Source organism: Biomphalaria glabrata, chromosome 8, assembly GCF_947242115.1.
Source record: "Biomphalaria glabrata chromosome 8, xgBioGlab47.1, whole genome shotgun sequence".
Lineage (NCBI taxonomy): Eukaryota > Metazoa > Mollusca > Gastropoda > Planorbidae > Biomphalaria > Biomphalaria glabrata.
Window position 1 is genome coordinate 8,724,586 of NC_074718.1, and position 142,574 is coordinate 8,867,159.

A 142,574-nucleotide genomic window follows, 5' to 3' on the forward strand; every position below is an offset into this window, starting at 1 on the left:
GTTTGGCAACACCATCGTGGTTAAGAAATGCCCATTTAAAGCGTGCTTGTGATCTATAAATTGCCCTTCGGATTTCTGGCAGTACGTCAACCCAGGGCATTACACTCCACAAACTCAAAAATATACAATAATACATTTGTGTAACTAATTTGTAACTTATTTCATTTTTAACAGAAGGAAACGAGAATACATTTACAAGTACTATTTATCTTTTTCCTCAACTAAGACATGCTTTTAGATATGAGTATCATTATTAATAAGTGGATTTAAAGCTTTAGAAAAAAAAAAAAAACAAGTATAGGTACCTACACTAAAATCCTGCCCCAGAGTTTACTTAAATCCAGCCACTAAGCAGTACGGGTATAAGAAGTCTATCGCAATTCAATGACTTGGTCATCTGTTTCTGTGGGATGCAGTTAAAGAGGGTGTCATGTGGCCAGCACAACGACCAACCGCCTTTACTTTTCCCCAACTAACGTCAGGTACCCATTAGAGCTGGGTGGACTCAGAGGCGCCCGAAGATCACGAAATTAAAAATCCCAGTCTTCACCAGGATTCGAACACGGGACCCCGGGTTCGGAAGATAACGCTTTACCGCTCAGCCACCGCGCCTCCAGAATAGGACTCACGTCTATATTTAATTACCGATAATTCCCTACTGTTATAAGGTGTTTTATAATTTACAAACCAGTTCAGAGTAGCAAGTGAGATTGAATGTAAGGTAATGAGGAAACGAACTGATATATAATGTAACCATAGCAACAGCAGAAAACGAAAAAAAAAACGTGAAAGATCACGTGATTTACAACGCCTTGCCAACTTGACTCACCCCTTTGTCCCTGGGGGACGTTTCCAGTCGATCTTGTTCTGGCTCTTAGTTCATGTCTTGCTATTTTATTCTGCACATAAACCAAATCAAATGTATTTGAACAAGAACCTTTTTTGTTTTAATGTGGTTTATTCAGTATATACTTTCACCTACAATAACGCACAAGACAAACAGGTTAACGCATCCACGTCCAGACTATGGACTTAATGTTGAGCATTCGAGGTTATTGAGAAGTTGTATAAAGTTCATGATCATTTACACCAGGGGCTCTCAACCTGTGGATCGCGACCCCCTTGGGGGTCGATTGACGATTTGCCAGGGGTCGCCAAAGATTATTGAAAAAATTGATTGTTTTTGTCTACTCTTCTATTGCTGTGTGTGTATGCGGGGGGGGGGGGGGGGGGGGTCGCGGCAGACTCAACAAAAGGTTGAGAACCGCTGATTTAAACTGTTCATTATAATATACACGCTGGAGTTCATCAATTATAAAGTCATAGTTTCAGATATAGGAGCGTTAGCGAGTGGTCAAAACAAGATCAGTTTTTCTTGTTCATTACAAAGAGCGAAGATCCGAAATTGCTCATAGTTAACGATTGACCAGTTTATTAAAATTCAAAATAGAAAAGAAAAGGATGTTTTGACCATGATAAAGTGGGGAAAAATCAACGGGCATAGCCGGTGTGTACCCCTAGTTATACATAAGACGCTGAACCATAATTTACAAAAGACTTGTTTGATATATGGTTACGCATAGGTTACCGAGGGTGTCGTGTGGCCAGCACAACGAACAACCGCCTTTACTTATCCCAAACTAATGTCAGGTACCCACTAGAGCTGGCTGGACTGAGAGTCTTCACCAGGATTCGAACCCGGGACCTACGGTTCTTAAGCCAAGCCCTTTACCACTCAGAGTATATAAATAGGTGCAGTTCACATAAACATTTTGTGCACCGTCTTGTTTGACTGCTAGAATTAATTTGCGACAATATTCATATACATTTTAAACTATTTAAAAACAATTATTTTTGTATACATATATACGTGTTGATCAACACAGTATAGTTCGCAGCAAACATGAAATAGAAATTTTCAATAAAAATTAATTCAACAATTTTAACTTGAATTGTTGTGTAAACTGTAAATTTATGTCAGTGTCTTATGTATACAAAAATATAAATTAAAAAAAAAAAAACTAATTAGTTAATGAACTAATGGTAGTTGGTTATTTTGTTTGATATCTTTGTACTGGACTGAAGTGGTGGTATAAGCTGAATTAGTCCCCTTTATAGGTCCCCTCTAAGTTGAAACAATCATAAACTATACACTCTTATCTAGTTATAAATACCTCACTAGCAGAGCGGCTAGCACGTCGGCCTGAGGATGCGTGTACCACGAGCTTTTAAAAACCAATTAGGCCTACGATAAAATCCTCCCAGATAGCCCTTTCTTTCCCCCCCCCCCCTCCATTTTCCCAACTGGTCCAGATAAGTGATAGGATCATAGCGTAATTAGAAAGCCAAAAGCATGAAATAGCGCTAAACAAAAACAATTGGTAAAAATATTTATCGCACAGATTTATTGTTGTTGGTCTAGATCTATTACATATTTAACTACATGACTGATCCAAACTAATTGATATAATTACACTTCGTAGCCTATAAGGGTTTTTTTTAAGTATCTGTATATATAATTCTCTACGTCGCACAACCATGCGGGACAACACGCACGCACGCCGACTCTCTAACCCTCGATGAAAAAGTCCTGGAAAAATAACTCTTTTATTTCTGCAAGTCAGACTAGAGTTACCCCACGTAACTTTCGTGGCGACAGACAGCTCGGCTCAGGAAAAAAAAAATAGGAGGTGGGGAGAACAAGTAATCTTCTCTGTATGTATAATTCTCTACGTCGCCCAACCACCCACCCCATTTGCACAACTGTGTCTTTTAGGAAGTGCTCACCCGTCACTAAAAAGCGACGTATGCTACACCGTGGGTCGGCTCGTTTTTAATGTTTTTCTTGTTACAGTGACAACGTTTAACTTTTTAAAGCATCCTCCGATTTATAGACTTTTCAGCACGTTTCTGTCCTAGAGGATAAAAACAAATATTTCCGAAGGCCTCAATTGAATGCTACATTCCCGCTCCCAAATCTATATATACATTTTGGTATTGTGTTCTCTAAATAAAAAGAAATATCTATAACATTTTAAATGTAGCGAAATAACAATATATCTAGATTTATCCTTTGACTGCTATTAGGGCTACATTTTAGTATTTAGTTAGGTCTAAAGGGATCTTCTGATTGATTCTACACACTTTTTAGATTTTGAATCTGTAAGTAGCATCTTCCACCTCCGATGCCTAAGACGGATCTTTAAAATAAGGTGGCACGATAAAATTACCAATGAGGAAGTTCTACGAAGAGCAAGGTGCCAGGACATCCGCTCTGCTATCAGCAGCAGACGCATTGGTTGGCTTGGCCACGTTCGTAGAATGCCAGTAGGTCGACTTCCACAAGGCATTCTGTATGGCAATCTAATAGAAGGCAGAAGAGCCGCTGGTCCCCCCACTGTTTCGGTATGCTAACGCGACATGAAACTCTTCAAAATCGGCACTAACATCTGGGAAAACGTGGAAGATACCATACACAACAGCAAAAGAAAGAAGGGTGAAAATGCAACAGCGCCTGATGATTACATATGCCCCAACCTGCGACCGCAGCTGTGTATCAAGGATTGGCCTTTTTAGTCACACAAGAAGTTGAAAAGGGAAAAAATGGTCTATGCCACACAAATAGAATCTATTGTAAGTTTTAAACTTCTCATATACATCCTTTAATCATAAGAAAATTAATCTAGACATATCTTTTAATGCATTTAGGATTTGCTTTTTTCTCTTTAGACCATGTCTAAAAGGAAAGGGAAAGGACTTATGGCATTTTAAAAATAAGTAAAATTAGGGGAAAAGAAAAAATGCTTAAAAATACTGAATTTTCTTTTTTTTTTTAAATGCTTTATATGTAGACGGGGGGGGGGGGGGGGGCGTTTTGTGGAAATACCGAAACTAGATGTAAATTTTTTTATAGAAATCTTACGGTTTTTCGCGAATAACGGTCTCCAGGTTGCTAATATGTCAATACTGGTTCTTATAGCGAGCATCTAGGCTGTAAAAGGGACCTGTGTACGAAATTTCATGCGGATTTGTACGACAGTTCAAGAGTTCTCTTGATCAATGTGTAAGTTAGTGGTATTTGGTAAATATACTATAGATTGACACTTTATTTTTTAGTCTTCTACCAGGAAGCGTCTCTAAATTTGGTGATTTTACTAATGTTGTTACACCAGTGGCGTAGCTAGGGTATATGATGCCCGGTGCGGTAATTCCACATGATGCCCTCAATAAAAAAATCGAAATAAAACTGCGAAGAACTTGCTTTTTTTCCCAAAATAACAAGTATTCATTGTTAGAGTATTGCTAGCACGCAAAAAAAAAGCAACTAGACAAAAAAGATATTACAAATAAATCTTACGTGCTTTCTTGCTAACAAAAATATCAGTATTCGAACATCATCTGAAAAGTCTTCAAGTCAATCTCCAATGTCGTAAGTTCTACAGTATATTATCTATGAAACCGAAAAGCCAAAGGGAATCGGAACTTAATAAATACTGTAAAGTTTGATGTCCCTCACAGCCTGATGCCCCGTGCGGCCCGCACCACCCGCACGTGGCTAGCTACGCCTCTGTGTCAAACTTATCAAATGTGAGTTTTCGTTTGATATAAATCTCACGGCTCTTTTTTTGCGCCTGTTCAAATTACTGTATGTTTTCTGGAGTTACCGGCGTCCCCAACAAAGGCTGCATATTCTAATATTGGCCTAACCTAAGTGGGTAGCATATAAGAAACCTTAAGACCCCCCAAACCCCCCAACTCCATAATATATGAGACAGGGCGATGAGGGCGTAAAGGTTGCCTGTGGACGATTCAATATTTAGAGCATTACATTCGGTTCAATGAACGGACCCATTTCTAGTGTGATCTGGGTCGTGAAAATTGTGGATTCTAGGGCCGAGTCCGAAATCCAGAAAGCAGAAATGAAAAAAGAGTGGAAATCAACCTGTGACCAATGCGACATTGACATGCATGAGAAATCCAGATTCCCCTTCCTTTTTTTTTTTTCTTTTTACATCAATTTTTTTTTTCTTATTTGTGGAACGGTACATCATTTTTTTTTTTTACAAAGCTATATCAACTCACTCTGTCTGTCTGTCTGGTAAAAAGTTCGTACACGTTATTTCTCCCACAACCAATCTGAGATCAAGATGAAATTGTGCACAGTTATTTCTCTTATCTGACAAAACAAGAATCAATAAAAAAAATGTAACCGATTAATTAATTGGTAATTAATTATTTTGTTTGGTAATGAACAAGAATAAGATATTGTACTCGAATGATCTGGTGGTATAAGTTACCAGGGCACTACGGGAGACCTAGGTCTCCCTGCCTTGTCACCAATTGGAGTTCATCTCAGGTGGTATAAGTTGAATTATCCTCTTTACACTTTGTAGGTCGCCGCTTTAAAGTTTGAAGCTAACATTAGTTAACTATACAACCTTCTATTTTCATAAGAGATTCACTGGCACAGTGTTTAGTGTGTTGGTTTGAGGAGACTTGAACCCCTGATCTCAAATTCAGGTCTTTAAAATGTAACTTATATTTTTAATATTTATAAATGCAGTTTAAAAAAGCGATCACGATAACATTGCCACAGAGATACCCCTTCTCCCCCCGTTTCCCAAATTGTTCAGACAAGTGATAGGATCATAGCACATTGAGAAAGCTAAAAGCATAAAATAGCGCTAAACAAAAAAAAAAAAAAAAAAAAATGGTACAAATATTTCTAATCGCACAGATTAGTTGGTCTAGATCTATTTAATTACACGACTGATCCAAACTAACTGATACAATGACACTTAATACAAACTTTTTTTTTTAATTAAAAAAAAAATAATTTGTGTTTGTTTTAAATGTCGGGACAGTATTTGCAAATGATACTCCATTTTGTGTTTGATGGGTAGTGGGTCAAGTTTAAGTGTCCTTGTGTTTGATGGGTAGTGGGTCAAGTTTAAGTGTCCTTGTGTTTGATGGGTAGTGGGTCAAGTTTAAGTGTCCTTGTGTTTGATGGGTAGTGGGTCAAGTTTAAGTGTCCTTGTGCTGAGGCAAAGAAGTCACTAGATATAAAAAAAAAACAGTAATGTGTAATTTATGTCTAGATCATGGACGCGTTAGAAAACAAAAAGAAACAGAAGCTCACTAGGACTCCAGCTACAACAGCGTGTCCAGTTTGAAGCCTAACATTACGGCCTCTATTATAGCAGGCCTCTGCAGTCACATATGCAGTGGTACAGAGTAAGAACGTCAAGCACTCTAAATAGAAGAGGGGGTAGTCATCAACTACTATATATATATATATATATATATATAATATGGACGAGCTGGAGCTGGAATGCGAGGGTATACATTTGTTATACATCTTATAGAGAGATTATTTTGCTCTTAATAACAAATGAATGTTAGATTTTGTTTAAACAAGGAACATTTTTACCCCTCCCCATTTACCCAAAGATATACAGAAACTTTTAAATTTCAAGAAAAATCTTTAGAGCCTTTTTTTAGAATCACGTCACCCATACAGAAGTTTCCTCCCGGGTTTTTTTTTCTTTCCGCGAAGTTACAAGTTAAATAGAGGTATTTTACATATTTTATTTCAGATGACACAAAGTAACCGATGTAGCTACATTTGACAAGTTACAAAATATCATAAAACCTTTTTATACATTTTCTTTTTAGATCTAAACGCGATAATCGAAAGGATAGCCGGATGTATTGAGAGATTAAACATAACTTATGGCTGTCTGGTTGTGGTATGGTATGCGCTCTGGACTGCTGTCTTGGTGGTCCCGGGCTGAAACCTTGTCCGCTGCTTTCATCCACCGTCCTGTTGGTGGTTAGGGCTCAGCTAGGGTGTAATAGTCTTCAATTTTGAAGGAATAATCAAAACATAAACATAACAAATTACACCCGAAACATAAAGTAAAAAAATTACACCCGAAACATAAAACAAAACAAATAACATCCAAAACATAAAACAAGACAAACTACACACGAAACAAAAATCAAAACAAATTACACCAGTAACATAAAACAAAACAAATTACATCCGAAACATAAAACTAAACAAATTACATCCGAAACATAAAACAAAGCAAATTACACCCAAAACAAATTATAAATTTATTTGAACAAGGAATTAAAAGATTTGCTTGAATCAGCTGGAAACACCAATAGCGTCGAAAAGTTTATATTTCTAATTAAAATGCACGACTAGATTAACATATGAATACTCGTATGATGTATTTTTTATTATTTTTCTTTTAAAAGAAACGTCTGTAAATTATAAGATAGGAAGATATTTAAAATCTTAATCTGAATGAAATATAGTTCAGTGCTAAATAAAGGACTTTATTATTTTTCAAACAGAAGAGATCAATGTTTACATTCACGCACCGGCGTCTACTCCAAATTTACCTGAATTTTTTAGTATAGATTTTAGAATCTAATCTATTATCTAGATCTAGTCTAGATCTATAGGTCTAGATTATATTCTTGTATTGTAGATCTAGACTTATCATTGAATCCGTTTAGATTTAGAGTCCACTGTTCAATCGTGAGTCGATTGCTCACCGATTCGCAGGCCGAGTTACCAACCAGAGTTGACTAGTGTCTTAGAGTGTCTAGAGTCTAGTGACTCTAGTGACACTCTAGTCTGAACCAGCAGGCATTGCCAGCAACTCAACTGACAACACTTACACTGTGCAGTGTTGCAGCTCAACACAGTGAAGATTGAACCTGAATAAAATCCTTTTTGATTATTTAAATGTGCTGCTTATATCAACTTATTTGACCGAAGGACGTTACAACCCAATAATTGCAATTTAAAAAAATGCTTGCTGAGGTAGTCAGTAGTGATTAGTCAGTAGTCTATTCCTAGATCTAGATCTAGTTCAGTAGTTGTCTAGTGTGGTCAATACATAGCTTAGGGCCTATTTAATAATTACTTATATTATAGATCTATAATCATTATAATTATAATAATAATCTAGATCTAATTATTTAATTAAATAGACTGACTTCTTAAGACGAGTTAAGGGTAGGCTCTTACTTATTCCTGTGGAGCAGCGGGCTGCAACTATATACCTCTCCACCAAACTTGGTTCTGAGCAGCTTTCTTCATCTGCTTCCACGTCATTCCAATATTTAATATGAATATCCTCAGCTGCCTTTGCCGATAACCTACTTCTTCCAGGTTTGGTTGGGCCTGCCCACTTCCCTCTTTCCTTCCTTGTGGATTCCTAGCAACATTGGTACTTGGTTTTCACAGGCTGTGTCCTATCCAGCTCCACTTTTGTTTTTTTAATATCCACTGGATGGGATTTTGCTTGGTTCTTTCTCAAAATTTGACACTGTCCCTAGATATATACTTTTCAGGCCACCTAATTTCCAATATCCAGCATAGACAAACAATTCTGAAGGTCTGGAGTTTTTCCATATATTTGTTTTCATGACTCTTTATGCCTCCTTATTTAAAGAACTGACTTATCGTTATAATATACTAATTTATAGACTTAGCTCTAGATTTTTATATTTAATAATATAATGAATAAAACTAGATTCTAGTTTATATATCTATATATGATTTTTTTATATTTATTTATTTATTAATTAAAATATATAAAATGATTAGATCTATTTATAGATTAAATGTACCAGTACTGAATGACAATATCTTTGATAGCCATTCAAATGTACTAGAGATCTACTTAGTTAGTTACTAAGTAATAGACCTAGAATCTAGATAATCTTTCCCAACTAATGTCAGGTTCCCATTTGATTGGGGTGAACTTAGTGGTGTCCAAAATTCCTGCCTTCACTGAGGTATAAGTTATTAAAATCTTTGTTTATTTTAGGATATCAAGGCAAAAAGCTTTCAGGCAACAATTGCAGCTGGTGAATTCTCTAAACTTTACTTTGAAACTTTTGACAAGAGAAGACAGGTCAGTGTACATATTTGATTTAATATTATAAATGCTTTAGGCCAGGGGTGGGCAACCTTTTTGTATAGAGGGCCGCATTTACAAAAAATTTGGGAATGACGGGCCGCATATATGTATATATCTTAAAAAGATACGCTCGCTAACTGTGTAGAATGTCTTTTATTTACACTGTATTATAGTCACGTTTCTTTCTTTTTTTCACACTCCGCGTTGAAAAATTACAAGAGTTAGCAGTTTTTGAAACCAATTTTACGATTTTTTAAAATTACTGTTGTCTTTATATATATTACAATATCCCCACAAATATATATTTTTACTTAATGTGCAGTATTTTACTTTTTACACTCATGCATAATGTTCTGGAACTGTGAAACTATCTTACTAGTTGTTACCCCTGTGACTGCTGTCAAATTAGCCAGTCAACATTGACCAGTGATTATACTTGTTTAGTTTCCACAAAAAAATGTTTGCTCATTGAATGAGACAATAATATATGTTCCGGAAGTTAAATGTCGGGATGAGGGAAACCTGCCCTTATGTAGCATCACCAGAGAATGCTGGCCATGTCCTTTAATGGTGCATACTAAATCAAGAGACCCGAACAAGACTCTCCAAAGACTATTCGGAGAACTGCCTGATCTGGAAACCACTGCGCGGTTCATCTCAGATATAGAATTACTGATCTGAAACCTCCAACATGTAAAATGAGAACGAAGAAGAAGAACTGATGTATGTGTACCCAAATAGTGTGAACAGCAGCAGATGTTTTTTTAATTTTGAAAATACAGCTTCTGGCACCCATAAGACTTTCGTGGTAGTACTGACTGGAACTTCTCTTTGCTTGGAGTTATGTCCTCTGGAGCTGAATCAGCTTCTGCGATAAATGGTGAGCTGGTTCTTGATGTCTTAAAATTTGCTTTTATAAATTGCACAATTAAGGAATCTTAATAAGTGTTGTACTTTTAATTATTTCACTAAAAATAGTTTCACCTTTCAGCAAAGGAAAATGACAAAAACTATTTTCTTTTGCTTGCCTGTAGAAATGGGAAAGCCTTGTTTGAAAAGAGTAAACATGCATTTATATTTCATATATAAACAACCAATTGCAATAGCAGTTATAAAAGTTATATGTCTTTCACTCTTCAATAGAAATATTGGTATCAAAGTCACAGTCAATGTCTTTCAAGTAATATAACAATTTCTTCCTTGAGATTTTATATTCTTCTCATTTGCCTTGCCCGTGCTAATGCTAAGCTAGCTTTACATTGGATTATTTTGTTCATATATCGGAATTACCCGTGGTGAACATTACTAGCTCTAATAAATTTGATTACTATGTATGTTTAATTAATATAATTATGAAATTTTATGCAGCTTTGTGTAAACTTTCCTGTTTAGAGTTTATGGTTTGGATATTTTAAAAAAAATATTTTTCTCAGTCGAAGATCGAGTTCTATCAGTTGTTACTCTTGCCATCTTGTTCCAAGCCTACCCAACACTCAGAGATTGTGTCTTGAATTGAGTGTATTGATGTATAGCCAATAAGCATAATCTTCTTTTACTTAAAACTTTATAATGAGACAGTTTCAATAATTTATATAGATATTATTTTTAATATTTGCATTTTTATATGTATATACCGTGGGCACACCTGATTTCTATATGTGTCGGCGGGCCGCATAAAACACTCGGCGGGCCGCATGTGGCCAGCGGGCCGTAATTTGCCCACCCCTGCTTTAGGCTATTAGCCAATCACATCTTTTTTTTTTTGAGTTTGGTTGTGGTTAAAATAAATGCTTTTTGAGAATCTTTTTTCATTGAGGCAATAAATATTTACCTGCAAAATCTTGTCAAAAAATCTGTTTGAACTTGGGCCATTAGTACATCCTAGTTGAAACCTCCTGCAGGAAGGCAACGGGTTAGGGTGGGCAGGATTCAAACTCAGACCTTCATTAGGACTTTCACAAAGCACATTCCATATGACCATGCAACCAAAATTAAATAATTTATGATCCAGCTCAGCAATCAATAGAGGTGGGGTGGCTGAACGGCAAAGCGCACTTGGCTTCTGTACCAGAAGGTCCTGGGTTGGAATCTGTCACCGTGTTATTTTATATGTTATGAATGTGGCTGTGGTTATCAATGTAGGCGTGGTGGTGACATTGGGTTCTTGTTACAAATCACTGAATAATGAAATGACGCTGGGTGTAGCAGACACAATAAGTTTAATATAACACCACATAGTGAATACACCATACAATTCGACCCAGGAATGGTCAGTATTAATCCAACAGTAATATACGAATATCACAACTTAGTACTTATTCTATAACCAACTACTTTAAACATCTAACTCTACTGCTTATATCTTAAATGACTCAATACAAGTGCTTGCTACAAGATCTCTATGTGGACTGACTGCCTTTAACTCCCTGGTTCACCTAAGGTCAAAAGTGTTCACCTTAGTGCAACATAGGTTGTGAATAAGATTCACAATATGGAATTAACATACACAATACAGAATTAGGGTTTCTACTCTATGGCACCAACTTTGAGGTGGTGACATTACCTATCACCCCCCTTTTGAAAAAAATTTTGAAGAAATTTTTTTCAGCTTGACAACATAATTATCATAAGTAGGATCAATTGGAATTCTTGGGGTCTATGAAATGTACAATTGCAGAGTTCAAATAGAACTACAAACTTGCAATAAAATATATAATATGACAGTGTTACACAAAATATTTGCTGAATCAAAAAAAAAAATTCATACAAGGGCAAAATTCTCTAATTCATCATATTCTTGTAAGGCAATTCAAATAATTCTCTGAGTCAAATACTTAACATCCCAAATAATTCTTTACATGTAGTTGTAATATATACATCAATATTCAAATGTGTTCAATATTTACAAGTCTTTTTCATAATAATATGTGCAAAGTGTGACGAAAATTTCAATGACAATCTCCTATGTCACAATGTGAAAAATTAATACAAGTTTTTATTCACAATATCTATTTATAAAAAAATCTTTGACACTATAGAAATGTTAGAAGTCTGGTTTTTTTTTTTTTTTAACACCAATAGTACAATATGTACAAATCATGTAGAAAATGTTACAAGTAAGTCTCAATAAATGTAGATCTAGGTCATCTCTATAATGTTGAATGTGTCGCTGAACGACCAAATGAGAAAAATAGTAGAGTTTATAATAATCAGGTTTTAGCTTTCTTGCTCGTTGAGTGGCGTCATGTGTAAACAAATATTTTTTAGAGTTACTTTTCATGTGTTAACTAAATAGTTCCCTTGCCAACTTCAAAAATATCCGTATAAATGTTACTGTAAGTAACTGTAGTATTAAAATACTTCTGACAGCAATAGGAAAAAATTCTTGACTTGTTCCTCTGGTGCTCATAAATCCCTTAAGTTAGCAGTTCTGACTTCTGACATCATAAAATATCGTTTGCTGACACTTCTGACACTATAAATGCTGTTTGCTGACACTTCTGACACTATAAATGTTTGCTGGCACTTCTGACACCATTAAATGTCACTTTCTGACAATAAATGACTTGCACTTTGGACACTTCTGACACCATTAAATGTCACTGTGTTATTTTATATAGTATTGAATGTGGCTGTGGTTATCAATGTAGGCGTGGTGGTGACATTGGGTTCTTGCTACAAATCACTGAATAATGAAATGACGCTGGGTGTAGCAGACACAATAAGTTTAATATAACACCACATAGTGAATACACCATACAATTCGACCCAGGAATGGTCAGTATTAATCCAACAGTAATATACGAATATCACAACTTAGTACTTATTCTATAACCAACTACTTTAAACATCTAACTCTACTGCTTATATCTTAAATGACTCAATACAAGTGCTTGCTACAAGATCTCTATGTGGACTGACTGCCTTTAACTCCCTGGTTCACCTAAGGTCAAAAGTGTTCACCTTAGTGCAACATAGGTTGTGAATAAGATTCACAATATGGAATTAACATACACAATACAGAATTAGGGTTTCTACTCTATGGCACCAACTTTGAGGTGGTGACAGAATCCTGGTGAAATTTGGAATTTTTAAAAATAGTTCAGCACCTCTGAGTTAACCCAGCTCTAATGGATATCTGGCCAGAAATGGGGAAAAGTAAAGGCGGTTGGTGGTTGTACTAGCCACATGACACACTGCTAGTTATCTGTTGGTTATGGAAACAAATGACCATAGAAACAAATGACCTTGACATTATCTGCCCCATAGATTGCAATGTCTGAAAAGGAAACTTTACTTTTTTTACTTTATAGACTGCATGGTCTGAAAGGGGAAAGGGGAACAATCAAGTAGCTATATTCTTCTCAACAGATGTTATGTACACAGTAGACCCAAGGTAGACCCACAGAGACATTTTAAAATCATCGCCTCTACAGCTGATCTCTTCAACACAACTAACCAGAGAGTTAAAGCTTTATATTATATAAAAACTAACTCTTGCTTTGGCATATCTTAAAGATGCTTTATGTCTCCTATCTGCCTATTGATAAGCTCTAAGATTATCTACCAAAGATCACAGATATATTAACTAATATGTGCTTTCTCATATCCACCAGGCTATCATTAAAATGTATCAGGAGAAGGCAACTTTAGTGTGGAATGGCCATTACGTTTCTGGTGCTGATGAAATAATGAAATTTTTTGACAAACTTCCACAGTCAGAATACACTGTCGAAGGCATGGACACCCAGCCGATTTTAGCAGGTACCATGTGACATTTTAAATTTATTGTGTTGTTGTTATATCACTTTTTGTTCCATAGAATTGAAACCTTTGTTTTGTTATTTTTTTTAGGATTGTACTATTGCCTTTATGGAATGACTGTGTCTCCTCTAGCAGGATAAGATGAGAGCCACTGTATTATCTATGGTCATATTGTTTATAAATAAATGTGTTAGCCAAATTCTACGGTATAGCCTTTATCACAATATCTTGAGACACAATGACTTTTTATGAATAAGTATGCCTTTGTGTGAAAGTTTTTATATATACATATATGCAGTGCTTTTTTTTGTAAAAAAAAATAGGTGCCAGTACTCAGTGATTAGGTGCCTTGATTGCTTAACTTTTAACTACTAAAAATTAATAATATACATAAAATACATGAAAAGTAATAATTTTTTCAAAAAGGTGCCGGTATGCTGTACTGGTGCGCACCATCACAAAAAAGCCCTGCATGTATGTAATATTAATAATAATTAATATTAATAATTTAAGCATTTTCCATTTTTGGTCGCCAATGAGATTGGACCTCCTATCAAGAGCTATTCCTCTGTTAGTAACAAACCCATGCTATAAGATATTATGTAGTCATTTCTCATCAAAGAAGTAATTACTATAATTATTAAATTAATTAATTCTATAAAGTTTAAGATTTCATACTTCATTCCTTTTAATTTGTCTTGTAAGATTCAGGACAATTGGAAAACCAATAAACAAGAGCAGGACTATTTTGATGTCTTGAAGGGAGTCATTTGTGGTGACCTTAGAATGACCCTTAGAATATGGCTTCCAGGCCATCAAACAAATGATAGTTTATAGTAATTGTATCAATAAGTTGTTTAACATGAAATACATAAACAACCGCTCATCTAAACATATTTGGATAGATTATTAAAGTTCATGGATAAAAGTAATAATAATAATTATAGGTTTTATATAGCGCTACTTTCTCGCTTTATAGTATGCATAGAATGCAATGGTCCAATTTCATTTGTGGACCTGTGGAGGGAGGGGGTATCTGGGAGAAGGTTTTCCATGCTGCCTTTAGGCGCTCAGTAAACACAACTCTGCTCGAGTCAGGTGTCGAAACTCGAGCATCCATCATTAAGTAGCCAAGCCAAGTTCAAGCATACTTAGCCTCTCGACCACGCCTCCCACGATAATAAAAGGGTATGAAAGTCAGTCTAATCATCTTAATAATTTCTCTCTTTAATTCAAATTTGTTACTTTCAGACACAGTAAGTAAAGGGATCAACTCAATCATTGTAACAGTCTTTGGAAAAGTCAAGTTCAAAGAATCGGAAAAGAAAGTACCAGAGAGCAAAGTCTTTGCGCAAACATTTATATTATCAGCTCATGACAACAAATGGAAAATTGACAGTGATAACATGAGGTTTATGGATTAATAAAACACATGTACATAGTCCACGACAGCTTTAGTGTTAGTACTGTTGAAACATTTGTCTTGTTCTGTGTTTGAGAAAAAGAAAGTTCACTCCCTTCACAAAAATTTGTCAAAGTTTTTTCTATATTGTTTATGTTTGTTCTTTGTTTATAAATGTTTAAATGTTGTGGATGTGCCTTCAGAGTTGAAGAGGATCACATCCTGTTATTAACCAGCTAGTAAAAAGCATTTCATTTACTTGTGGACTATAATTGCAATAATTAGCAGGCTAATGAGCAGCAACTCAATGCTGTGAACTTATGGAATGGTTGGAACAAACTGTGATAAATATGCTAATCATTTTAATAGACAAAACTGTCTTCATACTGTATATGAGTAGAACATTTTGGACAAGACTGTCCTCAATAACACAGTACATGGTGCTACTTTATCCCCAGGGAAGCAAAGGGCTGCAGTCACATGTCTCCACTGAACTTGGTTCTGAGTAGCTTACTTCATCTGTTCCCTGTCATTCCAGTACCCTTAGCTTCACTGATGACTAACCTCTTCCAGGTTTACTTGGGTCTGTCCACTTTCTCATTTCTTATCTTATCTTATATAATACAGACGTTACTTCAAAAAAGAAGATGATTACGTCCTACGCGTCATGCATTTAGTCATGCATATTAACCAATGACTTAAATTCTGCCAAGTCACTGGTTTTCCTGGCTAGCTCAGGCAACCCATTCCATGCTCTAATAGCACTAGGGAAGAAGGAGTATTTGTACAAATTTTTTGTCCTAGCATATGGGACGAGGAATGTGCCTTTATCTTTGTGTCTTTCAGAGTATTTTATTAAATTTTGTTTTTGTATTTGAAGATTATGGTTCAGTGTTTTATGTATGATTGCTACTTTACTTTTGAGCCTTCTGTCCTGAAGGCTTTCTAAATTTAGTGATTTTACTAAAGGTGTTACTCTAGTCAAATGTGATTATTCGTTTGTTATGAATCTCACTGCTCTATTTTGTGTCTGTTCCAGTTTCTTAATGTTTTCTTGAGTTGAGGGGTCCCAAACGGAGGATGCATATTCTATTATTGGCCTAACCAAGGTTAAGTAACATTTTAGTTTTATGTTCTTATTTGATTTATAGAAATTTCTTTTAATAAATCCTAATGCTTTGTTTGATTTTTTTGTAGTTTCATCAATATGTGGATTCCATGATAGTTTTTCATTTATTATAACACCTAGGTATTTTGCGTTTTTAGTCTGTGATACTGGTTTGCCATGAATAAGATAAGTGGAATTAATTTGTTTTAGTTTTTTTGTTACTCTTAACAACTGACATTTTTCTGGGTGGAAAGACATGCTCCAATTTGATTCCCATTTCTGTAATTCATCTAATTCTCTTTGTAAAATATCTGTGTCTTGTGTTGTTTTTATTGTTCTATATATTATGCAATCGTCTGCAAATAATCTGTTTTTTGTTCCTGAACTAATGCAATTTGGTAAATCATTTATGTAAATTAAAAATAGTAGTGGACCCAAGACTGTACCTTGAGGTACACCTGAGTTTACTGTTATCGGTGTTGATTTAGAGCCATTTATTATTACAGTTTGTTCTCTCCCTATCAGAAAGTCTTTAATCCACTGATGCAGTGGACCATTAATGCCGAAATATTTTAATTTTTTAAGCAAACTATGGTGGTGAACTTTGTCAAAAGCCTTAGAAAAATCTAGTAAGATAGCATCTATTTGTTCACTATTATCTAAACCTTTTGAAAAATCATCAATTAGTCCTATTAGTTGTGTTTCACATGATCTATATTTCCTAAAGCCATGTTGGTATGGTGTGAGGACATTATGTTTGTCTAAGTGGTTTATGATGTTGCTACATATTATGTGTTCTAGGATTTTACATGTGATGCTGGTAAGTGATACTGGTCTGTAGTTTCCTGGGTCAGATTTTTCTCCTTTTTTAAATAGGGGGGTGACATTAGCTTCTTTCCAGTCCTTTGGTACTCTGCCCTGGTTAAGTGAAGCCTGAAAGAGTATTTTGAACACTGGGGCTAGCTCATTACTTAGTTCTTTGAGTAATCTAGCTGGAATACCATCAGGTCCAGAAGCTTTATTTGGTTTGGTGTTGGCTAATAGTTTTTGAATTCCATTTTCTTGTACTACTATATCTTCTATGTTGTCTACTTGGTTCAAATTCAGTAATATGTCTTTGTCTCCTGGGGCTGAGAATGCTGATGCAAAGTATTTGTTTAGAATGTTTGCTTTAGTTTCATTATCATTATGTATTATGTTATGTTCATCTTTTAATGGCGCTACGCCTGTTGTTTCCATTTTCTTAGACTTAATGTAAGACCATAGGTTTTTGTTGTTATCTTTAGATATTACATTGTTTATGTATTCACTCTGCAGCTGTCTGCTTACTTTTTGGGTTAAGTGTTTAATTTTTATATACTTTTTGTAAACTCTTTCTGCATTTCTTGTGAATTCCAATCAAGTGACTGCCTTTGCAACATTGATGGTTGGTTTTCTCAGGGCATGCTCTATCCAGCTCTACTTTCAAGTTTTAATATATTGGGCTATGGGCTTTTGCTTGGCTCTCCCACAAGTTGAGAGTAGATTTTTTTTTTGGTCTTCTAATTCCCAATATCCAGCTTAGGCAACAGTTAGTGAAGGTCTGGAGTTTTTGTTTTTAACTATTTGTTTTTGTGATTCTCCATGTCTTGGAACCGTATAGAACATACTTAATGTTTGTGTTAAACATTGTGTTACGCAAACTCTCTTTGTTCTAAGGCATTCTAGGTCTCCGGAGGCTATCTTTTCCCTTTGTAGCTTCTTGTGTGACTAAAGAGGCCAATCCTTGATACACTGCCAAGGTCACAGGTTGGGCATCTGTAATCACCAGGGGCTGTTGCACTTTAACCCTTCTTTCTAATACTGTTGTGTATGGCATCTGCAAACCAGTACCCTTCCTTTATTCTAGCTCTTCATGTGGATCTATACTGTCCCAGCTGTTGGTGTCGATTTTGAAGAGCTTCATGTCACGTTTGCATATATCAGTATACAGTAAAAGTTCTCCTGCATTCTGTAAGATCAGCATACAAAATGACTTGTGGAATTCGACCTTGTGGCATTTTATAAACAAACTCTCTTTGTAATCTTATTCAAAGATTCATTCATACATTGGCCTCCTTCAGAAGTGAAACGACTATGGTTCATCTTGAACACTTTTTTCATATGGCTGTGGAGCCCTATTTTGAAGAGACACTCCCGTCCACATATATTGCATGTCAAGGTGGCTTTCGCTTTGGTGTTAGAGGAGCTGGCCATTTTCCGTGTGGCACGCTTTTCTTCAAGAGCTGAGGCCCATGTTTTCTCGCTGTCTATAGTTTTCTTGGTCACCGTCTCTCTCCAACTAGTGCGGTCTAAGGCTATGTCTTCCCAATGGTCAGTATCAATGTTTACTGATTTAAAATCCCTTTTGATCACATCAACGTAACGGAGGTGTGGGCGAACAGTTTTTCTTGAGCCAGACGCAAGTTTACCGTACAGAATGATTTTCGGGATGCGATTGTCCTCCATCCGTCGAACATGTCCGAGCCAGCGCAGGCGTCGTCGCCTGAGGACCGTTAAGAGAAGGCCTGTTCTCGCGAGGATCTCAGTATTACACACTCTTTCTTTCCATGTTATTTTTAAAATCCTTCGAAGGCAGCGCAAGTGGAATGAGTTTAGTTTTCTTGTTTTGTGTAGGTAGTCCACGTCTCGCTGCCGTACAGTAGCGTGCTAAGAACGCATGCCTTGTAGACCTTCATTTAGGTCAGAGCTTCTTGTTTTCCCAAACTCGCGATCGGAGTCTAGCGAAGGTTGATGCGGCCTTCCCTATGCGTTTTTTTTTATCTCCTCTTCTAATGACAGGTCGCCTTGGATTGTAGATCCAAGGTAGCAGAATTCGTTTACGGCATTTAGCTTGTCATCGTCGATGAGGATGGATGGTGGTGCTGTAGCAGGTGGTCCTATAACATTAGTTTTCTTTGAGCTAATGGTTAGGCCATACTCTTTGCAAGCCTTAGAGAAGCAGGACATTAGTGACTGGAGCTCCTCTTGTGAGTGTGCCACTACCGCTGCGTCGTCCGTGAAGAGCATATCTCTTATGAGGGTTGTTTTGGTTTTAGTTTTGGCCCTCAGTCTAGCAACTCGAATCTGGAATGAAGATATATGCCTTCGGTGGATTTGTCAAACGCGTGGTGGATTAGTATTGAAACGAGTATTCCAAAGAGGGTTGGGGCCAGGACACAACCTTGTTTGACTCCGCTGTTTATACTGAAACTTTCGGAGCAGGTGCCGTTGAACTGTACTGTATCCATCATATTTTGGTGGAAAGAGACAAAAAATGGTAAGATTTTAAAGAGGCCTTCTCTGCTGACTAGATCAAAGACCTTCTCTGCTGACTAGATCAAAGGCCTTTGTCAGGCCGATGAATGCGATGTACAAAAGCATTCTTTGCTCTCTGCACTTTTCCTGAAGTTGACGGATGGAGAAAATTATGTCAATTGTGGATCTCCCTGAGTGAAAGCCGCACTGTGATTCTGGATAGACTCGATCAGCAAGTTATTGTAGCCTGGGAAATATCACTCGAGCAAGGACTTTGCCTACAATGCTTAGGAGAGAGATTCCCCTGTAGTTGTTGCAGTCTACAGGGGAATCTCTCCCCTAAGCATTGTAGGCAAAGTCTTTGCTCGAGTGTTCAAAGATATTCTCACACATTTCAAAACAAACAACCATGATAATCATTTTAACTCTTTTTCTCCGTAATTATTTTCCTCGTTTCGACAGTATTATTCGTTTATCTCATCTGTATTTCACTACCCTGTTATGATTAAACTTTAATAACTTTTTTGTTTGTTATCAGAAAATGTTGTAGTCGGTATTGAATTGTAGGAGAAAGCAAGCTCTTTTTACACCAACACAAATTCAAGTTTAGAAATGGAAATATCAATTTAGTTTCACGGGGGTCAAAGCAACGTTGGCATCGTCAATTAGAAGAGAAATAGTTACTTTTAAATTTTAGGTCTCTGCCACTAGGAAGAAACTAACTGAAGAATAGTGATGTTGTACTATAAAGACCAATGGAAGTGAAACATATAAATTGTATTATGTCAGACTTAAAATAGGTGTAATTATTATTAAATTTTTAATTAGTGCTTGGTTAAACCAACACTGCCATGAAAATTAAAGCATTTATTATATTTAAGACACAATTTTAATGTTTACCATTTAAAGAAACAAAAAATCAAAATTTATTTGACCATAAGCAAAATAATCTATATACATATTTCAATAAAGGAAAAATGACAATAAATGATTAGGTTTGTTCCAATTTTTTGATATTGTTTGGTTATAAACACACCAGAAAAATCATCTACATTATGTCCCTTTATTAGTTTATTTTCTAAAGCTCCCACAGTTTTGGGTGTATGGCAATCTAGTGATTATACAAACAAAATAAACAAAACAACATAAAGATACACAAAACCAACTTTACTTTTTTACGTCTTAGTCAATTATTTTGACCTTGGTTTGTTATAGAATTAGTAGATGGATCATTCTGATCTTTTTTAACAAATGACTGATGACATATTATGAAACATAATGAAACAGGTCATGAGACAGACAGTCTTAGATAATATAAGTGGCATACTATGGACACTAACACAACATTTAGAGGACCTGGATTTCGCCAATGACATCTGCCTCCTCTCCCATACACAACAAAATGCTCAGACCAAACTGAGCAGACTCTCAGAAATAGCGAAAAAGACTGGACTTCTAATCAACAAAAAGAAAACAGAAGTTATGAGGATCAACAACAGACAAGAGAACCCAATCATGCTACAGGGAGAGAATATCCGTGATACGGACCACTTCACATATCTGGGAAGTAGAGTTGGTAAAGACGGTGGAGCTGATGAGGATATACTAATTCGGATCAATAAAGCTAGGTCTGCCTTTTCAACTCTTCAAACTATCTTGCGTTCTAAGGCATTATCTCAACATAACAAAATACGAATCTATAATACAAACGTTAAGTCTGTCCTTCTATACGGTTCAGAAACTTGGAGAGTCACTAAAACAAATATGGAAAACCTCCAGACCTTTGTTAACAGATGCCTACGCCGGACATTAGGAATTAGGTGACCAGAAAAGATAACTACTATCGATTTGTGGGAGAGAACTAGACAAAAGCCCATAGCCCAAGACATCACAAAACGAAAATGGAGCTGGATAGGACACACCCTGCGAAAACCAGCTACCAATGTTGCAAGGCAGGCACTTGATTGGAACCCACACGGAAAGAGGAAAGTGGACAGACCCAAGCAAACCTGGAAGAGGTCAGTCATCAGTGAAGCTGAGGGTACTGGAATGACATGGGAGCAGATGAAGAAAGCTGCTCAGAACCGAGTTCAATGGAGAGGTGTGGTTGCGGCCCTATGATCCCCTGGGAGTGCACAGGATTAAGTCAAGTCAAGTTTACTAATGTGACTTACAATCTGATGACATAGTGTAAAACACCTTTTACTAATGTCTCAAACAAGTGAGGCTGTGACAGAGCGTCGCATGAGGTTTGCGGGACATGTTCTCGGACAAAATGAACTACGCATGGGAGGATTGGGAGGAGACTTCAGACATTGCCAGATCTTTGTGGAGACAACTTGAGCCGCCCAAATGCGCCGAACAGCGCGAGAGGACCTAAGTCTAAGTAAGTCTTACTAATGTGTCTTACAATTCTCATGTGTGTAAGTATTGAAGGCTATTTGCTTGAAACATTTCTTCAATACACTATTAGAAAACTTCACTCACCGTGAGACTTGGACAGGTGAAAAAATGAGCTCTGTCTGAGTAATAAAACAAAGAAACATCGAATCAAGTTTTAAGGAATCTTTTTTTTATTTAATTTACTTTTAATAGTTCAACGGTTAGTTCAACCCATGGGCGTAGCCAGGGGGGGTTCTTGGGGTTCAACCCCCCCCCCCCCGAAATGAAATCCCCCCCTTGGGGGGGGGGGAGTCGGAATTTAGTGACTGATTTTTTGCTTTGATTTTGTTTATATTAGGTGAGATTTTAATACTAAACCATCACTTGCCCTAGCACAACCAAAGGGCTTTTGAGTTTAAAACCCCCTACCAGGGGGGTTCGAGTTTAAAACCCCCTACCAGGGGGTTCGAGTTTAAAACCCCTACCAGAGCGGTTCGAGTTTAAAAACCCCTACTAGGGGTTTTGAGTTTAAAAACGCCTACTAGGGGTTTTGAGTTTAAAATGTTATGAGCGTAGCTAAATGGGTTATGACTCAGTTTTGAGGTAAGAAATACCTCTTTAATAATAAAAACAAAAGCAAATTATACACTAAAAATGTTATGAGTGTAGTCTATGGGGTTTTGAGTTTAAACTCCCCTCCAGTGGAGTTTGAAGCTAAAAAGTACCTCTTCAATATAAATAAAAGAAAATTACTCACTCTAAAATCTATGAGCGTAGTCAAGGGGTTTTGAGTTTAAACCCCCCGCCATCTTCAGTGTAAGAAAAAAAGCAAATTACGCACTCAAAATGCTATGAGCGTTGCCGAAAGGGGTTTTGAGTTTAAACCCCCATTCAGAGGGGTTTGGTGCTAAAAAATACATCTTCACTATAAAAAAAAAGCAAATTACACACTAAAATTATTTGAGCGTAGCCAAGCCAATCGGGGGTTTTGAGTTTCTTCTACAGATGGCTTTTTTTTTTAAAGTTTAAAACCCCTCCAGATGGTTTTAAGTCTAAGATTCCCCATCAGAGCATTTTGAGGTGGAAAACCCCCAACAGAAGATTTTGACGATAAAACTTCTCTTTTCGATATAAAATCTAAAGCAAACTACAGTCACTTAATTCCAAGAGCGTATTCAAGAGAGGTTACACATTTTTACCATTGGCAGGGCTCCATTAATAAACTGCAGTGAATAGTCATCTGCCGAAATTGAAAAACACTAAATGTGGCTCAACAAAGATGGCTAAGACAGATTTTAGGAGTCAGTTATAGAGATCGGATCTAAATCAAGGAAATCCTATGCCGAACTGAGAGTCGACCCTTTAGTAAGATTGTGAGAGAACGACGCATGAGGTTTGCGGGACATGTTCTCCGACAAAATGAATTACGAATAAGAAAAGTTGCAATGATATCCTAGTACAACTTGACGCCACTCATTCATGGAGGTCCTCATGGTAGGTGGGAAGAGGCTTCAGACATTACCAGTGACAGATTTTTACGGAAACTGCTTGACGTCAAATGCTCCGAACGGCGTGGAGGGTCTAAGTCAGTAAGAATAGCACATTAGGTTTTTGAAATAAAACTTTTTAATAGCATTAAAATGGACTGTAGATACCTCAGAATATGCATTTTGTTGGCTTTCAATACCAGACATAGTGCTTGGCGGCGGGGCTTCTCCCCGCGATGGGGAGCTCCTGGCGCTCCCCCAGACCCCCTTGCTAGTAATGGCGGGGAGTCCACAATTTTATGGAAACAGCTTGATGGCAAATGCGCCGAACGACGAGGGAGGGTCTAAGTCAGTAAGAATAGAACATTAGGTTTTTGAAATAGAACTTTTTAATAGCAGGAAAATGCACCGTAGATACCTCAGAATATGCATTTTGTTGGTTTTCAATATCAGAAATAGTGATTGGCGGCGGGGCTTCGTCCCGCGCTGGGGGAGCGCTAGACCCCTTTGCTAGTAATGTCTGGGAATCTACAAAAAATTCACCCCCCCCCCAAACCCCCCCCCCCCTCCCCGAAAAAAAATTCCTGGCTACGCCCATTGTTCAACCTAACTCTGAACAACAGAGCTCAACAAACTATCAATATGCTTTGAAAACTTACTCAAATCAGGCAAAAAATAAATACTTAAAAAAAACAAAGAAAGACTACGTTGAGTGAAGGGAGAGCACTGTTCAATCACATCACTACCATTTATCTTAATATTGCTAGGTTTATCTCCACTTTTAATATATAAAGCAAAAGTTAATTACCAATATTTAATTGTGAGGTGCGTTGGCAGAGTTGTAAAGTGCTTGGCTTCTCTACCGAGAGATAATAGGTTCGAATCTCTGTGACGCCGGAAAATTTGAACTTTGGGATTTTTAGGATGTCCCTGAGTCCACCCAACTCTAATATAACTCTATAAGATTTGTGGAAAAAAACAAAATACAAGTAATTTGAGATACTATTTGAGTAATTGATTCTTGTACTCTCAAGGAAAAAACAATTTTTAAAGCATGTAACTAGTGAGAATATATTTTGATAACTTATGATAAAGGATGTTTGAAAAGTTGAGTTACACTACATTAAAAGTCAATATTTTGATTACTCTATAACAGAAACATTGACAGGATAGAACTATGAAAAGATCAGACCTCTGTTTCAATAATTTCATTCTTTTTTTACAAGATGAGAACATTAAATGTTGTTTTTTTTATTTCAAATAGATCTATAATTATTGATACTGAAATTATATGTTAAAAAAATAAAATTAAAACAAACAAACAAACAAAAGAAATGAAAACTTTAATTGTATTTGAAATGAGTTTATAATGTTTAGAGTTGTGTAGCAAGTTTTCAATTTGTTACTTTGTAAATTTTGTTTTTTAAGAAAATTTAACTTAACAGTTATAATTTGTTAGTAAATGTTTTTTAGAGGATCTCTCATTTTGAAGCTCAATTTTGGGGATTTTACTTTTTTTTTATACTTTTGCCTTTTTATACTGAGTTTGAAATGGATTGAAGTCAGATCAAAAATACAAAATCGATGTTATAATTTATAATGGGTTATTGAATCTTCTTTATTTCATAAATCAAAAGAACAACATAACAAAACTTAACATCTTTCTTTGCTTTTTGTTTTCCATGATGTACATACTAAAAAATGTTATTACACCAAAAGATTTTAAACAACAGTGGATCATGTAATGTCCACAAAAACAATATTTCCATTTGAATGTACATTTATTTAAAAAAAAAAATTTTTGTTTAAGACAAAAAAATAATAACACAGAAAAAAAATAAAAATATCAATGATAATGTTAAACTATATATATTTATAAAAAAAGAACTTTTATATTAAATTTAAAATAATTGCTTTGAACTTTGCTAACCTTGGAAAATTACAATAAAAAATGTTTAATAAACTGCATGATTTAAAAAAAATAAACATACAGATTATTGTAAGTTTAAAGATCTTCTGAAAATTGAACTTAAGTTTTAAATTAATTATTTTATTTTAATGCATTGAAGAAAAAGGCTAGAGTTAAAAAAAAAAGGTGCAATTAAATCATTTCTGACATTTCCTTTCTTAAAAAAAAATTAAAAATTATATAAATTAAAAGAACCCTTTTTAATAACTTTTTGTAAAAAATTAATTTGTTTCTGATATTGTGAAATACCTCTTAGATGCGCTGCTAAAAAAAATTAAATTAGATTAAAACAGTTTCAGTGATACACTGAAGGTAGAAATTTCCTGAGACTTAAAGTTCAATACTGAAAAACATTGAATGAAAAAATTGAAATTATCTAATACAAATTACATAGCAAAAAATGATCTATCAGCATTATGTAATAGTTTTTTATGAGTTGAAAAATATTTGTAATATTAAGGTGTCATAATTATTTTCAATAAGGCTAAAAGTCATTTATTTGCAAAGCATCTGACTGAGAGTTTTGAAACATTAAGTTTTTAAATGCTGAATTGCTGAGGTTTGATAAGTAAGAAAAAAAAATTGAATAAATAACTTTTTAATCCATTTTTAGACATTTTTTTCTAATGAGAGATAATATCATTTATTTTATACTACCTAAAATTGTTCATAAACAATGACACTATAAAATAAAAATACAAGGAATATGAAAAGTGATAGGAGATTGTTTAAAAGTGGTTGTTGATAAATGCACAATTTAAAAAAAGTTAAAATCAATGAATAATAGTCAAATTTCTGAAATCTAGTTTTAAATTAAATTTAAAGCAGACGTCAACATAGTATCAACTCTCCAATCTACTCTGGCATATCATCACTAAACTTGTCTTCATTGTACAAAACTGGATTAAAAATTAACTAGAAGATTTAAAAAAATATAAGCCAAATACACTGTCTAGAATTTAAACTTAAACCTCAACATAAAAAAAAAAAACAAAAAAACTCTAGAAACTTCTAAAAATCTTGCAGTAATTAAACTATAATTATTTTATTAAGTGAAAAAGAAAATTTGTTAGTATGTATTTTCCCGCGCAAGGGAGGTAATTCTTGGAAATACAATATTTGACTGCTTCTCCTTAAGGAGGATAATTCACAATCCTGTGCAGTGGGAGGAAGGTAACTCCTGTAAAAATACAGTCCTGGACTGCTTTGCGTATCGTTAAAAAGAAGTTCTTTTCCATTGAAAAATAAAGAGCATAGTCGCTAGGGCGAATATCCAGAAACTGGTTTGGTTCTTAGTACTTCCGTTAAAGAGCTGGGTATATCTGGAGAACGCTCCAGTCTGAGCTCTGCAGTCACTGGTCACTCCGGCAAAGAAAAAGTCTTGCATAATCTGACCAACGCGGGAGTTGCAGAAGGCGTACACAGCAGTTTCACATCTGTAGCGGTTAACGGAGACGCTGAAAAGATAAGATAACTTAGGTGATACTTCCGAGAACCGAGTAGGCCTACTGGTCAAAAGTGATCTATACATTGCAGACGTTACTTCAAAAAGAGGAGGTACAAAATAGTCAAAAGCATTTCATGTGTCTGTCTGGTTATTTATGTTAATCAGTGACTTAAACTCTGCAAAGTCTTTGGTTTTTCACTTAGTTAAATAAGCAAAGTACAGTTCCCCCCTTCAGACCTTTCGATCTATAGGGCAGAAGATATAAAAGTCATCAGGTTCTTTGGTCCACGGTTAGCCTAACGAGGGTGTCATGCGGTCTTGCAGATTACATCTAGTAGAAATAAACTTAGATTCTAGGTATATCTACATACATGAATATTAAGATTAATATATTTTTTTTTACCAAGTACGAATTTAAAAGTTCACATTTTTTTAATACAATATTGAGCACACCATAATAAAGACGTTACTTCAAAAAAGATGATTACGTCCTACGTGTCATGCATTTAGTCATGCATATTGACCAATGACCTAAATTCTGCCCAGTCATTGGTTTTCCTGGCTAGCTCAGGAAACCCATTCCATGCTCTAATAGTACTAGGGAAGAAGGAGTATTTGTACAAATTTGTCCTAGCATATGGAACGAGGAATGTGCCTTTATCTTTGTGTATTTCTGAGTATTTACTAAAATTTGGTTTTGTATTTGAAGATTATGGACTAATCGGGATGCCTGCCTAGTCGCGAGGTATAGGTTAAACACTGTCATTACGATGGTTCCTTTTCGACCCCAGCCCGCTGCCGTACTAATATTCATTTTGAAGAAATATCAGAAACTTATAAAACTTGACACCCTCTCTAAAACATTTCTGGTAAAAGCATTGAAAATTTTAGAATTATGTAAGTAAACTTGTAGGTTTGTATCCTTTCATACAGATCTAGATCTGCACATCAAAAGAGTTTATGTTTAATATTTTGGACTGGTTAATTTATGAAAAAAAAATTAAGGCATTGTCCAAAGGCAAAGGAAGAGTACGGTATATTCATTATTACATAGCTGTATAGACCCCGCTAGGACCTATATATTTTGTCTCATTGGAGAGACTGGCATTATATTCAATTAATTAAAAAATCACGCTGTTTTGAGAATTTAGTTAAAAAAATAGAACTTACTTGTAATCTAATGGCTCTTCTCTTCTTCAGATAATATAGGCCTGGGACACACTAAGATAAGACCCCCCCCCCCCAGCCCCCTTTCCTTCCCATGGGCTTATAAATATAGGCCTACAGACTGAATGAATGTTGAGACTCACTTGCAGGCCAGTTCCTCCAGCCTCAGTCTGGGCACCGTGTTTCTGTTCTCGAGATTCACAACTTCGTTGACACCCTGGTTGAATACGTTGTAGCACCTTCTGACTTCCGGTGTGCTCAGAAGGCATCGAATATTGTCTCTTAACGCTGTAGAAGAAAATATATAGACTCTAGTATAAACATGTTGAATGTTCTTACAGTTGAATTATAAATAAGGTAAGGTTTCTGTTGCCTTGAATGTTGAATGTTCTTAGAGTTGAATTATAAATAAGGTAAGGTTTCTGTTGCCTTGAATGTTGAATGTTCTTAGAGTTGAATTATAAATATTTGTTTTGAGATCTATTATCGGGAATTAAAAAGTCAATTTTAAAAATATTTTCACTGGGGGGGGGGGGGGGGGCGCTAGTTCCTCTCATATGGAGGGGGGAGTGCGTAACGTCCTGACAAAAAGGGTTGTTAAGGAGTGTATGTGTTTCCTCAGCGGTGGTGAGAAGAGATTAAACGATTGATTTGTTGGTTATGCAGTGACAATGATGAAATTAACGTACCTAGTACTAATGTGAGACGATCTTAAGACATGAAAGAGTAAAGATTTTATTTTTGTTGAGAGCTAGATTTTGTTTAAATATCATTTTTTTTTTCATTACTATTAGATCTATATCTCATCTCAAGTTAAATCGTAAATATTAATCGTTATATTGAGTCTTTGTTCACAATAGAAGTTTGTTCAAGTTATTCAAAGTTTATTTATTAAAAACTATAAAACACCTTCATCGGTTCAGTTGTACTAGCTGTCTGGAGCTATAAGCCAACAATCAACCAACAACAGGAGGGTGGGGGGGAAGGCTCAGACCCCTAGCCGACTTGAGCGGAAACCTGCCGCATCTTCAATTTTATCTCCAGGAAGAACTTTTGACAACGTTTTAGTGGACTTTCATGACGTCACTTTGGATTCTATACTCACTGTTCAATTTATGTAAATGTAAAATAAAACTTTAAAAAAAACTCACGGACCTCACTGTGGAAGCCTTCCTCGCTCCTCTGTTGTTATCTAGGAAGTCGCCATCCGGTAATGTGAGAAACACTGCCTTACTGTGTTTTATTTCAAGTCATTGTATAAGTGACTTGTACTTTGGATTATTTACTTTGTATTAAACTCAAGAAAAATATTTAGCGCTGAGTTGCTTCATTTGTTGGATAAATTTGTAGTCAGCTCTGAATCCGTGTAAGTCAGATGATTGTGGATACAATGCACATCTCTCCAAAATACAATCATGATGATTATTTTGAAAGTGTACGGAACGTTGAAAAAGTTCCACTGTCAATGGCTTTTGTATTTCGAGCTTTTTTTTTTTTTCGGATTGTAGTTTAACTTACAATAACAAACAAGTTGACATTCCACGTCAAGACCATGTAACACTGTTGAGCAGTTAAAGTTATGGATAAATTTGATATAGATCATGATCAATTACACTATTCACTGTTATATACCTGCCGCAGCTAATCCATTATAATCGTCGCGAATACAGGAGAATGAGCGAGTTGTCACAACGAGATCAGTTTTTAAAGTTTATCACAAAGAACCAAAATGTCTTATTTCTAAATGCAAGTAAATCCGATATTCTTCTTAGTGCATGATTCATAGTTGTATTTTTACCTTTACATATCCCTTAGTCTGTTGGACCGTTGGGGCATCAAGCAAGACTCGTCAACCGTCTTTCTCCATTCCTCCCTGTCTTTTGCCTTAGTTAGAAACTCTTTCACTGGCATGTCCGTCCATTCTTTAATGTTGTCCTCCCATCGTTTTGTCTGTGTGCCTCTTCTTCTTTTTCCTGCTCCTGTTCCCTGAAGGAAGGTCTTTGCGAGCCCCGAAGATCTTGTAATATGGCCATAGATTTCGAGCTTGCGTTTTTTTTTACTATAGTTAGCAGGCCATCATGGGGTCCGATCGCTGCTGTAACCCTGTCTCTAATCTCTTGGTTTGTGATGCGGTCTTTGAATGTGATACCTAGGATAATTCTGTAGCATCTCAATTCCATTGCTAGGATCCTCCTCTCTAGCTCTGCAGTCAGCGTCCAAGATTCACAAGCATATAAAACTGTGGCCATGACCAGGGAGCGCATCCATCTGATTTTGGTGCCGAGGGCTAAGCCTTTGTCTTTCCATATTATTTTAAGTTTTGAAAGGGCTGCTGTGGAATGTGCAATTCGGGCCAATAGTTTGGGTTTCGTTCCCTCATCTGAGACAATAGCTCCGAGGTATTAGAAGCTGTTAACACTAGTCAGCTTTTCACCTCCGATACTGATGCCCCTTTTAAAGCCGTGTTGGCTATTGGTCATAATTTGTTTTGTTTTTTTCGGCATTTATTTGCATACCATATGCTGCGGAAGTCTTGTCAATGCGCATCACCAGGTCAGCTAGTTTTTCTTCTGTCCCTGCTAGGCCGTCAATGTCATCTGCGAAGCGCAAGTTAGTAATTCTTCTTCCTCCAATGCTTACATTACCTTCTAGCCCTCGAGAGCATCTTCCATTATTCTTTCAAGGAAGATATTGAAGAGTGTTGGTGAAAGTAGTTGAAGGGTACAACAAATGTGCGAATATAAAAGGGGAGAATGGAAAGGTCTACAAAAGATGGATTTAAATCATAGGGCACTTTTGGAACAGTGTCAAGCTCAGTCTTAATGGAATGTATTTTCTAGAAAAAAAAAAGATGGGGGGGGGGCATTATTAAATTTCGCACGCAGGCGGCCACAACTCTCGCGGCGGCACTGATTAGAGGTCTTATCTTAAGCTCTACATACACATCTTTTTCATGTCTACAATAACTTACTTGGGAGATCAAGTGTACAAAGGCCTTCATATGCGTTCTCCATGTTGTGTCGCGTGAATACAAGTTGTAGGAATCTGTCTGCTGGATTCTGGGATCTCGGAAGACGAGTCTCAAAACAGTTGATGTATTCTCGATAATTTCTGAAGAGGAAAAAGAAGCATATCAAGGGTTTAAAACAATAAGGGCTTCTCTACAATTTTAGAACTGCTGGTACTTTTCTTGTGTTTATATTTAAAAATAGAGCAGCTGTAACATACATTACACTTGTACTACAGTGTCCAGCTGTAGCATACATTACTTGTTCACTACAGTGTCCAGCTATAAAATACATAACCTATTCACTACATTGTCCAGCTGTAACATACATTATTCGTTCACTACAGTGTCAAGCTGTAGCATACATTACTCGTTCACTACAGTGTCCAGCTGTAGCATACATAACTCGTTCACTACAGTGTCCAGCTGTAATACATTCCCTGTTCACTACAGTGTCCAGCTGTAGCATACATAACTCGTTCACTACAGTGTCCAGCTGTAATACATTCCCTGTTCACTACAGTGTCCAGCTGTAACATACATTACCTGTTCACTACAGTGTCCAGCTGTAATACCTTACCTGTTCACTACAGTGTCCAGCTATAACGTACATTACCCTCGCACTATAGTGTCCACTGTCCAGCTGTCACACACATTACCCTTGCATTGGATAGAAGTCAAACTTTGAGGCATGCTTCTTCCTACTTCAAGTCTTAATTAGGACGATACAAACAACATAAATAGCAATTACCTGCAAATGGATTCAAAGGCCGCCAAAGTCACACCTTCTGGATTCTGTGGCACCTGATTCTGCTGGACAGGCACGTTGTTATTGACATTGTTGTTACGGATCTGTTCGGTCAAGCACTGCTGCGCCACTGACTGACCAGTGACTATGTTCAACTTATATGACAGCAGGTCTGTAATATATACAATACAGCTCTGAGCTTTCACACCAAATCAGAATCGTCGTTGACACAGGCATATTTGTTTGGTATGATACAGGTAACTAGTGAACCGCGCAGGGAAAAGCTACTCATTTAGGCCTATTGTCCGTTTGAATGTTTGTCGTCAAATTTGGATTTTAAAGTAAATAAGATAAGCAGGAAAATCCGATTTCACTATTTCTTTTTCGTGTAATTGTTATTAAAAAAAGTGCAACGGCTACTTTTTGTTTTTCATAAGCGAATTCTTTTTTTTTTAAACTAAATATGCATTTTATTTAATTACACATAAACCATTTCAAAAACAGATATATGTAATACAAAAACTGTTCAAATCAATCGCTTTCATTCCCATTGATGCTCCATATCTAAATTAAAGCATCTAACAATGAGTTGTTCGATGTTTTAAATATAGAACTCAACTTGATTACATTACGTATTGTAACTTTTCGTAACAAAATACACATATTCACATGAAAGTAGATGTATGCAGAATGAAGCGAAATAATAATTACAACAAGATGTAACTCCCTACAAAAACAAGTCCTCCATTGATGACGTCTCTCGAAGATATTCCTCCACGTGACTTCTATTAACATTCATTATGACAGACTAGCTCATGGTTTCATCAGAAACGCTCCAGCCAACCCAACCAGAAATATCCTTTCGCCTCTCTTTATCGTTAAAATAATTAATTTTCATTTCTATTTTTTTTTTTAATTTTATTAAAATTATAAAGACGTGTCTTTTTTTTTTCTCTTTTTGTAGTAGGCCTATAAAATTTAGAAAATGCACCCCATCACACACCGCAACTTCATCTAATAATTTTGTTTTTTAAATGTCACTACTGGTATCTGAAGAGTGCAGGATCCGTCGCATTCCATATAACTATAAAAATAGTTTGCTTTTTGGTATATAAGTAGAGTGATCTAGTTGCTATGATCATCAATTAGCTATTTATGAAAACTTGTTGTGTCCTTTAACGATTTTTGCCTTCATTTAATGAAAATCTCAACAAAAATGTATGTAAGCGTTATTTCTCCCACACCCATTCTCGGATCAAGTTGAAACTTCACAAAATTATTCAATGGCATAGACAAGGCATGAATCAATTTAAAAAACAACAACCAATCAGACAATTAGTTACAGGTAGTTAATTTTTTGTTTGATACAAGCAAGGGAAACTAATACCTCAGTAGTCACAGATATGGCTAAATTTGTTGGGTTTAATCCCCTTAAATAATTGTTAACGCTACTTCTCCCACGTATTCTTCGATCAGGTTGATACTTTAAACAATTATTTATTACACCTAACAAAACATGAATCAATAAACATATGTATAATATATATATATATAGTTCGTCCATCGTGGTTCAATGATGACCATTTTTGTTATTCAGGGGGCTGAGGGCGTTGCACTGGGGGTTTTATGCCTTCTCGTGTGGCTGGTGAGACCTATGTGAGCCCGGAGTGTTCGGCCGCACACTGGGCAGGTTATTCTAGATGAAGTTAGTGCCATTGGCCTTGCTTTTCTTCTATGGCGCTTTTCTTCTGCCGACGCTGTTCTTTTTTCCTCAATACTCTAAATACTCAATTAGTCAACTAATTGTTAGTAATTAATTACTTTGATATCGAATAAGGGAAATAACTTGTACCTTATTGATAGATATAGCTTTAAGGGCGGCGTTCTTCCCCTTAATATAAGCTTTTTTTTAAAAGGATTTTTATATTTTGCTTGTTAAGTTATCAATTTGTTTTGTTTTGTTGATTAATATCAGGGTAGATGTAAAATTAGTTACCTACTTTATATCTCAATTTTCCTTTTTTTTAATAATCTTTATATATGTACCATTTTTTCTGTCATTTCAATTTTTATTTTATAAATGGTTGAATTTATAGTTATGGTAGTTCTATTGTTCTTTTGGTAGTTACTAGTATGGAATAGTGGAGGCGCGGAGGCTGAGTAGTTAAGTGCTTGTCTTCCGAACATTGGGTTCTGGGTTCGAATCTGGATGAAGACTGGGATTTTGAACTTCGGGATTCTTAGGGCGTCCCTGAGTACACCCAACTCTAATGGGTACCTGACTTTAGTTGGGGAAAGTAAAGGCGGTTGGTCGTTGTGTTGGCCACATGACTCCCTGCTTGTTATCGTTGGCCATAGAAACAGATGACCCATAGATCGCAAAGTCTGAGAATAAAATCCCACTTTACTTTTAGTATGTAAAAGTATATAATAAGTTTAGCTGTATCTAAATGTAGGTTACTTAATGACTAAATCTTGAGCATCTAATCTACCACTAGACGTCACAGTATACTCGTAATATTTTTTAAAAGGCTAATTAATAAAAAAAAAAAAGACACACTGTCAGCATAGAATAAAAATCATACAGTAAATTGAGCTACTTATAAAAGTTTATGGTAAATAATAACTTACATATAATTATTCCCAATAAGAACATTTCTTTGTTGCACTTGTGCAGGATTTAAAAAAAAAACGAAACTATTACTGAAGGATATTTATCAGCAGACGATGAAAAGTCCCAATGAGAAATCTTGTAGTATCCGGGCACAAAATGTTGTGGCCAATTTACTCACGACCAGTTTTTATGCATAGATTTCATTCACCTCGACGCACTGAATTGTCATATTAAATATAAGCCTGACACCTTGTGAGATTAGGCTGACTTGAATGTACTTGATAACTGTCATTTGATTAATCATCAAAGCATACAAGCGTAATCATACGGCGTTTATGGCACGCACCAATCGAAGAAAGTAGTCTTAGACTCGAGAGTAACAATATTAACACATACTGATGGGGTGTCAGTAAGAATGTATAAACTGCACTCTGCGTTGATAAAACTATAAAAAGACCAACTTGATTTCAGGTTAAAATCAGCAAAGTCAATTAGTCAATCAAATCAAACAAAACAAACGTTTTTTTAATGAACACGCTCAAGAAACAAGTTGTAAAACAAAATACAATTAATCAGTCAACACATATGAATTAACTCCCCCTTTTTTGATGTATTCAGTTGCGAAGGTGAAGAAAAAAAAAATAGAATTGAAGCAAACAGAATGCCCTATGAAACAAATACAAGTGTACAGCAAGAAAAGGAAGCACGATAGAAAGGTGAAACACGACTGCCGAGTTCAATACTGAAAGGTGGACAGAGCGTGAGGACATCTGGACGTGACGGATAAAAGGCGGTGAAGATTTCCCGTGGTCAACAATGACACACACAGGTCTACCACATCAACAACACTGATGGTGAGGTCAGTAGTTCTATAGGCTGACATTGGTGTGTGGGGTCGGGGGGGGGGGACCACTTGTCTGAAGTTTAAATGTAGAATGCATCCATTATATATTTATAGACACCACGTGATTTTCAGAGGCACACTTAGTCGATCATCATCACCATCATCATCATCATCGTCATCATCGTCATTGCACATTTGCTTTTCGACGCTAACATCTGGGCAAGGACGTAGGTAGTAATCTCGGTTATAAGTCTTCCTAATGATTGTGTATAGTTGAGTATGATATATATATATATATATGATATGTGTATATCATCTGTTTGAGTAAAAAAAACAATTAAGGGAGACTAAGTGTTTTGCGTGGCTACCTTGACCTAGCTGTGACCTACATATTTAGCTACATCCACAGCTAACGATGTAGTTGGAATTTTCAGGATCAATTAAATAGTGTCGAGGGCGCTTAATATAGCTTCACTGTTGCCAACAAGAAAAAAAACAACAAAAAACTGATTTTAAAAAACTAATTTAAACAATATCTTTAGCCGTCCATGAGCGGCCGCATCTGTAGTAGCTCTCCTTTACTACCACTAGTTAGTTGACTATTTGTTTTAAATAAGTTTTCAAGTTATGGAATAAAAGTCAAAGTCACATACCATAGTGAATTTATTTTGTGCTACAAACGGAAGAGCTTTTCTACAGGGCTAAAAAGTGCAAACCAAAAACAAAACACAAAAACTATAATATATCTTTATATACGCATACCATCATTTTATTAACAAGGACAGACATATCAAAATGCTAGCTAATCAGTTTCTTTGAACATATATGACTATTTCCAATAGTTTGAAGAAGTCTTACAGAATTTAAACGTCTACGTATATCACTAAAATGTTTGACATTTAGGATCTTTGTAAACAGTAAGATATCCAACTCCAAAGATTACTCCTAACCAGACAAGGGAAAAAATAAAATATCAAACATATCTATTTAAAACAGTTATTTTAATTATTATTGTTTTGAATTTTACTTAGTATTTTAGGGTTTTTACCTTTTGTAAAATTTCTAAATTTAGAGACCCTTCAGGATAGAAGACTAAAAAGTAGTTCCCAAAGTAGCAGTTATACATAAGACAATGAAACACAATCTTAAAATACAAAATCGAAACATAATGGAAAACTTAGAAAGACAAAGAAAAAAGGTAATAGATCTATATATTGATCCACATGCTAGGACAAATTTGTACAAATGCTCCTTCTTCCCTAGCGCTATTAGAACAACGAATGAGTTGCCTGAATCAGCCAGGAAAACCAAGGAGTTGGCAGGGTTATCATTATCATTGGCCTCCTTCAGTCGTAGAACGACTATGGTTCAACTCGCACTGAGAGAGATGAAAGCCTGGGCATTGTTTAAGGTCGGAACGATGTCGCCCCCACAGCAGTTCCCCATTCTTCTCGCAGCTGATGTGACCAAAGAAATGGAGTATCCGATACAGTTTGGGATCAGTAGCGCCGCAGGATCTGCCAGGCATGCTAAGGTGGCTTTCGCTTTGGTGGTAGAGGAGCTGGCCATTTTCCGTGTGGCACGCTTTTCCTCAAGAATCGAGGTCCATGTTTTCTCGCTATCTATAGCTTTCTTGGTCACCGTCTCTCTCAAACTAGTGCAGTCTAAGGCTATCTCTTCCCAATGGTTAGTATCAATGTTTACTGATTTTAAATTCACTTTTTAAGGAAGTGATAAAGCGAGAAAGATATACCCAATGTCACTGTTTTGTAAAATGTTTTACATAATTCGGATGTTCCTTCAGAGTTGAAGATAGTTTACTTCCTAGTCCAAACCTCCCGCAGGACGACGGGGGATGGGAGCGGGCAGGGTTTGAACCCTCGACTGCCTGGTCGTTCGGTCGTCTCAATTGTCCCGGGTCCATACCCTACCCACTGCCATACCCAATCGTCCCTCCTTCAACTCTGAAGGAACACCCAAAACATGCAAAACATTTTAATGGTCAGCAGATATCAATGATATACTCAGTTTCAGTGGCGTAGCTAGGAATTTGCCATCATTTGAGGGCCCGGGGGGCCTGACCTATAATAATATAAATAATAATATTAAATATTTAATGTAAAAAAAACACACTTATGCAAGCTTCTCCCTCAAGTGGGGGCCCGGAGGATTTTCAAATTCTCCCCCTCCCTAGCCCCCACCCTAACTACGCTTCTGCTCAGTTTTGATACTTTCTACTCTGCTTCTCCCAGTGACTGCAGTTTTTTCCTAGTTCATAAAAGACGGCTTAGCATGTCTGCTGGTCAATGGACAGGCTAGACCAGAGGGCAGGGAACAGGGGGAGTATTAAAACAAACAACGTAAGTAATGACCACAGCCAACGTGATCCTTAGCATTCGCCTGGGATTTACTTGTTAGCTTGTTAGTGTGCTGTAAGTGTGCTGCTAAAACAGAGGGGACACATCAACACAGCATTCTAAATCTAATGTCGTTGTGACATTAGATACAACAACTTTACTCTCTTGTCTCTGTTAGTTAACTTTAAATCATGTGTGGATGCCATTGTTGACGAGTAAGTCCAGTCATCATTATTACGTTTAAAACTAATGGAATAATGTTCTCTCTAGACTAGCTTAGACCAGAATTGCACTGACCTAGTTACAGTTATGTAACTTTTTTTTTCTAATTATTTATTAAAAATTATATGGCTCAGTTGACAACAGTGATCTCAAAATATAGCGTCCTTGACATTGTCTAGAATTTTAAAAAACGTAATTATGATAATCTCTAATAAGACAGGAATATAAGAGACTTGTTTGTCTTGTTCTAGAAGTCACGGACGTTCAGAAATAATTTTGCCCAGAACTCCTAAAGGAGGTCTCGAACTGGGCACCATGGTGTCGACACCCCGAAGATCATACCACACGACCATCCAAATAGTTAATAGTCTAATCCAAACTACAGCACTTTTTGTTTTATCATAATCTATATTACATCGTCAGCATCTTTTAAAAAAGCAAAATATAGAAAATGCTTTATAAAATATATAAAATGCTTTATTAATATATAAAATGCTTTAAAAAAAACAAAGATTATATAAAGGAAAAGATTTATTTTCCTATTTCTGTATAAAACCAAATTAATTAATTATCCCTTATTAATTAGTTAATTGCTATTTTTTTTTTATTGATGTTGTTAGGGAAAAAGAATAATTGTGTAAGGTCTCAACCTGATGCGAGAATGGGCGTGGGAGAAACATTTCGAACACGTTATTTTTCCCCCGCACCCATTCTCGAAAAATTGTTTGGTAAAGAGGAACTCTGTTATGTGCTCAGTTAGGCAAAAAATTCCCGGCATACTTTGGTATTTGAATCACCGGACTCAACCTTCTGGGGAAATAGTTCCACAGCAACACGAGTACTGCAGTCTTGTATACAGGGCAAGAGACATTGGATTCAATGTTTTGTTAAAAGAAATAGAGCTAGTCTGGTTTACAAAAATACAACATGTAGACACGTTCATTACAATGTCAACACAGTAAAGTAAAAAAAAAAAAAAGTAAAGTTCCCCTTTCAGACCTTGTGGTCTATAGGGCAGATGATGTAAAGGTCATTTGATTATTTGGCCTACGGTTAACGAGGGTGTCATGTGGACTGCACAACGACCAACCGCCTTTGCTTTTCCCCAACTAACGTCAGGTATCCATTAAAGCTGGGTGGACTCAGAGGCGCCCGAAAATCCTGAAATTCCAGTCTACACCAGGATTCGAACCCCGGACCCCGGTTCGGCAGCCAAGCGCTTTACCGCTCAGCAACCGCGCCTCCGTAAATAACACAGTAGAGCGTATACTATTTTAACGGAACAATGTAACACATTTTGATAAGTAAAAATCGGTTTATTGATAAATACTGGTCAGAAATGATGTCATGAAAAATATAAGATGAAAAATTTATACAAAGTACATAACTTTAAATCGAGAAAATGGTAAGCCATTGGAAATTAGAAAGTATGTGTGTGTGAGAGAGAGAGATATTCAGACAGACATAGACTATAGCCATTGGAAATTAGAAAGTATGTGAGAGAGAGAGAGGGAGAGAGAGAGACATACAGACATAAACTATTGAATAGGCATTTATAGAACATTTAAATCGGTTGTTCCAAACAAATGGATTTATATCCTCTTATTTATTGTTCTACAAATTCCACATCATTTATTTGTAAATTGGAGTTCAAGTTATCCATTAATTATTGGTTATACGTTTGGTGTAGCTACAACAGTCTGGAAAACCAATAACGTAGCAGAATGTTAAAGCTCTAATTGATATGGACGACTAGATTTAACATACGGATACGTACTGTACGTCTTTGTTTTCAGTTTGTAAGGAAAGTTTGTAATTTACAAGATTAGATAAAAGATGACAAGGCTAAAAATTCATAACAGTTTAGCTGTGATGGACGTAAGAGGCAGCTATAAGGACAAGAACAGCAGCAAAAGTTTCCCTTACTTGTGCTCATTCTCCCAAAACAACGGATCAAATTAACTTTTCTCTCCTAATTGACAAAGCGAACGTTGATTTAACCCCTTTAAACGAAATTGATGTTTTGGATTTAAAAGCTTTAATTTGTGTTATGTAAAAAGAGCATGCATTCTCCTATAATTCAATATCAATTATAACATTTTCTGATAACAAACAAAAACGTTATTTAAGTTTAATCCTAACAAGACAGTGAAATACAAATGAGCGAAATGAATAATTCTATCAGAACGAGGCAAATACATGCGGAGAGAAAGAGTTAATATAAAGTTATCAACTCTTCAAGTAACTTGTAAAAGTGGCTTCCCTTTTTAGTAGGTGACCTGTCATTTCATCCTCGGTCACTTCATCTCCGGTCATTTCATCCCCTGGTCACTTCATCCCCAATTAAATATTTTTCTTTTTTCATTGTATAATTGTGCTGTTAAGGCTTTTTCTTTAAGCTCTCATTTCACCTAATATATAAATATGATTATGTAGAATGCTTTTTGATATTTTTTGACATGTTACTAATGTGTTTATAGTGTTTCCTCTTCCAATTTGCATTCTTTGTGAGAAATCTTATGACCAGTTTTTAACGTTTTTTAACTAATTAAAACGGGCACTGTACACTTAACGGTCCCCGAAAAAGATGCTATTAGTTTAGTGAGGAATGTCTGTCCGTCCGTCCCGTTTAGATCTCGTAAACTAGAAAAGATAGTGAGAATCCGACATCATAATATTTTAGACCATTCAAAGTTCTGATGCAACGACTACTTTTTTCTTTTCTGAAAGCGAAAAATTTAATTTTTTAAATCACTTATGCAAGCAATTTTTTCATAAAAAATACGCCACTTATACAACTATTCACTATTAATAGTAACATCACAGGAGGCTCCTTAGTAGGGGATAACTATATTTTTAACACATTTATGCAAAACGGTTTTTGGTTTTTTGTCAAACAATTATTTTTTTTTTTACATTTGTATTGCTAAGTTAAGTGAGTTTTGCTATACTAACTACTTCATTTACACCAAAAAAAGTTAACTTTTTTTAAAGAGAAAAAATCTATTTAGTATGCATATAGATTGGACATAATTTAAAACAACAATTAATAAGTAGGGTTTCATATTATTGCGTGAACTGCAGCGCTGCCGTTACACTATAGAACACTGAACTAAAGCATTTTTTTTTTACGGGAGTGTTTTTTTCTTGAGGAATAAGAGATTCTCTCTTTACAAAACAATTAGATCAATTATACATTCATTATAAGATATTAGTTAGGCCAAGTTCACATCTAACTTCACATTCACTTTCAACTATCCTTTGGTCTGTGGACAACTGGGGCACCACACAAGATCCGTCAACCTTCTTTCTCCATTCTTCTCTGTCATTTGTCTTTGATAGAATTTTATTCTGATGTTCTTTCTGAAAATAATGAAACCTGCCTTTTTAACTGCCTAGGTGGACCACTTCGGGGGCCTATTTTGAATTTTGTGTCTCCACACAAACTGTCTTTGTAACCTTGTTTTTTCTTTGCTTTGTTTCTGGCCATTTCTTTTACCTTGCCCTCTATAAAACTGATGGATATATTAACATAATCAACTAGCGGTAGAACTCTGTCGACTCACTAATGATCTGCCATTTGTTGCTAGATTTATATTGTCTTTGCATAAATACAACACAAAGTGAAACAATTGAAATAGTTTATACATTCATGGACAAAGTAATCTTATAAAGTATAAAATACATTAAATAAACTACATTTGATATAAAATACAGGCTGAAAATTGAAAATTACACAAGGCTACGAAGACTGGAAGCTAACGACATTTAGGTTGGTAGGTAGATCTATTTAAAACTAAAAAAAAATAAATAAGGGGAAAATACCAAAAAAATGTTAGTGCTTCTATAAATAGCAGTGACTAATCCTGAATACAATCAATTCAAAGGCTGCTCGTGATGAAATTAAAAAGTTGAACTTTAAAGAGAAGAGAACAAATGAAACATATCACAACCCAGGAGAAACACTTCGGAAATAATGTCTTTATACAACCGTCTGGGTTTTACTGTAAACTGTAGTCTCTTCGTGGGATGACATATTCTGAAAAGAGAGACAATAATAAGAACTCTTTAAAATTGTTTACATATTTATTCACTACAAAAAACATTTGGGGCAATCTTCTGTAAGTCAGTCACTTGTGTCTCTTTTAAAGCAAACCTTCTTAATTTGCTCTACTGCCCTATGTAAGAGACTCGTGTCTAACAGGTGGGGCACGGTGGCTGAGTGGTTAAATGCTTGGCTTCTGAACCTAGGATCCTGGGTTCAAATCTCGGCGAAGACTGGGATATTGAAATCCGGGATTTTTAGTGCGCCACCCAGCTCTAATGGTTACCTGACTTTAGTTGAGGAAGTAAAGGCGGTGGGGTCGTTATGCTGGCCGTATGACACACAATTCGTTAACCGTAGGCTAAAGAAAACAGATGACCTTAACACCATCTTACCCATAGATCGCAAGGTCTGAAGTGGGAACTTTAATTTTTTGTTTTAGTGTCTAAAAGGAGATTTTCTGTCATTTTCACTATAAACTAGACAATGTCAAGGATTCTAAGTTGAACATCGAAACTGCCAACTAAATACAAGTTACAATTAGAAGAGCTTACAAAATTGGACTCAGCAGTCAGTGCTAAAATATGTAAACGAATTATTATGTAATTAAAAAAAAACAACTAGCTTATCAACACTCTTTATTCTGTACCCCGGATACACCAAAAAGCTAGCTATTTATAGATTTTCCGACATGTACAAAAATCTCCAATAGGTTTCTTTAAGTTAATATTGCAGGAAGTGGTAATGTATAAAAGGGCTCTTTCGTCTTGGCGGGCTACCCATCTAGGAGAAGGAAGCCACTGCTACTTTGCATCTATACCCAAACATAGTAAAGACTTCGGGAGTCAAGCGTGAGGGAAAAAAAATCACGTTCTGGTGACTCTTAGGCTGCTTGCAGCACACAGGACTAAACCTGACAGAACCCGCGATCTATTTCTACTAAACAATCTAGTGTTTACATTTATTTTTCATAAAAAATTATATTTACTAATGGTGTATCTTATCGGGAGCGTCTCTCGAGAATTAGGCTCCACAGTCGCATGATGAAGTGTTTTACGGGATGGACAATATTCGATCTACGACTGATGGAGGTTAACTACTACCTTTTTGTCATATGTATCCTTGTGAAGTCGAATTCTTTTACCCATTTGACTGTCACATTTCTAGTCATTATTCCAATCGAGATCTCTGCTACTACATCATTTAATAGCTTATGAATAAAGGGTAGGTCTACAATGGACTATAACGTCAGACATAAAATTGCAATATTGTAAATGGTATTTCAGCTAAAACAAAAAGGCAAAGAGAAACAACAGCTTACTGTAGAAGCTCGCAGAGGTGTTCGTTGTTCATTAGTGTCATCTTCTGAATGTCCGCTGATGGACAATCTAAATTTAGATCTTGCTTCTGACCCAAAGGAAATCTTGGGGAAAAAAAAGAAAAAAAATAGTCATTTCAAACAAATTTAACATTATTAAACTTCAAATCTGTTGTCGTTTTCAATGTTGTGCACATTTTTATATGCTTGCGAGTCGTGGACGTTGAATGCAGAGCTAGAGAGGAGGGTCCTAGCAATGGAATTTAGATGCAACAGAAGGATCCAAGGCATCACATTCAAAGACCGCAACACAAACCAAGAAATCAGAGACAGGGTTACTGCAGCGATAGCAGCCCATGATGACCTGCTAACTATTGTAAAAAGACAAAAGCTTAAAACCTATGGCCACATTACAAGATCTAAGGTTCTAAACAAGGCAAAAAAAAAGGGAGGAATGGAGAAAGACAATCGACAAGTCTTGCCTGGTGCCCCAACGGTCCAACAGACTAAGGGATAGGTAAAAAAAGGTAAAGGTAAAGGAATAAAGTGGCAGAGTAGCATGCAATTAGCTTACTAGCCCGATATCCCGAAATGAAATTCCAAAAGAATGCTGGGATTTTGTGACTCCGGAGTTTATGTAGATCAGTGAGCCCAGTCATTAAAAAGACAAAGCTAACACACGGTGACACATTGCACTAGTAATGAAAACAATCGACATTTGTATGATTCTGAAGCCCTTCTTTATTACTGATTCTTATTTGGTTTTCTATAGCTCGTCTGCCAGGTTTATATAGCAAGCATGCTCGCTCAGCGCGCTCTGTCCCTCAATGGTTTTGCGAACATGTATTGCAGATATCTGGGAGGCTCCCTTGATGAATTAAGTGAAACCAATCGTTACGGCAGGATTGAACACTTACCTGCAATGTCGCAACCTGTGGGTAGTGCCACGTCACAGGACTACGCGACGTGGCAACGAGCCATTGGTCTCCACTGCCTTCAGGTTGCTACGTCTTAAGGCGGTCAGCAAACACAACTCAGCTTGAGCGAGACCAATCGTCATAGTAGGCCTGAACGAGCTATTGGTCTCCACTGAGAAATAGTTGCCACGTCACAGGTCAGTTAGCGTTCAGGCCTAGCATGACGACTGGTCACGGTTTGAGCCCATCAAATCTCTCCAGTCTACATCGTTAACTTATACTCTCTCAGGCAGCCAATGCGGTTGTTGTTTTTTTTTTTGTTTTTTTTTGGTCACTCATTTACATAGAGTGAGTAAATGCGATGGGAAGACAACCTCAGGGAATGGACAGGCCGGTCAATGAAAGAGACTCTAGTGACTGAGAGGAATATATATATATATATATATATATATATATATATATATATATATATATATATATATATATATATATATATATATAGAGAGAGAGAGAGAGAGAGAGAGAGAGAGAGAGAGAGAGAAAGAGAGAGTCTTCAGACGATATGCAATACCCAACGGTTCGATAGAATCAAGGACATGTGAAATTGAAAGATAAAAATTGTTCAAAGCTCTTCATTAAGTGGTTACAACTTAATCGTTTATGTCCTATTCTAAACCTCAATAGATCGAAACATTTGTTCTCTATTGGCCATTTCGTGAACTAAATACTATTTAGCCATTTATCACTCAGCAACTCCTAATTTCTATGGCAATGTTTTATCACCTCACACCATCCCAGACTTACATTTTGCTTGTTGGAGTCAACTTTTGTCTTGTACAGAAACTCCAGGACCACAGAGATGACAGACAAGGACAGCCCGGCCACCAGAATGTAAAAGATACCAGCTACTTTCGAAAGCGTTAGAGATGCGTCCGGATCCTGTGTTGAATAAAAGAGTAAAAAAAACCTCATTTTTAGTCGAATTTTAAACATTTTCTGAGGAGAATAATGCATACAATAAATATAAATGATAACTGAAAAAATATAATGTATGCATGTCTCATTATGATTTGACGTAGCAGCAGATGATAAGCCTTGATCTTGTAGTTGTATGAGCTCTGTCTGGCTTCGACATATTACTCAAGAGATGTTTGAGTTTTTTTTTTTGTACGGGTGTATTAGTTGCGTTAAACAACTTATGAACAATACCTTGTTGATGTCTAAGGGCTGAGCCGAAGGCTCTTCAAGCCCTAAGTTTGAAAAAAAACCTGCTTGGACGCCAAACAGTAAAAAAAAACAACCTGTGTGAACACACAGTTCTGTTTGGGAGAGACCCTAGACAATGCCTATATAAAGCATTGCTGTTGACCGATGCATTTGGCCCCCAACACGTGGGCTAGACACGGCCGAAGGCCGAGAATACACCGGGATCTTCTGCCATTTTCCTTCTATGTACCAAGCTAACTGTGCGGGACCCGCCATTTATGTAACGGTCCCTTTGACCAACATATTAACTAGATGTAAGGACTAAATCCAGACCGTTAGATACTTTAATAAAGTTTGAAGCATAGAGGCCACAGTCGAGTCTCTGTCCGTAATAAGATGTTACCATTTTAAATTCTAAACACCAACTGAGTTATAATAACATAAATAAAAGAAAACCTCTTAACCCGTAACGTCCTAATTGTCGCGTTCGAAGTAGGCCAATTATAGTACGTCTCTATACTAACTGTCTAACACAGTATTAATAGAATTTAAAATTTTGTTACATAAATGGGTCTCTATGTATAAAACTTAATTTATTATCCATTCTGTTGGGCAGGGAGTAATGCAATTTAATCAAGCTAAGAAAAAGATATAAACATTGTAGAAAAAAAAACAAAAAAAAAACAAGAAACATCGAAACTACAGCAGGATTTACAAAAATGAACTTTAAAGTAATTTGTTTTCTATTACAAAATAAACAAATAGTTTGATTGCGAAATGTTTTATGTTTTTTTTTTTAGTTTTAATAGAACCCTCTACGTACAAAAACTGCATTCAACACGACCGCGATGCAATGCAAGTTATTAACCCATTGCTACCAGTATTCTTATTTTTTAAAATAAATAAATAAATATAGTTCGGTGAACTTTTGCCATATTTTCCCATCTGTTCACTTTGAGGCTACAGCAGACAGAAAAAAAAAAAAGGAGGGGGCGATTTAACAGGACGTAGAAGTTAAAAAAAAAAAAAAAAAGTCAACTGGACTACTGGACCTTGGATGTTGTTTCCAGTGGACACTGTGATTTCTCTATCCACCATTTCTTCTTCAGCTCGTCCAAGATGCCGTCCTCTCTCAGCTGGAGTATACTCAGGGTTAATTTATCTCTGGGGACAAAGGTTAAAGGTAACATAGAAAATATATCTCAAAGGGCACATTACGTAGTGCGAATACTATGTGTATGCAATGTGTACTACAGCGAATATACATCACTATTATCTACTCATATATGTATCTTGTTTTTGTAAATCTTAATCTCAACATAGGCACGGTCGGAGCTGGTAATGGGGTAACGTAATATATTACATAGCAGATTTTAATACAGGGTAGGGCATAAAGATCTCCCACATTTGGAGGGGTCACCGTATGGGCTGTAATGGCATTAGAGAGCTGGTACAGGTTTCATTCGTTTGGCTAGTCTCTACCATTTTCAATCAATATAACATTTTTTCTTTCTTTTTTCCCAAGCCATTATGAATTGGACAGGTGAACAACGTGACTTTGTTTGAAGCACATACTGAAAACAACCTCTCTGTAATAGCCACGCTTTGCGCTCACTCGAAATGTAGCTCTACCAGGTCGGAAAACAATGTTGAAAACCCATTTTAAAAAATTCATTTTTTTTTTAAATCTTCTTTTCAAAACTATAAGCATTGTTTTCTAGATAGTTGGCTTCTTTTGGTAGATTCATTCAAAATGTGGTGATCTTTATGACCCAGCCCGTAGAAAAAAAAAAGATATTTATATGATTAATAATCATATGATGCTCCAACGCAAATTTAACTATTTTAGTTCTTTTTTTTTCAAATAATGCCCCCAAAGACTAAGCTCCTCTAAAAAGTAGTTTAATGTGTTTGCCCCGCCCTTAAATTCCTCCATTTAAAAAGGGGAAACAACTCAAAGATTGTATGCATTGACACAAAACACCTCAACTCACCTGATGTCAGAGCCCATGGGCGTGGCGATCCCATAACCCTTGGAGTCCAAGTTATTTCCTGCCTTCATTGTGTCACACGGCAATCTAGAGTGGAATAACATTCATTGAATATGAGACTAACAATATGGCCAACACACACAGAGGACAACGCAATTTCATTGTAATCAAAACAAAGTAAAAAAAAAAGTAAAGTTCCCCTTTCAGACCTTGTGGTCTTTAGGTCAGATGATGTAAAGGTCATCTGTTTCTGTGGCCTACGATTACCTATCTCTTGGACTATTGGATTATTGGGGAACCACAATGATCTGTCGACCTCTTTCTCCATTCCTCTCTGTCTTTTGCAGTGACTGTCTCTTTTATTGACAAGCCCGTCCATTCTTTGATGTGGTCTTCACATCGCTTTCTCTGTCGACAGTGGTCACAAGATCATCTTGGTACCCAATTATTTTGCTATTATGATCCTGCTTCAAATGTCCTCATTTGTGATGCAGTGTTTCTATATCATACCTAGGATTCTTCTACAACATCTCAATTCTATGACATTTAGAAGTATTTTATATATTATGTGGCTGCGTAGCCACGGGAAATACTGCATTCCTCATTAATCTTCGAACTCGAAGAAAAACCTAATTATAATTATCATAGATTATGTGAGCTTAGCCCCATTGACATCCTGCTGACACTCTAGGCAGTGATGCTACGAACCAAAGCAACTGCATTACAATAATATTGTTACGAATCTCACTATCCAGGCTCTCTGCAAACTGCACCATACACCACCAACTTAAAGAACTTGACAACTCAGGGCTCCAAAGTAACGTAACACTTTAATAGTTGAAGAAATAACAGCCAATACTGTACAATTGGCAGCACGTAACACAGGACCGTACAAATACCTCTTCGATAACACCGTTCCGCCGTATCAACTCTTGCACTGGCCTCTCCGTCTCGTTCCGGGCTTTCACTGGGTTCAACAGTTCAGGACTGACTTCACACACTAGGCTCGTTGTGTCGGACTCGATCACAGACCAAGATCAAGACGCCGTTCGTCTCAACTGTACTTGATAGTACTCCGCACTGAACCGTCGTAATGCTCCGTACAGAACCACACTGCTGAACTGTGCTGTAGTCGACCGGACTGTAGTGAACCGGGCTCTGAACCCCTGCCGTGAACCTTGCTGTATTGAGCCCCTTTTCTCGACTGTCTTGACTGCGACACCTCCGCTCTTTATATAGGGTCCCTACTGGCCTTCTCGAACCGGACAGAACGCCGCTCGACGTTTCTAGGTGGTCATATGACTACAACTCTCGTGACGCTCATGAGCTCTGTTCACGACGGCGATCCTTCCCGAACCGTCCTGTTGATACTCGACTCGGTTGACCGTCGGAGCTCGTCACGGTTGACCGCTCGTCTAGCGCTGGCCTGGGGCGAATTGCGTCGGCTGACTACACTCACACCACTACCCCCATCTGTGCCACCACCAAGTTTATAACACTGCCCCCTCCTTAGATCTGTCCGTCCCGGACAGGATCAACATCATGACATTGGCTGTAAAGTTTCATCGCTGCAGGCGGGGGTCGATCAGTGGCAGTTGGCTTGCCTCTTGAGCTTGATGGAGCCATCCATGTTGCAGTCAGCAATGGTCGCTTCCTTCTTCTCCTCCAATTGGCCTTCACCTGGTTGCATGGACGTCGTGCTTTCATCGCCATCCACGTTGAATTTAGAAAACGTTTTCTTCTCCTCCAGTTAGCCTTCATCTGGTTGCATCGATGTCGTTGTCGCATCGTCATCCATGTTGCACTCAACAAAAGTAGCCTTCTTCTTCTTCTCCGCCAGTTGGTTTTTATGTGGCTGCAGTTATTTCTTGGTAGGATCACCATGCACTTTGGACTACGCAAACGCCGCCTTCTTCTTTTCCTCCAGTTGATCGTCCTCTTGTTGCAGTGACGTTGTGTTTGCATCGCTCTCTTGTCGGTCGGTACTGAGGACAGCCACTTGACACATGGAGAGGTATAGGATGTAAGGGCTGGGGATACCAAGATCGTTGGCAAAAGAGTTGGCTTCATAGGGCTTTGCGAAGAAGGACTGGGATGGGCTTCAAATCCACAGGGCGAGGAATTGTGGGACATGTCATCATCTTCAACCTTGTCTGGAGGGCATGCTGGTGGGGCAGGTTGGTAACACTCCTCGTGCAAAGGTCCCTGGTCTTCGGCTTCAGGCTCCATTCGGCTTTCTTCACCACCATCAGGACCTCTCTCTCTCGTCTCAGTATCGGGCCAATCGCTTGTTGGTTTCAGACCTGGTCGATGACTTTCATCTTGCAAATGTCCATCAAAGTCAACGTCAGGCTGTCTTGGATTCTCTTGACCACCATCAGGGCTTTCCTCTCCAGTCTTGGCAGCTGGACCAACGTCAGGCTTCCTTGGATTCTCTTGACCACCATCAGAACTTCTCTCGCTGAGCTTAGCATCTGGACGAACGTCTGTAGGGTACAAGCTTCGCCGGTAGCTTCCATCATGTAAACGTCCCTCAGCAACTGGCTTGGAGGCAGACTCAGTGTTCTCTTGATCTGTCTTGCTGTTTGAGCTTCTCATATCAGGTACGTCGGCAGCACAAGCTTCTGTTGGACTATAGGCAGCTTCTCTTGTCTCTTTGTCTGTCTCTTTCTGCTCCCCAGATCTGTACTCCTTGTTTTCGGATTCACAGGCAGCACCACGTTCATCAGCATTGCCATTGTTACTGCTTATTGATTCACAGCATTGGGTGGGTAATAGTTCAATGTCCAATGATGGTGAATCTCCTTCATCTTTCAAGTCTCCTTGGTCGTACAAGGTTTCTTCCACCACGTCCATCGTTTTCACCACGGGGCTCGTCACTTCTTTCACTGAGGTACACATCTTTTTAATCTCTCTACAGAACTCCTCGGTGGACTTCTTCAATGTCATACTCATCTCGTCCAGTACAGAGTTTAAGAGCTCTCCCAAGTCTGGTGCGACTTCAAACAGATACGTGTCCGGATCTTCTTCTTCTTCTATTATGTCTTCCCGGAGGCGTGCTTGTAAGGTTTCCTTGTTTCCACATGTCTTCAGCCCTCGTTCACGGAGTTCTTGCTTCAGTTCTCTAAATTCAAGTTCGTACAGCAGTTTCAGACGAGCCATAGTAGATCCGATCCAATCCGATTCCGATCCGATCCCACTTCTGACACCAGTTGTTACGAATCTCACTATCCAGGCTCTCTGCAAACTGCACCATACACCACCAACTTAAAGAACTTGACAACTCAGGGCTCCAAAGTAACGTAACACTTTAATAGTTGAAGAAATAACAGCCAATACTGTACAATTGGCAGCACGTAACACATGACCGTACAAATACCTCTTCGATAACACCGTTCCGCCGTATCAACTCTTGCACTGGCCTCTCCGTCTCGTTCCGGGCTTTCACTGGGTTCAACAGTTCAGGACTGACTTCACACACTAGGCTCGTTGTGTCGGACTCGATCACAGACCAAGATCAAGACGCCGTTCGTCTCAACTGTACTTGATAGTACTCCGCACTGAACCGTCGTAATGCTCCGTACAGAACCACACTGCTGAACTGTGCTGTAGTCGACCGGACTGTAGTGAACCGGGCTCTGAACCCCTGCCGTGAACCTTGCCGTGAACCTTTTCTCGACTGTCTTGACTGCGACACCTCCGCTCTTTATATAGGGTCCCTACTGGCCTTCTCGAACCGGACAGAACGCCGCTCGACGTTTCTAGGTGGTCATATGACTACAACTCTCGTGACGCTCATGAGCTCTGTTCACGACGGCGATCCTTCCCGAACCGTCCTGTTGATACTCGACTCGGTTGACCGTCGGAGCTCGTCACGGTTGACCGCTCGTCTAGCGCTGGCCTGGGGCGAATTGCGTCGGCTGACTACACTCACACCACTACCCCCATCTGTGCCACCACCAAGTTTATAACAATATTAAGCCAATTTTGGTTAGATCTAATCAGACGGAGCTATGATCTGGAAGCCTTGAGATTTTTATTTGACACAGACTAGCTCTATAGTTTAGATCAGTGCTTCCCAAAGTTTTTTCTTAACTGAACATTTGCACATTCTGAGTATTTAACGGAAACTTTGAATATTTTTAATAGAGATTAAAGCACATGATGGACTACTAGTTAATTATTCCCATAGTTTGTGGAACACCTATTCAGGCCTCGTGGAACACTAGGGTTCCACGGATCACAGTTTGGGAACCACTGGCCTAGACTTTTCTTAGAGGGGAATCTTGTGAGTTTATTCTTTACCTGGAGCTGTAATACTCGTTCAAGGTGCTCTCAATAAGATACACGTACTGGCCATTGCTCTCACGGACTCGCTTGATGCCCTCGTCGTTGTCTTTGACGAAAACATCCGGCTGTGACGTCATGAAGGACCACATTCGTTGATAGAGGGACACTGTGGTTTGCTGGTGAGAAGAAAGTAATAGGTCACTGATGCAGTGGCGTAGCTAGGAGTTCGCCATCATTTGGGGGCACGGGGGGGCTTGACCTCTTTGGGGGCCCCTGAATTTTGCACAATATTTAATGTAAAAACACTTAAGTGGGGATTTTTAAATTCTCACCCCCACCCAAGCTACGCCGCTGCACTGATGTCTTTATCTATATATCTGTCTTTTGTCCATACATACATCTATCTTATCTATGTATGTATGCAAAGGCGTAGTCAGCACCATCTGCGCCCGGGGCAACGTACCTTATTTGCGTCCCCCCTTAATTTTCATGAACATCACATAGAAATATAGACCGCGTGTGGAACCCCCCCCCCCCCTCCGAGGGTGGCCTTCGAGGCATCGTGCCTCCCTTCCCCCCCCCCCCTCACTACGCCTCTGTATGTAAGTATTGTATATATGCATGTTTCTATCTAGTCTATGTATTTATGTATGTATGCATCTATGTAAAGACTTACATTAAAAAACATGTAGGTGCTTCCACCCCTGTAAGGCCCATATTTGATCTCTGTCTGCTTGACCAGATCCTCGGCAGATCTAATGCTTCCGCTCATTCGTTGTGTGGTGAGAAAGGCTGCCAGGTTGGCTGTGTAGGACGAAATGATGATGAGGGTGAAGAACCACCAGACGCTGGTGACTATGCGTCCTGACACGGACCTGGCAAGTCAGACCAAAGCATAACTCAGATCAAAGGTCATTAAATCAGAGTTATTGCTCTTCCACTTGAAGTACAAAGTATATTTAAAAAAAAAAAAGGTTATATCAATTCACTCTGTCTAGTAAAAAGTCTGTACACGTTATTTCTCCCACATCTAATCTCCGATCAAGTTGAAAATTTGCACAATTATTTCTTATACCTGACAAAACAATAATCAATACAAAAATAACCTATTAGTTAATTAGGGAAAGTCAATTTCCCCTTTCGGATCTTGCTATCTATAGTGCAGATGATGTTAAGGTCATGTTTCTTTGGCCAATGGTTAACGAGCAGGGTGTCACGTGGCCAGCGCAACGATCAACCACCTTTTCTTTCCCCCACTAAAATCAGGTATTCATTGTGTGGACTCAGGGACGCCCTTAAGATCTCGAAATTCAAAACCCCAGTCTTAAGCGAGATTCGAACTCAGGACACCAGGTTCGGAAGCCAAGCGCTTAACCACTCAGGCCCCCCCCCCTCCCCAAGTAAATTAAATCTTGGTAATTATTTATTTTGTTTAGTATTGAACTAGGGAAAGACAGAGGTGGTTGTAGTATTTGAATTAATTCCCTTGAGGAGGCTTCAGCCTTCGAGTTCGAAAAAAAAAAGCATTTAAAAAGCCAGTTACTACCCTCCTCCGTACACATTTATTATTACTAGTTTAGATCTATTACAAAAATAATTCTATGACTGATCCAAAGTAAATCTATACAATTACACTTAATATAAGCTTTGTTTTTTGCAAAGTCTTTTTGTTAGAGTGTTTCTTGTTTTTTATTTGACCAGGAGATAGGTTCTAGTGTAATACACTGTCTAGTTATTTCCGGCTATCGCGGTTATATGTAATTAAGATCTACAAGTATAGGATTTTGAGAACTAAAATTAAACCTCTGAACTTGTTAAAGTAACAAAAATAGAAAGAAAGTATAGATGCATATCATTTTATTTCTTTTACAAGGAAACCTCAGCGATTGCGCTATTTAATGTTAGCTTTCTATCATATATTTTTAAAAAATTTGTTTTACCTTTGGTGAAATCAAAATGATTGGTAACTAAACGATGCAATGATAAAAATGTTTTATTTCCAACTTCTGTGCTTTATTTTCGGTGTTTGCAATATTGATTATAACAAAACTAATAATACATTTACTATTTCCTATTTATCAATTCATTAAAGCTTAGACCCAGACTTTCACTTTGACACCGAGACCAGTGTAAGTGTCCATTCACCTCACTCTGTCTCACTCTCTGTCGCAACTCACTCTGTCTCACTCTCTGTCTCAACTCACTCTGTCTCACTCTCTGTCCCAACTCACTCAGTCTCACTCTCTGTCTCAACTCACTCTGTCTCACTTTCTGTCTAAACTCACTCTGTCTCACTCTCTGTCTAAACTCACTCTGTCTCACTCTCTGTCTCAACTCACTCTGTCTCACTTTCTGTCTAAACTCACTGTCTCACTCTCTGTCTCAACTCACTCTGTCTCACTCTCCGTCTCAACTCACTCTGTCTCACTCTCTGTCTCAACTCACTCTGTCTCACTTTCTGTCTAAACTCACTCTGTCTCACTTTCTGTCTAAACTCTGTCTCACTCTCTGTCTCAACTCACTCTGTCTCACTTTCATTCTAAACTCACTCTGTCTCACTTTCTGTCTAAACTCACTCTGTCTCACTTTCTGTCTAAACTCACTGTCTCACTTTCTGTCTAAACTCACTCTGTCTCACTTTCTGTCTCAACTCACTCTGTCTCACTTTCTGTCTAAACTCACTCTGTCTCACTTTCTGTCTAAACTCACTCTGTCTCACTTTCTGTCTCACTTTCTGTCTCAACTCACTCTGTCTCATTTTCTGTCTCATCTCACTCTGTCTCACTTTCTGTCTAAACTCACTCTGTCTCACTTTCTGTCTAAACTCACTCTGTCTCACTTTCTGTCTAAACTCACTCTGTCTCACTTTCTGTCTAAACTCACTCTCTCTGGTAAAAATTTTGAACACGTAATTTCATTCTCATCCATTCTCGAATAAAGCTTAAATTTGGCACAATTATTCATTGGCGATACACAAATACAAGAATTAAAAAAAAACAATAGTATAGTGATAGTGAGTTTAGACCATGAGTGGCTGGTAATTAATTATTTTGTTTGGTACCATCTAGAGAAACTAATCCTTCTGTATCCACAGCTATGGCTAAATATGTGTGGTTTTGACCCATTAGATAATTGATCACGTCATATCTCTCAAGTCCATTCTTAGATTAAGTTGAAATTGTAAACAATTATTTAATTCAATTATTTTTAACCAATTTTTCAATTAAGTATTGATAACAAATAATTTTTTCTTTATATCGAAAAAGGAAAATAAATTAAAATAAACAGTATTGAGAGATACAGTAGTAAATGTGGAGTTCTCCTCCTTGGATAGCTTTTTTTGAAATAAATTTTTTTATTTATTGGTAACAAATTAATTTTTTAATATCAAAAAAGGAAAATAAATTAAAATAAACAGTATCGAGAGATACAGTAGTAAATGTGGAGTTCTCCCCCTTGAATAGCTTTTTTTTAGAATTATTTTAAAACAATTTTTTTATATTTTTGCTCGTTTATGTCTAGCTTTAAAAAAATCTAACACAATGACCCCCATTCGCCTAAAGGAGATCAAAGAGTTTTACTTAGGGAGGACGTCACATCCCTGCTGCATGAAGGCTCCCAAGGAAAACCACAAACTGTTTCCTATGGTGAAGTCGTTCTCCAGCTTGGACTCGGAGTCAACTTGCCACTCCTCGGAGCTGAAGCGGCTCACTAGAAACAGCACGACACTCACACCAATAAAGGCAAAGATCTGATTGAGACAAGAGAGACAAATGTGTTAAGTATTGAGACACGATCATGTCTCGAATGGTGTCTTTAAAGATCTGACAGAGACAAGAAAAAATGGTGTTTAGTATTGAGACACGATCATGTCTCTAATGGTGTCTTTAAAGATCTGGAAGAGACAAGAATAAATGGTGTTTAATTTTGAGACACGATCATGTCTCTAATGGTGTCTTTAAAGATCTGATGGAGGCAAGAGACAATGGTGTTAAGCATTAAGTCAAGATCATGTCTCGAATGGTGTCTTTAAAGATCTGACAGAGACCTAAGTGGATACTGGCAGTTGTCAATATAAAACCATGGCTTCTAAAGGTGTGTTTAAGGATCTGACAGAGACCTAAGTGGATACTGGCAGTTGTCAATATAAAATCATGTTTCTAAAGGTGTGTTTAAGGATCTGACAGAGACCTAAGTGGATACTGGCAGTTGTCAATATAAAATCATGTTTCTAAAGGTGTGTTTAAGGATCTGACAGAGACCTAAGTGGATACTGGCAGTTGTCAATATAAAATCATGTTTCTAAAGGTTTGTTTAAGGATCTGACAGAGACCTAAGTGGATACTGGCAGTGGTCAATATAAAATCATGACATCTAAAGGTGTGTTTAGATTGCAGAGGTGTTTAAATGACATGCAAAATAAAATGTTAGACGCGAGAGTATAACCTGATTATAGTGTTTAATTCATTATTAATCGGTATTGCAATGTTTCTATAGTGAACGTGCATTAATTGTGTACATGAAAGATTATTTATACATTTTGTCGCAAACTTCTGCTACCGCATATGCTGGTAATCATGATTGATATAATATTTTAATAGCGTAAAATTTTAAAAATGTCGTTCTCTATATCGATATGATATTGTCAACTTAGGATTGTATTTATATACTAAGGATGTAGAATCCTTTCTTTTTTTTTTGGTCTTAGTCTATTTACATGATTTGTGTGAAATCTTTATTCTTCAATTAATCACAACGTATTTAAAACTATTGTTAAAACTCTAAAACGACTTTAGTATAACAAACCCAGAACTATATGCTTTACATATATCAAACACTAGTATCTTTTTAGTCGAAACATTATATGTTTTATATAATTCATGTTTTAGAAAAATATAATGAAAACGAATTCGAATATAGTGATGAATTTTCACAAATATGACCACCGCAGCCTACCGTACAAAGCCATATTTCCTGTGATAAAGGTCGCATGAAGGAGAAGACATGAGGGTCCGTCTCGACGGGTTTCTTGATCATCAGAGAGATGCCCAAACTCATGAATGGCTTGGTGAAGTCCAGAACCTTCTCTCTGTCAGATGTTATTGTCAGTGGGGCTATCGCGATATCTGCATCCTATATGGGAATACAAGTAACGCATAATGATTTTTTTTTAAAAATAAGATTAATACAGACCAGAAACGTAGAGAGCATAACTGTCGCCCATATGGCTATAATTGTCGCCCATATGGCCATAACTGTCACCCATATGGCCATAACTGTCACCCATATGGCTATAACTGTCACCCATATCGCCATAACTGTCACCCATATGGCCATAACTGTCGCCCATATGGCTATAACTGTCACCCATATGGCCATAACTGTCACCCATATGGCCATAACTGTCACCCATATGGCCATAACTGTCATATGGCCATAACTGTCGCCCATATGGCCATAACTGTCGCCCGGTGCGACAGAACTAAGCAATAGTAATAGAGGCTATATAAAGATTGTAGTCAATAATAAGAATACAATACAATAATACAATACAATAACAATAGAATGTTTTACTTAATTCATACTATCTACACCATTCGCGTGCTACAAATAGTCACAACATAACTTTGCTTTTATTTTTCACAACATAACTTTGCTTTTACAAAAATACTACAGGGTGGCCCAAAAGTAGGTTTACAGTTATTAAGCTACCTTTGAAGATTTTTGCTTAGTAATACCAATGTAAAAATGTCCTCAATGTATACATTTCACTTACATAAAAAAATAACAACTTTTCCTTGCTAACTTTCTACTTGATGAAACCCAAAACAAAACAAGCAAAATACAAAACAAATACTTAAAAAAAAAAAGACGCTTATAGTAAGTATATTAATTATTTCGGTCAGTCATTTAATTTAGTATGTAATAAGCCTCAAACGACAATCTTAAAAGGGGACTAATTCAGATATACAACCACTTCAGTCAAGTACTATTTCTTTTCCTTGGAAAGGGGACTAATTCAGCTTATACCACAACTTCAGTCAAGTACTATTTATTTCCATTGTTTGAGATACCAAACAAAGTAATTTATTACCAATAGTTAATTGACTAATTGTTTTTCTTTTTTTTTTAAATTTATTCTTGTGTTGTCAGGTAAAAGAAATAAATGTGCAAAATTTCAGCTTGATCCAAGATTGGTTGTCGGGGATTTAACGTGTACAAACTTTTGGCCAGACAGACACACACACAGACAGACACACAAACGGACAGACAGACAGACCGATTGACGTGATATAAGCTTTGTAAAAATAATGTCAAAGATTACATTCATCTCACAGTCACAGAAGTAGATTTCAAACATTTGTAGAGCGCTAAGACTCTATGTTTACTAGTCAAACTCTGTCTCTACAACAGAATTATATCAATTTCAGTTATTAGTCGATTTATATCTAGATCTAGACAGGCAGATTTTTAATAAATTGGGTATTTTTTATTTTCTCGCTTTTTTTTTCTTTTAAAAATTTTAAAATAATTTCATTTGGGGACACCGAATTCACTTTGCCTAGGGGCTCCGATTATCCAAGTCCGGCCCTGATGGGCAAGATCGATAGCTGATACTCGTACTCGTGTAGTGTTCAAAATTGTTGTCGTAAAGAGTCAACTCAATGATGGTACGATACTCGAGAAAACAAAACAATTGACCGTTCTGGTGTAAGAACGTAGACGCTAGAATCTTAACTCTTTCTCCCCGTAATTATTTACCACACTCTGGTGGAATCAACGCTGGTATCGTCGTTTAGGAGAGAAAGAGTTAAGTCTTTTTAAAATGAGCTTCTTGAATCCATCTTAGCGCAGACGCTTCTCCAACAGAGCTGGTCAAGAAGAAACGAATTGTGAAAATATGTAGGCCTACTAATTAAAAGAAAATTTTCCCAGAGCTCGATTGAAAAAAAAAAGAAACTTGTGTTTGTCTTCGAGACCTTCAGTCTTTCATCAGAGTGTGGCGCCCAGACATAATGCACCCCCCCGGCTCTTCCTTCGCCACGCCTCTGATATAGACACATGCTACGATACAACTCAAGACATTAAAGTGCACTTTGATCACGCACGCAGTTGCTCCTCCCCCTTACTAGCTAGTACGTAATGTTGCTCCATTAAATGGATTATGAAAGAGTTATTGCTTTTTTTTTTTAAGGGGGGGGGGGGGGATCCAAATATATTTTAGAAAGCTTTTTCTTTCAAGTGTTTTTATCTTTCTCCATCCATTATTTAGAGTAAACATTTGCAATGACATTTTCGTTTCGCTTTAATATATATTGTATTACCTCCCTTTGCCCCTTGCACACGAAGCGTCTCGATTTTTCTTCCATCTGTTATAGTCTTATTGATTTAGTAAATTAGTGAAATATATATTATAAAGAGAATTTTTGTAATGTAGCACCAAAATTGTAACAACCTTTTTTGGCTACATATGGAGCTATAAGGCAACCGGTGTATTGCAATACATAAGAGTCCGCTGGTCTGCTTTAAAGATGGGAATGTTTAATAGAATCCCCTTGGTAGTCTTAATAATGGTAAGGAAATTTTGCATGCAATTTCAATACATCTATTTCGAGAGAAAAAATATAATTAGGAAAATATGGGATTGAGAGAGAGACATAAAAAGATCAACCCATGGACAAATAACAATGACTGAAAAAGAAGTACAAAACTAACTGGAATCTGCGTTCACTCTACAATTAAACTCTAGGAAGAGCAAAACAAGAGTTTACGTGTTTAATCAGCTCCCCAATGACGCCATTCCACGTGCCGTCTTTCTGCTTCCTCCCATACTCCCCGTCTTTGACAAACCGGATGTGATATTCGTAACCAACGTTACGAGACACCATCTCGGCCAGATCAGAGCAGTAGCCAATAAACCTGAAGCGCCCAATGAGCGGGATTCCGTCTGTGACTTCTAGAGCTGCCATCAAGTAGGGCTCTTCCTGGAACACAAGGCAACAATACAAGTAGGTCAGTAGGTTAGTCGTCTGCTAAGTTTAAAAACAAACAATCTGGACAAACACACATAAGTTAAGAAGCAAAAGAAAAGCAAAAAGGAACCGCTAAGTACTGACTTTTATTTGAAAACTGCGGCGTTTATCTCCGTTACTACTATATAAAAATTAATTAATTAGTACTACATGATTGACTAATAACTAATTGATACATTTTTAAATTGATGTATGTATTGTTATCGACTATGAATAATTGTGCAAAATAATAGGGGGCTAAATCCAGGGCCGGTCTTAGGACACTGCAACCTATGCGAATTCCCCGCGCGTATTCTATGTGTAAATTAATTATTAAATTAAACCATTTTAACTTATTATTAAAGGGTTCCTGCAATTCTCCTGAAATTGCAAAATATACGAAAAAGTCAAGAAAAGCTCCTGAAATTATTAAAATCTTCTGAAAACTCATGTAAATTTCCCTAAAAAAACAGACAAAATTGTCGTTTCGGGGTGTCATTCATTATGGAAAGCTCTATTTGCGATTTTTTTTTTAAAAAAGGCATTGTCAGCTTTCATTTAATGAAAATGTAATAATAAGGCGAATTTTAACCAAAACAAGAAGTTCAAATACTTAATTTACTTTAATAGTCACTGGCATGTAAATAAAGATCTAAATCTATCTCGACCTCTTTATAAAAAGAAGCGATATTTTGCTAGTCGATAGTAAATCTAAAAGGCATGTCTAAATGTTTATCGGCTTTTTGTTGGAAAACTACTATCTACTGTAGATGGCTCGTAAAGTTAATTATTTGTGGGTGTTCGCCGGCCGCATAAAACGCTCCGTGGGCCGCATGTGGAACACGCCCGGAATTCGCCCACCCCTGGTCAAACCAACTATTTAACAAGCCTTACAGATTTGTCTCAAAATATAAAGTTTTTTACATGAGTTATCTCACAATAAAAACAGTTGTGAATTACGAATAAAGTAAAACATATATATAGTAATAATATATATAAAACAGAAATAACCAAGAAAAAATAATTAAAATAAATATATTAAAATAATTTAAAATAATGAATTAGAATAAAAGTAAGAAATGTATACAAATAAACAAGAAATAAAAACATTTTTTGCACAAGAAAAAAAAACAAACAAAACTTAATAAGAAACATGTTTGACTATGCAGAAAATAGAGACAACTAAAGAATTGTATGAAACTAGACTAGAGATAAACAAAACAACCCCCCCCCCCCCAAAAAAAAAAAAAAAAAACAGTTACAAACCTAAAGTAGAAAACTATTCAAGGATTCATCATTAAAAAACAAACAAAAAACAAAACTAAACAAATAAACTGAGTGAAACAACCGCGGCGTTCCAGTACCACCTCATCGTGGTCGCCGCGTGAACACTCCGCTCTCAGGGAGTGGCCAAGGGTACTGGTTGCTTGCCGCTGATGAATGAGCAGCCGGCAAGTGTAAAAGGAACTCAAAGGGGTTATGTCCAGCCCCCCCCCCCCCTGTGGGGCCCCGGGGCAACGGTTAGTAAGAGACCACGGGTTCTCCGAAAAGCGGATAGCGCTGGACACCAACTCGAGGGTTGGTCGGGTTCTCCTGGGGCTCGGCTGATTCGCGGGTCTCTCTTTGGGCAAAGACTGGACTGACTGGCGCGGCCTTAGCGGGCTGCGTCGGGCGGACCGGTTGGCGTCCACGAGCTAGGCTCTATCTAGCCCGTTCCCTGGCGCGCTAGTGGAGGAATCCGCCGCGACCAATGGCGACTCTGACACTGGGAATATCGAGAAACGCGCGCCACCCCACTCCTGCCTTGCAGGAAACTTATATGCCAATCTGTGGCGGTGATTGCTTGGGCAGGTCTCTGCCTTGCCCTTAGTGGCGACATAAGTATAGGCCATGCACGCTGCTGCATTAGAGCAGTAACTAAGGCCGCCAACGGCCTTAACCATACAACCATGATTGACACAGACACAGTAAAAAGCGGGCACGAGCAGACCCGAACAGGCTCCGTGCGCCGGGTAGTGGGCGTCAGGCCTGGACACGAAAAGTCAGCTACTAGTCGCCCCGCGACCTCGATGAGGGGGAATTTGTCAGGTCGTGAAAAGTCAGCTAAAATTCCTCCACCTAAGTCCTCTTCTCAACGAACACTGCATTCGTACCTCCTTCGGAGGTCCGATTCGAATAAGGTTGATGGAAGTCTGCCACAACCTCCTGCGGACCTAGATACACCGCAGGCAAATATGACTGGAAGCGAAATAGTGACGGGAGCCTCCGGCCCCCAAACAACCCAAATTGACACTAGTGGGATCCAACCCACTCCAGGGACTAAGCCCATAAACACTAGGTCCCTCCTGATCTTACAAATTAACATCTGCGGGGTCATCCCAAAGGTGTTAGAGCTCTCAAAACTCCTCCACGAGAGGGCAATAGACGTGGCTTTACTACAAGAGACACTAACTGGCAAACGCAATGCCAGTATCACCGGTTATACTGCATTTAAGTGCAAATGCACAGACTGCCGGGGGCTCATCACTTATGTACGCAACAATCTGGTTGCTACACAAGTCCCCGGTCCACGAGTGCATGGGCGTACCGACGCCATCACCCTCGAGATACATAAGTTAGGGCGCAAACTCACGGTAACTAATCTGTATAACCCCCCTAAGCATGAAATTAGTCTCGAATATGACTGTACTAATATCAATACTCACAACGTCATCGCAGGAGACTTTAATGCTAAGTCTCAGCAGTGGGGCTATGATTCAACCGACTCATCGGGACATAAAATTCATGAACTTTTAAATAACTCTAATTTGTTCTGTCTGCAAAATAAACATACTCCCCCAACTCTATACCATACCGGAAATGGCAGCCAATCTAGACCAGACCTTACTCTAATTACAGCTAATCTAGAATCACATACTCAGTTTCAAGTCCTAGATGACATTGGAAGTGACCATAGACCCATATTAGTCACAATTGCCCTCTCAGAGGCCAGTGGTGTAACCCCAAAAGCCCCGCGTAGATGGAGTTACACCAAGGCGAACTGGCCAGCCTACGAGGCAGCAGTCAACACTGCCCTTATGAATATTGCAGTGGAGGATAGGGACGTTGACATCATATACGGCGAAATAACAGCAGCTATGTTGGGTGCGGCCAAGAGGTTTGTCCCGCGGACTTATCCTGGCGTAAGGCAGAAACGCGTGTGGTCTCAGGAATTGAATAAGCTGGTCCTGAGACGTAAGCGAGCCCGGAGGCTTGCTGAACGGAAGGGTACTCCTGAAATCCGGCGGGAGTACAATCGGCTCTGCAGAGCCACGAGTGAACTGGCCCGACGCGTCCGGTCGGACCATTGGAACGCTGCCTGCGCCGGGATGGATCTTCGGGATACCTCGAAAGCCTGGCGTCTTCTGCGAAACCTAGAGGCCAAAGACACAGCGCGAACGGCTGCCCCTCTATTGTCACCCGGAGGGCCGGTCTCGACGGTAACCAAAATGGCCGGCTTGTTGAATCGACATTTTGCTAAAATCAGCAAGCCCGAAAAGAAGTCTGCCATGTCCAAAGCCCTCAACAAAGAACGTAAGAGGCTCGAGAGGGAGCCGGATGAGCCAGAAAGCCAAGCAACGTGCAATGCGCCCTTCTGTCGTGCTGAGCTGGACAGAGCGATAGCTAAGTGCAAAAATCGAAAAGCTCCGGGGCCAGACAAGGTTACCCCCGAGATGGTAAAACACCTTGGGGGCATTGCGAGGGATAAACTCCTGGAGTTTATGAATCGAACCTGGGCAGAGTCCAGACTGCCCGGGGCCTGGAAGAGTGCTGTCATTGTACCAGTCCTTAAGAAGGGAAAAGACGCGACTAACGTGGAGTCCTACAGACCCATTTCACTAACCTCAACCCTTGGCAAAGTTGCTGAGCGAATGGTTAACGAGCGGCTAGTTTGGTGCTTTGAGAGTGCCGGTATCCTGGCGCCAGAACAGGCCGGCTTTAGGGCAGGCTTGAGCCCGATCGACCAGGTCACGACATTCGCACAGGAGGTGGCCGATGGGTTCCAGAGGTCCGAGAGCACATACGCGGTGTTCATAGACCTAAAACAGGCCTACGATCGTGTGTGGAAGCAAGGCCTCTATCTTAAGCTAAGAGCTATGGGTGTGCGGGGCAAGATATACAATTGGATACAATCCTTTCTGTCAGGGAGGAGCACACGTACAAAATACCAGCACTCCCTTAGCAAGCCAAAACAACAACTTAATGGCCTGCCTCAGGGCTCTGCCCTGTCCTGTACACTTTTCATAGCCTTTCTTAATGATTTGCCCAGCTCACTACGGTCCAAAAAACTGCTATATGCTGACGATATTGTCCTCTGGTCAACCGGGAAGAAAGCCGACCAAATTCAGGCGGCACTTCAAGCAGACCTCCATACCATCTCCTCGTATTGCGACAAATGGCAGATTCAGATAAACGTTGCCAAAACGACCTGGTCCCTGTTCAGCCTAGGAATCGACATCCTTAAGGCTCCATTCGAGCTTCAACTCGGTGGGCTGCGACTCCAGCGTGAAAATACGCCAAAATATCTAGGGGTGACCCTGGATAGAAAACTGTCAATGCTCCAGCACGTCCAGGAAGTTGAACGAAAAGCCTCGGAGAAGTTAGCGTTATTAAGAAAGCTGGCCAGCACAAAGTGGGGTGCCAAAGCTGACATGCTACGCACATTGTATCTAGGGGCAGTCAGATCACAAATCGAATACAGCTATACAGTTCAAGTATACGCTAGTAAAACTGCCCTCGAATCACTCGACCGGGTACAAGCACAGGCTCTACGATTCATTTGTGGCACCTTTAGGACAAGCCCAACAAACGCTGCTGAAATCTTTACAAACGTGGCACCCTTATATCTTAGGAGGGAGAGGGCAGTACTTACGGCCTACGAGCGCTATAAAAGGGGCGACTCTAGGCTACCCACCTCAATTTTAGTGCGACAGTGGAGAGAGAGGAACCGCATTAAAATGCGATCGTTCCTACATATAGCGGCCAATTTGTCAAATACAGCTGGACTCTCCACTGATAGAATTCCTATCAGAAGAATCAGTACGTGCCCTCCGTGGAGGAGATTGCCGGCCCCACAAATAAACCTGTCCCTGTTAGGGCAAGAGGGAGCCACCAAGAGGCGCTTAACACCTGCCATTCTCCAAAATTTGGCATCTATAACCATAAAATCCTACCCATCAGATGCCATATTCTGTTATACTGATGGGTCGGTAATGAGGGACCCCGATAGATCGGGGTATGGGGCCCTTATTGTCTACCCCGACCGGACTGAACCAGATAGGCTCTCTGGTCCATGCGGCTACGCTGCATGCTCCATGGATGCCGAACTTACAGGGATAACTAGGGCGTTCGAGGCCATTAGGGCCCGAATGCTCCAACGCGAGACTAGCGCCACTACGGTGGTGTTGGTCACTGACTCTCGCTCCAGTCTCCTAGTTATGGGTGGCGGCGGGGGAGGGTCGCCCGTAATAGAAGAGGCAATCGGCGCCGCAGATAACATCCGCCGAGCTATTGGAGCTGTCGTTTATATGCAGTGGGCGCCTTCACATTGCGGCGTGAGGGGCAATGAAACGGCAGACGCCCTCGCAAGGGAGGGTGCAATGGCAGCCACACACCTCGAAGCACCAAGCACGTACTTACAAGCAACGGCACAAATCCGAGCACTCATTCATGAGAAGTGGTTAAAGTCCTGGGAGGAATCCGACAGAGCACGTGGTGTCTGGCAGCGCATGCGTCACCCAGATCGCGACGATCCATGGTGGCGACTGAGGAGGTCAGAGCAGTCAATAGTTGCGCAGTGCAGGACGGAACATTGTCCTATTGGGGCATACTTTGCCCGGTTCCGCACTAACTTTGACTCCCGATGCCGTCACTGTGGAGAGAGCGTCGAAACAGTGTCGCATGTCTTGTACGAGTGTCCCCAGCTCCGCGAGCTAAGGGGGGACTTGCCTGTGCAGTCACTCGACTTGTATGGTAGCTATGAGGCACTACGCCGAACGGCTAAGTTTCTTGCCAGAGCACTACGGGAGGACTAGTCCTTCCTGCTCTGATTTTTCAATAGGAGTTCATCTCAGGAGTGAAACAACAAACAGCGAAGACCAGCTCTGACAATGAAGACAGCAACAGACTACACATTGGCCTACGTCTATAGACGTCACGATTCTGGTCCTGTTGTCTATGGTTCTGTTGGCCTTGTCTAGAACCTGCTCTTCTCCGTAGACATTGAAGCCGTCTCTTGAATGCCAAGTTCCCAGCTGTGGAAGAAATAGGATTATCTGGTGAAGAACAGCTGGGCAATGTGATGTGTTTGTATCATTGAACGTCGGGACAGATCTGCTTGTATATGTCTTGTCTAGGATGATGTGGTGTGGAGATCAGCTGGGCAATGTGATGCGTTTGTATCATTGAACGTCGGGACAGATCTGCTTGTATATGTTTACTTGTTCACGTATGTTGGTAATGTATGTTTGTAATATGTGTTTGTATTGTATGTAGTACGTGCATGTTTGTTTTTTTGTTTGAACATGAGAGTGAGAGAAAGAAAGAAAGAAATAGAGAAAGAGAGAGAAAGAGAGGAAAAGAGAGAGAGAGAGAGAAAGAGAGAGAAAGAGAGAGAGAGGAGAGAGAGAAAAAGAGAGAGAGAAAGAGAGAAGAGAGAGGGAGAGAGAAAGTGAGAGAGAGAGAGAGGAGAGAAAAAGAGAGAGAGAAAGAGAGAAGAGAGAGGGAGAGAGAAAGCGAGAGAAAGAGAGAGAGAGAAAGAGAGAGCGAGAGAGAAAGAGAGAGAGAGAAAGAGAGAGAAAGAAGAGAGAGAAAAAGAGACAGAGAAAGAGAGAGAGAGAAAGAGAGAGAGGAGAGAGAGAAAAAGAGAGAGAGAGAGAGAAAGAGAGAGAAAGAGAGAGAGAGAAAGGATAGAAAGAGAGAGAAAGAGAGAGAGAGATGGAGAGAGAGAGACAAAGAGTAAAAAAGAGAGAGAGAGAGACTGGGCAAGAAAAGAGATAGAGAGATAAAGAGGATAGAGAGAGAAAAAGATACAAGAGCTTAGAAAGTAATTGGAACAACTCTTCCTGTCTTAACATTTCCACTCTATAGTGTATAAGAGGCAAGCGTGTGGACCTGTATTGTGTCCATTTCTTAAAGCTTACAACTCCCATTATGATGTTTTCTTTAATGCGCCCGTTAAGATCAGCGATAACTTGAATCCGACAAAATAATTCAAAATTAAACTCTGCTTCGTATTCTTGCTTTTGTTGATGTCAAATGTAAATTTCGCACATTTACTTTCTTTTTTTTTTTTTTTTTTATAAGTGACCAGTTTTAGAACGTCATCAAGACATTTTTTTTTTAAGCTCTTTATACTATTCACTTCTCTCAAGTCTAATGGGATTTCTGTTCGCTTCTGGACAGTGTCACGCTATCGCCTGTTTCTGTCTTTCAATGTCTCCTTACTAGATCCGATATTATCAGACTATAGTCTGTTTCCTTCTTTCGACTTGTTCATATTTCAACTTATAGGCTACGGAGAAAGGTTTTAGCTTTTTTTTTTTTCCTTTGAATTTTTTTTCATACTGATTTGCTTTTAGCATGAGGGGACGTTTTTGTACAACTAAGGAGATCACCATTTACATACCAAAGAGCATATCTATCTATCTATCTATCTATCTATCTATCTATCTATCTATCTATCTATCTATCTATCTATCTATCTATCTATCTATCTAGTTATCTCTCTCTCTCTCTCTCTCTCTCTCTCTCTCTCTCTTAACACACTGGTAAGTCCAGCCATAAAGAACCCCATGTATTACTTCACAAAAATCAATTATAAGATCCAATGGATTATATCAACTAAACATCTTGTAATGCTTTTTACACAATATGCATAATTATTCTTCCATATTCTGACAGAACTGGTCATTTTTCACAATCGTACATTCTACCCTCTTATGATTTAGCTTAACTTCAATAACATTTTTGTTTGTAATCAGAAAATGTTACTTTTTGTATAGAAGTATAGGAGAATGCATGTTCTTTTTATCTAACACAAATTATTGCTTATAAAAACCAAAAATTAATGTAATTGAAAGGGTAAAATCAACGATGGTATCGTTCATTAGGAGAGAAAGATCTAAAGGTTCCCGTCATTAGGAAAGTCTCATTGAGTATCAATCATTCTGTCCGTAGGTTTCCCTTCAATTAAATAGTCATTTAATCACATCATTATCATGAGACACGGTTCATTGAACCAAGCCTGGGTTCCCCCTTCTGAAGCAAAGCCGGAGGATCCTTCGTGTTCTTGTAATGTACCACCTCTAGTCACGAGAGGACCATCACCACCCTTATGGCACCCGATGAGGAATGTTGTGGCGGATGGGGCTGGTTTGTGGAGCCTTTCTTTCACCCTCTCCACGTGAATAGTTTGATTGACTAGAACGTATTGTTGGGAGCCTACTGGACACATTGTTCTATCAATGTTGACCTATACATCTCCCCTCACGACTGTTCCCCCGGGGAATGATAAGGCCTGGAATATACCTCCCGCATTTGGAAGGCCAGACCTGGCTTGTGTAGTCCACCTGTCCGAAGCTGCCCGAAGTGACGTATGTAGAGGAAGTGTGACTGCCATTGGCCACATGCCTTTTAATACTCAATTCCGGTAATACATTAGTATCACACAAAAGTTATTCTACCCTTGCGTTGTGTTTTGAGAAACTAAAAATGCACACCATCTCTTGAAAACTTTTATTTAGTTCCTTTTCTTTTTATGTTTTTATTGGTTAAAAAATGGAATTTTCTATTTTTGGAATCAAGGGATACAACTCACGACTGAGCAGCAGAACGCTAACAAAGTCAAGGGGTTTAACTTACGATGGATATCCCTTTATACATGGTCACCTCTTGAACGTCCACGCTGTAGTTTATTCTCTGACCAGTGGCGTGGAAATTAATGTTACCACTTTTCCCATCCATTTTTGTCTGATGAAAAAAAAAAAAAGAAAATAATATGCACCTCCACCAGAAATATATCAAATAATTTTAAAATAAGACTAACTGCTCAAACACTTTTGTTTAATAAGCAGCTGTGGTGTTATTGAAATCGCAAGGTTACATTTTAATATAATTATTATTGTTATATTGTAATGCACATAAATCTTTTCAAAAAAAAAGTGGAGTAAAAAATCCCTAAATTGAAACGATCATATCATGCCCACATTTTATCCAGCATGATGAGATTAATATCATATCATGCCCACATTTTATCCAGCATGATGAGATTAATATCATATCATGCCCACATTTTATCCAGCATTATGAGATTAATATCATATCATGCCCACATTTTATCCAGCATTATGAGATTAATATCATATCATGCCCACATTTTATCCAGCATTATGAGATTAATATCATATCATGCCCACATTTTATCCAGCATTATGAGATTAATATCATATCATGCCCACATTTTATCCAGCATTATGAGATTAATATCATATCATGCCCACATTTTATCCAGCATTATGAGATTAATATCATATCATGCCCACATTTTATCCAGCATTATGAGATTAATATCATATCATGCCCACATTTTATCCAGCATTATGAGATTAATATCATATCATGCCCACATTTTATCCAGCATTATGAGATTAATATCATATCATGCCCACATTTTATCCAGCATTATGAGATCAATATCCTAAGTTTTGTAATATCATGCCCACATTGTATCCAGCATTATGAGATCAATATCCTAAGTTTTGTAAGTCATAATTTACAAAAAAAAAATTTTCAGAAAAGTCTTTAAAAGCCTAGTGTACATCAATTCGCAACGTTTAGGCAACCATATATTTCTGTGTATACAAGGCCTCAGTAGCACGGTCGATTCCTGTTGATCAGACCACATGAGGATACACCGATACAGTCATGCTCAGTGGACTGTTGTGATTAGATCAACAATAAGACGCCTACAGCGGTTTAGTAGTCTACCAGCCAGTTCGGGGCTACAATTCAACAAACATGAACAACAAGCACCCATCTATTTCACTTCATACCCTGTGCAACACTTGCGCTAAAGTCGAGCCATATTTCCACTTTCCCCTCAGTTGGGGCAGACAGGTCTTCTCCTGGTTGTGGGGCCAGCCGTTGACCTCGGCAAACACATTCACGGAGCCCTGGCTCTTCTGCAGCGTTCTGAGGGAGTCCACCAGGAGACCGAGTGTGTCAGAGGCGATGTGGTCGTAGACCTGTCAACCAAACATCAGACATGGAGAGTCTCCAGGGAAATTTAAAATGGAAGTTATTTCAAATCATCCTTTGGGCTAAATTTACATTATTAAAAAACATATTATTTATAAGTCTAAGATTTTTTTTTTACACATGGATAAAGGCTTGGTAGATAGAAAAACAAATTATTTTTCAAAGTTTTCACTAAGGCGATTTAAATTAAAAGACACTTTTTTTGGTGTCGAAACGAGAAAATGTCATGGAAACTAGTTATCAGGAAAAGAAGACTAAATGAGTTTGTACTTTTACAAGTCGACACACCGGCTGGCGTAAGAAAGAACTCAATACTGTGAAAGCTGAGCTGGTTCGGTGATATTGTAAGACATGACTCGCTATCAAAAGTCATTCTTCAAGGTACAGTGGATGGAGCACGAAGAAAGGGTCGTCCAAAGAAAAACTGTCTGGATAACCTAAAAGAATGGACTGGCCTCTCTCTTGATATCCAGCTAAGAAAAACTGTCTGGATAACATAAAAGTATAGACCGGCCTCTCTCTTGATATCCTGCTAAGAAAAACTGTCTGGATAACATAAAAGAATGGACCGGCCTCTCTCTTGATATCCTGCTAAGAAAAGCTTCTGATCGAGAAAAAGGAAGTAATTTAGTTATACAAACTGTCACATCACCCCTACGACGAAAGTCAAGGGACAGATGAGAAGAGCTATCAATCAATATAAAATCATTTAATCAATCATTAAATAATGAATCTATCATCTGAAAACGAATCAATCAATCAACCAATGCACCGTTTGACGAATAAATGAAGAAATAAAAAAAAAACAATCAACTCAAGGACAAATCAATCATTATTATGAATGAATCAATCAACCGTTTAATCATTTAACAAATGAACTAATCATTCAAGTAAATACAAAATCGATTAATCTGTTAGTCGTTTAATGAATGAATAATTAAATCACTCCATTCTTCAACTAATACATTCGCTTCTTTAACTAAAGTAGCATAGATTACATATCAAAGCCTATAAACAAAATTACCTTTATGTAAGCCCTTTTTAGGTCCCGAATCCCTAATCAGAATTGGTTTGAAATAAATAAACACAAATTGTGGGTAAGGGGAGGGAAGGCTAAGTTTCCTCCGTTTACGGAAACGTCACATAATAAAGCCTCATATTATTCTCCCTCTCAGTCCGCCTTGCATCCCTCCCCGCCCCCGCACCCCACTACTACCGCCCGCTAGAACGCCACTTACATTGATAGTCTTGAGTTTGTCTCTCTTGTACTGTACTATCTTTCCGTCCTTGAAGATCTCAAAGCCTGTGATGTTGACGCCTCCAGTTTTGAAGGACTCCAAGGCAATGGAACGTAAGCTCTTGAGGGGGAAAAAAAACAAGATATTTTGTTACGCACCATGACATTGGTTGAATAGAGTATTTAAAAAAAATCTTAAAGTTTATGATTGGTTGAATACAAAGTTAAAGCGATCTAACAGTCCATGCTATTGGTTGAATGCAAAATTTAACAAATCTAACAGTCTATTTGATTGGTTGAATACAATATTTAAAAGAGCTAACAGTTTTTAGAATTGGAGACTACACATTTTCAGAAGCATTAAAAAGATTATATTAATATTAGTCTTTCGATCACCGCAGCCATTGTTTGTAACGGCGTGTACCGATACTAATCTATACATGTCAATTGTGCCTATGATGAAGTACTACATGATTTATTCTGCTTATCTAAATGAAAAGATAGACAATTCTAAAACATAGCACCAATATTCAATAGAAACACATAATATAATACATAACACCAATTCTAAATACAAAAGGATAATACAAACTCATTATAGAAACACATAATAGAAACACTATATTCAACACTAAATTCAAACACATAATACGAACACATACAAAACAAAACACCAGTACTGAAAATTCAAACACATAATACAAACACATAATAATACAAAAACAAAACGCCAATAAAAATAAATAAATTACAGCTTTTATATAGCGCTGCTATAGCATGCTCAGAGCGCTTTGTGGGCCAGTGGGGGGTATCTAGGAGAAGGTTTACTCTGCTGCCTAAACACAACTCTGCCCGAGTCGGGTGTCGAACCTCGAGCCCCCTTCATAGGTAGCCAAGCGAAGCCAAGTTCAAGCGCACTTAGCCTCTCGACCACGCTTCCCACGTACTCTAAGTTCTAACACTTAATAGAAACACAAAATACACACACAATACAAACACAAAATACACACACATAATACACACATAATACAAACACATAATACAAACACATAATACAAACACATAATACAAACACATAATACAAACAAATAATACAAACAAATAATACAAACTTACCAAGAAGGGTAACAGAAAATGAAAACGAACTTTATAAATGTCTTTTTCATTTATCTGAAAAAAATAATTATTTCAGGATAATAAATAAGCTGTGTGGTGTGCGCTTGGGGCAGTCATCAAGAGATGAGATAGGGCGTAATATTGTTAAGCCAAAATATATTGATTCAAATGTCAAGCCAAATATATTGACTCAAATGTCAAGCCAAATATATTGATTCAAATGTCAAGCCAAATATATTGATTCTAATATCTAGTCAATTATATTAAAGCCAAATATATTGATTATAATGTCAAGCCAAATATATTGATTCTAATGGCAAGCCAAATATATTGATTCTAATGGCAAGCCAAATATATTGATTCTAATGTCAAGCCAAATATATTGATTCTAATATCAAGCCAAATATATTAAAGCCAACTTATTGATTCTAATGTCAAGCCAAATGTCAGCCAAAATTTATTGATTCTAATCTCAAGCCAAATGTCAAACCAAATGCATTGATTGTAATGTCAAATCCAATGTATTGATTCCATCTTGGAAACATTCTAAGTTTCTAAAGCAAAACACTTAAATTTAAATCAGAAATTGATTAATCTCTCTTATTTCTGTTTACATGTTAGGTTTACTTGGGTTTAATGTGTGTAAGTGTTTGTCTTCTTTTCGGTGGCTGGTAAGGAGATATAAATTAAAATAAAAGGTAAAAAACATATGAAAAAATGAAAGAGTGAAAGACAGATAGTATAGCAAGGAAAACCTTTATATCAGATGAAAGGAGAATTATCTAAGGAAAGAACCGCTAATTGCTGCCATTTATATGAAAATGGCAGTGCTTAGCTCCCTTTCTTCTATATAAACAAAGCTAATTAATTAGGGAAAAAGCATTTTCAAACTTTGTACCAGACAGACAGACAGACTGCGTGAGTTGATATAAGCTTTGTAAAAAGAAGAGATAAAGCAAAGACAGAGAGAGAGAGAGAGAGAGAGAGAGAGAGAGAGATGGTGTAATAATGAAAAAGTTAAAAGAAGATGAATATGAAGAAAAGAAAGAAGCAGAAGGAGAGATGAAGAAAAAATGAGCGAGAAAAGGATTGAGGGAGAGAACAAGAAACAAAAAGATAGAAAAATGTGAGACAATAGAGAGAGCGAGATGGGGGGAGAGAGAAAAAAAGAGATTGAAAAAATAAGAACTGGCATGGTAAGGGAAAAAGTGAACAGAGAAAGCGAAACAAGGAAAGAGAGAAAAGAAAGGGAGAGAAGAAAAAAGAACGAGATTAGAAACGGACAAAAAGTTACAGAAGGTGAACTAGATTGAAAAGAGAGATAGAGAACGTTTGAAAAAAAGAGAAAGAATGATTGAAAAGAAAGAAAGATTGAAAAGAAAGAAGAAGAAAAATTGAAGACTATTGAAAAAAAAAGTGGAAATAAGGTCAAAACAAAATTAAAGACTTACAATTTTAGCCATCGCCGATTCGGCTTGAATGGGGTCTATGTCCAGGATGATCCTCAAGGGTTCGCCCCTGTTCAGGTTGTATAACTTGACCAGCACGTCATAGCACGAGTCCCTCGGACCCAGTTCATAGGGCTTGATGTCAGTGGTGGCGTAGGGATAGTCATGAAAGTAGTCGTGGATCTGTTCGATACGTTGTATGGCTGAAGGGCGGGAGATCAAAACGGCAGTGTAAGTACAAGGTTTTGTTTTTGTTTCTACTCATTATCTAGACTTATAGAATATATGTCAGTGACATTAAAGTGTCCTTTTCAGATGTGCGATATATAGGGCAGTTGCTGTAAAGGCCATCTGTTTTTATGGCTGATGGATTTACGAGGATGTCATGTGGCTATCACAACGACCAACCACTTTGACTTTCCCCAATTAATGTCAGGTGGACTCAGTGGCGTCCTAAAAATCCAGAGTTTCAAAATTTGAGTCTCTCCAAAATACGGCTCCACAGTCATATGAAGATGTGTTCGAGATGAACCATAGTCGTTCCACGACTGAAGGAGGCCAATATTTCATTATATACAAATTCAAGATGAAATGAATTCAACTGATATTTAAACACTTTCTTCCACTCTGGCATCCTGAATTTGTCTCTCGATCTTAACATTGATTATAACATAGCCGCATATCTTGCAGCATTCCACAAAACTAACTATTTAAAACTCCGTTTTTTCATAATCTAACAATTAATGCTCCCTTTCTTCATAATTACCTTAGTAACATACGCATTATATAACAATGCGGTCGTCCCAAATGAGAGATTGATAAGTGTCCGACCCAGTGCAGCTGTAGAATGGAAAGTGTAATGTCCAAACCGGCCTCCAGCAGAAAATATTTAGTTGTAAGGTAGTCTCGCCGAGAGGCCAATATAGTCTCGCCAGCGTTGTGTTGTGGCCACATGACACACTGCTCGTTAACCGTTGGCCACAGAAAGAGATGACCTTAATATCATCTGCCCCATAGATCGCTATGTCTGAAAGGGAAACTTTACAAGCGTATGCCCATCATAGAACGAGGGCACCTTTGATGAAAGAGTTCGAGGAGCTTAGATGCCTTTTGTAGAGAACCCAGGTCTCGGAGCTAAACAAAAATGTAAAGCAAACCAATGTCTTATGAACATTGATAGTTATTGTTAGGTGAAGAGCTCTATCTCTCAACAGCTAATAACAAGGAGAGCCATTTAATGGAACTCAGGAAGCGGAAAAGCTTCCTGATATGCAAGTTTCTAAATCTTAATAACCTTATCCATAACCAAATAAGGAAAATCAAAATTGCTATTTATAAACTATCGTTTAATAATTATGTTTTGGTCAAAAAGAGAAAGCATAATTTTACTGCTTTTAAATAAATTACGACCTACAAAAATACACAAACACACTACGTAAGAGCTACCTAATCACCGTTGAGACTTATGGATTTGGTTTAAATTTCTAACCGTAAAAAAAAAAAAAAATTACAAAAAGAGTTTATGTAAAACACAAACTCAGATGCAGCCCACGAAAGGTCCATCCATAATTCATATGCTCGGTAAGCAATGCAAGTAAAGGGGGCAGGTTTCAATATCTTAAGGTATCAAGTTCAAACTACCAATAACCATAATTCTCCCCCCCCCTTGTTTTTTCCTTCACACGAGACAGTTGCTGAGTATATCGTCTGGCGTTATTATTTGTATTGCATAGTTAATACATCTTTATATTATAAAGCAGAAATTAAAGTGTATGTATGTAGTATGTATGTCCCGAATACTAATCAAAACCCCTTGACCAATCTTGATAAAACTTAGCAAATATGTTCCTTAGAGCATGACAGAGACAGTAGTGTATGTTCAATGTCCCTTCCACAACCAGAAGGCCCTAAAAATAGATAAAAAGTGCCTAATTGTATCCCTGTTAAAGTACGAAACTTTTAAACTAATCGGGTAAGCCCGTTTTCACAGTATTTTATATTGGATATAAATATATTGGTTGAACGGGTAAACCCATTTTTACACTTCTTTTATTTTCGTGACAAAATAAAGATAAAATTGATGAGAACATTCTCTTAGTTTGACATAGATCTAAATACAATCAACAATATTTTTTGAAGTCTCATATAGCGGTTCTCAAACTGTATAGTTCTGCAATCGCTTCTTACAATTCCATACTATGAAGCGACCCACCAACACACACACACACCATCCTTTCATAAGTCTAAGTAACTGTGTTGTTGATGTTTATAATGCTTCTATATCATCATCAAAATATCAAATATGTTAGGTATGTTATATTTTTACATTAGAAACTGAACATTGCTGTATCTTTATGTATAAACACGAGACAATATGCAGACATATCTAGTATAATATATTTTTTTCGTTGCAAATATATTACAAAACAGAGAAATTTTATCTTGAAGACATGCATTTAGTTACTTTCTATCACCATAAGGTTGCGTGGTCTTGCGGTATTCGCGCTGGACTGTCGTTTGGATTTGGCGATGGTCATGGGTTCGTACCCTGCCCGCTGCCATCCCCCGTCGTCCTGCGGGAAGTTTGGACTAAGAAGTAAATTAACTTCAACTCTGAAGGAACATCCAAAACATGTAAAAAATTTTACAAACATTTTTACATTTACCGAGGTCCCTGAGGACAATTTAGGCAACATTGCTACGAAACTGTTGCGACTGTGTGTGCAAAAAAAAAAATGTCAGTGTCAGAGCAAAGGTTAAGCTTTCTGTTTCTCCAGATCAGAAATTCTCGGGACAGTTCTTGTAAGGGCACCATCTGAGAATGGCATAGTCCTTGTAAGAACACCATTTGAGAATGGGACAGTCCTTGTATGAACACCATCTGAGAATGGGATAGTCCTTGTAAGAACACCATCTGAGAATGGGACAGTCCTTGTATGAAAACCATCTGAGAATGGGATAGTCCTTGTAAGAACACCGAGAATGGGACAGTCCTTATAAGAACACCATCTGAGAATGGGACAGTCCTTGTAAGAACACCGAGAATGGGACAGTCCTTATAAGAACACCATCTGAGAATGGGACAGTCCTTATAAGAACACCGAGAATGGGACAGTCCTTATAAGAACACCATCTGAGAATGGGGCAGTCCTTATAAGAACACCATCTGAGAATGGGGCAGTCCTTATAAGAACACGATCTGAGAATGGGGCAGTCCTTATAAGAACACCATCTGAGAATGGGGCAGTCTTTATAAGAACACCATCTGAGAATGGTACAGTCCTTGCAAGAACACGATCTGAGAATGGTACAGTCCTTGCAAGAACACGATCTGAGAATGGTACAGTCCTTGCAAGAACACCATCTGAGAATGGGACAGTTCGTGTAAGCGAACCATCTGAAAAAAGGTCTATCAATCCATACACTCCCTAATGCTTTGTTATTTCATGCCAACCTCGTTTTCAAAACGAGGCAAGGGATATTCTGATTGTCTGCCAAATTGTAATCCATCTAATCATTGCTCTAAGAAAAATATTTCACGAAATAGATTTGAAAACTTTCCCAGACAAAGGAAAAAAAATATTTTTCTTTCGTTTAATCAGGACGGAAGTTTTACTTTTACTTTTGGCGGGAAACGGCAATGAAAACAGGTCTGTAAACACACGCAAGACGTAATATAATTGTGGTGGGCGGCCACTGTCCCCAGAGTCTAGACCGTGTCCAAACCTTGGGGAGCAACATGGCGGTTAGAGTTAAGCTTTCCCCAATGACGTCATTCCCAGGTTCAGCCGTCCTCCCCCCCCCCCTTTTGGAGATTACGATAGAAGGAAACGTTATCATCCCCTGCGCGTGGAGCTCGCGTGTCAATATAAATTTAGATGTGTCGTCTGCTGTTTGGACCAATGAGAGTTTATTATTATGATGAATTTGGTTCAATATAAGACTTGAAAAATAGTAACCGCCTCCCCAAAAAATAAACACGGACCTATTAGCGAATAGGTTTGTTATCTGAACAGTTTAGTGCGAGTTTCCCTGAAGACGAAATGTATTCTTGGCAAAGGTTCATAAACACCATAGTCGTCTGCTGTGGCCAGCGCTAAATGCTTAAGTAAAAGAAGTCTATGGAAAATATGAAGTGTAAAGTCGACTTGCTTGTGTGGTCAACGCAAAGAGGAATTAGCTGACTTTACTTTGCAGAAGTCTACGGAAAATATGAAGTGTAAGTCGACTTGCTTGTGTGGTCAACGCAAAGAGGAATTAGCTGACTTTACTTTGCCAGCAAATGATAAGAATTAAAACAGCCTGGATTCCTCACCACCTTAACCTTTATCTCTTGGGGCACAAGGCATGATCTGTCAACTATTTTTCTACATTCCTCTCTGTCTTTTGCTTAGGCCAGAATCTCTTTCAATCGCAGTCTCGTCCGTTCTTCGATGTTGAACTCCAATAGCTTCCTTTGTTTGCCTCTTCTTCTTTTGCCTAGTACTGTTCCAGGAAGGAATGTCTTTGCGAGTTTTATGAACCTTTTGTGATTTGGCCATAAAGTTTAAGTTTGCCTGGATTCCTGGATGACCTAAAATCCCAGAAATTTTTTTTTTAAACTTCAAATCAAACTCGAAGGTTTGGAACCATTAGGGAGCCAAATGTTTTCACACAGCCAACAAGCTCCATGCGGCAGCAAGATTGCCTGATAAGCTGTTAAACTATCTTAGTGAAAGACTGTCAGAATTTAAAAAAAAATCCAAAAATAAAAAACCTTTTGAAAATGTAATACAGACCTAAAAATATTCTGTCATATTTTAAAAGCTTTATTTGCCATGGGCAATATATGAAACTTACCGTCGACTGTGTCATAGATATAATAGATTCGATCCCAGCCATACAGGTTATGAATGATATCAACGATAGTTCTAGTCAGGCTTGGTTCAATATAGATCTGAAATACAAAAAAAAAAAATGAAAAGCGATAACATAGTAACACGATATTAATATATTTAGTAATTAAACATGTTTTAACTGTGATTTAACATTTGGCTTGTCTAACACTGACCTAATGATTGAATAATACTGATCTAAGGTTAGCCTAATACTGACCTAATGATTGAGTAATACTGATCTAAGGTTTGCCTAATATTGACCTAATGATTGAGTAATACTGATCTAAGGTTTGCCTAATATTGACCTAATGATTGAGTAATACTGATCTAAGGTTTGCCTAATACTGACCTAATGATTGAGTAATACTGATCTAAGGTTTGCCTAACACTGACCTAATGATTGAATAATACTGATCTAAGGTTAGCCTAATACTGACCTAATGATTGAGTAATACTGATCTAAGGCTTGCCTAATACTGACCTAATGATTGAATAATACTGATCTAAGGTTTGCCTAATACTGACCTAATGATTGAGTAATACTGATCTAAGGTTTGCCTAATACTGACCTAATGATTGAATAATACTGATCTAAGGTTTGCCTAATACTGACCTAATGATTGAATAATACTGATCTAAGGCTTGCCAACACTAACCTAATGATTCCCTAATACTGATCTAATGCTTGCCTAACACTCATCTAATGCTTACCTAACACAGATCTAATGTTTGCCTAACACTGATCAAATACTTGCGTAATCAGATAGACACAATTATTTAAAATAGTGTTTACCAAATTTAGTCTTTAACGGAACACTTCGCACTTTGTGTTTTTTTTTTCGTTGGATTATTTTCTGTTAGTTTTAATTAAAAAAATGAAACCTTATTCTGAATTTAGCGTTCTTGTTTATTTCAAGCATAAAACTATAGTAAAATACAGTTTACAGATGTAAAGATATAACTAAAATTCGTTCAAATGAATTCCAAGTTATGGTGTCCTTGAAGCACAGTCTCCGTCTGTTCCTGATATCTGGTGTGGCGTCAAGCCTGTTTCTATACTTTGAATCAGTTGCAACATAATAAGACCTGCTTGACGCAAATAGGTTGCATCAAACAGAGATACCATAACAATAAACTGTTTTGAAATTTTGCGGTACTTTTCAGACAAACACGGCTGGAAATCATTTAAATGGTTGGTTGAAATTTGTTTCAAATTTGAGTCAGAATCTAGATCTAGATCAGTTCTAATTATTTCCGTTACCAAGAAGAGCTAATATGATCAGGCTTTTTTTTCTACATTTACTTAAGAATTAATTCACGTGTTGACCAACAAGTTAATTACTCTAGTAGTTCGTGGAACACCTATTGAGGACTCATGGAACACATTTTGAGAAACACTGATCTAGAACGTAAAAGTTTCAATGACTGACTAGAGAAGACCGCAGTTAATTACATGATCTCTTTAGAAACTTCTAGTTTGTTTCAAGTACCAGAGAACAATCTAGGACAGTGTTTCCCAAACTTTCAGCATAAGGAGACTCTTTGCACTTCATGAGTATTTAGCGGAACACTTTGCTTATTTTTTTCAGAGAGATTAATTCAGGTGGTGGCCTACTAGTTAATTATTTCAATTGTTCGTGGAACACCTATTCAGGGGTCGAGGAAGAAACTGGGTTCCGCGGAACACAGTTTGAGAAACACTCATCTAGGGGTTTACCTGAGGCGCCATCCTGGCATCGTCCAGCTTCTTGGGGTCGGCAGGGTTGTTCAAAAATATGAACGGTATCTGTGTCTCGTTGGCGTAGTCTAAGACAGTCTGCAGGGCTGCCGGTCTGATGTCGCCGATGACTGTTACTGCTCCCTCCGTCAACATGGAACATACTGGGGACAGTTTAACGGACAGTTTAACGGTTAGGTAGTAGTAAATGGTCAGTTAATGGCGCTCCATCGAGACCAATCGTCATAGAGGGCCTCAACACTGACCTGCGAAGTTGCAATCTGTAGGCAGTGGAGACCAATAGCTCGTTGCCATGTCGTACAGACCAGTGACGTGGAAACAAGCTATTGGTCTCCTACTGCCCACAGGTTGCGATGATGCAGGTAAGTCTTCTTCTTCGTTCTCATTTTACATGTTGGAGGTTTCAGATCAGTAATCCTAGATCTGAGATGAACCGCACAGTGGTTTCCAGATCAGGCAGTTCTCCATAAAGTTTTTGTTCTATAAGAAGGTTTTGGGACTAAAGTCTTGTTCGAGCCTACTGATTTAGTATGCAGCTTTGAATGACATGGTCAGCATTCTCTGTTGATACTCCACAAAGGCAGGTTCAGGCCTTCTAGCACAACTGGTCTTGGCTCTACTAACACGCACGCACTCACAACCAAGTACAGGCAACGGTTAAATGAAATACTAATCGGTGGTCAGATTCGAATGCGCATGCCTTCACACACAGGGACAAGCACGCGCGCACCTCGGGATCCAGTAGGGTAGGCGCGCCACATCTCCCGCATCAACATAGGCTATTTGGGTTGGGAGGGGGTCGACTGGGCTCTTTTTATCTCAGTCTAATCAACTCTGTTAGTGGTGTGGTGGTGACTAGTGTTGTCATCTAATTAATATCTAGTTAGATGCGCTTACTTTGTCTCCTACCTGTATTTATTTTAAATGGATTTATAAATCTATGTATCTATATATATAATTCTCTTCTTCCCTCAAGAGTTTAAACAAGAAGCAAAGGAAAGATCACTCTCTTATTTCTGCGGATAGAGTTATCCCACGAACTTTACGAGCCTTGCGTGTAGCGAAATCTTACAGTGTATCATGTAAATTTTTCTACATAGATAACGCTCAATAGCAACAATTAATGAATATCTAAATCAATCTACGAAAATTGTTGAACTAAAGTAATTCTTCATTAGTTTGAGGCGCGAGAAGCTTCTTTCACCAGATTACACAATTACGGCTAATGCATAATGCCGTTTTTATTTATCGCCCGTTGGATTGGCGTTTTCCATATTGAATGACACCCCAAAATGACAAATTTTTGTCTATATATCTCATAAGATTTGTATGAGTTTTCAAAATATTTTAAATAATTTCTGGAGATTTCCATGACTTTTTCAAATATTTTGCAATTTCAGGAGATTTCCAGCAGCTCCTGGTAAATCAGGCGGCCGCGAGAAATCTTTTATAAGTTATAAAATGGTTTAATTTAATAATTTACACATAGAATAAATGCGGATCCTATGAAATATTTTTTTAATTCAGTACAAGTGTTCTTACATTTCAATAGAACGATACTATTAGAAAAACTATTCAAAGTTACCAGTCACTACTCAGATGTTTTTTTTTTAATTTTTTATTTCAGTTGAAATCCTTAAGATCTTGGGATTTTCTCACAATAATGTTTTTTTTTTAAACTGGAGTAATCGAAAGAGTCGAGGTTTCAGAACATCTCCCAGGCATCATCACGCTGGGGTTAAGGCTTGTGTTCGGCACCATTTGGTCATTTCCCAGTCTAGGACACGACCATCAACTATGAAGCCTGTTCAGTACTATTCCCCTAAGCAGGCCCTTTGACCCGCAGGTATACGATTTGCTCATTATAGGAAATTTAGAGTCAAAGTACTAAAGCTCATCTTTCTCATTGTACAATATACATAAAGATTGAAGCAAGTACGATTCTTTATTCAACACCAGTGATGCCCAACCTGATTCAATCCGAGGGCCGTTCTTATTTCCAACACTCGTCTCGCGGACCACATGACCGAAAAGTTACAAAAAAGAAATGAAATTGTTCTGAAACTATTTTAGTAGAAACTTGTAAATTTAATACTTAAAAATTAATTAATTGGAATATTATATATTGTTACGTGTCAGAAAATAGCCTCATTTCTCTACTTAAAATGTGGGCTACAGTGTAGGTAGATTACCACCTACTCATTTTGTGGTCTCTTTATGGTAAATACTCTCATGGATCATCCAATCTCTAGACATAGTTTAACAATATTTTATTTGCGGCTCAAACCAAGAATGCCGACATAGTTATTTTTAATGCCGTTTTTATGTTGTTTTATTCAACAGCCACACTTTCTTTATACAATAAATATGTTGGCTCATTATCATGTTCAACAAAAAAAAGTAAAAATAGGTTTACTTTTCATGGTAGATTCTATATTCAGAGTCCCAATTTAAAAACACACAAATGTTAAAGATCATAATGCCAATCCATCGGAGAAAAAGTAAGGGCCCTAACGTAGGTAAAGATACATTTTTTTCCACCTTTGTTTTGTTTGGAAGGGGGATTTCAATACTTTGTGCCGACGTTTCGGCAGGCATGATGGAACCACGTCGCGGACCGGATCTGGCCTGCGGGCCGTATTTTGGGCATCACTGTTCTACACTAACATACCCAAAAGAAATTTTCTTATCTTATCTTATATAATACAGACGTTACTTCAAAAAAGAAGATGATTACGTCCTACGCGTCATGCATTTAGTCATGCATATTAACCAATGACTTAAATTCTGCCAAGTCACTGGTTTTCCTGGCTAGCTCAGGCAACCCATTCCATGCTCTAATAGCACTAGGGAAGAAGGAGCACTTGTACAAATTTGTCCTAGCATATGGGACGAGGAATGTGCCTTTATCTTTGTGTCTTTCAGAGTATTTTATTAAATTTTGTTTTTGTATTTGAAGATTATGGTTCAGTGTTTTATGTATGATTGCTACTTTACTTTTGAGCCTTCTGTCCTGAAGGCTTTCTAAATTTAGTGATTTTACTAAAGGTGTTACTCTAGTCAAATGTGAATATTCGTTTGTTATGAATCGCACTGCTCTATTTTGTGTCTGTTCTAGTTTCTTAATGTTTTCTTGAGTTGAGGGGTCCCAAACAGAGGATGCATATTCTATTATTGGCCTAACCAAGGTTTCACCATATTTGCTCAGACGATAATTTATTTTGGTTAAAATTCAGGTTCAGCTGGTTTCCATCAGAAGATGCCGAGAAATCTAAAGAGAGCATTTTAGCAGCCAAGGAAAGGGAAAAAGCTACTAGTTTTGTGTGGACTATCTGTCTGTCTGAATGTGGACTGTCCGTCCGTGTCTCCGTCCAGTTAAGATCCCAGAAAGTAGAAAATATATTAAAAATCCGATATCATGATATTTTAGATCTTGCTACGGCTACTTTTTTTTTCTGAAAGTGAACAGTTTAGTTTTTAAAATTAAATATGCAAGCAGTTTTCAAAATATTAGCCTTCGGGGAGGGAGGCATGAGATCGAATCCTGACTTGAGCAGAAATATTTTAATTATTGTTTTTAAAACTACTTCTGTAAAGGCAGCACGAGAACCTTCTCCCAGATAGTCCTCTCCCCCATCCCTTCCCAAATGGTCCACAAACATTGATATAAACATGATTGTTGAGCTGTATATAAGCCAATGAAACATTTCCAATCGCAACAAATTTATTGCTATAATAAGGCGAAATTCAACAGAAGCAGAGATATTCATTTCGTAAAGTAGACAATTTATTACACAGTGGTTCATGCAGTGGCGTGCACGTTGGGCTACGTTAGTTCTGAAAAGTCTCAAATAATCTGAATTTTTTTAGCGGCCCCGTAAGATATTAGTTTTGTGTCGTCGGTCTGTCACATTTAGATTATTTTTTAAAAATCTAATTTCTTCTTTTCGGCAACTAAATATATATAAAAGATGGGAAATCTTATTATCAATATTAAGCTATTCCAATGTAACACCAGGCCTCGCGGAAGACTAGGATTCCACGGCCCACAGCTTGAGAAACACTGGGCTATTCAATTTGGTGAAAAACATAAAGCCAAATGATTCTTTGAAATTTTATTACTTAGAGACAATCAAAACTAGTGCATGTTTGAAATGTTCATTTATCTAATGGGGCCGCTCTATCACACAGATTCTCCTTATAATCTTATTTTTACAAAGCTTAAACCGACTCACTCTATCTGGTAAAAAGTTCTCCCATACGCGTTCTCGGATCAAGCTGAAAATTTGCAAAATTATTTCTTTTACCTGACAACACACGAATCAATAAAAAAAAAACCTTTTTAATTAACTATTGGAAATTAATTATTTTGTTTGGTACCGCGAAGAAGGGAAAGAAATTGTACTTGAGGGACGTGTCGGTATTAGCTGAATTAGTCTCCTTTGTAGGTCGTCGTTTGAGGCTTAGTGGACACAAACACGAAAAAATAGAAACAATGGATAACTAACTATACAATCCTCCATGTTGATATGCTCTTCGATAGCAGATTGGTTACCCTTGAGAAGCCTGAGGAGGCTTTAGCTCAAGAATTCGAATTCAAATAGTTGACATTTATAAAAAATATAAATACATTTTTAAAAAGAGATCACCCAGATACTCTGTTCTTTCTCCACCCCAACCCTTTCCAACTGGTCCAAATGAATGGATCATAGCGCACGGAGAATGCTAAAAGTATGAAATAGTGCTAAACAAAAATAAACTTGGTAAAAATATTTCTAATCGCAAAAATTTATTATTGTTAGTCTAGATCTGTTACAACTTTAATGACATGACTGATCCAAAGTAATTGATGCACGAAATAAAAGCTTTGTTTATCAATTTTTTATTTTATTTTGCTTTTATTTAAATGCCTTTAAATGTGAGGGAGGCAAAAAGTGTTGCTATATTTCTTTCCTAAAGTGTATGAAAGAGATTAAAATGCATGTAAAATACTACACTACAAGCATATAAACATGTCGATAATTATTGTTATACGTTCATTACAATCGTCTATGAATAGGTAATGTAAATTTTGCATACAATACACTCATCTCCTCATATCCGATTGTGGGCCCAACAATTACAGATTGTAGCTCAAGTGCAAACAGCTAAATCTCCACCCCGCCATTCTCACCCTTAGCCAATGAGGTACAGCGCAATAAAGCTTTTGTTGTGAAGTTTTGCATGTTCTACGCTTGTGTGACGTATAAAAACTTAAAAGGAAAATGAAATGCAGTTTTGATCAGTTTTCAAATACATTCATGTACCACTGTCACAACACAGATACACAAGATGTCACAATGTGTTGTGATGCCGGGGATTTTACTTGAATTAAAAAGTTGAATAAATGACGATCTAGGATCACAATAAAAGATTCTCTGTTAAAACAAAACTCTGGAACTTTATTTAAATATAAAACGTAAGTACAGCTTATGTACAAGTTACAGATCAATCAACACAAAATATCACAAAGGCTTTTAAAACAGAGCTCATAGAAGACCGACTGACTACTATGAAAATATTTTATCGACTGGCGTTCTCTCTACTCTCGCCAATTCTCTGGCGCTAACTCTTTAAAAAAATGTCTTTGTTTAATTTCAAATCAACCAATAGATTTGAAACATCATAATCACGTTTTGGGTAAAACCTGAGGTGCTGTCAAGGGTCTAGATTTTTGGGGTAATTCCTGAGGCTCAGTCAAGGGTTTATATTTCTATTAAATGTGAAATGTACAAATAATTCTATAATGGCATCTGTGACAACCACTAACATCAAGTTTTAACGAGTTAATATCAGAACCGTCTTCGATGCTGATAGAACTCACTGAAGGGAGAACATCTCTCCTCTCCAAAAAAGGTGATCCGAATCAACCATCAAACTACCACCCTATCACTTGTCTGTCAGTGGTGTATAAACTATTAGCTTCACTATTAAAAAATAAAATGTATAAATTATGTTCTGCCCATAAGCTATTAGCAGAGGAACAACAAGGTTGCATTGAAGAGTCGATGGGCTGTAAAGTACAGCTAACTATAGATGGTATAATATTGCACAAATCTAATAGAAGTAAAAGAAACTTATGTGCTACATCGACTAAGAAAAAGCATTCGATTCAGTTCCGCATGATTGGCTGTTGAAAACCCTGGAAATTCATAGAATCAACCCAAGAATAAAAAACTACTGAAAGTCTGTATGGATAATTGGAAGATAAGTCTACACCTTAATCGTGATAAACTAGTTACTATTCACATAAGAAGGGGTATATACCAGGGTGACTCTCTATCTCCGCTCTGGTTCTGCCTAGCTATTAACCGACTATCTAAATTACTCCATGGCACAACAAACGGTTTTAGGGTTGACACTAAATGTACAAAATCTGTGTCTCGCCTGTTATACATTGATGATTTAAAGCTATATGCAGAGAACGAGCAAAAGTTACACAACTTAATTAAAACATTAAAACGCTTTAGTGACGATATCTGCATGTCTTTTGGCTTGGATAAGTGTGGTATCATAAGCATAAAAAAGGGCAAGGCAGCCAACACCAACATTGCATTTGAAGCCATCGAAGAACTGAACTCTGCCTCCTTTTATAAATTTCTTGGAATAAACCAGAATGCCACAATAAACCATAAAAAATTAAAAGAAGACTTTCTTGGCAAATACAAGCAGAGAGTAAATAAAATTCACAACATCAAACTGTCTAGCAGTAACCTCATCACGGCAAAAAATAATAACTGGGCCGTCCCAGTGCTCCACTACAAAATTGATGTCATCAAATGGATAGACACCAACCTACATGATATTGACACTCACGAGGAAATTATTAACCAAATTTCGATGTTTAAAACCCAAGTCCCCCACCATAAGGCTATACCTGCCCCGGAAGGATGGAGGCCGTGGATGGCAGAACATTTTCAAACTGTGTGAGACGCAAGTTTAAAAAATACGATCAAAACTGCATGCCTCCACAATAAAATAGTTTCCTTCATACGCAAATACGACTATGATGAAGCCCCTATTCGGTTTGGACGACGTAGGGCATGAGATTCGCAAATAGGAAGAAAGAACACTCCACGGAAAATTCCCGGCTTTATTAGATGGGGACAACATTGACAAGGCTGCTTCTTTAACACGGCTCAAAGCAGGCCATCTCTACCCTGAAACTGAAGAATTTGTTACAGGACAGAGTAATTAGGACAAAAAATTACGAGAAACATATCCTAAAACTCAATATTGTTGACAAATGCCGAAAATGTGGAAATGTTGGTGACTCAGTTGAACACATAATGGCAGGATGTTCAGCCCTATCGGAATCTGCCTACCAAGTTGCAAAGCTAATACAACAACACTTCGCTTTGACACACTATTTGATCGGTAAGGATACTCCTCCTTATTACAAATACTCACCACAAGAGGTTCACGAGTCTACGAATCATCTACTGTACTGGGATAGGCCTATTTTGACTGACAAAACGGTAGATTTTAATCGCCCTGATTTGCTGCCCATCGATAAAAAAGAAAAAGCCGCTACCATTATTTACATCGCCGTACCACTATCTCACAATTTAAAAAAAAAACTGAGCTGGAAAAACAACGAAAATATGGGAAACTTGGCTTGGAGATAAAGCGTTTATGGAAATTATCTAAAACAACTATATACCCCATTGTTATATCAACCGAGGGGATAATAACAACTGACCTCACAGACACCTTCAAGGCCATTGGCATTTCCTAGAAACATCCTCGTTGCCTGTCAAAGGGCGTTACTGCTGCAGACCTGCCACATCAACAGAAAATTCCTCGGTGGAAACTGATAAAGGGACTACGATAAATTGTGTTTCCCTTTAACGAATACTCGCTCTTTTCTAACATAATAATAATGTTATAACCCTAGTGGCGGACTGAAAGGGTTAATGTGTGAGCGGCCTACTGACACACATGATTCAGGCCAATCACACAGGTCAAGGGCTGTTACTGTTACTAGCATTACTGCTAGTTCAAACAAATATGACCCATGTTGTGGTCATGTGATCGAGAGCCTTCACGGACTGGTGACAGTGTGTAACGATAGACATTAGAGTCCAGGACAGCAAGCAGTAAGGACTGTGTGCTACAAAGTGAGTCCTTGAAAATGTAGCTGTACGAGTCTAGAAGTAGACAGAGAAAGACTTGTAGTGTTTAGTAGGCAGTTCTATTGTACAAGAAAGCATTTGAATTTGATGTGGCCAATTGTGTTGTATTGGCTTTTCATGTAATTGTAAATAAACCGCCACATTGTTTATTGAAGCTCTTGTTGTCTATCTCTTGTGTTAGATGTGCTGTTGTGTTTAGCAGTGTTTGCAGAAGGCCTGATAGAGAAGAACGTAACAATAATAATAATAATAATAATAATAGTAATAATAATTCAAGGCCCTTCAAGGCCCTTACTATTCCTAGAAACATCCTCGTTGCCTGTCAAAGGGCGGTACTGCTGCAGACCTGCCACATCACCAGAAAATTTCTCAGTGGAAACTGTTAAAGGGACTACAATGAATTTTGTTTCTCTTTAACAAACTCAATCCTGGCAGCGCCAGAGAATGAATACTCGTTCTTTTCTAGCATCATAATAATACATTTAAAATACCCTCAAATTTGAAAGTGATTTTGTCAAACTATCAATCGCGTTTTTTTGTCGCTGCGACAAAAATACTCAATCCAATCAGTCTATCTAACTATAAAATTAAAATAGCCTAGAGTTTAATTATGAATGAACACCTATCCTAAAATTTCCCGGAAATCCCAGTTTTCACTAAGATTCAAACCCAGAAGCCCTCGGTTTGGAAGCTAAGCGCTTAACCACTCAACCACCAAGCCTCTTTTTAAAAAAGCATGCTACATGTTTTTATAGACTTTGACAATTCCTTGCACTCAGTTCATGGGTGGATGGAAAAAGAAAATATTTTGAAAACGGTTCTAACGATCTTCCTAAAAATTTGACAGTTTGAAAAATCCCTAGCTAATTAGCCGCACTGTGAAAAATCTGGCTTGACTTTATAATTTTCAAAATATTTTAATTTGGCTTACGTATTTGTATCAATTTAAATTGTTCCGCAATGGCGTCAAAGAGAAAGAAGAAAAAAAATTTTCAAAGACAATACCACCATTATTAAACTTCAAATATAATAAAATGATTAAAAAAAATAATAATAAAAAAAATTATAACAATATTCGGGCATCAAACCCTTGATGCCGTCATTTGCTAGAACTTACGCATCTTCTGATTCGGCGAGCGATTATTTTTTGCTATGCTCATTATATGGACAATAAGATCTAACACAAGACCTAAAGCTCTGATTGAATATACCAGTGGTTCCCAAACTTTTTTGTCTCGTAGACCCTTTGCCATATTTTCTGGTTTTCCGTAGACCCCCTACTTAAGTTATATTGAATTTTTGAAAATTCATCAATTTCAAATTACACATTTTGTTTAACATAAAATCTAACCAGTGACACGAGGAGTGAAAAAGTAATTTAAATCTACATTATAAGTTTCGTAAATATTTGTAAATAAACTTATTAACGAAATTCAAATTTCAACCCATTATTTAATAGTTAACACGTACAGCATACCATCACTAAACACATTGGAAACTTTTTGTTTTTAAAGCTTGCAAGCTCACCATCCGTTGCTACAGAGATTATTTTTCAAATATGGATTTGTTGTTTTAGGAAGTAGTTCTTCAAAACTTGAAACATAAATGTGCCTAAAGTATCACGGTAAAAGTTTTCACAATAAGCAGTTTTTCGCGGATTTCTTGAGCTTATAATTTGAATAAAAAAATCATTACCAGACAAGGTTGATTCAGCCTGCTGTATAGAGAAATATGTTGATTGCAGAAATATGTCGTTTGCAGAGACTTACATAAGAAGAAAGAAAAATTGGACTATATTCCAACAGAGCTCAAGAATTTTTGCATGGATGGTTCTCAGAAAGTCTCCACAAACGGAGGAGCTGGAATACTCATTGAATGGCCTCATGGAGAAAAAATAATTAAAAAATTATGTTCATTGTAACTAATGATCTCTATGACAACCACAGAGAAGAAATATGAGCACTGGATCTAACAGCTACCATGCTAGCGATTCAGCCAAGTTCGCCAAACAGTTAAATTTATTTCATGACTAATATAAAAATTGTCCTTCAAAGCTTGACAAATTCTGATGCCTCCAAAATAAAACAACTCATGATGCCTGGACTGACGTTCGGTTGTCACCTTGCTTGCTCGCATCTCCCGTCGGGAGATTCGGGACTGGATATAATTATCCACATAATCTGAAGGAGCATCCAAAAGATTTTGTACAAAACATATTGTGTGACCTTGTAGAGCACAACAACAGCAAGAACACTGTTCTCCAATGTTGAACTAGAAGGAAATAGAAGGCTGACTGACTTGCCAAATGTGAGAAAACACATATTTAAGTCATTGGTTAATATGCATGACTAAATGCATGACGCATAGGACGTAATCATTTTCTTTTTTGAAGTAACGTCTATATAAGATAAGAAGAAAAGAACAAATACACACTTGAAAATAGCTCTCTATCAGGAAGAAATGAAGAAACTAATAGTGAATTGTAAAAACGAGAAATGGACAAGCTCTTATTCGATATACAAGGAAGATGAAACCTATTATAAACTATCCAACAGGACCACCTATAACTGTTCACATCAGAACCGTACACATTATAATGAGAAAATATATGTTCCGGAAGCTTAAAATTGGAACCATTGTAATTAGCCCTTTTGGAGTCTCACCAGAGAATGCCAACCATGTCTTCAAAATTGCATTCTTCATCAAGAGTCCCAAAACAAGACACCGGCCACAAAACCCAAACATGAAATTATTTTCATTACATGAGTTTGTGTAAAGAGTTTTTTACAATTTCTTCAACGGCTGGTAAAAATCAATATCGTGTGAGGTTTTCAGTATTTTACTATAATCATCATCTTCTCAATATCAGGTCAAAGAGAGATTTTGGGGTGTATTCTGAACTTTATCTTTGAGTGTTTGAAAGTTTTGCAAACTTTTATCTTTTTATCAGGGTGGCATCATCTCAAATGATTCTACAGCTTAATTGGTTTCATAGCATCATAAAAAAAAGACCCAGTAACACCCCCTTGTTTGACTAGGAATAATGAAGTTCAATTTCAAATATTTAACGCTGTACAGTCTACATTTCTTTTGGTTAAATTTATAACTAGACAAAACTACACTATTTCAATACAGTTATCAAATTAAATTAAACAATATTTCATTTAATCAGCAGGATAAAAATTTTAAGGATTTCCTAGGTAAAAATCATAAATGTGTGGATGAAAAAAAATCCAATAGTCAAAATTAAAGTCACAACATGCTGAATTGCGATTCTTTATCGTAGACCCCCGAGCACATCTCATAGACCCCCAATTCCCATTTTAACTTTCGTAGACCCCTTGGAAGTCTTCATAGACCCCTGGGGGTCCATATAGACCACTTTGGGAATCACTGGAATATACCAATGATCAAGTCTAAATATACATTAGATTTACGTAGAAATTTATGCAATGCTTATAAGCTTCAATAAAACTAAAACAACTTTAAATTTACTTAGATATCGCATACTTAGGGTAATACGGCTGACTAAGCAATGTTGGCCTCAGACCTAGATAAAGTCTCAAGGCAAATTTACTGTTATTTATTTTTGGTTTGAAAAAATTATAACAGTCAAACTAGAGTTTTCCCCGTGTGGCCAACGAGCAAGTAATTCTTCTCTCGGCGATATACATCGTGAGCTCCGTGTCTATGTACAATACACAGCAACACCGTGGTTTCGCACACACGCATCATCAGTGACGCATAACCTTGGCCTCTGACGAGTGATGACGTAGGCCGCGCTGTGGTCAGAGCCAAGGCTTTCTATGTCGAAGGCGCCGTATACATCAACTGATAAACTTCTAGGAAAATACTTATAGCCGTTCGCCCACCCACACAGGTACCAGGTTCCAAAATTATAACAGTCAAACTAGAGTTTTCCCCGTGTGGCCAACGAGCTAGTTATTCTTTTCTCGGCGATTTACATTAACTGATAAACTTCTAGGAAAATACTTACAGCCGTTCGCCCACCCACCCAGGCACCAGGTTCCATAAAGTAGTGACTTGAATAGAGATATTGTAGAAATAGATTTTGTTTAATGACATAGAACGTCACATGACTTTAGAGGGAAAACTCCTTGCAATAATGATTTACTTTAAGAACTAAATACAATGAGAAATAAAAGAGCACCATCAGGTTAGTAAAGTAGGAATACATTTTTTTTTATTACAAAGCTTATATCAACTCATTCTGTCGTCTGTCTGTCTGTCTGGTAAAAAGTTTGTGCATGTTATTTCTCCCACACTCATTTTCGGATCAAGTTGAAACTTTGGACAATTATTCATTTGCATAGACAAGACATGAATCAATAATGAAAAAAAAAATAACCAGTTTAGTGAATCAATTATTGGAATTTTAATTAATATGTCGGAAAACAAGGGAAATTAATCCCTCAGTATTCACAGATAGGTACAAATAAGTAAGGTTTCGTCCCTTAGATAATTAAACTTGTTTTGTTTCTTTCTCTCAAACCTATTCTTGGAGCAAGTGGAAACTTTCAAGAATTCTTTTTGAACCTAAAAAAAATAATCAAGTTTAAAAAATTAACGAATTAGTCAATTAGTTATTGTTAATGAATTATTGAGTTTGAACTCGAATAAAGAAAATAACCCATACATTATTTAGAGTTATAGTTGTACTTGCGGAGTTCTTAGATAGCTTTTTTTTTTTAAATTGATATTTTAAAATTCTTTGCTTGTTTAAATAGTTGTTTGTTCATATTACTTTGAAATCAAATGAGACAGGTCAACAGTACAAGTAAATTTTAATGTTTGTTACTAGTGATTTCATGGAATAAGTTTGGGCTGTGCCAGAATGTAAATAATGAAGAAAGAGGGCAGGCATTAAGGAATGGCTCTGAACTGCGAATGGCTCTGAACTGCGAATGGCTCTGAATTGCAAATGGCGTACACACCGGAAGTAGAAAGAAAAGTGAAAGTACAGCAGCTTCTGGTGTTTACAGATGCCCAACCTGAGACCGCAGCTGTGTATCAAGGATTGGCCTATTTAGTCACATGTCTTCGACAGAAAATTTAATCAATTGAAAGCTAACAATTGCGTTTTTTAACCCGCGTAGGATTGGAACCCCGAAATGACAATTTTGTCTGTTTTTCAGGAGATTTTAATAATTTCAAGAGATTTAAAGGACTTTTTTCTATATTTGCAATGCCAGGGGATTTCCAGGAGGCCCTGGAAAATCAGGAGGTCACGGAAATCCTGTTATTATTTATAAGTTATATTGGTTTAATTTAATAAAATACACCTAGAATTAGCGCGAGGCCTATGAAAGTGCGGGGCCCACCGTGGCCGCATAGGCTGCCCTTACCAATCTTAACAAAAATTTTTTTCTTACTAGACACTAAGAAAAGTCAAATAAAAGAAAGGAAAAAAGAAAAAAAAATTTAAGGAAAGCGTTCTAGACTTTGAGAAGTTAATGCCGGCAGAGTGTATCAGAGTCCCCCCCCCCCCCCCCCCAACTCTCAATCCTCTCCCTCGCGGGTTGAACCAGACAACATATCTTCAGTAATCTTAGTGGCTTTGACAAGATGGACAACTCCCGAAGAACCAGTGGATTTACACAGATGGACAACCCTTTTGATGTTCAGAGGAAAGAGGGGGGGGGGGGGGCACGCTTTCAGAGCGAATGGACATGGTCGATAAGTAGGAGGGTCTGAACGTTCAGAAATGTGCGTCATTTATTAGCGAAGTATTGACCAACGTAAAGATTAATGCCCACGTCTGCCATGCACGGTAGGTTAAAAACATGACCTCAATCAAATGTAGCCTGTGCAATCATTTCTTTTCAATGTTCAATATTGAATTTCATTTTTAGATCTAACTTACTGTAGGTAAAAGCTGGGTTGTAGCCCGAGACAGTCAGTCCAACTTAATATGTACACGAATCATGAGTAAAATTGGAAAACAAAAACTAGTTATTTTGTTTTAAATATATATATATATAAAATATTAATAAACCAGAGGTTTTCTAAGGGGAAGAACTCCATATTTATAGCTATATGTCTAAATACTGTAAGATTTATTTCTAATTTCGATATAAAACAACATAAATAAATTACCACTATTTAATTAATTTATTGGCTTGTTTTAAAGAAATTGATTCCTGAATAATTGTGCAAAGTTCCAACTTTATCCGAAAATGGGAAGTTGGAGAAATGACGAGTAAAACAAAATTGTACTCGAAACACAGACAGAGTCAGTTGAGATAAGTTTTTTTGTTTAAAAAAAAAAAAGACTACATATAGCAAGCTTCGCTCTCTAAAGGATAACTGAGGATGTGGGATATTTTAATTGCCTATCAAAGATGCTCGAGTTTAAATCCCGACTGTTTTGTGTTTTTGCAGAGCTGCCTAAAGACAGCACGGAAACCTTCTCCCAGATGCTCCCCTGACCGTTTGATCGTCTAAGAGCTGAGCCAAAGGCTCTTCGAGCTCTAAGTTTGAAAAAAAAACCTGCTTGAGCGTCAAACAGTAAAAAAAAAACCTGTCCGAACTACCGTTCTGTCTGGGAGAGACCCAAGTCAATGCCTATGTAAAGCATTGCTGTTTCCGATGCCTTTGGCCGCGGACGCATGCTTGGCTGAACATGGCCGAAGGCCGAGAGCACCGGGAGCCTCCACCATTTTCCTTCGTTATACCAAGCTAACCGTGGGGAACTCGCCATTAATGTAATGGTCCCTTGAGGAACGGCGCACGGATTTGTGACAGGTTCATGGGGACTCTTTTACAACTCCGCGTCGTGCAAGGGGTGGACTCTCGTCTACCCGTGGACATACCCACGGGAGTTTTGTGTTGCTACCCCTTTAGCCTAACCACTTCCTCCAATGGTCATTTCCCCACGAGCGCCACGATGAGGCAGAGTAGCGGGCTCGTGCTCCCCTAACCTATCACATATCTAGAACAGAGAGTGAGCCTTTTTTCTCACTGAACAGATTACACAATTAAAGATACTTCATACAAAGGTAATTATTTGCTGTACCTAATAAAGCATGAATCAATAAAAAATCAAACAACTAATTTATTAATTATTGGTATATAATTACTTTGATTGGTATCGAAAAAGGGAAATAAATGCTAGTTGTAAGAAATGTGGTTGTATATGTGGAGTTATTTTCCTCTTCCCATTCTTGGATCAAGTTGAAATTTCGCGTAATTTTCATAGTTGATGACATTACATGAATCAATAAAAGCAAATAACAAATTAGTTAATCAATTAGTGATAATTAATTAATTTGTTTGATATAGAAAAATGAAACTTATTCCTATAGTATTGAGATTCATACTATTATTTTGTGTATACAACAACAAAAAATTCTAGCTTTTTCTAGTTGAAACTTATAGTAACTTTCTTGGTCACGATTACTATGCATTCACACCACACGGCCCATTCAGGTCAATAGCATTACATTCTGACAGATTATGCTTGTCTACTACTCGCCCAGTCCAGTCCGTCAGCTTGTCAAAACAAGACTTTTTGAAGAGGTTCTTGGTCATTACTGTCAGGACACTGGCCATGAAAATCTAAATCACACACACACCCACAGTAACGATAAAACACACGTTAACCCCATAGGCACTACTGTCAGTGCACACACACACACAGTAAGACATTAGTTACTATTGTCTGAACACACACACACAATACCACATTAGGCACTATTGTCAGAACACACACACAGTAAGACATTAGTTACTACTGTCTGAACACACACACAATACCACATTAGGCACTATTGTCAGAACACACACACAGTAAGACATTAGTTACTACTGTCTGAACACACACACAATACCACATTAGGCACTATTGTCGGAACACGCACACAATAAGACACTTGGAACTGCTGTCAGAACACACACACATTAAGACTTTAGTTACTACTGTCTGAACACACACACAATAACACACTTGGAACTGCTGTCAGAACACACACACAATACCACATTAGGCACTATTGTCAGAACACACACTCACAATAACCAGTGGCGTAGTATCCATGGCGCAAAGGGGTTCACTGAACCGGGACCCACTACCACTAGCGGCCCAGAGCCTGTAGCGTAGCAACAGTGGCGCAAAGGCATTCATTGCACTTGGGCCCATGACTCATGACCATTTGAGGCCCACGTGAGAACTGGTGACATGTAAGGAAAAAAAATAATTGCACTTTGTAAAAATCGAAAAAAAAAATAGAATCAGAAAAGTTCCCTCATAATATCCTAAACTCTACATGAAACTTTATATCAATTTCAAAACATTAACTCGTGGTTTAAGCTAGAGTAAGTGTACCAGCGGCTAGGATTGCGACAGTGGCGAGCCCTAATCGTGTATTCGTGGTGACAATTAATGCCAGATCACCCCATTCGTTTTTACTGTATTTAAAAAAAAACAAAAACATTGATAGTTTTAGTATAAATGGGGCGGGGGGGGGGGTGGGGGGCGCAGAGAGAGATTGGTGTAGAAAATATGAATGTGTTGTACGGAATAAAAAGGAATGGTTTGTAGGTGAAAATAACAATAAGATCTTTAGGGATAGTCCTGATGGTCACGAATTATATTTTCGACACAAATGCTAATTATTCAATTTTATTAAAGCTGAATCAGTTTGTTTGTTTTTTTGCATTTAAAATGGATAAAATAGCATTTATTTATTTAAATATATGTAATACCTCTAAAAAGCGTCTCAACAGTTGCTCTATCTGACGAAGTTAGATACTATAGAGTAGTGTAAAATGTTCTATCAGGGGCGACTGCGCCCTCGGAGGTCGCCATCACATTGTTCTATTATCTTCGATATTGTGTAAATAAAATGTTAATGTAATTATTAGAACAGAAATTTAAAAAAAGGAAATTAAATCGAAAAAAAAACAACAAAAATAAAAACATTAAATATTTCTCTAACCATTGCTTAGTAGTTTGCTCTCATAGAAAGTTAACACCATACTGTCGCCATATTTGACTATTCTGTTTTTAAACGTCATGTTTTCTTCAGGAAAGGGGCGGGGGCGGTAGAGTGAAAACGATTAATTCTCACTTCTTTGTGTAATTTATGCTTATGATTGCATTTGGTATTAAAGAGTAGGGGTGGGGCGACTCGATATAAGAATTTAATATATATAAATTATATTAGTGACAGATTTTAAAAAAGATTTGTAATTTCTTAACTATAATAAAAAAAAAGTATTGGTTTGTCCGATGGGCGGACGGCGATTGCATGTATCGCCTCTCTCACCTGGTACAACCCTTTTTCATTTTATATTTACAAATAATAAACTTTGAGATTAGTGTGGTGCGACATAATATACAAATGGGTTCACATATCAATAGGTAGCTTATTTTATATAGATATTCAACTAATTTTGTTCACAAACAATAATTTCGCCATAAAAATAGGACCGCCCCCCCCCCACACACACAGAGGGCCAGAGTGGGGAGGGCAGTAGATGCAATCCTCCCCTTTTATCCCACCGAATCGCCCAAGATACCAGAAGGGGAGCGACGTAACATAAAAATTATATTAATTCAACTATTTTTGTTCACAAACTATGATTTCTACAAAAAAGTATGACCGCCCCCCTCCACTCAAAGGGTTTAGGTGTGAAGGGCAATTGAGGTTTTTGCCCCCCCCCCCCTCAAAATCGGCCAACAGGGGAACGACACAATATAAAGATCGGTTAAAATATCAATAACACGTTTTAATCAAATAAATATTTAATTGATTCTGTTAACAAGCTGTGATTTCCACAAATAAATTGGACCGCCCCCCCACAGGAAAGTTTATGGGGGGGGGGCGGGGGGAATTGATGCTATCGCCACCTCCCGACCCCACCAAATCGGCCAACATATTAGAGGGGTGGGCGAAATAATCTAAAAATAGGTTGAAATATAAATAATTTGTATATATTATTAATTTAAACAATAAATTCGTATACAAATTGTGTGAATTCTATACTAAAATTCAACCGCCACCCCCTTTCTGGGCGGGGGGGTGGGTGGCCTAGTAAGGAGGGGGGATTGCCCATTCTGACCCCCCCCCCTCCCCTGGGTCCGCAAGTGAATCTCATCAGGTTTAGGCCTATTGTTATGGTAGCCAGACCTAATCGTGCATTCGAGGTAACAATTGTTGCCAGATCGCCCCATTCTTTTTTCCTGTATTTCCCATTGATAGTATTAGTATAAATGAGTGTGTGTGGGGGGGGGGACAGAGAGAGCTTGGTGTAGAAAATATTAATGTGTAGTACAGAACAATGTAAGGAATGAGTTGTAGGCGACAATAACATAGATCTTTAGGAATAGTCCTGAATGTCATGAATTATATTTTTGACACAAATGCTAATTATTCAATTTTATCAAAGCTAAATCAGTTTCTTTTTTTTCTGTATTTCAAATCAATAAAATTGTATTTTATAGGTTAAATCTGTCGTTGTGTCTTTTAAGAGCCTCAACAGTTGCTCTATCTGACGAAGTAGATAGTAAAGATTAGTGTAAAACGTTCTGTCAGGACGACTGCGTCCTTTGAAGTTTCCATCACATTGTTCTATTATTTTTGATATTGTGTAATTAAAATGTTATAAGTAATTATTAGAACAGAATTTTTTTAAAAAAAGGAAATTAAATCGAAGCAAACTACAAAAATAATGACATTAAATATTTCTCGAACCATTGCTTAGTAGTTTGCTCTGTGAAAGTTAACACCAAATTAGGCTTTATTTAAAACTGCTATGAATATTGAAATTTGACTGGAAATCAAAGCCCCACAGATTCAAGATGAGGAGATGCTGCTTTCAATATGAAGTAAGAGTGGAAAGTACGATATCCTTCAGGCATTGGTTCATCAAATGAAGCCGCTCGCGAATTATGTTCACTGCACTCACTACAACTTATACTTGGCCTTTAATGATTCCGTCAGCTGCGTTCAAGACGTTGCAGATTACAGCACCTCAAGATGAGCGCGTCTTGAATCCAATAGGGATAGGACATTCAAAAAATTGTGTCCACAAGGTGGTCATCAAGGAATAATTCTGAAAACGGCAAAGAGATACCGATATTTTGATTTACTAAAGCTGAAAACACAAATTACTTTATGTTCCTCAAAGGAAACAAAACATCGCCCGGAAGCCGCAGCACGTACGTATTCAACTGAATCAAACTGAATCAAACTGAATCAAATTGAATCAAACTGAATCAAATTGAATCAAACTGAATCAAATTGAATCAAACTGAATCAAACTGAATCAAATTGAATCAAGCTGAATCAAACTGAATCAAATTGAATCAAACTGAATCAAACTGAATCAAATTGAATCAAACTGAATCAAACTGAATCAAATTGAATCAAACTGAATCAAACTGAATCAAACATAATGGCATTGTTACTTATTACTTATAAAAAAAAGATACTTAACTTGCATTGGAATGTGTTTCTGGTCCATGTACAGAAACGTTCAAATCACTCAATTGCACGTTCAAATGTTTTAAAATGTTTTACATGTTTTTCGGATGTTCCTTCAGAGTTGAAGATAGTTTACTTCCTAGTCCAAACCTCCCGCAGGACGACGGGGGATGGGAGCGGGCAGGATTTGAACCATCGACCATCGATAAATCCGAACGACAGTCCAGCGCGCAAACCTCACGACCAGGTAGCCATCACTCAATTGCACGTTCAATCACTCAATTGCACGTTCAAATCACTCAATTGCACGTTCAAATCAATCACTCAATTGCACGTTCAAATCACTCAATTGCACGTTCAAATCACTCAATTGCTATATTTCACTATCCGTTCGTCTTATTTTGGAGGAGGGGGGATCTACCAAGATATTTTTGAACCCGGGCCCACGGTAACCTTGCCACTGACAAACACACGTACACACTAGCACACTACGCACCACATCTGGACAAACACACACACACACACATAATAACACAATGGTCAGTCTGTCAACAACACTGCTGTATCTTTCTTTAAAAATAAAACTCTAAGAAATATTAATCAAACATATCAATCGCAACCAACAGACTTTCAATATTATAAAGACAGAGTCGTAATGAGCAAAACGTGCGCCCGGGGCAAAAAACCTTATTGGCACCCCCGCCCCCATTTTCCATCAACATCACATAGAAATGTAGGCTTATAACTAGACAGTGTTTAATAATAATATATTATAAATATCCTTAGAAGGTATTACCTAACAAAAATCCCTACAATAATTTTGTTTGGCACCTCTCTGCGTGTGGCGTCCCCCCCCCACCCCCACTGAGGATGGCACCCGCGGCATCGTCCCCCCTTGCCTTCTCCTCACTACGCCTCTGCATAAAGATTGTTGAAGTAGCTACACTCTCACTATTAAATATCTCTCTCAAGATGTACACAGCGTTATTAACTCTTTCTCTCCTAACTGACGATACCAGCGTTGATTCCACCAGAATGTGGTAAATAATTTCGGAGAGAAAGGGTTAACATGACTACGATGCACAGAAACAAAGTTTTCATTAGTCCAGGTCAAATCGTCAACTTTCAACCAAACTTTCAATACTCTATACAATTTCCGGAGCGATATAAGCGTTCCTATCCCAGTGGCGTAGCAGGGGGAGAGGGGGGGGAGAATTTGAAAATCTCCCCCGGGCCCCCACTTTAGGGGGTTCCCAAATGAGTGTTCGAAATAATTTTTTTACTTTAAATATTAAATACTACGCAAAATTCATGGGACCTAATTCCTAGCTACCCCACTGCCCTATCCTAATTGCTGCAGAGGTGTACCTAATATCTATCACTAGTACACTATTTTTAAAAGACCTGTATTCAGTTCGTAACAACTTCTGAAACTTTAAAAACCTAAAACCTAAAATCTGGGTGGGTGGACGCGATTCTCGAAAACGGCTCTAACTATTATCCTAGAAATTTTTACAGTTGTTGAGAAAGGATTCACTTGCTCTAGTTTAACCGTTATATTTTTTCAATTTAAAAAAAAAAAAGGAAAGAAATTTAAATTTGGCTAGTGACTAAAAAAAATTTAAATGTTGATTTTATTTTAAAAATCTAACATTTATTAGTTATCAAGCGCAAAACAATCGCTTTGTAAGATGTATAAAAGAGATATTGTTGTTGTTTTTTTTAAATAAAGCATTTAGTTGCTTCTGCATTTAGCACTAGAATAGCAACGTTGACAACATGTTACAAATAACAGACTCTAGCACTCAACAACATATCGCCAAATGAGTTTGGTGGTTTTTTTTTATACAGTTTCTACTATTAGTTTACTCTTATTTTGTAGACTGTAGTCTAGAATCTCTTGTCAAAAAGTGTCACAAGGAACCACAAGTAAAACAAAACATCAAAAAATAAATTAATAGTAATCATTTGTTTCAAGCCAAAACTTCTCACATAGCTGGGTAGCTAAGTTCATATACATTGTGGTTTCGATCCCCAGACTAGCCTTTTTAAAAATGTTTTTATAATAACACTTGATATTAGTGCTTTCTTCTTCTTCTTCGTTCTCATTGTTATGTTTGAGCGTTCAGATGACTAGACCAATATACGAGATGAATTGCGCAGTGGTTTCCAAATCAGGGAGCTCCCCATATAGTTTCCTTTCTATTGGGGTGTTTTGGGGCCAGTGTCTTATACAGGCCTCTTGGTAAAGAGAGCAGTTTTGGAGGACGTGGTCAGCATTCTCTGGTGATACTCCACATGGGCAGATTTAACTGATTCCAATTTTGAGCTTCCGGTACATGTGTTGTCGCATTCTGTTGTGTCCGGTCCTGAGTCGAAAGATTAGACGATGGTCTTGTCGGGATAGCTTATATTAGTGCTTGATTATAGGAAAAAAAAATTACTTAACTCATCGATCATGTTATTTATTATTTCTTCATATTTGTATACCGTAACTAAATCAAAATTGATATTGAACAGAGGTTCCCCCCTTACCACAGATGACTCACTAGGCTACCACATACGCCTGCTAGAAGATCTATAAATAAAGTATTTTTTAAAAACACAGAAAAGCTGGTAACAAAAAAACAAGAACCTAGAAAAACTTACAAATTCTAGAAACGCTGTAGCTGTCACTGGTGTCTGTCTTGTGGCTCCTTGGCTCTAAAGAGAAGAAAACGTTTTTCTCATTCGTCTGCCGGATGTGTTGTTTCACGTAATTCTCAATGTCCTTGTTACTCTTGTCAAATATAAGTCCTGCAGGACACAATAGGAAATACATCTTATTAGAGGCAACACAAGAGTCAGAAGAAGTGTCGAAAATGTGACAGCAGCGCAGAGGAGGCATCATGTGGTACAAAAGTGAAAGAGAAGCAGAGGCGGCAACATGTGGTACAAAAGTGAAAGAGAAGCAGAGGCGGCAACATGTAGTACAAAAGTGAAAGAGAAGCAGAGGAGGCATCATGAGGTACAAAAGTGAAAGAGAAGCAGAGGCGGCAACATGTAGTACAAAAGTGAAAGAGAAGCAGAGGCGGCAACATGTGGTACACAAGTGAAAGAGAAGCAGAGGCGGCAACATGTAGTACAAAAGTGAAAGAGAAGCAGAGGCGGCCACATGTGGTACAAAAGTGAAAGAGAAGCAGAGGCGGCAACATGTAGTACAAAAGTGAAAGAGAAGCAGAGGAGGCATCATGAGGTACAAAAGTGAAAGAGAAGCAGAGGCGGCAACATGTAGTACAAAAGTGAAAGAGAAGCAGAGGCGGCAACATGTGGTACACAAGTGAAAGAGAAGCAGAGGCGGCAACATGTAGTACAAAAGTGAAAGAGAAGCAGAGGCGGCAACATGTGGTACAAAAGTGAAAGAGAAGAAGAGGCGGCAACATGTGTTACACAAGTGAAAGAGAAGCAGAGGCGGCAACATGTGGTACAAAAGTGAAAGAGAAGCAGAGGCAGCAACATGTGGTACAAAAGTGAAAGAGAAGCAGAGGCGGCAACATGTAGTACAAAAGTGAAAGAGAAGCAGAGGCGGCAACATGTGGTACACAAGTGAAAGAGAAGCAGAGGCGGCAACATGTAGTACAAAAGTGAAAGAGAAGAAGAGGCGGCAACATGTGTTACACAAGTGAAAGAGAAGCAGAGGCGGCTACATGTGGTACAAAAGTGAAAGAGAAGCAGAGGCAGCAACATGTGGTACAAAAGTGAAAGAGAAGCAGAGGCGGCAACATGTGGTACACAAGTGAAAGAGAAGCAGAGGCGGCACCATGTGGTACATAAGTAAAAGAGAAGCAGAGGCAGCAACATGTGGTACAAAAGTGAAAGAGAAGCAGAGGCAGCAACATTTGGTAGAAAAGTGAAAGAGAAGCAGAGGCGGCACCATGGGTACAAAAGTGAAAGAGAAGCAAAGGTGGAACCATGAGGTACAAAAATGAAAGAGATACAGAGGGGGCACAATGTGGTACAAAAGTGAAAGAGAAGCAGAGGCGGCCACATGTGGTACAAAAGTGAAAGAGAAGCAGAGGCGGCAACATGTGGTACAAAAGTGAAAGAGAAGCAGAGGCGGCAACATGTGGTACAAAAGTGAAAGAGAAGCGAAGGCGGCAACATGTGGTACAAAAGTGAAAGAGAAGCAGAGGCGGCTACATGTGGTACAAAAGTGAAAGAGAAGCAGAGGCGGCAACATGTAGTACAAAAGTGAAAGAGAAGCAGAGGCGGCAACATGTGGTACACAAGTGAAAGAGAAGCAGAGGCGGCAACATGTAGTACAAAAGTGAAAGAGAAGCAGAGGCGGCAACATGTGGTACAAAAGTGAAAGAGAAGAAGAGGCGGCAACATGTGTTACACAAGTGAAAGAGAAGCAGAGGCGGCACAATTTGGTAGAAAAGTGAAAGAGAAGCAGAGGCGGCAACATGTGGTACAAAAGTGAAAGAGAAGCAGAGGCGGCAACATGTGGTACAAAAGTGAAAGAGAAGCAGAGGCGGCTACATGTGGTACAAAAGTGAAAGAGAAGCAGAGGCGGCAACATGTAGTACAAAAGTGAAAGAGAAGCAGAGGCGGCAACATGTAGTACAAAAGTGAAAGAGAAGCAGAGGCGGCAACATGTGGTACAAAAATGAAAGAGAAGAAGAGGCGGCAACATGTGTTACACAAGTGAAAGAGAAGCAGAGGCGGCACCATGTGGTACAAAAGTGAAAGAGAAGCAGAGGCAGCAACATGTGGTACAAAAGTGAAAGAGAAGCAGAGGCGGCAACATGTGGTACACAAGTGAAAGAGAAGCAGAGGCGGCACCATGTGGTACATAAGTAAAAGAGAAGCAGAGGCAGCAACATGTGGTACAAAAGTGAAAGAGAAGCAGAGGCAGCAACATTTGGTAGAAAAGTGAAAGAGAAGCAGAGGTGGCACCATGAGGTACAAAAATGAAAGAGAAGCAGAGGGGGCACAATGTGGTACAAAAGTGAAAGAGAAGCAGAGGCGGCCATATGTGGTACAAAAGTGAAAGAGAAGCAGAGGCGGCAACATGTGGTACAAAAGTGAAAGAGAAGCAGAGGCGGCAACATGTAGTACAAAAGTGAAAGAGAAGCAGAGGCGGCAACATGTGGTACAAAAGTGAAAGAGAAGCAGAGGCGGCACCATGTGGTACAAAAGTGAAAGAGAAGCAGAGGCAGCAACATGTGGTACAAAAGTGAAAGAGAAGCAGAGGCGGCAACATGTGGTACACAAGTGAAAGAGAAGCAGAGGCGGCACCATGAGGTACAAAAGTGAAAGAGAAGCAGAGGGGGCACAATGTGGTACAAAAGTGAAAGAGAAGCAGAGGCGGCAACATGTGGTACAAAAGTGAAAGAGAAGCAGAGGCAGCAACATATGGTACAAAAGTGAAAGAGAAGCAGATGCAGCAACATGTGGTACAAAAGTGAAAGAGAAGCAGAGGCGGCACCATGTGGTAGAAGAGTGAAACAAAAGAAACAGAAGCCATCTACAGTTTTATAGTCAATGTTTCGTAGTGGAAATTGGCTAGTAGAACGTAAGTCTATATTTAGCGCGTCAATTATGGGATTGTTTCTTCCAGTTTCTTTTTTTACTTCTAGGCGAGACTGACGTAATAGTTAAAAACATGGAATAGGAATAGATTAGAAGCAAAAAGTAGTTCCTGGCTTAGCGTCTTATGAGACAATCGAGTTTTCATCCAGCCGTAGTTTTCTGACTTTATTATTTTATAGTGACAGCGACGACCGTGGATGGTCCCTCTTATTGATGCATTAAATGTTTAGAATAGCATTCATTCTTGATCACCTCTTTTTTTTTTTTTTTGTTGACTGTGACCTAGTATTTTGATTAGGTCATAAGACCAGTGACCTCTGCTGTACTGGCAAGTTAGTCCAGTGGTACTATGTGGTCCCAAAATATATTATCTAGGCTATTAACTATAGCCTCTAGATATACATCATTACTAAGACAGACAAGTAATAATACTAAGATTTCAGTTGCAAAAACGAAAACAAAGAGTTTATTTAGAAACACAAGGAAATAGATCATGTAAACTAAAAACGGAAATAAAGGCTATCAAAAGAAACTGAAATAATGAAACAAATCAAAATAGTAGGACAGGTTCAGTTCAAAATAATCAAAGAACCGCCATCACAGAGGCACGATAGTGTCTCATCTCAAAAACCAAAACGATGGTTTACAATAGTATAATACATGTCATGACAATTAAATGACATCATACATGAGACACACTACAGTCTCGTATCAAAACAATAGATGTCTTTTACAAAAAAAATATATATAGGGGAGGATTAGAGACAAAGTAGACTATACTATTTACATAAACCAACTTATTAATAACAAATAAATAAAGTCTGCTTAGCTCATTATCGAAACACTCTTCCCATAACAGTGGCACACTACTCTTGAGTAATACAGTTAGAGCACAACAACCTAAGTATTAGTTAAACATTATGGAGACTTAGTTCAAAATACACTGGTCAGCTCAAGGACTCAAGAGAGAGTGGCAATTGTAAACAGTTAACAGGGACTTAAATCAAGAACTAAAGGGGACTAACTCTTATTGAAAAAAAAAAGTAGCTACCCTTATTGTCCCTCTTGTCACATTGACCTACGCCCGTTTTCTACTTGTTTCTTGAAGTCTACTCTTATCTTATCTTATAAAATATAGACGTTACTTGAAAAAAAAGGAAATGATTACAGGACACAGCGAATGGTCTCAACACAGGGAAATAAGCACCACCACCAAGATCAGGCTCTTCAGCACCATTGTTAAGCAATACTACTTTATGGAGCAGATACCTAAAGAAGCACCACCACCAAGGTCAGGCTCTTCAGCACCATCGTTAAGCAATACTACTTTATGGAGCAGATACCTAAAGAAGCACCACCACCAAGGTCAGGCTCTTCAGCACCATCGTTAAGCAATACTACTTTATGGAGCAGATACCTAAAGAAGCACCACCACCAAGGTCAGGCTCTTCAGCACCATCGTTAAGCAATACTACTTTATGGGGCAGATACCTAAAGAAGCACCACCACCAAGGTCAGGCTCTTCAGCACCATCGTTAAGCAATACTACTTTATGGGGCAGATACCTAAAGAAGCACCACCACCAAGGTCAGGCGCTTCAGCACCATCGTTAAGCAATACTACTTTATGGAGCAGATACCTAAAGAAGCACCACCACCAAGGTCAGGCTCTTCAGCACCATCGTTAAGCAATACTACTTTATGGGGCAGATACCTAAAGAAGCACCACCACCATGAAAAGTATCCAGGTTTTCATCAATACCTTTCACAAAGATTATTTTGATCCTAGGGCCAGAAAAGATCTGTAATGAGGAACTGTGGCAAAGAATAAAGCAGCAGCCCATTGAAGTAGATATCTTCCAGAGACGCTGGAGTTGGATAGGCTAAACCCTATGCCAACTTGTATCCTAAATCACAAGGAAAGAGAAAGATGGGACCGCCTAGAAATACATGGCACCAAGACTTGGAAGCAGATGCCAAGCAGATGGGCAAGACGTGGGGACATTTGGAAAGACTAGCCCAGAACCAAGACGCCTGGAGGAAGCTGATACGTGGCTTATGCCCCATGCTTCATACGGGCCCACAGTCAGTGATGAAATGCGATGTCTTAAGTCTTGTGGAGTTATAACACATCACTGACCTATATACACATTGAAAAATCAATATATATGGCACAGCACCAGGCGATAAAAAGTGGGGAAGACTTAAAGAAAAGATAGCGGACATACATAAATTAGGAGGGGTCTGGTCTTCCCTAGTGCTATTAGAGCATGGAATGGGGTTGCCTGAACCAGCCAAGAAAACCAATGACTTGACAGAATTTAAATCATTGGTTAACATGCATGACGCGTAGGACGTAACCATTTTTTTTTAAACGTATTTTATAAGATACGGTTAAGTTGAAAAGTATTAACAAGTTAACACTGTTGCTCTGTTACTAGATGGATGGCTCTCTGGTGGTGTGGTACACTCTTGGGGACAGTCGTCACGATGGGTATGAGTTCTAGCCTTGACGCTTCCATTCACTGACGTCCTGCGGGGAGGATGGGGCTAGGACGTAATAATCTTCACTTGTGAAGGAACGTCCTAAATGTATAAGACTAGGACAAAAAGTGGATAAACAAGAAATCGACTAGGGCCAAATATGAAGAGTTTGATTTCTCAGGGGTGTTAAACATATTTATGTGAGCAAAGCGGTTCTAAGAGGCTAACAGCATTTCACTTTATTCACACCGTGATACGCATCTTATCATAAGATACACTGAAACGCTAAGAAGCATAGGACTAGCAAGTGTTGATACCCCATCGTTGGTTTGTAGGTTTAGATAGTTAGTAGAACTAGACCGATGTAAGTAAGTAGTAAAGCTCCCTTTCAGACCTTGTGATCTATAGGGCAGATGAGGTTAAAGTCAGCTGTTTCATTGGTTAACGAGCAGGGTGTCATGTGGCCAGCACAACGACCAACAGTCTTTACTAGATTAGGGGCCCCCTAAAAATCCCGAAAAAAAAATCATTCTTCAATGAGATTCAAACCCAGGACCCTAGGTTCGGAAGCCAAGTGCTTACACAGTCGGCCACCTCACCCCCCACCACTTCTTTTTAAACAAGCTTAAAAATAACGCTCATTTTAAAATGTACACAACTTTCAACTTCAATATGTCTAGAAACATAAATTGAAAACAAGCAAGATATATACAAAACAAGGAAACAAAAATTATAATACGCATGTACGCAGTTGATGTGTCCAGTGGATCGCTAGGTGCCAAAACACTTTCACTATCTCCTTCCCTCCCTCTCTCATTTCCTATCTCTCTATCCCTCCCTCTCTTTCTCTTCCTCTCTTTCTCTCTCTCCCTCCCTTGCTCTCTATCTCAGTGTATTTATTTGGCACGTTCTAAAGTTAGTCTGAACTCAGTTCTTTCTTGGTATTTATTTGACACCAGTTCTGGAGTTAGCCCTCTCTATTGTCCAGTGACTCCAGGAAATCACACCCATAAATCTAATAAAAAAAAAATCCACCAACATATTACACCGTCTGTATTGGTTTATTAGACAAAGAAATCAATACCGGTGGTCAGAGCTGCCACCAGTGGTCATAGAGCATATTTCACTTCAAGGTCTGGACAGTGGTCATTTGTAGTAGAAGAATCGGTCAAGTCACTTTCTTGCTTTTCTTGACATATACCCTTGTCTTTGTCAAATGGATTTGATATATCCGCGTTTCTCAACCTGTCGGGGTCGTCGTACATACAACATATTTGTTGTGTTTGTATTGTACTTACACATTCAGAATTGAAAATGTATAAAGCTTATGTGTGCACAGGGAGGCGCGGTGGCTGAGTGGTTTAAAGTGCGTTTTAATTTCCCAGGTTCAAACCCTGATGAAAACTGGGATGTTTTAATTTGGGGATCTTTTGAGCACCTCTGAGTCCACCCAGCTCTAATGAGCCCCTGACATTCGTTGAAGACAAGTAAAGGCGGCTTGTCGTTGTGCTGGCCACATGACAACTCAGTATACCCGTGCACCACAGAAATGGATGACCTTTATATCATCTGCCCTAAACCGCAAGGTCTGAATGGGGAACTGGAATTTATTTGTTTTACAAGTCCCTAGCTGGCTAAACAATAAGAGGTGGAGGCCGTAACTTTTTTACAAAGCTTATATCAACTCACTCTGTCTTGTAAATGGACGTTTTGAGACGTGGCGTTGATATTGTGTGACGTGTGTTACTATTACACACATGAGGGACTGACTGGTCACTACTACTGTGTCGCGAATGCGTAGAATGCTGGGTTCGTGCTTCCTGGAGTACTCTTGACACGTGACAAACATAGATACTACAGATTGACTAAAGTCCGTTGTACACAGGAGTTATTATGCTTTAAAAAAAATACAAAAGTTGTTAAATGTATGCTCTTGATTTTGATCTAGAACACAGCGCGGTACTACAGAAAAAAATGCACGTATGTTATGAGGGTAAGTTAATCATCCGAGTCAATTAAAAGATCCTAATTCACATATGTTTTGACATAACTAAAGACAAAAGAAGATGTAAATTTAGGCCTACATATGTTATGACCGTTAGTTTTTTTTTACTTTTGTTTTTAGCTTAGACAAACATGGAATACATTGTATTTTTGTGTTTGATACATCAGAAGTGTGCTAGTTATCAATCTTTTCTTTTCCCCTTTGGAGGGTCAAATAGCTTTTTCTTAAGTTTTCAAAGCTTTAAATCAACTCAACTCTGTCTGTCTGATAAAAACTTAGGAGACGTTATTTCTCCCAAACCCAATCGCGGATCAAGATGAAATTTTGCAAATATTATTTCTTTTATAGGTCATCAAAAGAATAAAAAAAAATTAGTTAATTAACTTTTGGTAAATAATTATTTTGTTTTTTATTTCAAAGAAGAGAAACATAAAGGGGTTTAAGTTGAATTAGACCCCTTTATTGTGTATATAAAAAAAAAACTATATATAACTATAAATAACTATAAAACCTGTTTAATAAGCAGGAAGATGACGAGGACTCGGCCCTCGAGTTCGAATTGAGGTCGCTCACTTTTTTTATTTAAAAAAAATACATTTAAAAAGCGACCACCCAGATACCCCCTTCTTTCTCGCCTCTACTCGTTTTCCAACTGGTAAAAATATTTCTAATCGCACAGAATTATTATTGTCAGTCTTGATCTATTAAATGATTGATCCAAACTAGTTGATGCAATTACACTTAATGTAAGGTTTCTTTTTATTTTTTAAATATTATTATTATGTTTGATTGTTTGAATTTTTTTTTTTTTAAATTCAGTACTGAAGAGAATACATTGCCACTAACACGTAAGACACTAACAAAAGTAAGTTCAAGGTTTACACAACAATTCACGTTAACATTGTTCATAAACTGTCCAAACTTAACGATCACCAGTTCTTATATAATACAGACGTTACTTCAAAAAAGAAGATGATTACGTCCTAAGCGTCATGCGTTCTAGAGTATTCTAGACTAACGAAGATATTGGATTTCTTTCGGAAGGATCTGTCCTCATTTCCTATGGAAGCCAAAAGGTCCCAAGAAATACAAATGTTCATTCTTAACAAAATTCACCGATCAATAGGAGTAATCAAGATTGTTAGCATTATGTTTACAATTTTAAAGATATATTTATAGGTTTGCCGAGTGAGCATTTTTTTTAATTATATAGAGCCATTGACATAATGAGTTAAAAAATGTGAATAAAATGGTTTGTATAGTATTATTTAGTATTTAAGATTATTAATACTTTCAGAGAAAATAGAAACACTTTTACAAATCTTTCACCAGTAAAGAAAAAAAATCTCCTGCAAAGATCGATAGAAGCTGAAAATTCAAATTTAGTATGTTTGTATGCAAATGTGTGCCTACTCCGCTTGCATTTCGTTAAAGGCGAATAGCAGTGGACTCTCAACCTCCCTAAATGTTTCTGACCGGGAGCCCGAATTGCACTATGTCTTATAGGTCTCTGTCTTTCTGCTGCCCTAAATTATGACGTCAAAGCAATCATGAGGATATTTAAAGCAGGTGAATGTGATAGTGTGAATGAGCCTGGATTCAAGATGTGAAGATGCTACAGAGCATGCCCACAGCATAGTCCAGATCTAGTCATATACAATGTATTAAAACCTTTATTGCATTCGTCTATCTGTCGAAGGGCATGTCCCTCAAATCTCTGTCACAACCCCATTAAGTGGTCGTATTCCAGTTCGGCATAGGATTTCTTTGTTTGAGACCCGATCTGTGTAACTGACAGCTAAATTCCTAAAATGGCGACACTTAAACATCTAAAACATTTTGCTTCAAGTCCACTAATGTGAGTAGACCTATCAGACCTTGTGACCTATAGCGTGGATGATGTAAATTAATCTTTTTCTGTAGCAGTAGCGGTGACGAGGGTGTCATGTGGTCATCTTAACAACCAACGGTTACCAACCTCCTTTACTTTCCCCAACAAAAGTCAGGGAGCCAATAGAGTTGGGTGGACTCAAGGACGTCCTAAAACTATCACAGTTCAAAATCCATTAAAATTGAGATTCGAACCCGAGTAAGCTTATCCTTTCTCATTTATAAGAGGGTTAATCAATATATTGCAGTAGATCTATAGTATCAGTCATAATAACGTCTAGGTCGTGTTCAGGAAGTCGAAGCATTTACCAAATGTCCCCTGGTGATCTTATGGCCCCCAAACTATCAGGGCAATAAAAAAAAAGAGGCGGGGGGGTTGCTAGTGGCTGTAAATCAATAGCTCGTATCCTTTCTCCCCATCGCAAAGAATATTCTGGAAACATGGATGGGGCGGTGCCAAGTGAGCTGCTAAATTTGCTTATCTCTACCTAATACACCCCCCATCTCTCTCCTAAGACACCCTTTCCTTCCTGGTTACAAGAGCCCCCTGATCCACGCCCCCCCCCTCCATCTTTAAAGCTACATGATGAGAACAAGCGTAGGGCGCTAAGCGAGATAGAATAAAGAGTGGAAGTGGCAGAAAAGTGTGTGTGTGGGGGGGGGTTGCGGGGGGGGGGAATGAATGCTGAAAATGACAGGATGCAATATTGGAAGCCATGAATGTTATGTAATGCCAGGGAGAACTCATGAATAATGATAGGAGGAGAGATAATGTAAATATTGGGCTTTGATGAGCTTGGTGTAATTAGAACTGGCCAGTGTAAAGAAAGCAAGTTTTTGTAAAGCAGGTCGTAAAGAGGGCAGATTGGTGAAAAGAGAACAGATTGACGTAAAGAGAGCGGTGCAAAGATGATAGATACGTAGATGTAAAGAGAACAGAATGTTGTAAAGATAACAAAATGGTTTGAAGAGAGTTTATTAGTGTAAATAGAAAAGATAGGTGTAAAGAGAACAAAAGTTTGTATAGATAATAGATTGGTTTAATTAAAGAGGACAGATAGTGTCAATAGAACTTGGAACATTATTTACCTCTCCCCATTATCCCCACCCCACCCCGAAAAAGAATTCTGCAGAGAATGTATACATCTACTACTCTTATAACTCTCAAATGATAAGTCCTTAGATCTAGATACTAGATGCGCATTGTCATTATCATTTAGTTATTCAACTCTTTACTAAATACGGAAGACGTATCGCCCGTTCAAGATAGATATTTACTTATTTTGTAACCAAAGTTCAATTGATTTCTTTTTATACTTTAAAAAAATAAAACGGTCAAACTAGCGATTTCTTCTAAGAGTGGCCAGCGAGCTAGTAATTATTTTCCAACGATACAAAGCGACTGTCAAATTTCTAGGAAAATCGCCGTTTTCGAGATCCGTGTCCTGGTTCTACATACACAGAAGGTTCCATGAATTGTAAAATGTATTGGATTAGTGTAAGAAGTACAGATTTGTGTAAAGAAAAAAAGATTTGTGTAATGAAACAGTTTGGTGTAAAGAGAACAGTTTGAAGTAAAGTGAACTTTTTAGTTTTAGTGTAAAGTGAAAAGATGGTGTAAAGAAAGAAGTGAGGAAAGAAAGAGATTGGGTCAAGATCAGAATGAAGTAATGGAGACAGAATGATGTAATTAGAGACAGGTTGATGTCAGTGGGTGTAGTTATAGTGTAATTAGAGCCGGGTTAATGTAAGTGGATGTAGATATAGTGTAATTAGAGCCGGGTTAATGTAACTGGATGTAGATATAGTGTAATTAGAGCCGGGTTAATGTAACTGGATGTAGTTATAGTGTAATTAGAGCCGGGTTAATGTAACTGGATGTAGATATAGTATAATTAGAGCCGTGTTAATGTAACTGGGTGTAGTTATAGTGTAATTAAAGCCGGGTTAATATAACTGGATGTAGATATAGTGTAATTAGAGCCGGGTTAATGTAACTGGGTGTAGTTATAGTGTAATTAGAGCCGGGTTAATGTAAATGGATGTAGATATAGTGTAATTAGAGCCGGGTTAATGTAAATGGATGTAGATATAGTGTAATTAGAGCCGGGTTAATGTAAATGGATGTAGTTATCGTGTAATTAGAGCCGGGTTAATGTAAATGGATGTAGATATAGTGTAATTAGAGCCGGGTTAATGTAAATGGATGTAGTTATAGTGTAATTAGAGCCGGGTTAATGTAAATGGATGTAGTTATAGTGTAATTAGAGCCGGGTTAATGTAAATGGATGTAGATATAGTGTAATTAGAGCCGGGTTAATGTAAATGGATGTAGATATAGTGTAATTAGAGCCGGGTTAATGTAAATGGATGTAGATATAGTGTAATTAGAGCCGGGTTAATGTAAATGGATGTAGTTATAGTGTAATTAGAGCCGTGTTAATGTAAGTGGATGTAGTTATAGTGTAATTAGAGCCGGGTTAATGTAAGTGGATGTAGATATAGTGTAATTAGAGCCGGGTTAATGTAAATGGATGTAGTTATAGTGTAATTAGAGCCGGGTTAATGTAACTGGATGTAGTTATATTGTAATTAGAGCCGGGTTAATGAAAATGGATGTAGATATAGTGTAAATAGTGTTGAATGTAAATGTAGGAAGATAGTGTAATTGGAGCAAGCTAATGTGTTTTTAACCTTTACCTATGCCTTAGTCTCTTGGACCGTTGGGGCACCAAACAATAGGCTACTCGTCGACCGTCTTTCTCCAATCCTCCCTGTCTTTTGCCTTGTTTAGAACCTCTCTCAATGGCAGGCCCGTCCATTCTTTATGTTGTCCTCCCATCGCTTTCTCTGTCTGCCTCTTCTTCTTTTTCCTGGTACTGTTCCCTGAAGGAAGGTCTTTGCGAGCCCCGAAGATCTTGTAATATGGCCATAAATTTTAAGCTTCCGTTTTTTGTTTTTTTACTATAGTTAGCGGGTTATCAGTTACCCTGTCTTGAATCTCGTAGTTTATGATGCGGTCTTTGAATGTGATTAGAGCCTGATTAATGTCAATGGAAGTACTGTAACTAGAGACAGATTTGCAAAGCTACGTAAAATGCATCTGTCTTGAGCATAGTCTATGTATAGTCTATGTCAGTTTATTGTCTTGAGTGCTTAGGTAGTGCCCAGCCTGCTTTTTTTTTTTTTTTAAAGTTACTGTTTATTTTAATGCTAATCAAGAAATGAGTGATTTTATTGATTTGTATAAAAAAAAAAGAGACTCCTACTTAGGAGCAAAGAAGATATTGAATCAAGACTAATGAGTTAGACGGAATATTTTTCTTTGATTCATCCTACAGCTCAAATATTTTAACAAACAAAATTAAAAAAAAAAAAGAATACTTTTAAAAAACAACAACACCGAATCTTATCAAAAGAAAGAGTTACACATTTACAAAAATATCTCTCAATAATGTAGATTTTACCTCCCTTTTTGAATATCAAACAAAATAATGGTTTACCAATAATTAAATAAACAAATTGATTAAGGTGTTCAATTGATTCATGTTTTATTAGTTACAATAAATACTTGTGGACAGATCGATCTTGATTCGAAAATGGGTGTGGGTTAAATGATCGAAGTAGACAAACACCTCATGTTTAGCCATATCGTTTAATACTGAAGTATTAATTTCCCTTATTTTTATGAAACAAAATAAATAATCACCAGTAATTAATTGACTAATTGGCTATTTTGTTTTTAATTGATCTGTGTTTCGTTAGTTACAAGAAATAGAATGTGTGTCAGTGGGTGTAAGCTTTGTACAAAGTTCATAAAAAGTTCCTCGAAGGTCAAGAAAACCCAAGAAAACCCAAAGCTTTACGAGAATTTGAACTTCTTGTTTAGAAACAAATAAAGCGTGGTTCGCATATTCACTCCCGTCGCACATTACGAGGCTAAGCAATAGCGTTATCGGATGAACAATATGAGTCCACAGTTTGAGGCATGGTGTTTATCACCAAGATTTTTAATGAACAATTTTAGAGTGTGTACTTGTATTAGAAATATAGCATGTAGCGTAGTGTCATTCTAGAATGTGTTTATTGTCACCATTCAGAGAGTGGACAACGACTTTAGAGTGTTAGCAGTGTTAGTCAATAGACTGGACTGAGTGGACGGTGAGGATAGTGTTGAGAGAGTTGATAGTGTTGATAGTTTAGATAAAGCTAATAGTGTTAGTGTTGATATGGTTGATAGTGTTGATAGTTTAGATAAAGCTAATAGTGTTAGTGTTGAAATGGTTGATAGTGTTGATAGTATAGATAAAGCTAATAGTGTTAGTGTTGATATGGTTGATAGTGTTGATAGTATAGATAAAGCTAATAGTGTTAGTGTTGATATGGTTGATAGTGTTGATAGTATAGATAAAGCTAATAGTGTTAGTGTTGATATGGTTGATAGTGTTGATAAAGTTGTTAGTGCTAAAATAGTTAGTAGTGTTGACTTAGTTGATAGGGTTGATAGAGCTGATGCAGTTGGTAGTGTTGATAGAATTGATACTTTATATTATAGATAGTGTGGATAAAGCTGATGCAGTTGAAAGGGATGCTTGATAGCGTTGATAGACCTGATGCAGTAGAAAGAGATACTTGATAGTATTGAAAGAGCTGATACAGTAGAAAGGGATACTTGATAGTATTGAAAGAGCTGATACAGTAGAAAGGGATACTTGATAGTATTGAAAGAGCTGATACAGTAGAAAGGGATACTTGATAGTATTGAAAGAGCTGATACAGTAGAAAGAGATACTTGATAGTATTGAAAGAGCTGATACAGTAGAAAGGGATACTTGATTGTATTGAAAGAGCTGATACAGTAGAAAGGGATACTTGTTAGTATTGAAAGAGCTGATACAGTAGAAAGGGATACTTGATAGTGTTGATAGAGCTGATACAGTAGAAAGGGATACTTGATAGCGTTGATAGACCTGATGCAGAAGAAAGGGATACTTGATAGTGTTGATAGAGCTGATACAGTAGAAAGGGATACTTAATAGTGTTGATAGCGCTGATACAGTAGAAAGGGATACTTGATAGTGTTGATAGAGCTGATACAGTAGAAAGGGATACTTGATAGCGTTGATAGACCTGATGCAGAAGAAAGGGATACTTGATAGTGTTGATAGAGCTAATACAGTAGAAAGGGATACTTGATAGCGTTGATAGACCTGATGCAGAAGAAAGGGATACTTGATAGTGTTGATAGAGCTGATACAGTAGAAAGGGATACTTGATAGCGTTGATAGACCTGATGCAGAAGAAAGGGATACTTGATAGTGTTGATAGAGCTGATACAGTAGAAAGGGATACTTGATAGCGTTGATAGACCTGATGCAGAAGAAAGGGATACTTGATAGTGTTGATAGAGCTGATACAGTTGAAAGGGATACTTGATAGTGTTGATAGAGCTGATACAGTAGAAAGGGATACTTGATAGTGTTGATAGAGCTGATACAGTAGAAAGGGTTACTTGATTGTGTTGATTGCTGATAGAGTTGGTGGGGATGTTAGAGTTGATCATGCAATATGTTAAATTTTAGCGACCACAACAATAATCTGCCTCTCTCTCTCTCTCCATCTCTGATCTTTCCAACTTTTCACTTTGTGAGACTGTCTGTCTTTCTTTTTAAATGCCGCTCTCTTTTAAAACCCATATTATATTGCAATTAGTTGCTCTAATCTAAACAACCTACGCTATATACTTCCTTCATGTTATTTTACGAAAGGTGGAGACGAATTTATTATATATGTATATATATGTGTGTGTTACTGAATAAGAATCTAAAGTACTTAGGGTACTCTCAAGTATAGCTGCAAGGTTTGAAGTGCCGCCAAGACAATTAGGTACGAAATGAGTGTGTATCCTGTTTATGTAACAATATGGGTGTCCATGGTGTTTGTATATAATGACATATGTCACGGTCGCATGTGTTGGTTCTCTGAAATTGTCTATACTGACACATAACAGTGCAAGTCAAGGCCGTATGTTACGGATATGTATAATAGAGAAAACATGTTTATTCCGCTAGTTACTTACAATAACGATGATTGTTTTGATGTATATAATGACGTACGAAATGGTTTTAGAACTGGTTAGCCATGAAGTGCATAATGTCAGAAAGTTTTACCATTTCAAATTCTAGTAGAACAATGAAAACAGAGTAGCATTTATGACCTAACCATAAGCAGTAAACGCCATATCTACCGCACTCACACAGATAATATGGCTCTTGTGGGTAAAGGACAGGCCTACGCGATAGATCTACAGACTTACATGATAGACCTACACAATAGAGCTACATGACAGATCATAGACCTACAAAGTTCTTTGTGAAAAGAGCTACATGATAAAAAAGGAAATAGATAAAATATCTATATGATAGAGCTACACAAAAGACCTGTATGATAGACATTTATGATGGGTCGACATGATAGATCTACTTGATAAAATGAAAGGAAAGACTTTCTTGAAAGAACTGCAAGAAAGAATGGCATGAAAGAACTACATGTAACCACTGCAAAAATAGATTAAAAGAACTGTATGATAGAATCGCACGAACGAATTGTATGTTAGAACTGTATGAAAGAGAATTACATGAAAGAATTTCACGAATGAACTACATGAAAGAATTTCATGAAAGAATTTTCATGAGAAACATTGGCTGAAAGAACTATATTAAGACATACTAAAACAAGATAGACATAGATATAGACATAGATATAGACATAGACATAGATATAGACATAGACATAGATATAGATATAGACATAGATATAGACATAGATATAGACATAGATATAGACATAGATATAGATATAGATATAGATATAGACATAGATATAGACATAGATATAGATATAGATATAGATATAGATATAGATATAGATATAGATATAGACATAGATATAGACATAGATATAGACATAGATATAGACATAGATATAGACATAGATATAGACATAGACATAGATATAGACATAGATATAGACATAGATATAGACATAGATATAGACATAGATATAGATATGGACATAGATATAGACATAGATATAGATATAGATATAGACATACATATAGACATACATATAGACATACATATAGATATAGATATAGATATAGACATAGATATAGACATAGATATAGATATAGACATAGATATAGACATAGATATAGATATAGACATAGATATAGACATAGATTATGATAGATATAGATATAGACATAGATATAGACATAGATATAGACATAGATATAGACATAGATATAGATATAGACATAGATATAGACATAGACATAGATATAGATATAGACATAGATATAGACATAGATATAAAACCTACAAAGCATCACAATCATGTGAATGCAATCATTTGTATCTATACCTATGTAAACCTACTTACAAGTCTGCATACATAAATATATAACAACATTGGACAAACAAACACACATACTCACACACAATACAATGCCTTTTTGTAAGACTTACTTCAAAGTAAAATAGCCTAATTTAAAAAAACAACAAAGTTCACTTACCTATGGGTATTTTATACTGATACGGTATCACGGTTTGAACTTTCAGAATGAACACAATAGACGCTAGAATCATTTCCAGATTTGTCATTTTATCTATCGAATAAACCAAGTCACAGCTAGATGGAGAGATATATTTAGTGCTATACCAGATCTATATCTGTATTGTTGTTCTTTAACTGCAAACTAAGATCTAGATCTAAAGACTAGTTCAATATCTAGTACTTGTAAGTAGAGTCTGGGGAAAATATATTATTGAAAGAGACATATCATCACAAGGCAGAACTCTAGAACTTAAGGTGTAGAGAAAATGTTCACAAATATTGATAAAAAAGACTCAGTTGCTCGAGAAATATTTTTTGAATCGAATTTCAGAAAACAACTTTACACGATTTTTGGTTAATATCTGTACATTTAGAGTCTATGTCAATCTAAAGAATAATACTTAAACTTGATATGCATGTGAAAATACTGCACTCGTGATTGTCGGACTTGAAGACATTCGCTTAATTATTAATATAATAATCACGATGTTCAGACTTGCAACTTTCTAATCGAAAGTCATGACTAAAAGAAATGTGATATTTTCCTTGCCGACCTACATATGTGACACAGAAAATCTTCCCAGTGGTGAAATGACACACATAAGTCGGACTAAACTGTCATCCAAATGTCCATTCCCTTTTAGTTTGTTATGCCATCAAAGTGTTGCACCTCATTTGATCTTAGCTAATGTTTCCTTTTTTTCTTCTCCGTCTTTCTTTACTTCCTCCCATTATTGCACGACACACACACGCACGCACAAGAGAGAGAGAGAGGGAGGGAGAGAGAGAGAGGGAGAGAAAAAAAGTCAAATGACACAGCCTGAAGCTTGATAATAACAGAGTTGGATCGATACACTTCCACCCTCAAATCGATTCCATTCCTCCCAGGGAATGGTAAGAAGAATCGTGGCACGGACAGAGATGGAGAAAGAGAGAGACAGACGGGGAGAGGGAGGGGGAAGCTAAGCAGAACAAATATAGCAAGAAAAAAAAATCACTTTATTTTTTTTTTTATTTAGTGGCTCAACTCTTCACCGCCCTGCCTTATAATTAAAATTATATACTACAACAGCCAATGAGAGAGTGGCGACCTCTGGTGTTAGCTGGACACGAGACCCAGACAGAATCGTTACAGCACCAGTCAAAACTAAGTAAATAATTAGAGTAACGGAGCCCATTAAGGCGAACATGACCTGCCACAACTTCCTGCATTCGTTCATATTATCTGCTTTTGTGCTCGTTAATCATGCATTGTTATTGCAGATATTGTATGCCGATGCATATAAGCCAATAAAACGATTGTTTTTGATAATTGAATTTGATAGAGTTAAGACTCTCTTTTTCCTCAGTGTGTATACCAATGCATATAAACCAGAAATAAAACAACTGAATTTAATAGAGTTAAGGATTTATTCTTCACATGTTTGTACATTCGACATAGTTTAGACTTTAGACTATATCTGCGACTGCAAGATTGTATACACAAACCTCCCCCACAGTTTCCGAATGACTGAGTACTGACAACACACCATCCATAAAAACTTCTGTGAGTGTATGTGTCCCAGAACTGTTGGACTTTACTTGTAAATAAAGACATTGACCTTCAAAACTTCGGAGATCAGGCATTTCGTGTGAGATGTAAGCCCCATGTGGGTTGTAAGCGGACTTTCATGCAGGAAAAAGGACAAGCAAATAAACGCAAGAACTATGAACAATTTCTGAACAAAGTTTTTACATTTGTTGTTGTGATACCATCAAATTCGTTTTTTTTTTATTTGCAATGTATCTTTTGGAAAATAAAGTGGAAAAAAAATCTTGAAAGAAACTTTTGTTTTTCGAAACCTGGAATTCTTAATTGAATTTCGCTTCCAAAGCGGGGAAAATGCAAAATAAATACCAGACATGCTTACAGGATGTAGCATCGAGACCTCATACCAGGGAAATGCTAGCCCAGGAAATGGATGGGGCAGTAAACGGAAGACGGCAAGCGGCTGCTTTTTAAACAAGGAGTAAAGGAGAAGACAAGAAGTGAATCATGTCTTCTTCATTTGCACGAGTAGCATAACACCACAAAGTGCAATGAACTCGATTCCATATGGTTACCTATAGGGCCAGGTGGCGCTGTTAGTATAGCTATGCATTCTTTATGATCGTTTCCACTTGGTTGTCAACTCTGAGGCCGAGATACTAGGATTTTCTGAAGGAACACCCGGAACATCAAACACAAACAATCTGCTTTAAAGAGCTGTTATTTAGATGTAGCCCGAATGAAATATGAAGAGTAGGCAGTAGGCATATAAAAGCAGATTGTTATTATTAAAATTTATAAAAATTTGAATAATATAGAAACTAGTTGGTAAGCTTAATTGCGTTTGTCTGGCTTAGAGTTAACACTATTCCCATCTAGATCTTGAATTCATGTTTACCTGTATAAGCCCGCCGGTCGAGTGGTAAGCGCTCCGGACTATAGTCACAATGATCCCTGGTTCGTAACCTTCATTTTTGATGGAACGTCCTAAAGGTTACAATTAAAGTATCTGACCACGATTGACCATGGTGTTATGTGTTCAATACACTGATCAACAGCAATAATTCTAACGGCTACACAATGGCTACACATGAAATCTTAGGGGAGCAAAACTATGACCTACATAAGGGGTTCTCAAACTTTTTTCTGTCAGGCGGTCGTAGAAGGGGCTCATCGACACAAAACATCGTTGGGTCCAAATAAGCCGAGGCTCTGCGGTTTTATAGTCCAATGTGGGCATACGTTTTGAAGGCTTGGAATGTATAGCGACAAAGGTCGGATACGGACCGCGGGCCATAGATTGGGCATCACTTATCTACATAATCAATTTACATTCATCCTGACTTGAACTTGAGGCACTCGTTTTGGCTTCAAACTGTTTAACGCCTCGACCATAACCTAACCCTAAAGAAAGCAATTTCTTTATTCCCTTTCTTAAAGAGAGCAAATTTCTTCATTCACTTCCCTGAGACAGAGCTTCATTCACATCGTTTCCAATTTTCTTTTTTTATCCCTAAAAATACACAATTTCTAGATATTATTTTTAGCGCTGAAAAGATTATCTTATTTTTATTGATTCAAGTTTTTCTTTTTTTTTAAAAAAAAAATCGTTAGGAATTAAAAACTAAGGAAAAAGAAAATAAATCCTGGAAAAAGAAACCATTTCAAACCATTGATTGCTTTCAAAATATAAAACGAACGCGTTTTGAGTTTCAATAAACTTCGACTGTAAAGATAGCCGTTAGTGATTCATTTAAATGAAGGAAAGAAGTGAAAATGACGAATCAATGAAGCACTTCCTTTTAACATTTATGTTAGCCAAATATAATAATAGTTTTGAGTTGAGGCTCCTATGTTTTACAAATCTTATATCAGCTCACTATGTCTGTCTGTCTGTCTGTCTTGTCTGTCAGGTAAAAAGCTTGTGCACGTAATAGCTTCCACTTTCCATTCCAGGATCGAGTCGCGACTTTGCACAATTATTAATTGTTGATGAAAACACAAGAATCAAATAAAAAAAAAACAATAAAACAATAAGCTTATCAATTAGTGATAATTAATTAGCTGTTTTTTATATGAAGGAGGAAATAAATATTGCAGTATTGAGAGAGAAAGCCTTCAGGATAGAAGACTTAAAATTAATGTAGCAATCATACATAAAACTCTGAACCATCATCACCAAATACAAAATCGAATAAAATACTTAGAAAGACAAAGACACAAAGATAAAGGCACTTTCCTCGTTCCATATGCTAGGACACATTTGTACAAAAGCTCCTTCTTCCCTAGTGTTATTAGAGCATGAAATGGATTGCCTCAGCCAGCCAGGAAAACCAGTGACTTGGCAGAATTTAAGCATGACTAGATGCATGACGCGTTGCACGTAATCATCTTTTTTTTAAATTAATGTCTGTATTTTATAAGATAAGATAAGAAATGACATTTCTTATGCGGTTCATTCCCTCATATAAAATTTGTTTTTAAAGTATTTTCTTTATTTTTCTTGTTTTGATTTATATAGGCTAGTGCTAAGTATAGCTCTTTGCACTTTCTCTCATAAATAGCCTGCCTCAGTTTTAACTCTTTGTACATGCTGCGGTACATTCAACAGGCAGATATATATTTATTTAGAAATTTAGAAAGCCTTCAAGACAAAAGACTCAAAAGTAAAGTAGAAACTAGCAATTATACATAAAACACTGAACCATAATCTTCAAATACAAAAACAAAATTTAATAAAATACTCTGAAAGACACAAAGATAAAGGCACATTCCTCGTCCCATATGCTAGGACAAATTTGTACAAATGCTCCTTCTTCCCTAATGCTATTAGAGCATGGAATGGGTTGCCTGAGCTAGCCAGGAAAACCAGTGACTTGTCATAATTTAGGTCATTGGTTAATATGCATGACTAAATGCATGACGCGTAATCATCTTCTTTTTTTAAGTAACGTCTGTATTATATAAGATAAGATAGATATATAATTTTAGACTTTGGATTTAGAGAGGGCTACTATAATAATAATAACCAAATATGAAAATCTAAGTAAGGAGATTAAGTGACTAAGGAAGTTAACTAACATAACAATATACACTTCGCAGACACCTTCCAAGCCCTAAACATCCCTAAGAAGATTCTCGTTGCCAGGACCTTTGCCACATCACCAGAAAAATCCCCACTGCTATGAGGACTACGACCCTGGCAGTGCATGACAATAAATCTTAGTTCATTTCAAAAGTAATAATTAAAATATTTTTTTCAGTTTTAATTTTTTTTTGCACGAACTCAACTAGTTGTTCCGAGGCTTTTTCCTCTGAGTCAGTGGTTCCCAAAGTGGGATACGCGTACCCCTCAGGGATATGGAAGAGCTTAGAGGGGGTGCGCGTTGCATCTCATTAACCATGCCCATTTATTATGTTCAGTTAATAAATTATTTTAATTTATATCTGCAAAACCTCATTTAATCTTCAAATAAATTTTTACAAAGATCAGGAAATGAATACGCGTACAAGTGTGACGGCTCCATAAGATTCAATTTGGGCTCAAAATAAACTAAGTAATTGAATACTTAATTCTAATAGATTTCTAGTCTATTTTTGAAACACCAATAAAAAAAGAGCAATAAAGAGTTGTTGAAGCGTAGTACAAGGTCATTCTTTACCAGTCTTAAAATATACTAGTCGACCCACGGCGTAGCCTACGCCGCTATTTTGCAGGGACGGCCATAGGACACCACAACCTAGGCACTTTCATAGGCTCCACGCTAATCCGAGGTGTAAATTATTAAATTAAACCATTTTAAACTTATAACAGATTTTACGCGGCCTCCTGATTTACTCATAAAAATCTCCTGAAATATATAGACACAAATTGCCATTTTGGGGAGTGATTAAATATGGAAAACGCCAATCCTATGCACGATAAAAAAGGGCATTATGCGATACCCGTAATTGTGGTATCTGGTGAAAGAAGCTTTTCGCGCCTCAAACTAATGAAGAATTACTTGAGGTCAACAATGCTCGTAGATAGATTGAAACATTTGGTAATTCTTGCTATTGAGCCCGGTCTAGGTAGGAAGTAGAATTTTTATGATATACTGTATGACTTCGCTACACGCAAGGCTCGTAAAGTAATTCTGTACGTAGTAAAGAATGAATAAAATGCAATTTAATTTCTAAGACTTCTTGATTCTGAGTTTTTAAAATCTTTCTGTTTTAGTCCTAATGGAAAGGTGACAACCACTTTGTTCAGATCTGATGTAACAGTGGTTTAATGGGTGCAGGTTATCTTTAAGAATCGTGTGTGTTTTGGAAAGGCATCTTTCATGAAAAGGTTCTTCAAGAGTTGGTAGCCGTGTTTGAGTAATATCCGCTGCTTTTTTAATTAGTCTATTTAGTCTAAGTCTTTGTGCCAGTGATGTATTACCATACCATCAGAGGAGGGCAATTTCGATATCTGAATAAGATTAAATTCATTTTTCAATTGGTAAAATGCAGATAATTACATATGTGCTGAGTAATTATCCGTGCGTGTCATTTGGAGTGTAGAACACCAGAATATGTTTTATACAGTGTATATATGGCGATGACAAAATAGCTCAAAATGAGTTGTATACTTACACTTCCTTTATTTAGAATCTATTAGGATTTTTTTTTCCCAGTGATGATTAAACCCTAACATTACGATCTACTAGGCTGGTTTTAAAAATGTTTTAAATGTAATATATTTCAATATCTATGTATGTTTTTAGGTTGTCATTTCTGCATTTGAAGCGCATTTAATAAGAAAATTATTTCCCTTGGATAGTATTCTCTGAATTGTCATGAAATAAACATGAATGATATCGTTACAAAAGTACTGCCCAACAAATGATGATAGAAGATAGCATTTTCATCGCCTTTTATATATGTGGAATGTGAGACGAATGGCATATTCTTCTTATTGTTACAATAATAATTATTTGTATTATTTAAACTTCAACTAACAGCCATCACCTATGCAAGAAAATACGTTTGTTGTTGTCTCCTGAATGGAGGCGCGGTGGCTGACCGGTAAAGCGCATGGCTTCCGAAATGGAAGTCCCGGGTTCGAATCCTGGTGAAGACTGGGATTTTTTTATTTCGGGATCTTTGGGCGCCTCTCAGTCTACCCAGCTCTAATGGGTACCTGACATTGGTTGGGGAAAGTAAAGGTGGTTGGTCGTTGTACTGGTCACATGACACCCTCGTTACTCCTGGGCCACAAAAAAAAAAAAACACATGACCTTTACATCATCTGCCCTATAGAGGAATTCTAATGTGGCACGTCTGCAGCAGTATCGCCCTCTGACATCTGGCAAGAATATTCTTAAGAATGTACCAGGCCTCAAAGAAGTATGCAAGATGAATTGTCATCACCCTATCTAGTGAAATCAAAGTTGGGCAAATTGTAATTCTAACAGACAACCTTTGTCGATTCTTGTTTCATTTTATAATCATAATTAGTAGACTTCAAGCAGTGGGTCTCTCACCTCTGTCTGGATTCTCTAAAGATGTATATGCTAATGGCCCATCATGGGCATACTAAATAAATGTGAATGTGAGGTATTTGAATTACAATAAATTACTAATAGTAAAAATAGTTAAATGCAAATTTAATTACACATGTGCATATATGTGGATGTATATATGGATTTAATCCCCTTATTACGTTCTGGCACATTTCTCTCCCACTTCCCATTCTCGGATCAAGTTGAAAGTTTACAGAATTATTCATAGTCGAGGACAAAACACGGATCAATACAAAAAAGTATTAACCAATTAGTTAATTAATTAGTACTAATTAATTAATTTTGTTTTATATATCAGGAAGGGAGCTAAACCCTGCCATTTTCAGACCACTGGCAGCAATAATCTTTTTTCTTCTATTTTCTTGTTTTCATACGACTAAGCCCACATTTTGCGTCTTTGTCATCATGATGGGCACTGAACGCATGTATGAATTAGTTGCCACAGTTTGTATTTGTATGTGTCAGTAGGCGTTATGAAAATGTCAATATGATGATGTGACGCTGATGATGGCTGCCATGTCGTGCGGTTTGCACGCTGGACTGTCGTTCGGACTTATCGATGGTCCCGGGTTCAAACCCTGCCCGCTCCCATCCCCCGCCGTCCTGCGGGAGGTTTGGACTAGGAAGTAATTATCTTCAACTCTGAAGGAACATCCGAAATAAGTAAAACATTTTACAAACAAAACAAAATATAGAATACTGTATACGACACCTCTCTATCATCGACCACGGTCTGAGGATTTTCACACTAACGCCAATTTAAATTAAATAAGGACTTCATTCTTTGTTTATGATAGCATTATCTTTAAAATGGAATGAAGCTCATTAGAAGAGCTGTATTCGAGTATTCCTATATTCTGTAATATGTGTTAGGCTATTCTAACTCTGTTAAGTCACTAGTCTAAAAGATCTGTATGTTAAATGGCTAGCACGTCGCTCCATGGGCACCTTTCTGCAAACGAGCTTACAAGTCAGCAGCAAAAAGCTGGCTAAGAGAAGAAATAGGAGATAGATCTAGTTTTTTTCAATTCTTTTACGAGAATTACTTTAATTAAAACCGGACCAGTCTTACGTAATTAACAGGCCTTGATCTTCAAGTTGATTCATTAAAAGATTCATTATCATTAACTCACTGAGCACAACGCCACGAAGAGAGTCTACAAGCAAATACAAACAAAACTAGAAGACATAAAAGTCTCTCCAATTTTTGTCCTGCACTCGAAGCCAGGCTCAGAGTTTGGAGAGAGAGACGTGGCTTTGAAAACGGAAATACGGATTAACCTTGTGTGCCTTCTGGGATACATTAGTGTTTCACTGTGTGTATGTGTTTGTATATTTGTGTGTGCGAGCTTGCTGTTGTTGGGGATTCTGACATTTTGGTATGAATATTATAGAATATATATAGACGGTCAACCACCTTTGTCTTATGATGATATAGATATATCGCAGCTCCATAGGAAATGACTATGTATTGCAGACTTGCAGTTTCCGAGGACATAGATAAATATCGCAGTTCCGGATGACATAGATATATCGCAGTTCCGGATGACATAGATATATATAGCAGGTTCAGTATATAATAAGGTCTGTCTTCGAGTCCGAAGATTAGTGAGGAATGCAGTATTTCCCGTGGCTGCGTGACCTACATATTTTTTCACAACCAGGGCAAGCATAACCATTGTCCTCAGGTGGTCGATTTAGATTTTCTTTTTGCCGTCTTCATCTGTCCTCGACAGCGGCTTTTCAATATATATGTCCAGAGGATATAGATATATGTTGCAGATCCTGAGGACATTTCAGTGAGCACACGTGAAGTTTGAATTGTTGTCAGAGGCTATTTCAGATTCATGACACTGGAATCATTTAACCAGGGCCGGTCTTAGGGCCATGCAACCTATGCGGCCGCAGTGGGCCCCGCACTTTCATAGGCCCCGCGCTAACACTAGTTGTAAACTATTAAATTAAACCATTTTAACTTATTACAGGGTTTCCGCTGCCTACTGATTTTACAGGAGCTCCTGGATATTTCCTGAAATTATTAAAATATCCTGAAAACTCATAAAAAATTGTCATTTTGGGGTGCCATTCAAGATGGAAAACACCAATCCTACTCGCGATAAAAAAACCGGTAATGTCAGCCTTCATATAATAAAAATACTTCGTATGTACTTAGTAAAGTATGAACAAAATGCAAAGACGTATTTATTTTCAAACAAAAAAAAAAATCTTAATTTTCACTTATTATCCTTATCCCTGTCCAGGCTAGGCCCCGCGCAATCCGTTTCGCATAGGGCCCCGCAATCTGTAGGACCGGCAGTGCAAAAAAAAGTTACGGAAGAATTCATCTAATATATGAAATTGAAAGTAAGGTGTATGCATGTAGGTTACATATGTATGTCCCGCATAAAAATGAAAACCGTTTGACCAGTCTGAATAAAACTTGGTATAAATGTTCCTTAGATCTTGGTGGAGATTGTAGTGTATGTTGAATTTCCCTCCCACATCAGGAGGGCCAAGATAAAATTTAAATAAACTAGTTTCATCTTTATTAAAGAATGAAACTTTTTAACAAATCGGATAAACCCATTTTCACAGTTGTTTATATTTGATATGAATATGGACATGTTAGATCTAAATTCATTCTACTGGATTGGTAATACCCAAACTAAGGCACGCATGCCGCATATCATATCCTGCTAATATACACTAATGAATTAAATGGCAACAGGACCTAATTTATCATAATTAAAAAAAAAGGATTTAAAAGAAGATATTTCATGAATAGAAAGACACCGTACCTTATTTGATACGTTATGTTACGATGTATCTTTTTGTTTTTACCATATTTGATACGATAGATTGAAATGCATCTTCTTTTTATTTTACAATACAATTTTTATTTTTATTTTAGAATACCTCAATTTTTTCGTTTTGACATCAGCTTTTTACATCTTAGGAATCCTTGGGCTTTAGCCTCTTTTTTTGGGGGAGCTACTCGTCTCTTTATTGGCTTTTATTTTACATTTTGGGGTATTTCTGAAGTAGAATTTTAACCATCTGACAATCTCTTCTCTTTTTAATTTTTTTATATTTTGTAATACTCACCAATGCCAATGTGTTTTCTGTTGTTGTACTCATTTAAAAATAATTAACATTCATTATTATAAGCGAAATATGGTGGGTTTTTTTTATGTAACGACATAATCTACATGGAAAAAATTACTTCCCTCAAATATTATGTATTAAATTCCGAAAGCAAACAATAGATTTGGATATTTGAAGCATCAGTCTAACCATGTAAAACAAATAGATGGAACCAAAAAAAAATGTTATAATTATTTTGTCATTGTAATGAACTAGTTTTGAAGAGCTAACAAAAAAAATTCTTGGAAAGTGAGCTTGCAGATGAGATTAACGCTTTAAAATAAAATTTGGGTGATAATCTTTTGATCCGTTTCTGTCAGAATATGATTTGCTTGGCGAAAGTCACAGCATAAATATTGATAACGGAGTCAGAGGTTAGTCTCGTGGCTGAACTGGGGGGAACACGTCCAAGCGATTAAATCAAGAGGTCACAGAGCTGGTTGGCTGGTGTAGAGAGGTAGGTCACTCGGCTTGCTATCAGGGAGGTTACTGAAATAATTATAACGAATGTGTACTTATTAATGATTTAGTAATTATGAGACATTATTAGTTAAAGATTCATTTTTATTCCAAACGTATTCATCCAGCATGTCTTTAACTCATCTCTCCCTCTCTCTCTTTCTCTCTCTCTCTATCTCTGTCTCTGGGTTTTGCAATTTTTTAAAATTTTATTAAACACTCTCTATTTTTTTTTCTCTTTCTGTTTCTCTTTTTTACTCTGCCGTTCTTTCTCTCTTTCTCTTTTATATGTCTCTTTTATCGTTTCTTTCTTGTCTCTTGCCCACTATTTTCTCTGTCTCTCTCTCTCTCTCTTGGCTGTTATTCTAAATGTTAGGTCATCGGTCTAAACTTTGACCAGGGGCAGACTGCCCCATCACTTCGCCCCCTTCTTCTCAGTAGAATCAGAGACTTTCAAACAAAAAATAGTTTGACATGTGTAGCCTGTCCACTATCTCGTGCGCTGGAAATTATAGCCCAGGTCACGCTGACTTTATTACAACTAACACCTACGTCATGATCTTGTAAAAAACAAACAAACAGTTTTATTAAATGACAAATGGGAAAGAAACGAAACAAAAAGGGAGAACGAAAGAGAGAGAGAGAATTAAAAATTAATGACTGATAGCGAGTAAGGTGGGGGGCGAGGGGGGGGTGTCAGAAAAAAAAAACAAGAAAGAGAGAAAGAGAGGAGAGAGAGAGAGAGAAATAAAGAATAAAAGAGAGCTAGAGAAGCGAGGATGTATTATATATAATGAAGAGATACGATTTGAAAAGTAAAGTAAAGTTAAGTTCCCCTTTCAGACCTTGTGGTCTATAGGGCAGATGATGTAAAGGTCATCTGATTCTGCGGCCTACGGTTAACGAGGGTGTCATGTGGCCAGCACAACGACCAACCGCCTTTACTTTTCCCCAACTAATGTCCGGTACCCATTAGAGCTGGGTGAGCTCAGCTGCTCCCGAAGATCCCGAAATTAAAAATCTCAGTCTTCACCAGGATTCGAACCCCGGACCCAGGTTCGGAAGCCAAGCGGTTTACCTCTCAGCCACACTCATAATGTCGATATAAAGTAACAGATATTTAAAGCACAACAATTAATGAATGGCAGCCCCTCTGCGTTTCTTCACCTTCACCTATCCCTTAGTCTGTTGGACCGTTGGGGGACCACATAAAATCTGTTGACCATCCATTCTCTTCGTGCAGGCAATTTAATTAAGTTATTGTGTGTGTGTGTGTTTTTTTGTGTGCGTAAGTGGTTGATTCCCATTTGCCACCATTTCCTTTCTGGTAATGTCTTTTTTTTTTAGAAATTCATTTCAACTATTTCATTAACTGTTCTTTGACTTTTGACCTTTGTTATTGACGCAATTCGTATTTTAAATAACAAATCAGCTACCAATGGATCATGTTGGTGTCCCCCACCCCTAATAATAACAATTTAATTAATAAATGTTGTTTTTTAATTCAGCGGCTGAGGTTTTTTTTTAAGCGGTAAACTATTGGAAATCTGGCCATTTCTGGCTTTAAAGTGTTCTGTACATAGACATAAATAAATATGTCTATGGTTCTGTAATTACCGAAAGGAAACAGAAGGCCAGGATGCCTCAAGATCAAATCAATGCAAATATCCAACCCAGTGAATTACAATGAACCGAAATAAAATTGTACGGTCGACAGTAAAAATCTTGAATGATTTATGATTTGATGTTGGCCGATTTCAGAAATAATTGAAAACATTCATTTTTAGTTGTTGTTTTTTTCTCTCAGAAATTACTTGTCTTGTTGGCGATATTGTTGTTGATTTTATTGATAGTCTTAGTGTTGATCTTGTCGATTATGCTGATTGCCTTGTTAATGATCTTTTTGATAGTCTTGTGTTGATTTGACGATAACCTTATTAATGATGTAGATGAGATGTTCTTGTTGATAACCTTATTAATGATGTAGATGAGATGTTCTTGTTGATGAACTTATTAATGATGTAGATGAGATGTTCTTGTTGATGAACTTATTAATGATGTTGATGAGATGTTCTTGTTGATAACCTTATTAATGATGTAGATGAGATGTTCTTGTTGATGAACTTATTAATGATGTAGATGAGATGTTCTTGTTGATGAACTTATTAATGATGTTGATGAGATGTTCTTGTTGATGAACTTATTAATGATGTAGATGAGATGTTCTTGTTGATGAACTTATTAATGATGTTGATGAGATGTTCTTGTTGATGAACTTATTAATGATGTTGATGAGATGTTCTTGTTGATAACCTTATTAATGATGTAGATGAGATGTTCTTGTTGATGAACTTATTAATGATGTAGATGAGATGTTCTTGTTGATAACCTTATTAATGATGTAGATGAGATGTTCTTGTTGATGAACTTATTAATGATGTTGATGAGATGTTCTTGTTGATGAACTTATTAATGATGTTGATGAGATGTTCTTGTTGATGAACTTATTAATGATGTAGATGAGATGTTCTTGTTGATGAACTTATTAATGATGTTGATGAGATGTTCTTGTTGATAACCTTATTAATGATGTAGATGAGATGTTCTTGTTGATGAACTTATTAATGATGTAGATGAGATGTTCTTGTTGATAACCTTATTAATGATGTAGATGAGATGTTCTTGTTGATGAACTTATTAATGATGTTGATGAGATGTTCTTGTTGATGAACTTATTAATGATGTAGATGAGATGTTCTTGTTGATGAACTTATTAATGATGTTGATGAGATGTTCTTGTTGATAACCTTATTAATGATGTTGATGAGATGTTCTTGTTGATGAACTTATTGATGATGTTGATGTTACTTGATGATGACCTTATTGTGGATGTTGATATTCTTGTTGGTTACCTTATTGATCTTATTGATGATGTTGATGTTAATTTTCTTGTTGATGACCTTATTGATGATCTTATAGATGAGAGTGATGTTCTTGTTGATGACCTTATTGATGATGTTGATGTTATTGTTGATGTCCAAATTGATGACCTTGTAAAAAATATATGCTGATCTTTTTGATGATTTTGCTGTTCACTTTGTTGATGCTCTCGTGTTTGCTTTTCTTTTTTTTACAATTCCTCTATCCAGCCTACAAATTCTTCATCCGCAAAACACGGGCAGAACCTGGATCCTGGACACGGATCTCTAAAGCGGCTCTTATGATTTTCCTAGAAATTTGACAGTTTGTGTATTTCTTTGGGAAAATAATTACTAGCTATTTGGCCACATAGTAGAAACTCTGTTTTGAATTTTTTGATTTTTTAAAAATATAATAATCTTATAATTAAATTTGGTCTGGAAATCCAGACATTCTGTATCTTGAACACGCATACGTCAGCGGGTATTCCCGCATGTGTTTATGATGAAAGAATTAAATCAATACATAAACGTGCAGTTTGCGCACCGAGATGTTAGCCTGGAACTATAGGCCTATCATTACAATAGTAACCTTAAGCCATGGTTAAACATTCGCTTAACCAGGACTTTTTTTTTTTTGGGTAGGAAGCGGAATATGGAAGGGGGTGGGGTTAAAATGTTTTATTAATTTTATTTGTCTTTCATGAATGGACCTCATTCACCAATCGTAAACAAACAACATTTAGCCACGTGGTTCTCTATCTCTTCTATACAAAATACGTAATCCATAAAGGCTGTCACGTGATACGTTTTTTTCATTGTTTTATCAATATTGTTATGACTTTGCCATGCGCACCGCCATCCAAGACAGTGCAGAAAGAAGGTGCGCACTATCTGTGACTAAACAAGTCGGATGTTGACATTAGAGGTGAGAACGATTTCCGCCCAAGGAGAGAGCCAATATGGAGATGCTGTACTCAAGGCAGATGCCCTATTGTTTGTCATGTCTCCATGTAAATAAACGTCTTTGTCTCGTTGAGTTGCCTCACTTCACTTATTACAATATTATCACGTGGCTAAATGTTGTTTGTTTACGATTGGTGATTGAGGTCCATTGACGGCCTGCCTAAGGAACAGGCAAACTAAATGTTAGGGTTGGTGTATACTAGTTTTTTTTTATTAATTGCCTTTTTTTCCACTGTTTATTTTAATTTCTCTATTTCATTTGCAGACCCTAATTCACTTTGTTTCGGGACTCCAATTATCTAAGGCCGGCCCTGATTAGTTATTAAGAGAAAACAAAAATGCTCTTAGAAAGGTTATTCACTGCAATAAGAAGACATTGTCTTTAAAAATTATTTTTTTTAAATGTGACTTTTTAATGTTGATCTCGATTATTATTGATGATTATTGATGATTATTGATGATCTTGTTGATCAGGGGGGTAACTAGGAATTAGCCATCATTCGCGGGCCCCTTAGGCTTGACCTGTTTAGGGCCATTCGACATCATGACATGAAATAATGGCGTTATATTTAATACTTAAAGTAAAAAAAAACTTCGAACACTCATTTGGGGGCCCCCCTCAAGTGAAGGGGGATTTTCAAATTCTCTCCCCTACCTCCCAACAATAGCTACGCCACTGTTGTAAATAATTATCTTGATGATGACTTTAGTTGATTATTAGATGATGTTTATGGTAATGTCATTTGTAATCATGGTGCTAATAATAACTAATAATACTAATAATAACTGGTTATCTTTATAGTGCTTTTAAATATTGTGTAAATTTTGTTCTTGTGGTTCAATTTAAAAAAAAAATAAAAATAACTTCTTGAAAAAAAAAATCTGGAGATACTGGAAAAAAAATTTGGAAGTACTCCCTACAATCAGAGACCAGAATCGATTTCAGAATCAAAGTTGGACCACTCATTACTTGTGACAACTAAGTTTTTGAAGCCAACCAGTAATGGACATTAAGTCTGCGAAATCATAACACTCCCTCCCCTTTCCCATACTATAGCCTGTCCCCCTTTTTCCATAACCTGAAAAAAAAAAAGTCAATGTAGAGTGAATTTATATCTCGTGCTATATCACGTGATGGGGTAGTGTGAAAACAATTTTTGACAAGAGGGGCTTTATGGAGGTGGATGCGAAGTGGGGGGGGGGGGAGAGGTCGGGAAAGTGATTTGGTATTTATATGTGTGTTTTTGAGTGTCTGTGCCTTACATCAATGTTGATAGTTAAAGAGGTAGATGTTCCCGCATACCCGTCCCAGCGTTCTGAAAGTTTATATTTAGGGGGCCAACAGAAAACAGTCTCCAGTGCCGAATCCCCAAGGGAAGTAACAATTTCGTATCAATAATGTATCAGAAACTGTTAGCGTTCAGCGAGAGTTGCTGTTCGCTCAACTCCTTCCATTTTTGTGGTATTCAATAATGCACGCAAGCTATCAGCTAATGCAAAACGAGACTTTGAGTCACGTGGTAGGTTGAGCTCTTGCAATGGAGGCTCTCCGTTCCTCTATCTATTGATTCACCAATTTATCAAACTGTTGATCAAACTATTCATTCTGCATTTGACCCCCAATGTATTTTGTGGGTATTCGGCGATTTGAAGTTTAAAAATGGATGTAATCCATTTGACAAACATCTCCCCAATATTGTAAAGTGAACTAAGTTTTTATTTTGCAAAGCTTTTATCAACTCACTCTATCATTCTGTCTGTCTGTCTGTCTTTCATGTTATTTATCCTACACCTATTCTCTGATCAAGTTGAAACTTTGCCCAAATATTCACGACATAGACAATAAAGGAATCAATTTTAAAAAAATACAAATTAGTCATTTAACTACTGGTATTAATTACTTATTTAGTTTGATACCAACAAGGAAAATAAATCCTTCAGTATTCACAGAAATCTCTAAATATATAGGGCTTGCTCCCCTTATATAATTGATGACATTATTTCTCCGATACCCATTCTCGGATCAAATTGAAATTTTAAACACTTATTTAATATAACTAACAAAACAAAAATCTATTTTTAAAAATTAACCAATCAGTCAATCTATCATAGGTAATAAATTATTTTGTTTGATATTAAATAAGGGTAATGACTTCTATATTATTGAGATATATAGTTGTAAGTGTGGAATTCTTCCACTTTGCTTAGCTTTGGTTTTTTTAGAAAAGGATTTTTGTATATTTTGCTTGTTTTTTTAAACAGATGACGAACTATAGCTCGGATTTTGATTTGGGGATTACTCAACCGCAATGCAAAAAGGTACCCAGAATTAATAAAAATATTATACGCCAAAAAAAATCGGCTTATAAATAAAATATTTCATATATTCAACCGCCATTTATGTGCGCATAGCCTCGTTAAGTCGTCGTGACACGGCATAAGATTATATCGTCATAACTGTGTCCTGCACCGACGCTTGTGATACGTACGAACGCACTGCGATAGCAGGAAGACTGTGCATAGAGAGAATCAGCTTCCTATTCCTTTATAATGTACCATTGCGTTCCGTGGGGAACCATGGACTCCGCTGTGGAACGGAGCGATGGATGCGGACTGGTTAGTAAGCCTTTCTTCCATCCCCACCTTTCCCAGAAGTCAGATCCCTGGTTAAGCGAATGTATCTAGAGAAAGCGATGGGAAGTCAACATAAAAGAATGGACGGGCCTGCCATTGAAAGAGGTTCTAACAAAACACAGAGAGAAATGGAGAAAGACGGTCGACAAATCTTGCATGGTGCCCAAACGGTCCAACAGACTAAGGGATTGATAAGGTAAGGGTAAAATAGAACTACTAGAGTAACTGGGCTTTGTCATATTCCAATGATAAGCTTTAGACTTTAGACTTTAGATCTAGTGTTAGAAAAAGATTCGCAAAGTTTTCCTGAAAATTATTTTTTTTAACTCTTCAATGAATGCGGAAATACTAGAAGACGTTCAAGATAAATATTTTTTCGCTCCCAAGCCAAATTAATTTTTTTTAAAACTATAATGGTCAAACAAGAATTATTGCCTGTGTGTATAACGAGATAGTAATTCGTTTAAGAACGATATACAGCAAGATACGAATTTCTAGGAAAATCGTTAGAGCCGCTTTCGTGATCCGTGTCCAGGTTCCACACAAAAGGTTTTTCCCACCCAGAAGTTTCCACGAAGTTACGAGTTGAATAGAGGTATTGTAAAAGTTTAATTATAAAAAAGAGGGTTTACTTTTATCATTTTACAAAAATTGGTTACATCGGATTTTTTGTTTATGAGATCGAAAAGTGACAGACGGATAGACAGACGGACAGACAGACCACACAAAACTAAGCGCGGTTTTTCCCCTTTCGGGGACAAATAAAAAAAAGCGAAAATAGAATGTCTGGCCTCTGCGTTTTCTTCATTATGGCTTTGATTATATTTTTTTTTTCATTTCATGTTTATTTTTGTTTTGTCTATCGGTTGGTTGCGTTTTCAAGTCTCGCGATCAAGTCTCTGGGATCAAACGTAACGTTAGAACACGAGAATCGAATTAAATGCAGTACCGTTTAAAAACTCCCAGACTAGAACAATCAATGGTAGGGAGTGAACCCCTAAGGGGATGGCGGGTGGGAAGGAGGGATAAAGAGATCAAGGGTAAGGTGGGGGTCAGGTAAGGCGGGAGGTGATTAATTTTGTGGTCGTTGGTGTCTGCGACGTCAGTTGAATGGAAGAGAATTAAAAGTTTGTGTGTTAGAGAGAGTCTGAAAAATATAGAGAGGGGGAAAAGAAAGAAAGTAGGGAGAGAAACAGAGAAAGAGGGAGAGAGAGAAAGAGGGAGAGAGCGAAAGAGAGAGAGGGAGAGAAACAGAGAAAGAGGGAGAGACATACAGAGGGAGAGAAACAGAGAAATAGGGAGAGAGACAGAGAAAGAGGGAGAGAAACTGAGAAAGAGGGAGAGGAAGAGAAACAGAGAAAGAGGGAGAGTGAGAGAGAGAAAAAGGGAGTGAGAGAGAAAGAGAAAGGGGGTTTTCATGGATAGAATGGGGCTAAGATTGATTGAGTGGCTTACAAAGAGCTAAGAGTAGTTGGAAATTAGAACAGAACTGCTGGTCAAATAATGAATTTAGATTGAGTAGAACAGAGCTATAGTAAAAGAAAGACAGAAAAAGAAAACATCTGAAGAGATAAAACTAATAATGATAGAATAGAAAACAGCAAAACGATAGACAAAGGAGAACGGAAATAACATCAAGGAAAAAAAATTGAAGTAAAAAGATAAAGGCGATGTTGTCAATAAGTCTTTTTTTTTATAGTTTCCTTTAATGGATTGTAAATAACAAATATAGATTTGACCAACAGGTGGACTGGAGGAGTACAGAAACTGAGGCAACAGATGGACTGGAGGAGTACTGAGGCAACAGATAGACTGGAGGAGTACTAAGACAACAGATGGACTGGAGGAGTACTGAGGCAACAGATAGACTGGAGGAGTACTGAGGCAACAGATAGACTGGAGGAGTACTAAGACAACAGATGGACTGGAGGAGTACTAAGACAACAGATGAACTGGAGGAATACTGAGACAACAGATGAACTGGAGGAGTACTGAGGCAACAGATGGACTGGAGGAGTACTGAGGCAACAGATAGACTGGAGGAGTACTAAGACAACAGATGGACTGGAGGAGTACTGAGGCAACAGATAGACTGGAGGAGTACTAAGACAACAGATGGACTGGAGGAGTACTAAGATAACAGATGGACTGGAGGAATACTGAGACAACAGATGAACTGGAGGAGTACTGAGGCAACAGATGGACTGGAGGAGTACAGAAACTGAGGCAACAGATAGACTGGAGGATTACTGAGGCAACAGATAGACTGGAGGAGTACTGAGGCAACAGGTGGACTGGAGGAGTACTGAGGCAACAGATGGACTGGAGGAGTACTGAGGCAACAGGTGGACTGGAGGAGTACTGAGGCAACAGGTGGACTGGAGGAGTACTGAGGCAACAGATAGACTGGAGGAGTACTGAGGCAACAGATAGACTGGAGGAGTACTGAGGCAACAGATGGACTGGAGGAATACAGAAACTGAGGCAACAGATGGACAGGAGAAGTACTGAGGCAACAGATAGACTGGAGGAGTACTGAGACAACAGATAGACTGGAGGAGTACTGAGGCAACAGATAGACTGGAGGAGTACTGAGGCAACAGATAGACTGGAGGAGTACTGAGACAACAGATAGACTGGAGGAGTACTGAGGCAACAGATAGACTGGAGGAGTACTGAGGCAACAGATGGACTGGAGGAGTACTGAGGCAACAGATAGACTGGAGGAGTACTAAGACAACAGGTAGACTGGAGGAGTACTGAGGCAACAGGTAGACTGGAGGAGTACTGAGGCAACAGGTAGACTGGAGGAGTACTGAGGCAACAGATAGACTGGAGGAGTACTGAGGCAACAGATAGACTGGAGGAGTACTGAGGCAACAGTTAGACTGGAGGAGTACTGAGGCAACAGATAGACTGGAGGAGTACTGAGGCAACAGTTAGACTGGAGGAGTACTGAGGCAACAGATAGACTGGAGGAGTACTGAGGCAACAAATGGACCCAGACAGAGTTTGACTGGGCAACACTAAAACAATGCAACATGTAGAATGGAGCAGTACAGAGTCAGACACTAAGACAACAAATGTCAAGTTCTTCGAGTTGGTACTATCGTATGGTGCAGTTTGCAGCGCGCCTGAAATGCCCTGGATAGAGAGAGTCGTTACAATATTTACTGAGAGAGAGAGAGGGAGCGAGAGAGAGAAAGAGAGAGCGAGAGATAGAGATCAAGGACATCTAAATATTTGATTGACAGTCCTTTAAATAAATTTTTACTCATGTAGCGTTCAACCTCGTGCTGGAGGAAATATTTCCGACACGCATGTCATGATCCGCATCATCACACAAAAAAAATACTTTAAAAAAAGTTATATTGAGTGTAATTGTATCAATTAGTTTGGATCAGTGATGTAATTATATGTTTGATTGACCTAGACACAATAATTCTGTGCGATTAGAAATAGTTTTATCGTTTTTGTTTAGCTTTTACCTTTCTATGCGCTATGACCCTATCACTTGTCTGGACCAGTTGTGAAAGGGGCAGGGAAGTTGGTATCTTGTGAATGTTTACATGATCGTTTTTTAAATGCATAAAAAAAATGTTCACCCAGGGCTCAAGAGTACTCAAGGGGACTAATTCAACTTATACCACCACATCTGTCAAGTGCAATTTCTTTCCCTTGTTCAAAATACGAAACAAAATAATTACTTACCAATAGTTAATTAACTAAATGGTTAACTTTTTAAATTGCTTCTTGTGTTGTCAAGAAAAAGAAATAACGTGAACAAAACTTCAGCTTAATCCCAGATTGGGTGTAGTAGAAATAACGTGAACAAACTTTTTTACCAAACAGACAGACAAAAAAAAGAGCGAGTTGCTATAAACTTTGGTTGACCACTGGTCTGAGCCTTGGTGACCTCATTATGCAGACAGAAGTTTCATGGGGCCGCATAGCACCACCACCCGGGCTGTATATGGCCCGCGGGTTGTAGTTCTCGGCATCACAATGTTACGAGATACTAGCCCACTCAGCGTGCTTCAGAAACCACATGGCTAGCTGAGGGAGATCGAGTTTCAAATCCCAAAAGGACACTAGTACATTTTTAATTCGAATTTTAACTCGAGCTGAGTTGAGTTTGCTGAGCTCTTAGAGGAACCACGAAATACGCTGCCCGGATCCCCCCTGCCCCAAATATTTACAAAGACTGACCCAGAGCGCTATGAGCATGGTGGAGTAGTTTGGAGACGCTCTAAACTATACTAACATAGAACGATAATGTTAGTACTTTTAAAGTAGAACCAAAGTTACCAATCAACTCTTTAATTTAGGTAACTTTTTAACGGGGATGAAGGAGTGGTAAGCATTTAAATGTAAAAAAAAATTATTCTTTACAATTCCGTCTATTTGCTTGCATTCACTTCATGGGTGGAAATCTGGGAGAATGGGTTTTTCTAAAATAGTTCTAATGATTTCCACAGAACTACTACCTACTTGGAATAGGAGTATAAATAATTCTGGTTTGATTTTTAGTATGATTCAAAATTTAATAATCTTAAATTTTAGTTTGGCTTACGGCTTTTTTTTTTAAATGCGGTATCAGCGGGAATTCCAGCACTCAACTCAAATGTGTCATTGTATTTAGTAAAGAGTTGAAGAAGTAAATAGGCATGAATTACCATTTTAGGCATCGTCTTATGTCTAAATAACAACTACAACTTCTTTAGCGCTTCCACCAAAGATACTTGCGCTCCATCATGGACATACGGTGGCAAGACCGCACAACAAACAGCGATGTCCTTGCGAACGCCGGTATGGACAGTACAGAGGGACTTCTTATGGTCCGACTGTTACGCTGGGCTGGGCACGTATACCGTATGGGAGACAAACGTATGCCAAAGGCAGTCTTTTTTGGTGAGCTAAAAGGTGGTCGACGTAACAGAGGCACCCCACGGAAACCCTTCAAAGACAAGCTTAAGCGTCAACTTTCCTTGGCTGACATAGAAGAGAGCACCTGGTTGCATGCGGCCTCAGAACAAGACAGCTGGAGGTCACTCACGAAGGCCGCGGGATACACATCTGAGACCAAAAGAAAATCCGCTGCCGAGGACAAACGCAGACGGCGAAAAGAAAATCTAAATCGACCTTCTGCGCTTGCCCCGGATGTGGCAAAGTATGTAGGTCATAGCTGGGGCTGCGCTGCCACGGGAAATACTGCACTCCTCACTAATCTTCGGACTCGAAGACAAGCCTTATTATTATTATTTATTATTATGTCAAAATGAAGTTCCAGTCAACAGTCCCTTGTAAAAACATGAGCTGTACTGCTCAAAGAAGAGCTTCATTGTGCAAAGCTCACTGGGAAATATTTTTTCAATAAATGTTAAATTAAAAAAAAAACAATGTTGAAGTCTTGATGAACACAGCCTTGCTACATGTGGAAATACACGAAGAAGTATTGTCTATTCAAGATAAATATTTTCTAGTCCTCTTCGGAAATACCAGAAGAAGTATTGTCTGTTCAAGATAAATATTTTTCTAGTCCTCTGGCCAAATTGTAATTATTTACAAAGCTTATATCAGCTTATATCAACTGACTCTGTCTACATATCTGTCTGTCTGATAAAAAGTTTGTATACGTGATTTCTCCCACATCCAATCTCTGATCAAGCTGAAATTTGTCGATTATTTATTTTACCTGACAACACAAGAATCATTTTCAAAAAAAAAAAAAAAAAAGCTAATAAAACTACTGGCAATAAATAATTTTGTTTGGTATCGCGAACAAGGGAAAGAAATTGTAATATACTGAATTGACTGTATAGATAAATATATTATCTTCCACGTTCATAAGCTCTCCCCCTAGCATAATGGTTACCGTGTTGGATTGGGAAGCCAATGAAGTCTTGTGCCATGAGATCGAAGTCAGGTCGTTCCCATTTTCTATCTTTATTTCTTT

The 142,574-nt window shown here is 37.6% G+C and overlaps 3 protein-coding genes across 5 annotated transcripts; 1 reads left to right on the forward strand and 2 right to left on the reverse strand.

Moving 5' to 3' along the window:
• Positions 1-7,368: 7,368 nt before the first annotated feature.
• Positions 7,369-15,153, forward strand: LOC106075809 (NTF2-related export protein 2). The gene is made up of 4 exons (XM_013236698.2): positions 7,369-7,840; positions 8,853-8,939; positions 13,562-13,709; positions 14,961-15,153. The coding sequence occupies exons 1-4, from the start codon at positions 7,829-7,831 to the stop codon at positions 15,131-15,133; spliced, it is 420 nt and encodes a 139-aa protein (XP_013092152.1). The 5' UTR covers positions 7,369-7,828; the 3' UTR covers positions 15,134-15,153.
• Positions 15,154-23,956: 8,803 nt separating this feature from the next.
• Positions 23,957-35,074, reverse strand: LOC106075808 (uncharacterized). Its single transcript, XM_056039667.1, has 5 exons — positions 34,334-35,074; positions 31,706-31,874; positions 30,919-31,058; positions 28,091-28,235; positions 23,957-26,790 (listed from the first exon to the last, which is right to left on the reverse strand). Exons 1-5 carry the CDS (start codon positions 34,356-34,358, stop codon positions 26,550-26,552), a joined length of 720 nt encoding a protein of 239 aa, XP_055895642.1. The 5' UTR covers positions 34,359-35,074; the 3' UTR covers positions 23,957-26,549.
• A 3,981-nt stretch (positions 35,075-39,055) lies between these two features.
• On the reverse strand, positions 39,056-120,241 carry LOC106075810 (glutamate receptor-like). 3 transcript variants are annotated; one of them, XM_056037960.1, is made up of 21 exons: positions 119,979-120,241; positions 119,380-119,614; positions 102,501-102,647; positions 80,210-80,373; positions 78,455-78,551; positions 73,619-73,818; positions 72,168-72,221; positions 71,053-71,172; positions 69,610-69,801; positions 68,420-68,527; positions 65,701-65,811; positions 59,279-59,491; positions 56,463-56,639; positions 55,088-55,257; positions 52,183-52,381; positions 51,522-51,682; positions 47,220-47,303; positions 46,278-46,389; positions 44,824-44,958; positions 43,106-43,207; positions 39,056-41,778 (listed from the first exon to the last, which is right to left on the reverse strand). In XM_056037960.1, exons 2-21 carry the CDS (start codon positions 119,465-119,467, stop codon positions 41,722-41,724), a joined length of 2,691 nt encoding a protein of 896 aa, XP_055893935.1. In that variant the 5' UTR covers positions 119,468-119,614; positions 119,979-120,241; the 3' UTR covers positions 39,056-41,721. The 3 variants fall into 3 exon arrangements, with proteins under 3 accessions (XP_055893935.1, XP_055893936.1, XP_055893934.1); XM_056037961.1 differs by having other exon boundaries at positions 119,975-120,241; XM_056037959.1 differs by having other exon boundaries at positions 119,380-120,241.
• Positions 120,242-142,574: the final 22,333 nt, after the last annotated feature.

Excerpts from the sequence above, each read along its gene's own strand:
- LOC106075809 (XM_013236698.2), top strand. Across the intron at positions 8,940-13,561 it reads CTTTTGACAAGAGAAGACAG|GCTATCATTAAAATGTATCA; the intron begins GTCAGTGTACAT and ends CATATCCACCAG. Across the intron at positions 13,710-14,960 it reads CACCCAGCCGATTTTAGCAG|ACACAGTAAGTAAAGGGATC; the intron begins GTACCATGTGAC and ends TGTTACTTTCAG.
- LOC106075808 (XM_056039667.1), bottom strand. The coding sequence starts at position 34,358 with ATGTTCTTATTGGGAATAATTATAT. Across the intron at positions 31,875-34,333 it reads CTTATTGGGAATAATTATAT|ACCTGCTGTCATATAAGTTG; the intron begins GTAAGTTATTAT and ends TATATATTACAG. Across the intron at positions 31,059-31,705 it reads GCCTTTGAATCCATTTGCAG|AAATTATCGAGAATACATCA; the intron begins GTAATTGCTATT and ends TTTCCTCTTCAG.
- LOC106075810 (XM_056037960.1), bottom strand. The coding sequence starts at position 119,467 with ATGACAAATCTGGAAATGATTCTAGCGTCTATTGTGTTCATTCTGAAA. Across the intron at positions 80,374-102,500 it reads CTACAGCGTTTCTAGAATTT|TATGTTCCATGTTGACGGAG; the intron begins GTAAGTTTTTCT and ends AACTGTCCCCAG. Across the intron at positions 44,959-46,277 it reads CACTGGAAACAACATCCAAG|GATCCGGACGCATCTCTAAC; the intron begins GTCCAGTAGTCC and ends TATTCAACACAG.